The 144,179-nt window shown below is 42.4% G+C and overlaps 3 protein-coding genes and 1 pseudogene across 4 annotated transcripts; 2 read left to right on the top strand and 2 right to left on the bottom strand.

Annotated features, from left to right (window-relative positions):
• Nucleotides 1–414: 414 nt before the first annotated feature.
• Nucleotides 415–13,397, bottom strand: Hscb (HscB mitochondrial iron-sulfur cluster cochaperone). Of its 2 annotated transcripts, XM_059249529.1 has the most exons (6): nt 13,124–13,397; nt 10,473–10,569; nt 10,047–10,136; nt 8,808–8,952; nt 2,773–2,820; nt 415–550 (listed from the first exon to the last, which is right to left on the bottom strand). In XM_059249529.1, the coding sequence occupies exons 1-6, from the start codon at nt 13,357–13,359 to the stop codon at nt 459–461; spliced, it is 708 nt and encodes a 235-aa protein (XP_059105512.1). In that variant the 5' UTR covers nt 13,360–13,397; the 3' UTR covers nt 415–458. The 2 variants fall into 2 exon arrangements, with proteins under 2 accessions (XP_059105512.1, XP_059105513.1); XM_059249530.1 differs by lacking the exons at nt 415–550; nt 2,773–2,820 and having other exon boundaries at nt 8,841–8,952; nt 10,042–10,136.
• A 207-nt stretch (nt 13,398–13,604) lies between these two features.
• Chek2 (checkpoint kinase 2) lies at nt 13,605–47,651 on the top strand. Its single transcript, XM_059249334.1, has 15 exons — nt 13,605–13,680; nt 14,994–15,310; nt 19,985–20,109; nt 20,226–20,373; nt 21,054–21,144; nt 27,682–27,790; nt 29,819–29,872; nt 32,531–32,592; nt 35,864–35,963; nt 37,957–38,043; nt 38,917–39,080; nt 39,308–39,423; nt 40,671–40,756; nt 45,712–45,795; nt 47,391–47,651. The coding sequence occupies exons 2-15, from the start codon at nt 15,001–15,003 to the stop codon at nt 47,481–47,483; spliced, it is 1,629 nt and encodes a 542-aa protein (XP_059105317.1). The 5' UTR covers nt 13,605–13,680; nt 14,994–15,000; the 3' UTR covers nt 47,484–47,651.
• A 5,729-nt stretch (nt 47,652–53,380) lies between these two features.
• LOC131898536 (tetratricopeptide repeat protein 28-like) lies at nt 53,381–105,923 on the top strand. The gene is made up of 3 exons (XM_059249726.1): nt 53,381–53,537; nt 69,633–69,911; nt 105,816–105,923. Exons 1-3 carry the CDS (start codon nt 53,454–53,456, stop codon nt 105,921–105,923), a joined length of 471 nt encoding a protein of 156 aa, XP_059105709.1. The 5' UTR covers nt 53,381–53,453.
• Nucleotides 105,924–135,251: 29,328 nt separating this feature from the next.
• LOC131897982 (large ribosomal subunit protein uL6-like) lies at nt 135,252–135,843 on the bottom strand (annotated as a pseudogene).
• Between the last annotated feature and the right edge of the window lie 8,336 nt (nt 135,844–144,179).

Here is a 144,179-nt window from a genome sequence, read left to right on the forward strand (position 1 = left end):
TAATAAGAAGGTTGGTTACATCTACAGGTGATCTTTTCCAAGCAGGCACAGTTGAACTCTCGAAGATGGTGTCTATCTGGGTCAGAGGACAGACAGTAGAGACCTATCGGGTGGGCCTCCTCTTCACCCTCTCATCTGCTGGCCTAGGCTGGGTGCTCGCTGACTCACATATCTAATGAATAACTGAGCACCCACATTCTGACACTATGCACTTTGCCAGCCATTAGTATCTGAGCCATAAACTAAACCGAAATGATATAAATGGCTAAAGTCTATCCATTCTCTTTGCCTCTTTCCCTCACTTTCTGTGGTGATGAGGATCAAATCCAGGGCTTTCCATGTGCTAGGCAAGCGTTCTCTACCTTGAGCTATGCCACAGCCCCCAGATCTATTTCCAATTAGCAGAAGCCAGAAAAGAAATACATAGAAAGTTTATTTTTAAAACTTTAAATTAGCAACTAGAGGGGACTCTTGCTTAACTTGATCTTCTCTTCTATGTTTGAAAAGTATTTCATCTTCATTAGAATTTCCTTGGCTTTTTCAAAATCACCTGAAATAAACAAGAGACAATGACATCAGGCAACAATAAAACCAACTCTGGCATCTCAGGCAGCCAGATCAAACGGCCCAAAGGCTGACGGCTTCACTTGAGGGTGAGCGCACCCTGTATTAACATTTGCCAAAGTCTAGAAATACTTTTGTCTGCCATAACCAGGGAAGGAGAAGTGAGACCTAGCCGGGCAGTGGTGGCGCACACCTTTAATCCCAGCACTCGGGAGGCAGAGTCAGGTGGATTTCTGTGAGTTCGAGGCCAGCCTGGTCTACAGAGTGAGATCTAGGACAGGTACCAAAACTACACAGAGAAACACTGTCTCGAAAAACCAAAAAAAAAACCCAGATACGCTGTGAATGATCTTACCTCCTCCAGTAAAAATATTTTTTCACTCAGAATGTCAGCAAGGTTGAGAAATCCCAACTTAGACAAATACAAATCAGTATAATATACACTAAAGTGAAGGTCTTTTGTAGCCAACCCTGGAAATAGTAAATGTTAAAAACAATAAGTAAATAAGGGGGCTGGGGAGATAGTGCAGTGTAAGGTGCCCACCCGCCAGCAGGACGGTATTTGCTGCCCACTGAAGCAGGCTGATAGCCTTGAAGAAAATAATTAATTAAAAAATGATAAACTAGTGTATAGAAAATATGGATGGGGTTGGGGATTTAGCTCAGTGGTAAAGCGCTTGCCTAGCAAGTGCAAGGCCCTGGGTTTGGTCCCCAGCTCCAGAAAAAAAATAAAAAAAAAATTAAAAAAAAAAATTAAAAAAAAAAAAAGAAAATATGGAGGATTGTTGTGGAATATTATTTTAAGATGTATTACATTTGTTTATGCTGTGGAATATTTGTTTAATGATGCAAATGCAAAAAATTGCATTTTTTTCTTTTTCTTTTTCTTTTTTTTTTTTTTTAGTTTTTCAAGACAGGGTTTCTCTGTGTTACAGCTCTGGCTCTCCTGGAACTCACTTTATAGACCAGTTCTATAGAAAATTTGCTTCTGTGTATCTTAATATCCTCTAAGCCCAATAAAAAATTTCAAGTGAAGAAAAAAAAAATTAAAGACCAGTTCTTTAAACTCACAGAAATCTGCCTGCCTCTGCCTCTCGAGCGCTGGGAGTAAAGATGTGTACCACTACTGCCTGTGTTGCATTCTTTTATGTTGTATTTGTTTAACTTTTGTGAAGCTGTGCTACTTTGCCTGTCTAGAACACCTGATTGGTCTAATAAAGAACTGAACGGCAAATAATGAGGCAGGAGAAAGGATAGGTGGGGCTGGTAGGCAGAGAGGATAAACAGAAGGAGTCATCTGGGAAGAGGAGCTCTAGGAGCAAGAAAGAGGAGGAGAGGACTCCAGGAGCTGGCCACCCAGCTACACAGCAAGCCATGGAGTGAGAAGTAAAGAAAGGTATATAGTAAGGTAAAAGCCCAGAGGCAAAAGACAGACGGGATAATTTAAATTAAGAAAAGCTGGCTAGAAATAAGCCCAGTTAAGGCCGGGTATTCCTAAGGAAGAGTAAGTCTCTGTGTGTGATTATTTGGGAGCTGGGTGGCGGGTCCCTCAAAGAGCCAAAAGAGTAAAAAGGAACAACAACAACAACAAACAATAATAGGGATCTACCAATAAGTTTGCTTAGAGTAGTGTGAACGATCTTTGGGGGTCAAATGACCCTTTCACAGGGGTCACCTAAGATCATCGGAAATATCAGATATTTACATTATGATTCATAACAGTAGAAAAATTACAGTTATGAAATAGCAATGAAAATAATTTCATGTCATGGCGGGGTGGTGGTGGCACATGCCTTTAATCCCAGCACTCAGGAGGTAGAGGCAGGCAGATCTCTGAGAGTCTGAGGCCAGACTGAAAAAAAAAAAAGAAAATTATAGATGGGAGTCACAACCACATGAGGAACTGTATTAAAAGGTTGCAGTATTAGGAAGGTTGAGAACTGCTGGCTTAGAGGATATTAAGATACACAGAAGCAAACTTTCCACGGTCTCCCATATCAGACCATTGTTAAGGCCCCATCTAGCCTTTAATCCCAGCACTCAGGAGAGGCAGGCAGATCTTCAGAGAGAATTCCAAGTCAGCCACACTGTAGAAGAGAACTTACTCTTCAAAGTAGTCCTTTGATCTTTTCATGCATACCCACACACACATATAATGTATACATGCTACATAAATGTAATAGGAATTTTTAAGAAGGAATTAAATACCTTGTTCAAAAGCTCTGTTTATGCTGTCAGTAAATTCTTTCTGTTTAGCTGAAAAAGGAAAATAATTATTTAAATTTTTCCATTTAAATAAACTTACAATAAAGCCAGGTGGTGGTGGAGCATGCCTGTAATCCCAGCACTTGGGAGGCAGAGGCAGGTGGATCTCTGAGTTCGAGGCCAGCCTGGTCTACAAAGTAAGTTCCAGGACAGCTAGAGCTGTTACACAGACAAACCTTGTCTTGAAATGCACCCCACCCCCCAAAAAAAAAGAAAGGGGGGGAAAAAAGCAGATTTATAACATGAAGGCAACACTTTGTGACCGTGCTGCTTTAGACACAAGATGGACCTGGGTTCAAGGTTTGACCGCCTTTGTCTTCTTGTGCTGCTGAGGACTGGACCAAGGGCTTAGGCATGCTGTGCAAAGTCTGTGCTACTGAGCACACTCTGTCCCTGCATTCTTGACACAGGGCTTCACTGTGTTGGCCAGGCTAACCTTGAACTCACTATTCTCTTGTCTCTCCCCTCTTAACTGCTGGGATTATAGGTATGTGCCACCATACCTGTCTAGCAGTTCTTGTTAAATGCAGTACTGACAGGCCCTATGGACATTTTGATTTTCAACAAGGAAGGTCTGGAGGCAAATGCCAAGGCTTATAAAGTGGCTATGGAATCACACAAGAAAAAAAAAAAAAGGGAGAGATCCCCATAGTCTGGATGTCCCTCAAGAGGTCTGGATGTTAAAAGCTTGGCCGGTGACTGGTTTTGCTAACAGAAGTGGGTGGACACTTCAGGAGGCAGGGCCTCGTGGGAGGAGGTTAGGACATTAGAGACATGTCCTGGAAAGGGGTCCTGAGACCCAGGCGCTGTTATTTCTCTCTTTTGGCTAGCTGCCATAATGTTCGATGCCTCCTCCACTCTACATTCCTGCCTCAGCCCCAGGAGCAACCGGGCCAATCCACCATGGCCTGGACCTCTAAACTGTGAGTCAGAAGAAACCTTTTCATTTCAGGTGTTGTGTCACCGTGATGGAAAGACGACCACCAGAGGAACTGGGGATGTGCTGTGACCATCTCTACACCTTACAATCATGGCATTTATTACCATTCATTACCAAGGGTTTTAGGCAACCACTTGCAAATTATATAGCCGTCCAGGAAAATGAAATTATTTCCATTACATTGTATCTTAGAAGAGAAAAACGCCAAATGCAGAGCAGGCACAACCACCTCATTTGCCTATTGTGGCTCATCAGAAAATGAGGGATTTTACAAGTATGCCTTCAGATCTAACTATATTTATTTGGAATCTTTAAAAAACATTTCAAATAAATTGTATCTCTAAGCTAGGCAATGACAGGTATGGAATTCTCCCTTAGGCACAGGACTGGTGAGTGCAGGAGCTGGAAACTGAATCCCAGGGGAAGAAATTTAGGAATTGATCTAAAGGACAGTAAGTTAACCCATACAAACCCAGCATCTACTATGTTGCTAGAAGTGTTTCACATGCTTTGTCTGTATCTCCTTACTGATACTGAACTAATGCTCTCCATTTTACACCCGCAGGAACTGAGGCTCAGATACCTGAAGCCAATGTTTTAGGGTCACACAGAAAATCAACAGCAGTGCTGAGACCGATCCTCGCTCTGGAGCTTTATGTGATGAAACTCCAGCCCAGATGATGCCTGAAGCCTCGGGAGGAGTGTAGCCCACTTCTGCTTGCACGCTCCCGAGTCTCTCCGCTCTGGACCACCAGCCCTAACGCTGTGGTTGTCTCCATCTGACAGGCTGCTCAGCACTTCTATTTACTGTTGTAACTTATTTAACAGCCATTAGCTGAGTCCCTGCCATGCTGCGGGTGCTTTTCTGAGAGGGAAGCAAAGAGCAGACACAAGTTACGCTTCTGCAGAGAGCCAGTCTGGGAGGTCCACACTGCTGCTGACCTTCCAGACAGCAGTAAAGTGATCGCAGTGGCCAAGGGCAGAGACAGCAAGACCAAAGGAGGCTTCATGAGAAGTGATGACTGCTCCCAGATCGGGGAGAGGAGTTAATACGAATGGGATGAGAAAGAGGAGAGTTTCAGGCCGCATCAATAGCGCTCACGAAGGCCTGGGGTAGAAGGGTGCCTGTGACTGATGAGGAACTGGAAACTGCCAATGTGTCTACAGTGAGATGGTAAAATGAGAAGCAGAGGGTAGAGCATGCAGGGCCTTGTCAGCTATGTTGAAATGTTTGGTTTCAAACCCGAGAGCAGGGAAAATCCATTTAAAAGTTTTTAGACAAGGCTTTGAACAGAGAGGAGATTTAGGTTTCAAAACCACCCCATCGTGACAGGACAGATATATTCTAGGTAGGCTTCCAGGTACAGACAACCACAGAGTCTGCAGCTGCTGTGGTTGGTTAGAAGTGAGAGGAAGAGATTGCTGGTAGTGAAGAGATTGATAGATGGGGCTGAGACATGTTTAGGTCCATTCTTTTTTTTTTTTTTTTTTTAAATAAAAATTACATTTATTTACTTGTGTTTGTAGCAAGAGGGATGTGTGCATGCCATGGTATGAATGTGGAGATCAGAAGACCATGTGATTCCGGGGGAATCAAACTCAGGTTGTCAGACTTGGTAGCAAGCACCTTAACCACTGAGCAATCCTGCCGGCTTTAGGTCTATCCTTTTAAGAAAATATTGCTTTCTTTCTTTACTTCTTTATGTGTATATTTGTGTGCCTGTATGAATTCATCACACATGTGTTCCAGAATCCATGGAGGCCAGAAAATGGCATCTATAACTCCAGTAAAGGATGGCTGTTAGTCACTGTGGGTGCTGGGTACTGAACCTGGTCCTCTCCAAGAGCAGCCAATGTTCTTACCTGCCGAGCCATCTCTCCAGCCCACCCTAGGTCCATTCTTTAGACTTGCCAATGTACTGACTGGGAGTGCACAGCCGAGGACTATTTTACCGTTTTGTTTTTTGAGACAAGGCTCACATATAGCCCAGGTTTTCCTGGAAACTGCTATGTAGGTGAGGCCAGCTTTGAACTTCTGATTCTTTTGTCTCCATCTTCCAAGAGCTGGGATTACAAGTGTGTACAATTGCATCTAGAATAAGCTTGTTAAAGACAACTCAGTGTCTACCTTTGTTCAGCTGCAGGAATCATGAATGAATTCAGAGAGGGAACAGGGAAAGGCTCATAAATTCTATTTGGACATACTGGGTTGGAATATATAAGTTTGTTTTTTTTTTTTACTTGATATATGCCCAGGCACACATAGTGCTTGATCCACAATAGGCATATTGTAAATGTATGTATGTATGTATGTATGTATGTATGTATAGACAAGGTTTCTCTGTGTAGCCTTGGCTATCCTAGAACTCACTCTGTAGACCAGGCTGGCCTTGAACTGATAGAGATTCGCCTGCCTCTGTCTCTGAGTGCTGGGATTAAAGGCGTGTGCCACCACTGCCTGGCAATTTTTGTTTAAGTACTTAAGTTTATACCTACATGAGAATCCTGGAGCCTTTTCTGCACAAATTGGTCATTTTTTTTTTTTTTCCCGAGACAGGGTCTCTCTGTGAAGCTTTGGAGCCTGTCCTGGAACTCACTTTGTAGACCAGGCTGACCTAGACCTCACAGAGATTCTCCTGCCTCTGCCTCCTGAGTGCTGGCATTAAAGGCGTTCGGCGGGCTGGAGAGATGGCTCAGAGGTTAAGAGCACTGGTTGTTCTACCAGAGGTCCGGAGTTCAATTCCCAGCAACCACATGGTGTTTCACAACCATCTATAATGAGATCTGGTGCCCTCTTCTGGCATACAGGCATACATGCAGACAGAACACTGTATGCCGGGCGGTGGTGGTGCACGCCTTTAATCCCAGCACTCAGGAGGCAGAGGCAGGTGGATCTCTGTGAGTTCGAGGCCAGCTTGGTCTACAGAGTGAGTTCCAGGAAAGGCGCAAAGCTATACAGAGAAACCCTGTCTCGAAAAACCAAAAATAAATAAATAAATAAATAAATAAATAAAATAAAGGCGTTTGGCACCACTGCCTGGCCTGAAATGATCAATTTTATACGACAACCTGACCAGGCTGTGATTTCCCCTTGTTACTGATGAAGATATGAGTGTGGCTGCAGTAACATTTATAGTCAGTTGAGTGTAAAGTTCACCCTTGTGCTGGCAAGTCTTATGTCAATTTGACACAAGTTAAGAGTCATTTGAGAGGAGGGAACCTCAACTGAGAAAGTGCTTCAATAATACTGGGCTGTAGGCAAGCCTGTAGGGCATTTTCTTTTTTAGAGATGATTTATTTTTATTTTATGTGCATTGGTGTTTTGCCTGTATGTGTCTGTGTGAGGGTGTCAGATTCCCTGGAACTGGAGTTATAGACAGTTATGAGTTGCCATGCGGGGGCTGGGAACTGAATCTCTGGAAAAAAGCAGTTAGTGCTCTTAATTGTTGAGCCATTTCTCCAGCCCCAGAGTATTTTTCTGATTAATGACTGATGTGGGAGGGCCTAGCCCATGGTGGGTGGTGGCATCCCTGGGCAGGTGGGGTCCAGCCTGAATACAGGGGGAGGTGCTTGGTCTTATGGCAGCTTGATGTGCCATGCTTTGCTGATGCCCATGGGAGGCCCGACCCTTTCTGAGCAAATACAGGAGGAGTGGATTGAGGCTGGGACAGAGGGGAGATAGAAGGAGGGAGAGGGTGGAGAGGCTTTGGTGGGGATGTAAAATAAATAAATAAAAGGAAATCAAGTTGAGCAAGCCAGAGGGAGCAAGCCAGTTAGCAGTATTTCTATATGGCTTCTGCTTCAGTTCCTACTTTCTGGTTCCTGGCCCGACCTCCCTCAGTGACGGACTGTTACTCTGAAGTATAAGTATAAATTTCAATAAACTATAAACTTTTTCCTCCCCAAGTTGCTTTTGGTCATGGTGTTTTATCACAGCAATAGAAACCCTAACTATGATAACCCTCAACATTGTGAGAGGGTCTCATTCAATTAAGTAAGGTCATTATGTGCAAAAAAGAGGGATTCAAAGAAAGGAATTCTGCTTGAATGCCGTAACACAGAAGAGCAGAGTGATACACCTGTAATTGCAGCAGTGAGGGGTGGAGGCAAGAGAATCAGTTCAAAGTCATCCTAAGTTTCAAAGTGAGCTTAAGGCCAGCCTAGGATACATGAGCCTCTCCAGAAGAAAAACAAACAAAAACATAACAAATCCTGTAACACAGAGGGTGGGTAGTGGTTGAGCACTTACTTAGCAGGTGTAAGTCCTTGGTTTAGACCTAGCACCCACACAAAACATATTCAGGACTGTGACATAAAAATCCAACCTGAGTTTTTAGCCTGATATCCTGCCCTACAGATTGTGTGTGTGTGTGTGTGTGTGTGTGTGTGTGTGTGTATGCAAGGTGTGTTTGCGGGTGCACATGCATCAGTGTGTATGTGTGCTCAAAAGTATGTCAAGGCTGGAAGTCATCTGTGTGTTATTCTTCAGGCACCATTCACCTTTTTTTATTTTAAAAATTATTATTTACTTAGTGAGTATGTGAGAGACAGAGAGAGAGCGCGCGCGAGAGACCACAGCATCTGTGTGAAGTCAGAGACGACTTGTGGGAATTGTGGGGACTGAAATCGAGTCCTCTCGGTTGTGCACACAAACACCTCACTGTCCCAGGTCTTGCCTGCAGTTTCTGGGTTAGCCTCCACACACACATTTGGGCCAATTTTATGAAATAAATAGACCTATACTCTATTGGTTTTCTAGAGAACCTTGATTGATACACTATGGAATGAAATGAAAAATAAAGCAGGTGGGACCAGAAGGTCAGGGTTGCAGTGCTGGCCGGGCTACCGATCTCTGTGTGATTGGAGGCATTTCTGCCAACGTCTGAGGTTCATTTTCCTCACTAGAGATGACCGGGAAACAAAGAACTCCCTGGATGACGATGAGGGCCAACCAATGTTTTTCGACCCATTTTTCCTGTAACCTAGTCACGTGCTCTTAAGAACAATGAAGGATACTTGTGAGAATCTCACCTATTACCTCTGACTGTGGACTCTATCTCTTCCATGGCAGCCTCACTTTGAGCCTCTGCGAGTTTCTCGTTGATTTCCATTATTTCCACAAGGAACCGACTGTCAGTTCCATAATCGGTCCCTTCGGGGATTTCTATTCCTTGGAGCTTTAGCTATTAGGGAGAAGAACAAGGAAAATGAAACAGATCAGGGTCATGTTTAGAATACACTGATGCTCATGGGAGAAAATGTGAACACTGCTTGGAGAGGGAGCCTAGAGCCTAGGACAGGCTAAATAAGCACTCTACCACTGAGTCACATGTCCAGCCTGGAAAACTTGAGCTTTCCTGGTAATAAAGAAAGTATGGACTGAGATAAGCATGCTGGTACAGGACCTCACTCACTCTGTGTCATATGCAGCTGGCCCTTGGATTGTCATACCTCTACTCAGATGTTAAAATGTTTTTAAACATTCTATTCAATTCTAAAATTGCCTAGATGTTCTTGCAAAAAACTCCCCAAGTAATCTTACCATCATCGGATTTATATATAATAGTTAAAACACTGCAACCGGGAAGTTAAGATATACAAAAGGATCCAGGCCTGGTGGTGCAGTTGTATCCCAAGAGGCCAAGGCAGAGAGATCACAAGTCAAGTGCAGCCTGGGCAGCTGAGTGAGACCCTGTTTCAAAAAGTAACAAGGTAGTTGGGGACACAGTTCAGTGGATTCAAAACCAAGCACCCCTGCCACTGCTGCCCAAAACAAACAAACAAACAAACAAAAACCCAAAAAGAAAACCAAAACCAAAACCAACCCCCAACAAAAAAACTCAAAACCCAACCAACCAACAACAACAAACAAAACACAGCTCCCCCTCCCCAAACAAACCAACGAAAAACCCAGTAATTATCAGACAGGAGCCATGGCTCAGTGGCAGAGAACTTACTTAGTTAGCATGAGGCATAGGTTCAATGCCCAGTAGTGAAGAACAAAAAAGTACAAAGGAGCTGGATGTGGGTTAGGTGAAGCAAGAGAATTAGTAACCTAAAGCCAGCCTGAGCTAGACAGTGAGATCCTGTCTCAAAAGAAACAGAAACTAGCAAAATAGATTTACAAAGAATACTACAAAAATTATACTTGTATAGAATCTTTTTCTTTCTTTTCTCTTCTGTAGTACTTTTGAGGCTAAATATTATCAGCCTCCTGGACTAGGCCAGGTCTCATACAGAGGAAGTCACTTACAGATGGGTTGGGAAATCACCTTACAAGGTATAGTCCCCTGCTCAGGGGAGCCTGAAGAGTCTTATAGGCATCATTCACCAGGGTCGAATGCTTCTCTGAGAAGAGTTTCTCAGTCTGTTCACAGAGATAAAAAGAGTTTTATTACCACAAGAACCAGTCCTCTTTGATTCCCAAACTTCTATAATACAGTGATTGGGCAGGGATTTAAGGAGTATAGCTGAAATTAGAACCTGCCATTGGATGAGTAGTCTGTATTTTCAACGGATGGGTTTTCAGTTATGTGGGAAGTCAGATAAAAGCTGTGAGGAAATGACATCTCTGGGCCCTGGCTGTCTAGGGGCAGGCAGCTGCCACAGGGTGGAGCTAGCAGCTCAACTCTTCCCAGATCCACACCGCCACCCACCCAGTTGCACACATATACGGGGAATTTTAGTGGTGGTCAGTGAATACCTGAGACTTTTGGCTGAAGAAATCTGGGTGGACGAGACGTTGTAGTTGCTGGTACCTGTGCTGAAGCTTCATGACGTCAACCCTAAAGGATCGGTGGCTGGAAAGAAACTAAATGTTATTCATGCACAGTATTTAGAGTTATTTACTGTGGTTTGGTTCTGCTCTTGGTGAAGACGTAATAAACAAAGGTTATTTTTTCAAGACGTGGTAGCTGTAACGAAGGAAAATAGAACAGGATCAGAATAGGTAACGTAGGTATGACATTTAAGAGACTTGAATGGTGCTGCTACCGAATGACCAAAGATCAGAAAGGGACATGAGTGGAGAGATATGTAAGTGCAGAGACCCTGAAGTGACTGGAAAATTAATAGCTTGATAAATTAAGGGATAAGTTTAGTGTGGTCCATTGTAAGTACTCAGTGACTGACAAAAATGTGTCCCAGAGTTTAGAGCACCTGCCCAGCCTGCATGTCCCTTTATCATCATCATCATCATCCTCTCATCCTCATATCCCCCCCCCCCCCCCCCCCCCCCCCCCCCCCCCCCCCCCCGTTAAAAACTGGATCTAGGGTCTCCGCATGCTGGGCAAGGACTTCAGCACCAAGTCACTCCCTTCCCTCCTTCACCCACCAGACCTCTTTTTACTTTTTATTTTGAGACACAGTTTCTTAACTAAGGTACCCAAGTTGACTTTGAAGTCACTCTATAGTTCAGGCAGGCCTTGACTTCCAAAAAACCTTCTTTCATCTCCGTGATCACTCGGATTACAGGTCTGTTACCAGGCCTAGAGCCTTGACATTAAAAAAAAAAAAAAAAAAAAAAGAAGAGCTTGTGTATCCCATGCTGGCCTCAAACTTGCTATATGTATCCCATGCTGGCCTCAAACTTGCTATAATAGCTAAGAGAAACGTACAACTCTGGATCTTCCCACCTTTTCCCCTCAAGGGCTAGGATTATAGACATATGACAATAAATCCAGTTTACCACCTTAATTAAAAAAAGAAGGTTGAGGGCGGTGGTGGCGCACGCCTTTAATCCCAGCACTTGGGAGGCAGAGCCAGGCGGATCTCTGAGTTCGAGGCCAGCCTGGACTACCAAGTGAGTTCCAGGAAAGGCGCAAAGCTACACAGAGAAACCCTGTCTTGAAAAACCAAAAAAAAAAAAAAAAAAAAAAGGTTGAGTTGGATGTTGCTCAGGGTTGAAAATTTTGATCCTTCTTCTTTAGCTTCCTGAGTAGTTGGAATTATAGGTAGAGGATACCACACTGAGCCATTAATATCTAGAAGCAGGTCTTTTTTTTTTTTGAGCATAGTATTGGAATTCGAACCCAGATTCTTGCTAATGCAAAGAAGTGTTGTATCACTGAGCAAGGATTAAGCAGTTACTTTACTTTCTTTTGAGGTGATGTTGGGGGGAGTCAGACTGTGACTCTGTGTAGCCCAGACTGTAGGATTCTCTTGCTTCTGGCTGGAGGGCTGGGATCACAGGTGTGGACCACACATGGCCCTCCCACTTTAATCTAATCTTTATTAGTTCAGCTCTGCTCACACTTCCGTACCAATCTCCAGAAGAAAAGGCAGGAGGAAACAAACCATGCCAAACATTTCTTGGTCTCTCTCTCCCTCAAATCTTGAGCCTGAATTAAAATTTTGGTTTTTCAAACAGGGCTCCAACTTGTGACCTTTCTCTTTTCATCCTGGAATACTGGGATTCCAGACATATGCCACCACACTTGGTTTATTTTATTTTTTGAGCAGTTTCTTTGTGTAGCCCTGGCTGTCCTGGATCTCGGCTCTGTAGACCAGGTTGGCTGGAACTCACAGAGATCCACCTGCCTCTGCTTCCTGAGTGCTGGGGTTAAAGGTCACCACCACCGAACAGTGCACTCACCTGGCTTGTTTTATTTTTACTTTCTCCTTTAAAATATTTATATATTTGAGATGAGATGTTTCCTGTTTTTGTGGTTGGGCTCCAACTGGGGATCCTATCTTAGTCCAGCATGCTTTTAATCTCAGCATTGGGGAGGTAGAGGCAGGTGAATGTTCTAGGTCAGGCTATGTTTTAAAAAAAACAAAACAAACACTCCTTTCTGCTCCCTTGAGTTTTCAGCCTCTGGACTTCCCCTTTCCAGGAGTCCCGCCCCTCAAACCCCCCTAAACTGTAACCTTGTGCGGTTTCCTTTTGGTGTTGTTGCTGATGTTTAAAAGCAGGGCCTTTGTCAAAGCAGAGGCTAGCCCTGAATTCCTGAACCTCCGGCCTCCACTTCCCAAGAGCTTAGAGGCATCTGCAAGTTCACTCCTCTATTTCCTTTAGTTCCCCACCTCCATCCTCAACTTCTTTCCAGTCTGTAACTTGATTCCCTCTTCCTCTCAGGCAAACTCCTAAAATTTCAGCAGGCACTACATTATACAAATGACCTATAGACTTGTCTTTTTTTTTTTTAAACTTGTTTTGAATCAGTCTCGGTAAGTTGCCTAAACTGGCCTTGAACTGTGGTCTTCTTGTCTCAGTCTCCCAGCTGGCTGGAAACTACAGGCCCGCCGGCGCTGACCCAAGTGAAGATCGCTAGGGTAACATTTGTCTAATTTTACTAACTCTCGGCCAACCGAACTTCTCGGGACCGACTCGCCCTCCCATCAATCCGCGCGTACCAATTCATGAGGCTGAAGTAGTCCCGAGTCGGGTCAGGAGGCTGCAAGGCGCGGCAGTGTTCGCAGAAGAACCCATCCCCACTCTCCACACCCGCGGCGCTGCCACCGCAGTTCCAGCACCGCCGCGCATTGCTCTTCCCCGAGGCAGCATTGCTGCTCAGCAGTCTCCTTCCCAGGAACCCAGCCAGCCGCACCTCCCACAAGCAAAGCAAATCCCGGGCCCTGCAGCCCCACATCCGAACAGCCGCCTGCCTGGCCTCGGTCGCCGGACCCGAGGGAAAGGAAGCAAGAGTGACTCGCTGCTGATTGGCTAGGGAGCCGAGGAGGCGGGATCAGCCGCGGGAAACCAGGATGCCGAGTCCTGTTCTGCATCCTAAACTCCAACTCCCAGCAAGCCTTGAGGCTACGTGTTGCGGCCACCATTTGTGCCTTCCTATTGGTCCTGCCGAGGAGGAAGGCGTTTTGATTGGCCGAGGGTGGAGTTTGTATGGGTAGATTTAGCGCCACACCACTGGCTGCGGCGGTAGGGTGTTTGTGGCTCCAGGTGTTCTTTTGCGGTGAGTTTTAGCGGGAAATTTTTTTTTTTTTTTGAGTGTTTGAGGATTCGAATCGCGTTCTCAGGGTCTCATGCAAGGGGGCCCTCCGCAGCTTCCGCTTTGTCTGCTTAGTTGTGTGTGGGAGGGGGCGGCGCTGTGTGCAGGCAACTCTTCCTTTTTTTATCTGCTCTTCGAGGGGAAATTCTCTTTCCGTGACTTAACAAGCAGAAACAGGTCTGGGCACATGGGTAGGAAGGCACAGAGTTGGGCTCTTCAATGCCAGAGCGAAGTAGTTTCGTAGTATTATGAATGTTAGTGATCGTGCCAGGCCCTTGATTCATTCTTCCCAAATGTTACCGAGAACTCAGTCTTAGAGCTGCTAGGCTCTGCAGGAACTGGAGAGGGTACTAAGTAAGTATGTGGGGTAGGGTGGCAAGGAGTGGATAGGAGGCAACCAGCCACTCAGCTTCTGTGCATGAAGGAAAGGCGGTATAGCGCTGTGTAAATGGCTGATACATTCTATTCGTAATCCTGGAATTTTGCTGTGGTCACTTTTTTTTCCTCTCACTTATCAGTGGTCCTGCCTTTCTTAGGTGAATATGCCTGTTCCTTTAAAATTTTTTGTTTTAAAGTCATGTCTAAGTCTGTGCAGTGCGCATGGAGGCCAGCAGAGGGCATTGTATTCTCCAAAGGCTGAAGTTACAAGTATTTGTGTGCTCCTGGATGTGGGTGCTGGGAACTGAACTCAAGAGAGCAACATGTGCTCTTCTTTTTTGTTTTGTTTTTTTTCGAGACAGGGTTTCTCTGTGTAGTTTTGGTGCCTGTCCTGGATCTCGCTCTGTAGACCAGGCTAGCCTCGAACTCACAGAAATCCGCCTGGCTCTGCCTCCCGAGTGCCGGCGACAAGTGCTCTTCTTAACCGCTGCGATGTCTCTCCAGCCCCTTAGCATACCCATTCGTCACTTTGTATGTTTGGTGCTACTGGGCATGGAACCCGGGACTTTGCATTTGTTCGGTAAGTGATCTACCATCTACCATTGAATGATATCCACATTCCTCATTTACCCGTGGGTAAAGATTTGTTTTGTTTTTAATTACGTTATGTGGTGTGTGGGAGTGTGCTCATGCGAGAGCAGGTGATTGCAGAGGCCAAGAAGGACTTCAGATCCACTGGAGTTGGAGTTACAGGCAGTCTTGAGCTGCCAGACATGGGTGCTGGGCACAAGAGTAGCATGTGTTCTTTCCTGCTGAGTCATCGCTGCAGCCGTTCTTCACTCTTGAATTTTAAGCCTAGTTCCTTGAATCTCACCTTATGGTTGGGCTCTTGTTTTGAGGTCGGATATGAAGAGCCAGCAGCCACACGGCAGCACTTCCTCGAAGGCCCACAGCAGTGGTGCCTGTTCACAGTCCCAAGGCACTTTGTCTCAGCTGCACGACCTCTCCTCACAGTCTCAAGGCACATCCAGCTCCTCCAACAGCACAGCGCCATCCTCCAGCCAGTCCTCTCATTCCAGCTCTGGGACGCTGAGCTCTCTAGAGACGGTGTCCACTCAGGAACTCTGTTCTATTCCTGAGGACCAAGAACCCGAGGAGCCTGGTCCTGTCCCGTGGGCTCGGTTATGGTCCCTTCAGGATGGATTTTCCAATCTGGGTAAGGCATTTTGTGCTATAGTATAGTATATTGTTTAGAGAACTAGAGAAGGTGGATAGGTTGTTGCAAAAGAACTCTCAGGGCCCCTGTAACCAGTTAGAGATGAAAAAATTTAAAAAGTTAAAAAAAAAAAATAGAGGCCGTGGTGGAGTGCGTGGGTTGTTGTTACCTGCCGTGTACTCATGTTATTATTTCTCCTCCTGGTTGATCTTCATGCTGAGGATCAGACTTAGGCCTTATGCATGGTGAGAGCTCTTACACTGAGCTACATCTGTAGTCTTATCCCTAGCTACCTCATTTTTTTTTAATTTTATTTATTTATTTATTTATTTTTTTAAGATTTATTTATTTATTATGTATACAGTGTTCTGTCTGCATGTATCCCTGCAGGGCCAGAAGAGGGCACCAGATCTCATTACAGATGGTTGTGAGCCACCATATGGTTGCTGGGAATTGAACTCAGGACCTTTGGAAGAACAAACAGTGCTCTTAACCTCTGAGCCATCTCTCCAGCCCCTTTTTTTTTTTTTTTTTTTTTTTTCCAAATAGAATCTTGTGGCCGGGCGGTGGTGATGCACGCCTTTAATCCCAGCACTCGGGAGGCAGAGGGCAGGTGGATCTCTGTGAGTTTGAGGCCAGCCTGGTCTCCAAAGCGAGTTCCAGGACAGGCTTCACAGCTACACAGAGAAACCCTGTCTCGAAAAACAAAACAAAACAAAACAAAAGAATCTTTCTAAATTTCATAGGCTGGCCTCAAAATTTTATTTTTTTTTCAGAAAAAAGGCCTCATGTAGCCTGGGTTGGCCTTGAACTCACTATGTAGCTGAGCCTGGCTTTGAACTCTTGATCTTCCTGTCTCTGTTTCCCACGTGCTGGCATTATAGCCATATATCACCAGGCTCTACTCACTTGTTTTGAGACAAGGAATTCTGCAGCCCAGGCTGGCTTGCAATTCACTATGTAGTTCCTCATGGCCTTGAACTGGCATTGAGCTTCTTGTCTCAGTCTACTGAGTAGCTGGGATTACACATACTAACCATACCTGGTTCAAATTTATACATTTGTATGTAGATATCCAGTTGATCCAGAGCTATTTCTGAAAGATACTTGTGTTATTCAGGGTTCTCTAGAGTGGCTTACAGGCTGTGTGTGGTCCAGCTAGTCGAACAATGGCTACCCCTGGGAGGTCCAGGAATCTAGCATTTCTTCAGTCTGTAGAGCTGGATGTCTCAGCTGGTCTTCAGTGTACACCAAGATACTGTTGAGGTAGGCTTTAATGCCAGTGAAGGAATGGACTTGCTAATAGAGTGAGAGCAAGCAGGAAAGAGAGACCAAGCTTACTTCTTTCATGTCCTTTATATAGGTTAGCAGCAGAAAGTGTGGTCCAGATCAAAGGTGGATCTTCCCACCTCAAAAGAGCTGGATTAGCCAGGCAGTGGTGGTGCCCAGAAGCAGAGGCAGGCAGAGCTCTAAGTTCAAGGCCAGCCTGGTCTTATAGATTGAGTTCCAGGATAGCCAGGGCTACACAGAAAAGCCCTGTCTTGAAACAAAACAAAACAAAACATCACCCCCAACAACAATAACAAAAAAATTACAAGGGGATTTATTAAATTGGCTTACACAATATGGTCTGGATAGTCCATTAATAGTTCTCTGCATGATGCAGAGACTGAGAGCCTAGTAGCCGTTCGATCTGCAAGGCTGGATGTCTTAACAGTCACGATTTGGTACTGACAGCCTGGAGGGTTCCTAGAGAGATGCTGATCTTCAGTCTGTTTGGAGGTCAAAGAAGCAACAAAAGGTGGTAGCCAGACATAATGGGATAGAATGCACGTATCAGCAAGAAGTGACGGCAAGCAAGCAATACTGCTTTTCCCTTGGACATTTCCTTTCTTTTCTTTCGAGACAGGGTTTCTCTGTGTAGTCCCGCCTGTCCTGGAACTCGCTCTGTAGACCAGGCTGGCCTCAAACTCACAGAGATCCGCCTGGCTCTGCCTCCTCAATGCTAGGATTACAGGTGTGTGCCACTACTGCCCGGCTCCCTTGGATCTTTTCTGTCTTGGCTCACAGAAGGTGCCGCCTACTCCAGAGTAAGTTTCTCTCCTTCAGTTAATTCTTCATAGATCCCCGCAGAGGTCTGTCTCTTAGTTGTTTTCAGATTCAGTCAGGTTGACAATCAAGGTTGACCATTTCAGTATTCCACCTATAGCCAGGCTGGCTCATTGTCCTCTTGTCTCAGCCTCCTGAATGCAAAGATTATAGTTGTGTCAGTATGCCCAGCAAGAATGAACAATTAATAGCCATGTTGTCTTTGATCTATGAATGTGGGGCATCTTCCCAGAATTTAATCTTTAGTTTCTTTGTACAGTGGTTTATACGTTTCAATATACAAGTCTTATTCCCTTGTTTGTTTGATGGAACCCAGGCTGACCTTGAACTTGCTATGTACCTTAGGCTGACCGTCAACCCCTGAACCTCCTGCCTCTACCTCTTAGTGATGGAATTACTGCTACACCTGACTTTGTTTATTTGGGGAACAGAGCCTTAGGTTGTAGCCTGTCCTAGCTTGGAACTCACTAAGTACCCTACTCTAGCCTTGAACTCATAGCAGTTCTGCCTCAGGCTCCTGAATGCTGGGATTACAAGTGTGGACCATAGACATCACCACTACACCTTGCTAATATATTTTGAGCAATCTTAAATCTGCATTTATAAGGGATATTGGTTTGTAGCTTGTGTTCTCTTTGCCTGGTTTTGTCATTAGGGTTTAACTGGCCTCATAGAATGAATTGAGACTGTTCCTTTTTTCTCTCCTTCTTTCCCTTTTCTCCCCTTCTTTCCTTCTTTTATTTCTTGTTCTTAAAGCATATCTCTTGTCTTTTTTTCTTTTTGTCTTTCTTTGTCTTTTGTTTTTTATTTTTTGAGACAATGTTTCTCTGTATAGCCTTGGCTATCCCGGAACTAGTTCTATAGACCAGGCTGGCCTGGAACTCACAGAGATCTATGTGCTTCTGCCTTTCGAGTGCTGGGATTAAAGGCATGTGCCACCACTGGCTAAAATATAATGATTTTGGGGGTAGTGGTGCATGATCAGGCATGCCTATAATAAATACCAACACTTAGTTCTGCCAATTTTTTTTTTTTTTTTTTTTTGAGACAGTCTTCATAGCCCTGGTTGTCCTAGAACTCACTATCCAGATCAGGCTGACCTTGAACTCACAGAAATCTGCCTGCCTGCCTTTGCCTCCTTAGTGCTGGGATTAAAGGTGTGTACTATCATGCCAGGCTTGGAGCTGCACTCTTGAACAAGATACTTCCAGCTGTCCTTACGGACTTCAAGGTCTAATCAAGGAGACAGTCGATACAGAATTAAAATAAGGGCCCATCTTTGTAGAGTAACAGAACAGGGCATTATTATGATACTAGATAAGATAGTGAAATGGGGATCTGCTTATATGGAAGGCTTAGGGAAAGTATAAGTCTAGACTCACCTTTGGGCTTCTGTTTGAGTCCAAATACAAAAGGAGAGAGGAAGTGAGCCATTCAGGTAGTTGGATTGTGTAATACTCTTCCTGGGGAGAAGTGTGCAAATGTTTGCTCACCCCAGAACTAGAACAACGTGCAGACAGCACTAAAGTCCAACTGGGTGAACTGATGAGTTTTATTGGGTGAGAGGTCACTTAGAGGAGCAGAAATGACTCCAAGGCAGCTGCATCACCAAAGGCCCACCCCAGCACGGATGACAGCTCACAACGCTGGGAACCGGAGCACAGTGCACAGCCTGCGGGCAGCTTAGCAGGTTGGAGGGTGTCCTATCCCAGTGGCTCAGTTGATCTGGGCAGCGTGGCTGGTCTAAGAGTCTTCTTTGCATGTCTTGTCTCTTGGGGAGAGAGGGACTTAGGGTGAGAAGTTATTTTGAGTTGTTTACTTTCTGTCTTAAGGCTCTTCCTTACAGCATGGAGTTGTTTCATCTTTAGAACAACCTATGGTTGGGGGCTGGAGAGATGGTTCAGTGGTGAACAGCACTGGCTGCTCTTGCCAGAGGACCTGGGTTTAATTCCCAGCACCCAGATGGCAGTTTGGAACTGCCTGTCACTCCAGTTCCGGGAGTCTGACATCCTCACACAGACATACACACAGGCGAAGCACCAATGCCTATAAAATAAAATACAAAAAAATCATTAAAAGAAAGGGAACAACCTATATATATTAGAATATCCTGTCGTTTCACTTCCCTTTTCCCATCCTATGCCTTTTTTGGGGGTGGGGGTGGGGAGAGGGTTTCTCTGTGTAGTTTTGGAGCCTGTCCTGGAACTTACTCTGTAGACCAGGCTGGCCTTGAACTCACAGAGATCCGCCTGCCTCTGCCTCCCGAGTGCTGGGATTAAAGGCATGCCCCACCACTGCCCGGCCACGTTCCCCAATTTTTAATCTTAGAAAAATTTGGTCATCAAATCTATACCTTTGATTGCCTTCAATTACATACTTCTTTTTGACAAGGTCTTCATTCTGTGTAGGTAGAGTGGCCTTGAGCTTTCCAGCTCCTGGGAGTCTCCTAAATGCTGGGGTCACGTGGGTATCACGTCACAGAACTGGTTCCTCCCTATAGTGAGCACTACTGAATGTTTGATGCATGAGATTCCAGTCCTCTGCTGTGTGCTTTTGTATCAACAGACTGTGTTAACGACAACTACTGGTTTGGGAGGGATAAAAGCTGTGAATATTGCTTTGATGGACCACTGTTGAGAAGGACCGATAAGTATCGGACGTATAGCAAGAAGCACTTTCGAATTTTCAGGGTAGGTGACAGTTACCTCTCTCCTCTGAGATCTGGTGATGTAGTCTTTGCTCTTGGGTGTCTTGTACCATTCATCCCTGTTGTTAAAACATGGAAATTAAATATTCTCTATTTTAGGAAATGGGCCCTAAAAATTCTTACATTGTGTACATAGAAGATCACAGCGGGAACGGAACCTTTGTAAATACTGAGCTTATAGGGAAAGGAAAACGCCTTCCTCTGTGTAACAACTCTGAAATCGCACTTTCACTGTGTAGAAATAAAGGTAATATTATTATCATACTGTTAATGGGCTTTTCTTAACTTCCTCTGTAAAGGGAAATTTTTGTGTCTTCATCGATTATACTTTTAAATTAGTCAAGTAAGTTAGCATTCAGTCACATTCAGGAGTTAACTCCATTGCCTGAGTTGTGTTTTTCCTTTGTTTTTTTTTTGTTTTTGTTTTTGTTTTGTTTTTGAGACAAGGTCTCACTATATGGCTCTCCTGAAATTCCCTGTGTAGATCAGGCTGGCCTTGAACTCCGAGATCTGCCTGCCTCTGCCTCCTGAGTGCTGAATTTTTTCTTTGTGTGGTGTGTGTGTGTGGAGAGAGAGAGAGAGAGAGAGAGAGAGAGAGAGAGAGAGAGAGGGAGAGAGGGAGAGAAATTGATTCTATGGGCGCGTGCAGGCTTACACGTTACAATATGCATGTAGAGGTCAGAGGACAGCTGTTGGGAGTTGATTTTCTCCTTCCGCTGTGGCTCTGGGGATCAAACTCAAGTTATTAGGCATGTGTATCAAGTTATTTTACCTACTGAGCTACCTTGCTGGTTCCTGGATTAAAAATAATTGACTTTGTATTACATAATACATGTAGTTTTAAATCTTATAGTCTATATAGCTGAATTTTAGAACCAGTTTTCTAATCATGAATTAACAAGCCCATTTCTGTCCTTTCCCCCTCAGTTTTTGTGTTTTTTGATCTGACTGTAGATGATCAGTCAGTTTATCCTAAGGAATTAAGAGACGAATACATCATGTCAAAAACTCTTGGAAGGTAAACTTTTTTTTTCTTTATATGATAAACTAGACCTCATTTTTTTCCTATGTATTTTCATTGGTTAGTTTTTGTACTTTATTTTACAGCCTTGTATTTATAGCATAGCTGTTTGTCGAACTTTGTGGTAGATGATGTATTACTGATTTATTTGATAATGATCAGTTTAAATACACTCGTTTTCCTTATAAATTTTAGTGCTTGGATTAGCTTGTGCCGCCAGGCTTGGCTTCATTGATAACGTGTGTGTGTGTGTGTGTGTGTGTGTGTGTGTGTGTGTGTGTGTGTGTGTATGAGAGAGAGAGAGAGAGAGAGAGAGAGAGAGAGAGAGAGAGCGAGAGCGAGAGCGCGAGAGCGAGCATCTGTGTGAGGATGGTTGCATATGAGTCCTGAGGTCAGTATTTTCTTCAGTGACTTTCCACTTTATATTTTGTAGCTTGATAAACCTGGAGCTCACTGACTCAGTTTACCTTGCTGGCTAACAAGCCCCTAGGATGTCCCTGTCTTTACCTCCCCAGCACTGGGATTAGAGACAAGCTGTTTATGTAGGTGCTGGGGTCCAAACTCAGGTCCTTACGTTTGTGTAGCAAACATTTTATAGACTAAACTGTCTTCCCAGGTCTTTATTTTACTTTAATTAAGTAATTTTTGAGATAGGGTGTCACTTTGTTGCACTGACTGGCCTAGAAATCGCAGAGATTCCCTTGCTTCTGCCTCCCAAGGGGTTGGATTAAAGGCCTGGGCCACCATTCCTGGTTGGTTTATTTTTTTTTACATTGGCTTCAACATCACTATGCAGTCAAGGACGGTCCTGAACTCCTGATCCTCTTGCCTCTACCTCCCCACTCAGGATTCCAAGCCTGCCTCACCATGCCCAGCTGTTGATGACTTTTGAGAAGCAGTTTTTAATAACCTGTGACTCATGGAACATATAATTCACATGTATCTGTATGTGTGTGGGGGCCAGAGGGCTCAGTTCTCCTACCATGTGGATTGAACTCATGTCATCATGCTTGAGGGCAGATGCCATGACCTGCTCAGTCATCTTGCTGGCCTGGCCTTGCTTTGTTTGTTTAATAACGCTAGTGTTCAAATCCAGGATTCTCTGCATGTTTGGTAAAGTGCTAGACTACTGAGCCTTATCCCCAGACCATTTAATTAATTAACTAATTAAGTTTTTTGGCTTTTTGAGACAGGGACTCACTCCATAGTTTAGACTGGTGTGAACTAAAGTGTAGCCCAGGTGGACCTCAAACTCATGGGCAGTTCTCCTGTCTCAGCTCCTGAGGGTTACAGGCATGAGCTATCATGTCCAGTGTATTTATTGTCAATTAAAAATTATTTAATTACTTTTGTGTGTATATGTGGGTGTGGGTGTGTAGATGAGAGCATTATCATATATATGTGAGTATATGATATGTGATGAGTGTGAGGTATGTGTGTGTATGAGATTGTATGTGTTGTGTGTGAGTGTGGGTAGGTGTGAGTGTATTAATGTATGTATGAGTGTGATGTGATATGCGTGTGAAGAGTGTCTGTGTGTATGGTGTGTGTGTGTGTAAGTGTAGGTGGGAGTATTATAATGTATGTGTGAGTACATGATGTGTGAGGGGTGTATGAGATTGTGTTGTGTGTGTGAGTGTGGGTAGGTGTGAGTGTATAATGTATGAGTGAATGTGATGTGTGTGAAGAGTGTGTGTGTGTGGAGGGGTGTGTGTGTGTGTGTTTACGTGTGACCTTTGTACCATGGTGTGCATGTGGCACTCTGAGGACAACTTTCAGGAGTTTTCTCCTTCTGCCATAGATCCCATTGATTGATCAGGTCATCCAGCTTGTCTGGAGCCCTACTTTGCTTTCTATTGCTGTGGTAAGCATCATAATCACCAGCAGCTTGGGGAGGAGAGGGCTTGTTTGGCTCTCATGTCCTGATCACAGTTCACCATTGAGGGAACCAAGGCAGGAACTCAAGCAGGGCAGGAACCTGAGACAGGAACTGAAGCAGAGACCATGGAGGAACGCTGCTCACTGGCCTGCCTCCAAAGGCTTGCTCAACCTGGCTTTTTCTATAATCCAGGACCACATCCCCAGGGGTAAGACTGTGTACAGTGGGTTTAGCATCAATCATTAATCAAGAATATGTCCCGGGGCTGGAGAGATGGCTCAGAGGTTAAGAGCACTGACTGCTCTTCCAGAGGTCCTGAGTTCAATTCCCAGCAACCACATGGTGGCTCACAACCATCTGTAATGAGATCTAGCACCCTCTTCTGTATACATAATAAATAAATAAATCTTTAAAAAAAAAAAAAAAAAAAAAGAATATGTCCCACAGGCTTGTGTACAAGCTAGTCTGATGGAGATATTTTTATTTCTATTGGAGTTCCTTCTTCCCAGATGATCCTAGCTTGTGTCAAGTTGACAAAAAACAAAAACATAAACAACAACAAAACCCAGTACAATTGATTCCTTGTCGACTTGACATACAAACATGTTACCATTGAACCATAATCTTTCCTTTCTTGTTTGTCCCCAAGATGTCACATTACTATTAATGTCATGGGCTGGGGGTGGTGATACATGTCTTTAAATCTAGTACTTGGGAGGTAGAGGCAAGTGGTTCTTTGTGAATTTGAGGATAGTCTGGTCTATATAGTGAGTTCCGTGACAGCCAGGGCTATGTAGAGAGACCCTGTCTCAAAAAACAAACAAAAATTAATGTCACAGTGTGAAGCACCATCTAATTTTTTTTTTTAAGACTGGGTCTTTTTAAAAGTTCACCAAGGGGGCTGGAGAGATGGTTTAGCAGTTAAGAGCACTGACTGCTCTTCCAGAGGACCTGAGTTCAATTCCCAGCATCCACATGGCAGCTCACAATTGTCTGTAACTCCAAGATCTGACGTCCTCACACAGACAAACATGCAGGCAGAACACACAGAATAAAAATAAATAAGTAAAAAGTCCAACAGTTCGGAACTGGAGAGCTGCCTTGTGACTAAGAACACTGGTTGCTCTTCAAGAGAACCTAAGTTTGATTCCCAGTACCTACGTGATGTCTCATAACTGCCTGTAACTCTGATTCCAGGGGATCTGGTATCTTCCAGTCTCTGGTGTACTGCACACAAGTGTGGCACAGACATATATGTAGGAAAAGCACCCATACACATAAAATGAAAAAAACAAAAACTCAGCAATTTATAAGTTCAAGTTTTCATTAAAAATATCCAAAGTCTCTTCACTGTGGGCTCTTCTAAAACAACAACTACAACAAAAATAAGTGTTATTTTAAGAAGGACCCAGGGTTACAGTCAGATCAAAGCAAAATCGAATTCCAGCGGTGTATGTAGCTCAGTGTCCACTCATGATCGTTGGGACTACGGAAGTCTTGAGTAGCTCCGCTTCTCACACTGTACCCTCCATGGCACACATAGCTTGTCTTGTAGTCTCAGGCTGGCTTCACACCTGCTGCTGTCCTCAGTGGTCATCTCTCAGTCCAGGCATCTCCATTATGCTGGGGTCTCCAACTGCAGCTGAGCCTGCATCTTTACCAGTGGCCTCCTGGACTCTCTTCAGGGATACTCCAACCCGGCCACACAGTGCCAAGCCTCAACTGCTTTCCATGGCCCCTTCATGCCTTCAAAACTAGTATCTTATGGGAGACTCTTACACATTATGAAGTTACATATTATTACACATTATTGACTTCCAGCTTGAGATGCAACTTTGGACCCTTTCTGGACTGCAGTTTCTGTGTGCTGACCCAGAAGATTTCACCTTGATGATGCTGGTGTCTTATTAATCACAGCTGATTTTTAATCCCCAGCTAACTAGCATTGATTATCTCAGTAAAGCACAAAAGGTTTTATTTCACAGATTAAACACCCCCGCCCAGACAGGGTTTCTCTGTGTAGCCCTGGCTGTCCTGGAACTCACTCTGTAGACCAGGCTGTCCTCAAACTCAGAGGTCCACCTGCCTCTGCCTCACATGTGCTGGGATTAAAGGCATGCACCACCATCGCCCAGCCTCACTTTCACAAAATCTTAATTGAAACTATCACACAAATGGCTTTTATAGAGTCTTTAAGGGACTCTAAATTTTCCCTCTGAAACTTCACGGACCAGACCTCTATTATTTGCATTTCTCTCATCTTCCAGTTTTCTACAGAACAACCCGCTAATCTCTGAGCACTCAGTGGCTTTTCCAGCCCAGAGCTACAAAACCCTGTAATCCTTCCCCCAAACAACATGGTGACATGTACCCCCACTCCTGGTACCAATTTCTCTCCTACTTTGCTTCGATAAACACTGTGACCAAAAGCAGCTTGAAGAGGGAAGGGGTTATTTGGCTTCCATGTTCTGATCACAGCCCAATCTTTTGAGGGCAGGAACTCAGAGGCAGGAACTGAAGCTGAACCATGAAGGAATGTTGTTTACTGACTCAATTTCCATGACTTCATCATTTTGCTTTTCTTTTCTTTTCTTTTTTTTTTTTGCTCCTTGAGACAGGGTTTCTCTGTGTAGCTTTGGTGCCTATCCTGGATCTCACTCTGTGGCCCAGGCTGGCCTCGAATTTACAGAGATCCGCCTGCCTCTGCCTCTTGCATGCTGTGATGAAAGGCATGCGCCACCACTACCCAGCTCATTCTGCTTTCTTAAAATCCTAGATCTGCCTGCCCAGGAATAGTACTGCACATAGTAGGCTGGCCCCTCCCAAAAAAATGTCCCATAGACTTATCTATGGGACAATCTAATGGAGGCATTTTTTCAATTGAGAGTCCTTAGCAGGTAATCCTCAATGGAATCAAATTGGCAAAAGAAACCTAGCCAGCTTATGGGTCAATCACTTCTGCTTGCTGAACCGTCTTGTCAGCCCCTACTCTTCTAAGGTAGGCATGCAATTTTATGTAAAATGTTTAGTTCAATCCCTAACAGAAAAAGACAGCCTGGCAGGGTAGTACATACTTGGCATTCAACAACGTAAAACAAATTTAGCAGAAGGATTGGGAGTTCAAAGTTATTACATCCTTTGGCATAATAGTCATTTGAGGACAGCTGAGCTTCCTAAGACTTTTGTCTCAAAGGGGGATAAAAGGAAATAAATAGGTGGCTAGGTGCTGTCACAGGATCTTCCAGCTTCTAGAAAGGTTAAGACCAAACCAACATAGTAGGATCCAGTCTCAAATAATAAAGAGGTACTGATTGCTGCTGTAACATGGGTGAGCTTTTAGAACATTAAGCTAAATGAAAGCAATATGAATTTCTATGAAATACCAGATAAATTTTAGAAAGCTAATTAGTGGTCGCTAGGGGCAAGGTAATATGGTGTTTTCTTAATTGGAACTAGATGGTAGCAGTTGCAGGACATTGTGAATGTACTTAGTGTGATTGCATTCTACACTTGAAAATGATTTTAATGGTAGATTTTATGTTGTCTGTACTCAACACATTTCTTAATGATGTGAAGCCTCTCTGATACTCAAAACCCTGTCGCTATCAAAGCCCACTACAGACAGGTAGTGTATGGCTCGTACTATAGTTATCGTTGCTATGATTGGTCTCACTTTGCAAAACAGATTTACTGGGGGTCACAGTGGGCTGCATACTGTTCTGTGTGGCCGTTCCTCTGCCCTTGGTGGTACCCAGTGAGTCTGAAATCTTTGAGGGATGCTGCTGCGTGCAGAGTAATCGTGTAGCACTTTTGGATGTAGTGTAGGGTGCAGTTCATGCTTCCAACTGTGTATGCAAATTGTTTGTTGGTAATTGGTTTGGGCTTTCTCTTTCTTCAGTTCAGGCCTAGATGAACTCTGTGGACCCAAGTTGGTCTTGGTTGGCTGCTGTCCGTCTCTCTTCTCAGCTCTTGAATTACAGTTGTGTGATACTCCTGGCATGGGTACTTAGTTTTGATCAGGAAGACTCTTTGATATTTCTCTGACCTCTAGAGAAAGTAAATTCTCTTTTTTCTTAGTGTTTTTCTGTGAATTTCATGATCAAGGCTGTGATTCAGATTGAAGTCACTCCAAACTCAGTGTTAATGGGTGTTCTGCATCTAACTGTGCTCTTGACAGTTTACTCTGGTGAACCTTCAGTGTGTCCTTTGAACACAGGGACAATGAAAAAAATGTTGCATGGACAATTCTTAGTTATGTGTGTGTGTGTGTGTGTGTGTGTGAAAGTCTGGGAGTGCGTGTGCCACAGAATTTGTGTGGAGATCAGAAGACAACCTTGTGTGTTGGTCCTTGGCTTTCTACCTTGAGACAAGGTTCCTCTTTGCTGCTGTGCATGCCAGGCAGGCCGGCCCACAAGCTTCTGCCTCCAGTCTTGCTGTGTGGAGCCTGGGTTATAGACGTGTGCTAGGATGCCTGGTTTACATGGGTTCTGGATATTTGAACTCAGATTCTCACACTTGCATGACAAGCATGTTACCCACCTGAGCAACCTCCTCAGCCCCATCTTTGACTTCTTATAGTCAAGGCAGATTTGGACATGGTGGGTTTCATGACAGAAATCATCCTGAAAAGTCACTGTCTGTGTTTTTCTCATTAGTGGTGCTTGTGGGGAGGTAAAAATGGCTTTCGAGAGGAGAACATGTAAGAAAGTAGCCATAAAGATCATCAGCAAGCGGAAGTTTGCTCTTGGCTCATCGAGAGAAGCAGTAAGTACCTGTGTTTGCAGCCCCCTGGGTCTTCACATCTTCATAACTTCCTCCAGTAACCCTGGAGTATGGCTCAATCTCAGAAAGATTGGATGGCTTAGTTTTAGTACTTTTTTTTCTTGTTTTTTTATGACAAGGTTTCTCTGTGTAGCTTTGGAGCCTGTCCTGGAATTCACTTTGTAGACCAGACTGGCCTTGAACTCACAGAGATCCGCCTGCCTCTGCTTCCAGAGTGCTGGGATCAAAGGTGTGGACAGCTTGCCCTGCTGTACTTTACTCTGAACACTGATTTTGAAAGTATCTGTTAAAGTATCAAATTCTTATTACCTACAGTGTATCATTTTGACTCATTCTCCAAGTTATGGTGATTACTTTTTTACTCCAAAAACTTTTTTTTTTTTTTTTTTTTGGAGATAGGGCTCTCACATAGCGCCACCTGGCCTAGAACTCTTCTTGTAGTGAGATTGGCCTGGAAGGTGTCTCCTATGTATGCCTCCTCTGGAGTGCTAGGATTATAGGCATGTACTCCCACTCCTGACTGAGGTAGCTTATTAACTCACTAATTGACTTTTAAGTAGTTTTGACTCAGTTTGATCGTAAAGTTCCTCTGACTGCAAAGGACAGTAACAGTCTGTTTCCCTACACCCTGCTGATCTTATTGGCTCTGTAAGGTCTCGTGTGTTTTCCAAGGAGTTGGTTAGCATTTGCCTGATGAGATTCGCTTCTGAGGTGTGAGTTGAACACTATACAAAAGTTCTGGATATTATCAGACAGATTTAGATAGATTCTCAAAGACATCACCAACTTCCTCATAATTTATGCAGATAATAATTCTCTGCTTGGTTGTTATGGTAACTCCAAATTCTTTGCTGTTTTGGGTGTTGTGGCAATGTCTATGAGTTAGTTATAGAAACACATTTTTTTTTTTCTTCAAGGTAAGGTTTCTCTATTTAACAGTCTTGTCTGTCCTGGGACTCACTTTGTAGATCAGGTTAGCCTCAAACTCAGATCTGCCTGCATCTGCCTCCCAAGTGCTGGGGTCAAAGGTGTGTGCCACCACCGCCCAGCTTAGAGACCTATTTTTATCAAACTCAGGGATTTATGAATGCCAGGCAAGTACTGTACCACTGAGATAACATTTCCAATTTTCAGTTGCAGATTTTTTAAATGTAAATTATTTTTATGTAGCAGCTACTTATCACTTTTTCTACCCACATTTACTAAATGAGTGCAGTAGCTAAAGGCGTTGTTTCTTTCCACACATAAGCTGACAAAGTAAGTAGAAGGCAGGACCCAGTCACTTCTTCCTCCCCAGCCAGCTGTTTCTGGCTTTAACATTCTTCAAATTGTTTTTCCCTAGATAATTCTGTTCTTACATGGCAAGAGGAATTTCCTGTCTGTGTTCACTTTGTTATAGATTGTTCACCCCCATGATTTGCTTCCCATTTAGGAGAGAAAAGCATATCTACTAGATTGATTAAAAACTTAGAACCAATCTTTACTTCTTAATTGCTCTCAATTAGTAGAACCCCCTACCCCACCCCATCCCTGCACTATAGTAACGAGTGTGAGAGCTGAGAGGAAAGGCTGGATTTAAAAATTTTAAATCTAGGGGGCTGGAGAGTTGGCTCAGTGGTTAAGAGCACTGGCTGCTCTTCCAGAGGACCTGGGTTCAATTCTCAGCACCCACATGGCAGCTTACAGCTGTTGTCTATAATCCCAGTTCCAGGGGACCCGACACCCTCACACAGACATACATGCAGGCAAAACACCAATGTGCATAAAATAAAAATAAAAATAAAGCAAATAGACATTTAAAAAACTTTTAAATCTGGTCTTCTTAGCCAGAGTCTGTTTTACATAACTGTAGTTTACATATTTTATCTATTTATTTGTATACTCTATGAACAGAGGCTAGTCTGTAACTCAGATGGCCTCTACTTAATTAAGTTTAATTGTAAATGTATTGTTAAGATACTAACCATTACAATTATTATTGTTAATGAACTCTGATGTTATCCTATTTAGGACACGGCTCCCAGTGTTGAAACTGAAATAGAAATTTTGAAAAAACTGAATCATGTAAGTATTACTATTATTCATAGAAACATCTCAAAATATGGGACATGTACAAAGCGTTTCTGTAGGAGTCTTATGTTAACTTGGGCTCCTTCATATGTATGTGAATGCATACATGACCCAGCTCTTTTTTTTTTTTTTACCTTGCGAGAGTTTTTATTTCAAGATTTTGAGAATGCAGTCCTCTGTAAAGGCTTTATAACCTCATGATTTAATACTATTTTTGCTGAGATCTTGACCAAAATCTTATAGAGATTAGTGATCATATTTGCAGCAAAAAAAAAAAAATAAGTTTTTTTTTTTTGTTTTTTTTTGTTTTTGTTTTTCGAGACAGGGTTTCTCTGTGTAGCTTTGCGCCTTTCCTGGGACTCACTTGGTAGTCCAGGCTGGCCTCAAACTCACAGAGATCCGCCTGGCTCTGCCTCCCGAGTGCTGGGATTAAAGGCGTGCGCCACCACCGCCCGGCAAAAGTAAGTTTTAGTGAGGTTAATTTTACCTGAAATTTTGACCCTGTAATATACCTTTTATTTGGAGTAATCCAGTTAAATCTATGGTATGTGACAGGTAAGTGGAGTCCCGTCGTACTGTCTGATTCATTGGTGTGGGGAGTCTTGCTGGGTATAGATGGTCCTTACCTCTTTTGTCAGGATGTCTGTGGAAGTCACAGAAAGGTGATAAGGGCTGTAGTGTACCGGTCTGATCTTGTCTCTGCTTCGCGATGTTTTCCAGTGTCTTTAGTTTGTGAGTACCCATCAGCACCAGCTCAGTAGGTGTTGGAGTTAAACTTGGACTCAAATCTTACCTGTCCAACTAGTAGTTATCGTATTCTCGCTTTTAACCTCCAAACAAAAGAATTTCTTTTTCTTTCACCTCCTCACATTCCCTCCAAGAACTCGAAGCTCTGTTTATTCTAGATTACTGCCTTGGACACAGCATCCCCACAGCCTATTTACAACTCAGTGGCCGGCCTCCCTGCTTGGCTGTCCTCCACTTCATCTGCTACTTCTTTCTCTCCTCTTTTCCTTCCCTGCTCTCTCTTTCCTTTCCTTTTTCCTTCCTTCTGCCTTTTCTCCCCCCTCACCTCCTTCCTCCCCCACTTTCCATTTCTTTTTTGTTGTTTGGAGACAGCCCTGCCCTGTTGCCCTGGCTGGTCTGGGAATACTGTGCGCTCACGTGATCCTTCCATCTCCGCCTCTTGAGTGGAGTTTGGTTTTGTTCCTTTCCACAGGAACTGGCTGAGTTGGCCAGGCTCGGCTCTGATTCCTGGCTCAAGCAATCTTCCTGCTGCAGCCTGCTTTGCCAGTTTTGTTTGGGTTTTTTTTTTTTTTTTTTTAAAACACATTCGGTGCTGGCAAAATGACTCAGAGGTTTAAGACACTTGCTACCAAGTCTGACCATCTGAGATTGATCCCTAGGAACTACAGGGAGGAAGGAGAAAATCAGCTCCCACAAGTTCTCCCCTGACCTCCACACATGCTCCATGGCATGCACAGATACAGACAGACACACGTAACTAAATAAACAAACCACTACACACATCCTGTCGCCTGAAGTATTTTACTGCTTCTTTTGAGCCTTATTAAAATGGAAGTCTTGCCTTAGCACTCAGCAGTGTTGCTAAGGTCTTACATGTTGGGAGGCAGTGGGGTCTCCGCTGACTATCTTATAACAGTTCACTGCAGGAAGGCCCCCTGGATACAGAGCAGCAGTTATGCTGAGACTTGTTTGAAGGAAGAACACTGTGGTGAGTGGGTTTCACCACCCTTTTTAATCTCAATCCCGAAAGTATTATATTCTCTCCGATTCTCACACGATCACAGTCCTCTATGCCGATCGATACTCACCCAGTCTGTTTCTTATCCCTCTCATTGTGTAAACACAATGGGTGTGCTTTCTGTGTGGAAAATCATAATGTAAAGTGTACATTCTAGAGTACCTAAACCTGTTCTTCCCTGCCCATGGTGTTCTGTGTCCCCTGTGCTGATGCTAGGTCATAAGCTGTCAGCCATGCTTGAAAGGTTTTATACAACGGGAAGGATATTATCACAAAGGGCTCCGTTCTCCATGCTTCCAGTCCTGGACCCAGATGAATCTGGTATCTGGTAGTATAATTAGGCTTCCTCTCTAGTCTTCTTCTTTGTTGTTGAGACAGGGTCTCATATTGCCCAGGCTGGTCTTGAACTTGTTTTATAGCTGAGGCTGCCCTTGAGTTCTTGATTTTCCTTCCCTGTCTTCCCAAGTGCTAGGATTACAAATTAGCTCCATGGTCTCTGGTCTTGGGTCCTGTTTCTCCTTCATTCTTGTGCTGGGGTTGGATTTCGGGTCTCGGGCCTGCTGTGAAAGTTCCTCACCACCCTGAACTACCCAGCTACTGCTGCTGTCTTCATGACACTTGTCAGGTTCCTTGAGTCCTGTTTGCGGACAGATGAAGAAGGCTGGGAAGACCTGCTGTCACTCTTAGGTAGGCTCATCTGCACACATGAGTCACCCACCCCTTGCTGTCCCTGGAGTGTTCTCAATGAGGAGTCAGCTACATCCCATTCTGCTGTCTCCCATAGTGACAAGGGCCCAGTGCCTGCTCTTTGTCCTCCTGAAGCCTCAATTTCTGTGTCTTGAGGTTTCCTTTTTGGAGTTTCTCATTTCTCCTTTCTTCTGTTTCAGCCATGCATCATCCAGATTAAAGACGTTTTTGATGCAGAAGATTATTACATTGTTCTGGAGTTGTAAGTAGTAACTTTTTGTTTTGTTTTAGTTTTGGTTTTTCGAGATAGGGTTTCTCTGTGTAGCTTTGGAGCCTGCCTGGGACTCATTCTGTAGACCAAGCTGGCCTTGAACTCACAGAGATCCTCCTGCCTCTGCCTAGGATTAAAGGCGTGCACCTCCACTGCCCAGCAAGTAGTAAGTAACATTTTTAATTTATTTCGTGTAAGTCTTATAAGCCAGAAAAGAATTGAATGCAGACTTGCCTTTCTTATGCTAGGACTCTAAATGGAAATGTGTTGGTGGGGTCACAAAGAGTGTGTGTGTGTGTGTGTGTGTGTGTGTGTGTGTGTGTGTGTGTGTCAGTTCTAAAGCCCTTCTAATGGCAGGTATGAAGGGATTGAGACCTGTATCTGAGGCCTGCGGTCAAGCTTAACTTTATACAAAATGAGCTGATTGCCCATGAGGAGTTCATTTCACCTCCCTGAGTCTCCTTTTCTTGGTGTTACATGTGGGTAATAATTGTACCCTAACATGTAGACTTCTTTTTTTTTTGGTTTTTCGAGACAGGGTTTCTCTGTGTAGCTTTGCGCCTTTCCTGGGACTCACTTGGTAGTCCAGGCTGGCCTCGAACTCACAGAGATCCGCCTGGCTCTGCCTCCCGAGTGCTGGGATTAAAGGCGTGCGCCACCACCGCCCGGCCATGTAGACTTCTTAAAAGGATTAAATGATTTGAGGTTTGGGAAGCCCTACAGGGCACTGGCACATGTGGACATTCAACGTGAGTCCAGTTTATCATTACTCTGAAGATACCTGCCTGTGTGGACCACTCTGGAGGCTCACGGGACCTGGTTGCATGGTAGCATTTGAGTATCTTTCAGTTTCTTCAAGGGCCCCAGGTTCTTGTCGTTTCTGGAAGTGGCCTGTTCCATGTCTGTTCCTGTATAAATGTGTCTGGGAGCAGCTGTTGGGTCAGGCAGGGAATGCTGTGCTCATACCCGGCAAATGATGCCCATGGAGACTGGCCACTTGATTATGACAGGGAGGGCACGATGGGTGATGGCTCGTTGAGGAGAGGGACCTGCTGCCAGGTTTGAGGATCTGAGTCTTATCTGGAGGACCCACATGCTGAGAAGAGAGAACTGACTCCTAAGCTGTCCTTTGACCTTTACGTTTAAACCATGTCACATGTGTGCTTAACCCACAAACACCATACACACCCAGCAATAATATATATGTGTGTGTGTATTTATATTTATCTATTTCTAGAAAGGCTGAGGACATGACTCAGTGGTTAGGAACACTGATTGATGGTGCTGGAGAGATAGCTCAGAGGTTAAGAGCACTGACTGCTCTTCCAGAGGTCCTGAGTTGAATTCCCAGCAACCACATGGTGGCTCACAACCATCTATAATGAGATCTGGCACCCTCCTCTGTATACATAATAAATAAAAAATCTTAATAAAAAAAAAAAAAAAAAAGAACACTGATTGCTCTTCCAGAAGCTTTGGGTTCAGTTCCCAGCACCTGCATAGGTCCAGGTAACAAATCAATAATGGTAGCAACAATATAATCAGCACTAGCTGCTGCTTGTTACAGCCTTGCTGTGAGCCAATTCTGCTGGCAGCATTTCCCTTGAATGGACTTAGTATCCTTCATAATGCTCCACGGGTTACAGTGGGTTCCTACTTCACCGTTGAAATGTCCTTTAAAGAAATGACTGGCCTCACTGAACGCCTGCACTCTGCCATGCTCTTTATGTGCATCAGTAGTTTTGCTCTGTGGATGGACTCAAACCCAGGGTCTTGTACAGGGTAGGCAAGTGCCCTACATTCTCAACCCTCAGTTAGTACTATTACTATTTTTTGAGATGGAGTCTCATGTCGCCTACTTTGGTGTTAAATTCTTTGTGCCGCTCAGGATCTCTTTGAACTCTTGATGTACCAGCCTCTGTTTCCTGAGTGCTGGGGTTTAGATATGCACCACCTCTTATGTCTTATTTTGACATCAATTATTGTAGTAGGTGGGATTAAAAGTGTGGGCCACCACCATCCTGCTGGAATTAGACGTTTTAAAGTTCCCGAAGAAGTCACCAGTTCTGTTCCACCTTTTTCTCTTTTCCAACTGGGGCATCTGATGGTGGATGAGGTTTATTAGCGGGTTAATTTGTTACAAGATTTATTTTTTTTATTATTTTCAAGTGTGTGGGTGTGTACACGTGACTTCCTGTGCTCAGAGAGGTCAGAAGTAAGTGGACTTTGGTTCCCCGGAGCTGGAGTTAGGGGCACTTGTGAGTTAGACATGGGTGCTGGGAAGTGAATTTGTGTGGTGTGTAAGAGCAGTGAGTGAATGAGGACATGGCCGCTCCAAGGTGTGGTTGAGGAGAAGGGTTTTTTTTTTTTTTTTTTTTTTTTTTGGTTTTTCGAGACAGGGTTTCTCTGTGTAGCTTTGCACCTCTCCTGGAACTCACTTGGTAGCCCAGGCTGGCCTCGAACTCACAGAGATCCGCCTGGCTCTGCCGAGGAGAAGGGTTTTATTGTAGATAAGAGGGAGAGCACAGCCAGAGGCATCTGGAAGAGTCCAGAGCAGAGAGAGAAAGTAGAATGAACCAGGCCAGGAGAGAAGGGAGAGATGAAGAGGAGAGAGGAAGAAGAAAGAGAGCAAAGAGGAGAGAGGGCCAAGAGAGCACATGGCCCAAAAGGCAGGGTTATATAGGAAAGAAGTTGGGGGAAGGCAAGCCCATGAGCTGGAGAAGTTTAGGGTAGGGGGCGCGCTGAGAAGAGCTGAGAGGAGCCATGGGTACTGAGTGAGCCTGGAGGCCATCCTATGCGTTGGTATGCTAATAGGCACCAGTTAGCCATTTGTCCTGAGTTTCTTTTGGACAGGACAAACAGTACATACACACTGTTAACAACTGAGCTGTTTTCTCCAGCCCTCAAGATGATTCTTATTTATTTATTTTGAGGCAGGGTATCACGTATCCACGGCCAGCCTGGGGCTTGTTATGTAGCCCAAACCAGGCTGGCCTTGAACGCTCTGGGATCTGTCTGAGTGCTGGGATGAAAGGCGTATGTACCCCAAGATGCCCAGCCAAGCTCATTCATTTTCAAAGATCTGTGAAGAGAGACTGAAATGACCCGTGTTTTAGTGGTGGAGTTCCAGGCCGGGGCCTCTCCCACGTGGGGCCAGGGCTCATTGGCTCACCCCCCCCCCCCCCATTTTGCTGGGCTGGAGGAGTTGATTTCATTTGTGCTGTGCCTCCGTGAATGAAGGTCCCACTTGTGTGTGTTTCAGGATGGAAGGAGGAGAGCTGTTTGACAGGGTGGTGGGGAACAAACGCCTGAAGGAAGCAACCTGCAAGCTGTATTTCTACCAGATGCTTTTAGCCGTGCAGGTGAGAGGGGCCCTCTGGAGTTAGGCCAGGACCCAGGGACTGAGGGTTGAAATTCAAGAGGTTCTGTGTTTGTTGTTCTCTTCTAGGCAAGTAAATAAGTAAGTAAATAAATAAATATGAAAAAAAAAAATCTCTGCCCTCGTTACTCAGATGATCAAGCTTCTGTCTCGAGTGTGAGAGGCTACAGTAAGAAAGGGAACTAAGGAAATGAGTATACCACCAGACCTGGTGGCACAGCCTGGAATCCCAGCTACTCGGGCAGGGTAAGGCAGGCGTCTCAGAGTTCAAAGCCAGCTCAGGCAATGTAGAGAGAGCTTGTTTCAAAATCAAAATGGAAGGTACTTTTGGAGCCCCAGGTTCACCCCCTCGCATCTCAGAAAAACAAAATCCACACAACCCTGTCTGTGCCTTTGACTTGGAGGGCTTTCTGGAGCGGCATTGATTTTTTTTGCCCCTACTAGATTCTCGTGGCAATGTCTTGGTTTGCAGAGCTTAAAGGTGGGATTGAAAGCAAGGCTAACCAGTTGGGATGATTGAGACAGATAATTTGTTCTTCTCTGGTTCGATAATATGTTCCTTATGAACAGTACCCCACAAAATGCAGCACACCGATGATGTGCAGGTGCCGGGCATGTGCTCATACTCTGTCCCAGGTTTTGTGGTGGTAATTACCTCCCAAGGTTTGGTAGTTTGGTCAGTGTCTCTCTCCCTCCTTCCTCCCCCCTCTCTCTCCTCTGACTTTCCTCTCTCTCCTTTCTCTCCTCTGCTGACAAGGTCTTTCTCTGTGGCCCTAGCTGTCCTAGAATCTATGTAGAGAAGGTTGGCCTTGAACTCAGAGATCTGCCTGTCTTTTCCTTCCGAGTGCAGAGGTTAAAAGCATGCACCACCATACCAAAGAAGTTTGTTCTCTTGAAAGCCCATTCATTGAAGGAAATAGAATGGAAGTGGGCGATGGTGGCACACGCCTTTAATCCCAGCACTTGGGAGGCAGAGGCAGGTGGATCTCTGTGAGTTCCAGGACAGCCTGGACTGTTATACAGAGAAACCCTCTGTGGGGGAAGGGGAGTGGGTAGCCTGTATTTGGAACAGTTATTGTATTGAGTGAGGACTGAGGGGGATTTTCCTAGCTTTGGCTTATCTGAGCTTATCTTCCTTAATGTTTTCAGCAGATCCATGCCCAGTCAAAGTTTTGGATGAGAATTTTTTTTGGAGGGGTGGCCCAGCAGTTAAGTGCAGGTACTAGTTTTGCAGAGGACTGGAGCGTGGTTCACAACACCTGTAACTCCGACTCCAGGGTATCTGACACCCTTGGTCTAAGTGAGCAGCACTCACATGCACATAAACTCCCTCATACATAATTAAAAATAAAAAGAAATATTATAAAAAAATTTTTTATTTTCCTTCAATCTTAGATCCCAATCACAACCCTTCCTCACTTTTATTTTTATTTTCTTTTTACAGTGCTGGGGATAGAACCCAGGGCCCTGTGTATAGACCTACACACACGCACACACACACACACACACACACACACACACACACACACACACACGCGCGCGCGCGCGCGCCCTATATCCCTAGCCCACAAGCCATCTGTAAGGTTTTTTTTTTGTTTGTTTGTTTGTTTGTTTTTTGAGATAGGGTCTCATGTAGCATAGACTAACCTTAACTTTGCTCTGTAGTCAAGCCTAGCTTCGAACTCCTGATCTTTTGCCTTCACCTCCCAAGTGCTTAGATTACAGGCACACACTACCTTGCTTGGCTTCACAGTTCATTTTTTAATGATCTGTGAGTTCGAGGCCAGCCTGGTCTATAGAGTGAGTTCCAGAACAAACAAGGCTACACAGAGAAACCTTGTCTAAAGATTTTTCTGTAAAATGAATTTCTAAGTGCTCAGCCCTGGTCCAGCTCAGTCTTTGAGGAGTTAGGTGTTGGTAACTGTCCTCACGTGTGTGTGGGATAAACCAGTGTTCCTGCCTCTCTTCTTGTACAGTACCTTCACGAAAATGGGATTATACACCGGGACTTAAAGCCAGAGAATGTTCTTTTGTCATCTCAAGAAGAGGACTGCCTTATCAAGGTGAAAACTCACCCTCTCTGCTGCCACCGCTGTGATTTCTGTCCAAACTGTCTTTTAATCTCTTACATAAAAACAGAGGAATATCCAAAGGTTGGGAATCTGAACTTCCCATACTTAACAGTTACTGCTGAGATCTAATGAGCACTTCCTGAGCCCCGGGGTATACAAGCCACTCTGTGCAGAGGGAGGAAAGGGTCTGAATGGATCATTGAGTCATGGATCCCGCCTTTCCTTCTCAGCCTAGCCTCACTCAAGAATCTCCGGTTACAATTATAAGACAAAAACCAACATGAAAACCCCAAAACATAAAACTCGAAGGTGATAACAGGTGCATCTCCCCCCACCCCCAAGCTTTCCAGATGTTCCATTGTGTAGTCAAATTATATGCATAGTATTAAGAGTCCTAATGTGTTTGTGGCAGGGTTCTGCAGTTTTTGTAAAGTTATAATGATGATAGGTAAATTGGAAAAACCTTGGTTCTCAGGTTCCTAGGCCCAGGGATTTTCTTTTAAGCAAAATTAAATGCTTTGCCAAGACATGAAATTGTACATTTTGGGTTAATGGAGGGTGTCTGTGTAATAGATATTCCAGTTTCCATGTCTCTTAGGAATGGTTGACTATGATTATGTTTGGATTTCATTTGTTGTTGTTGTTTTTTTTTTTAAAGATTTATTTATTTATTATGTATACAATGTTCTGTTTGCATGTATCCCTGCAGGCCAGAAGAGGGAGCCAGATCTCATTACAGATGGTTGTGAGCCACCATATGGGTGCTGGGAATTGAACTCAGGACCTCTGGAAGAACAGCTAGTGTTCTTAACCTCTGAGCCATCTCTCCAGCCCGGATTTCATTTCTTTTGTTTGTAATTTTAGATCACTGATTTTGGACAGTCCAAGATTCTGGGGGAGACCTCTCTGATGAGAACTTTATGTGGTACGCCCACCTACCTGGCTCCTGAGGTCCTTGTCTCCAATGGGACTGCTGGGTACAGCCGTGCTGTGGACTGCTGGAGCTTAGGAGTTATTCTTTTCATCTGGTAGGAAAAATTTTCTTTGTTTTACAGTGTGGTTGAATGAGGTCAGATGAAACTGTACCTGTGTCTGGGTAGAGAGCTTCTGTTTGATTTAGGTCATTTTTAAATCATTGATTCAAGGAAAAGCTGATTTTCCTCAATGCTGAAGAAGAAACCTGTGTATCCAAATGCCACTGAGAATGCCACTTGATTTTTTTTTTTTTTTCCTTTCTTTCTCTACCAATGTTAAGCCTTAGTGGGTATCCACCTTTCTCTGAGCATAAGACTCAAGTGTCACTGAAGGATCAGATCACCAGTGGAAAATACAACTTTATTCCTGAAGTCTGGACAGATGTTTCAGAGAAGGGTATGGATACGGAAGGGTTACAGATGCGTGCTTTACTGAAATGTGGGTGTTCTGTTGGTGGGAGTTTCTTCTCAGACTCGGTGTTGTTTTCTCTTGTCTGTTTTGTCCATTGCTTTGCACTGTTTGAAAGGAAGAGGACGTTATTAAGAGCCTGGGCTTAAGTCCCAGGTCTGCTATTGGTTAGTTTTGTGACCTCAGGCAAGTTATTTAACTTTTTTGAGTCTCCATTTTTTTTTTATTTGTAAACAGGTGATCAATAACTCTGACATCAAAGGTTTTATGTGAGGTTTAATGTAACATACACAAGGGCCTGCTACCCATTCAAGTGTGCAAAATAACTTTTAATAACAAACATTCTTTGAGTAAGAAGAATGTAAAAGTTCAATGTTGTCAGTTATCTGTATTTTTTTTTTTTTTTTTGGTTTTTCGAGACAGTTTCTGTGTAGCTTTGTGCCTTTCCTGGAACTCGCTTTGTAGACCAGGCTGGCCTAGAACAGAGAGATCCGCCTGCCTCTGCCTCCTGAGTGCTGGGATTAATTAAAGGTGTGCGCCACCACTGCCCGGCTATCTGTATTTTTCAATTTATTAAATCTTTTTTTTTTTCTCGGAGCTGAGGACTGAAACCCAGGGCTTTGCGCTTGCTCGGCAAGCGCTCTACTGCTGAGCTAAATCCCCAATCCCTGTGTTTTTTAATTTAAAAGTGCAACCTTGCAACTCCCAGGAGAAAAAGTAGATGAAAACCAAGTGTCCAATAATATAACATAGGTGATTGTGTTAAATATCAGGGTTTCAAAGAAGAATATTGCTACAGCAGGAAAGCGAGACTTTGGTTGTTGCTGGCCTGTGGGTTGGGCTTTGTTTTGACATCCCTAAAGGGAACCCCTTTCTTGTCTCTCACCGTCAAGCAATGGGATGCAGAATTTGTGGTCCATTCTGAGTATCTCAGAGCTGGGTAGAAGTTTAGTTTTAATTAGCTTGAACTCGAGTCCAGTGGCAAGACAGGGAGCAAGGAGCCAAAAGGTTGTGATGTCCCAGCAGGGAGAGATGGGATAGATACATCCTTGTTCCCAAGGTCCCTATCCTCTGCCTTCAGAGAGGGGGGACTTAGAGGGCTCTCCACCAAATCAGCTGGCTTCATGTGCTCTCCTCTCTGGCTGGTGGTCTGTAGTCCTGGCATGGTTTAGTAATGCAGGTGGAATGTATACATTTCTTTCATTATGATTTCTCCAATTCTCTTGCTGCCTTAGCTCTGGACCTTGTCAAGAAGCTGTTGGTTGTGGATCCAAAGACTAGGTTTACCACTGAGGAAGCCTTGAGTCATCCGTGGCTACAGGTGGGTGTATGAGGCAGTGCATGTTTGCCTAAAATTCAGGGGAGCCCTGAACTGTGTGAGTGAGGTTGGGCTGAGGGTCACACACTGTCTCCATGTTGTTGGGTTCATTTACGTGTTTTCAATCAGGCGGTAGGTATAGTTTGTGTGTAGTTGTTTTCAATCAGGATGCACATACATGTGGAGGAGGGAGCGAGGGAGGAAAGGATGGGGGAGAGGATGGAAGGGAGGGAGATGAATGATTATGTGTGTATGTTTTTTTTTTAAATTTTTATTTTTTAATATTTTATTGCTGTCAACTCTTTCCATGCAACTCTGTAGCTCCTGGATGAACAAGCTCACTTCATGTCAGGTTCTGATTCCATTTGGCTGCCCTGACATTGCCGTGTGGCTGTAACCCTTTGCGAGCTTGGTCTTCCTCAGTGCCCAGCTGTCTCCTTTTTCTGCTCTCCCTCTACCAAGTGGAGTGGGCTGGGCTCTGGTCCAGCCTTTTTTTCACCTTCCATCAAGAAAACTGGGGCAGGTCCAGGAAGGCAGTCTCCCTGAGGGAACCCAGTCACTTCCTGAGCCAGGTGGTTGTGTTTGAAAGGGTCCCCACTCTTGTTCCTGGTGAGCAAGCATGCCCTCAGTGCAGGCTGTCACCTGCACCCTTTCAGTTTGCATGATGTCTGTGTTCACACGTCCCTGTTGATGTCAGATTTTTGTGCCAAGCTCATTCAAAGCTGCTGCCAGAGTAAGAGCGTCTGTGACTTTGGGAGATTAATTGTTGGCTTGGAATTAATCAACCAGAGTATCCAGCAGCTTTTCTGGTAGATGTGTGATTCTGCTGTTCCGCTTGGCCGTACTTTTCTGTGAACTTCCTTATGGTCTCAGTTTCCTCTGGGCCTGGGTGATGTCACTAGGTGGCTGGAGCTCTTTCATCTGTGATTCTCTGTTTTGGGAACACCTGGAAAAAAATCAAGCTTCCCCGATATTCTTCTGGGACTCTGGAAGATTGTCCACTTTCTCTCTTGCAACCCTCCACACCTAAGTTTTGGCCAGACCAGGCCTGGGGCATGGCTTATCAGGTCCAGCACCAAGCCTGAGGACCTGAGTTTGATCCCCAGTACCCACATGGAAGGAGAGAACTGACTCCTAAAAGTTGTCCTCGGACTCCACACACATGCACACAAGATAAATAAACAAAAAAATGCAATAAAATATTTTTTTAAAAAGGAGGAGGGTGGGGTGGGGAGGACAGATATATATGTTTTGGATATTTCCCTGGAAACATTCTCCTCCCAGAAGAAATGTGTCAGATGATTCAGTGTTTGCGAGACCACACAATGTGAAAGCAGCAAGGGCCTTGGAGACAAGGAGTTTGGAAACAAAGGTATCTTTGCATGTGGGGCTTTAACGCTGATGAAAAAAAGAAACCCACGCCTTGGCTCTTTTCACATGCCTTAATAGGGCAGCTTCTGGGATCCAAATGGAGGCAGACCACTGTGTTGGCTTTCTCTGTTAGCTTTGGAAAAAAAAGCCTGCGGCTGGCCAGTTAGGCCTAGCAACGGGGTTTATATTTGCCTGAGATGGATGAGTCAGTGTAGCCCATTTTGTTTGTACTTCTTGTCTCAAAAGAAAACTGTTATTCACAAGCAAGAAAAGGTGAAGCTCAGCTCTGCCCCAGTCTCATGTGAAGACACTTCTCGGCCTTTTGCTTGAAGTATCATCGTGGGCTCTGGATGAGGAGGGCGAGGGTACAAATGGGCTATCTAAATGTCTGCTAATGATGATAAGCTTGGACTTGCGGGAAAAGTCTCATGGTTTGGGGGACTATGAATCCTTCTCTCTGCTTTGTCATTAGCTGTATCCAGTGGGGGGATATTCTTCACCCACCTTATTTCACTTTTTTAAAAAAGATTTATTTATTTATTGTGCTTACAGTGTTCTGCCAGCATATATGCCTGCCTGCCAGAAGAGGGCACTAGATCTCATTATAGATAGTTGTGAGCCACCATGTGGTTGCTGGGAATTGAACTCAGGACCTCTGAAAGAGCAGCCAGTGCTTTTAACCTCTGAGCCATCTCTCCAACTCTATTTCACTTTTAATAAAATAGAAGAATCCTTCCTGCTTGCCTTAATATTTTTGGATGTAGACTTCTCACAGATTTACAGATAAATCTTGTAACTTGTGCTAATGTTGAGATTCATTTTCTTTTTTTTTTTGGTTTTTCGAGACAGGGTTTCTCTGTGTAGTTTTGGTGACTGTCCTGGATCTTGCTCTATAGACCAGGCTGGCCTCTAACTCACAGAGTTCCTCCTGGCTCTGCCTCCTGAGTGCTGGGATTAAAGGCATGTGCTAAGGCCGCTCGGTGGAGATTCATTTTTATTTTACTCTTGACTGATAGCTTGTGAATATGATGCACATAGCCTCAGGTCATTCTGGCCACACCAAACAATGTCTAGGAGAGGGATATTTGTGTTAATTAGCTTTCTGTTACTGTGACACATTGAGTGAGAGAAGCCAGTTCATAAAGAGGAGAGGTGTATTTTGGCTAAGTTTTGGGGGTTTTAGTCCATGACTGACGTGAGAAAAGAGAGGAAGAAGCTCTGAGGAGATGGCCAGTGGATGAAATGTTTGTCCCACAAACATGAGAATCTGAGAGGTTAAGGGTGCAGGCTCCCTTGTAGCTCATAGTCCAGTTAGCTCGACTGTACACAAGGATGAACAACAGGAGACTCTTTGCTTAAACAAGATGGAAGGTGAGAATTAACATCCAAGGTTGTCATCTGACCTTCACATGCATGCTATATATGCCTACATGCCTGGGGAAGACATGGTAAGATTTGTTTTAATTGTGTGTGTGTGTGTGTGTGTGTGTGTGTGTGTGTGTGTGTGTGTGTGTAGGTGCACATGTGAGTGCCAGTGCCCAAGCTGTGCATACACACTAAGATTTTAAAAAGGAAGAGGAGGAGGTCCAAATTTTCCTTCTAGGGTATCATCCAATAATATAACTTCTTCCCAGTGGTCTCTGCCTCTCAAGGCTCCACATCCTCCAGCAGCACTCTCGTTGGGGCTAAGCATTTAATACACAGGACTTAGGAGCACTTATCTAAAGCCCAGGGGCATTCCATTGTGGTTTTATTTGTTCTTGAATTCATTCCTTCAGAGCACAGGTAATGAGTTCATGTTTCAAACAGTGTTAGGCACCATGGTCTACAGAGCAGTGCAATTCAGGTGGTCATAGAGGCAGGTGCACTGCAGGAGATGTGTGTATGAGGTTGGTGCTCTCAAGACCAGTTCTCTGAGAGCCACTCGGAGTAACTAGTAAGACAGGGATGCCAGCAGCTGCTGCTTCCTGTTAGTAGATAGAGAGGAACTCATTGTTCATCTTTTGGTCCTCGGAATTTCCCGCCTCCACAAAATTGCTCACATTGGAAGCCTTTCCTCCTGGACGCCATGGTAGAGGTAGAAAACTGTGGTGGGAAAGAACACAGGGCTTTGAAATCTGGGTTTGTGTTCTCTGAGCATTACTTCTGCTCTAGTTTGGTTTCTCCATTCCTGTGATAAACACTGACTAAGCCAACGTGGAGGAGAGGGTTTATTTCATTTCACTGAGGGAGGTCAGGGCAGGAGCTCAAGGCAAGATCCTGAAGGCAGGAACCGAAGCAGAGACTGTGGAGAGGTGTTGCTTACTGGCTTGCTCTCCAGGGCTTGCTAGCTTGCTTGCTTTCTTATACAACCCAGGACCACCTGCCTAGGGGTGGGTGGTTTTTTGTTTTTTGTTTTTTCCATCTCAGTCATTAAAAAAGAAAATGCTCTGCACGTGTGCTCATGGGTTAATCTTATGGAGGCCATTCCCCAACTGAGATCCCCTTGGATCTTGGAAAAGATGACCCCAGTATGTGTGATGTTGACAAAAGTCTAAACAGACCAGAGCTCATTCCATTGATCAGAATGGCTTCAGACACACAAAAATCCACCTGCCTGTGCCTAGTGCGTGCGTGCAGAGATAAAGGAATCCCAGCACTCAGGAAGAGGCAGGTGAAGGCAGATCTCTGTGACTCAAGGCCTCCTGGTTTACATAGTGAGACTGTGTGGGTGTGTGCATGTGTGATGTGTGAGTGCAGTGCCTGAGGCGTACAGAAGAGGGGTTAGATCCTCTGGTATGGGAATTGTAGGTGCTTGACGTGGGTGCTATGAACCAAACTCGGGTCTGCTCCAAGTGCAGTACATACTCAACCTCTGAGCACCTCTCCAGCCTCCACCAGGAGTCCATCTTTTTTATTGATAGATTCTATGTTTCTGAAAATGGGGAGCAATGCCAGGCTACTTCTCGGGGCTTCTGCATGCCAGTCCTTGGACCCTGCAGGATTTTACCTTGAGGGAGGTGGGAGCAAATTATGCACATTGAGGAAGAGTTCTCTTTGTGATGCCACCCTTGTTACACATCTCCCTCGTACACGCAGAATACCTGTGATGTTTGGTCCTGTTTATTACCATCTTTTCTCATGAGATGTGGGCCTGAGGTTTTGTAGGCTTGAGGTCTTTCTGTCAACTTGCTTAGCACTTGCTGTGTGACTTTCCTAGGGTGCTGGGTTAGCTGTTCACACGTCATTGGCAATATTTGTGGCAGGAGGGGTGGGTTTGGTTCTGTGAGCACTCAGGGTGGCACAGTTTCAACTCTGCGCTGTGGCCTCCTGACTACTCGGGTTAGGGTTAGTTCTGAACCACAGCTAGGGGCCTGGCTGTGTGGTCAACTGAGAACCCGTGACCCTTGAGTTTGTTTTAGCCAATGCTGACTGAGCACTGGCTGTTCCGAGAAGGCAGAGTGAACAGTCATGGTCTCTTCGTTAGGAGATTTCAGCAAATGCATGAGGTTTGCCGTCAGGATGGCAGCCTTGAGCATTTACCTGTCACTCTAGGAGCTTGCTTCTCCTCATGTGCAGCCTATCTATGCCTTTGGATCTCTTCACAGGATGAATACATGAAGAAAAAATTTCAGGATCTACTCCTGGCTCAGGAAAAGAATTTGATGGCCCTGCCCCTGACTCCCGCCCAGGTATTTTGATGACTACTGTATCCTAGAATTAAATTGCTGATGAGCAAGTCTGATGACTGACAATTCTGTGTGGTGGCAGGTGCTTAATGACAGGCTTGGTGACACACACATGTATTCTCAGCACTTAGGAAGGAGGCTGAGACTGGGCATTGAATCTCAACAGAGGCAGGAGGATTGGGAGTCATGGGCCAACTTGGTCTACATAGTGTGACTCTACCCTACAAGTATAGTGCAGTAGATACTTATTTTCTACTTGCTGGCCATACTTGGGATTGAACCTGGGACCTTATGCTGTTTAGGCACACCTTCCACCCCTCCAGCCCGTGCCAGTGTTTCTACTCTTTGTTCTGATATGTTCCTGCAGCCCTGGGAGATGTAATAATGCAGGATGCGTTGAACGAATTGGAGCAGTAGATGCAAAGCTTGTCAGTCCAAAGGTCTTTTGCATGGCAAGATGGAATACCCTGTTAGAGGCACAAATTTAAATTTTTGGAAAATGTAAAACTTGGGCAAGTAGTCTATGATGGTTTTCTCTTTTAAAATATTTTTTGTTGTTGTGAATGAGTAAAATAATGGGTTTTGTTGTAGTGATTTCTTGATTGCAATTTTATTCTTTTAGAGTTCTTTGTACTTACACTAGTATGCTTGTTTATTCCTGTCCTGTTTTGTTTTCCTCACTGTGCTTTCTTGGTCTTATAAATAGGAAAATAAACTACAGCAGAAAAAATTGTTGTTTCCATAAAACAGAAAAACTTGAGACTGTGAGAGAGATTAGGTATCCTATACACTCTGTGCTGAGGGTTGAACCAGAACCTTAGTGCGTGGTAAACACCTTTAACACTGAGCTACAGCTAGACAGTGTCAGGAGACAGTGACCAAGAGAAGCTGTTGGGATTGCCTGTTGTCTGTATTTAGATGTTCTTCAGCTTACAGTGTGATCACATCCTGAGGAGCTCATCTTAAGTTGGAGGCATTTTAAATAAGGAATTCCTTTAATAATTCGAACCCCTGTAGCACAATGGAATGTATGAGCTCCCCTGTTACTCCTAACCCTGTGCTTGGCTGGGAGCTCTGGCTGCCTTAAGTTATGCCTCACCCAGAATTTTGCTAGACAAGGGAAGGATCCAAATTTGAATTTGCTTTTGTATCACTGTAAGGCAAAACAAAACACAAACAACAACAAACAAACGAAAAATAAAGAACTGCACATACATACATTAGTGGTTAGAAATCACCAGGCAGAGTAGATACGCATCTTGATATCAGAGGTGTGTTAGGATTCAGTTGTCATGACAACTAGTGATTCTTGCCAGGCGGTGGTGGCGCACGCCTTTAATCCCAGCACTCGGGAGGCAGAGGCAGGCGGATCTCTGTGAGTTCAAGGCCAGCCAGCCTGGTCTACTGAGCGAGATCCAGGAAAGGCGCAAAGCTACACAGAGAAACCCTGTCTCGGAAAACAAAACAAGCAAACAAAAAACCTAGTGATTCTTGGTCCTTACCATTTCCCATGACATGCCCCCAGTTTACTGCTGTCAGGAGTTTTGATAGAAGCCATGCTTTTCTTTTGAACACTTTTCCCTTTGCTTTATTTCCAGCCTTCTAGTCGAAAGCGGCCCCTGGAACGGGAAGTGGAGAATGCTGAGAGCACAAAGCGCCTGGCTGTGCGTGATGCACTAGTTAGAACGTAAAAGAATGTAAAAGAAATGTGCTTTCAGTTGGGCAGCGGTGGTGGCGCACGCCTTTAATCCCAGCACTCGGGAGGCAGAGCCAGGTGGAGCTCTGTGAGTTTGAGGCCAGCCTGGTCTACAGAGTGAGTTCCAGGACAGCCAGAGTTGTTACACAGAGACCCTGTCTCGAAAAACAAAAAAAAAAAAAAAAAAAAAAAAAAAAGAAAAGAAAAAAGAAAAAAAGAAATGTGCTTCCTTTCACACTGCGATTGTCTTTTCTACCCTTGAAGTCTTTTTTTTTTTTTTAAAGACTATATATATTTTTTTAAAAATATAGTCTGTATTTTAATGATGGGAACAGTTGTTTTCCCATCGCTGATATACAATTAAAAACCTTGTGGAAATTGACCTATGAATAGCATGAATAGCACTTTAGATGAATACCTTTCCTTTTCTTAAAAAAAAAAAAAAATTATGAGGGGGCTGTGTGGAGAGATGGTTTAGTGGTTAAGAGCGCTCCTGTAGAGGACTGAGGTTCGGTTCCCAACACCCATGTAACTACAGTTCTGGTTTCTGTGGGTACCCACACAGCTGTTCTTGCACACAGACACTACTCTAAAACAATGTTAGAAGTTGTTGTGTGCCTTTCATCTGGATCTTCACCTTGACTGTTGTCAGCAGTCCGGCTTCTCAGGATGTCACTCTGGTTTTAGTTTGTATGATCTGAATACAAATTGTAAAGGTCCCTTAAAGTCTCAGCCTCTCGGGTTGGTGGTAGTGCACACATCTCAGTTTGAGGCCAGCCTGGTCTACAGAGCGAGTTCCAGGTCAGCCAGGGCTACATAGAGAAACCCTGTCCACACACACAACACATGTCTGGGTTCTTTAGAAAGAAAAGGACACGGTGATATTGGGAGATTTGTGGTGACTGGCTGCCAAGGAGCCATGTGAGGGCAGGCATGTTGCTCCTTGTGTCTTTTAGTCTGATTTCACACTTCTGGAATCCATCCCAGACCTTGAGAAGCAGAAACAGCAAGATTGTGAGTTCGAGGGCAGCCTGAGCTGTTAGTGAGACTCTTGTCTCAAAAACAAATGAAACAGAGAAGTTATCTTTTATCTATACAGTTTATATCTCTGAACTCTTGGGGCTTCATTGAGATTAATTTTCCCCCAAATTTTAAGGTGATCCAATGTTTCTTTAAGTTAGGTCCTTCAACTATCCTTGTGGTAGAGGTGAAGGTGGAGAAGTAAGGTAGACGCTAGAGATATCTATAGTGGTTAAGAGTATTGGCTGCTCTTCCAGAGGACTTGGGTTCAGTTCTCAGTACCCACATGGTGGTGTTAATCCCACTGGCGAGAATAAGACCACTACCACAATTTGAGCCAAACTTGAAGCAAGGTTGATTTTTATTGGGGTGCACTCAAGAGCTGAGCTGGCCAGTGACTGCCTTCTAAGTCTGATTAAAGAGAGCAGCCCTGAATCCATTTCTTGGGCTCCTTTTAAGGAGTGAAATCACAAGTAGTTGCAAAGCAGGTTTACAGAAGAGAGACAATGGGGCAAAAAGGAAATGCAGAAAAAAATCTCTGGGAGGGTTGGGAAGGGTAGGGGTAGTCTTAAAAACAAGTCAAGGTCATGGGTTGGGGTAAGGTCAGGTTCCAGAAAATTTAAAAACAGCAATTCAGCTTTTTTTTTTTTTTTTTTTTTTTAAAAAAACATTTATTTATTTACTGTGCATACAATGTTCTGCCTGTGTGTATGCCTGCAGGCCAGAAGAGGGCACCAGATCTCATTATTGATAGTTGTGAGCCACCATGTGGTTGCTGGGAATTGAACTCAAGGACCTCTGGAAGAACAGCCAGTGATCTTAACCTCTGAGCCATCTCTCCAGCCCCCAGCAATTCAGCTCTTACAGTAAATAGAAACTTATTTTTTAGTAATAAAGCATAATGACTCCCCTTCAAAATGGAGTCAGGCAGGTTCCTCAGTGGCTCAAAATTGTAACTCCATTTTAAGTTTGGGGCATTTAATAATTCCAACCTGTGTAACACAATAGTGTGTGAGCTGCCTGTTAACCCCATGGTTAGCCGGGCGGTGGTGGCGCACGCCTTTAATCCCAGCACTCGCGGGAGGCAGAGCCAGGCGGATCTCTGTGAGTTCGAGGCCAGCCTGGGCTACCAAGTGAGTTCCAGGAAAGGCGCAAAGCTACACAGAGAAACCCTGTCTCAAAAAATCAAAAAAAAAAAAAAAAAAAAAAAAAACCCCATGGTTGGCTGGGATCTCTCTGGAAACCCTGTAGTTGGCTGGGAGTTCTAGGGCCTCTGGCACCCTCTGGCTTCTGTGGGCACCAGGCGTACAAGTGGTTCACAGATATACATGCAAGCAAAACAGTCATACACATAAAATCAGAACAGCAGGAGGAAGAAGAAAGGTTGGTATCAAGCTAGGTTTTTCTGACTGTAAAACAAATGTTTTTTGTCTCTTGTAATTTATTAAGTCATACTTATATTATTAGGGGATTTTTATTAAAGGATGTTGACTCAAACCGACAGAATCACAAGAGACTGTCTTAGAAAGATTTTTTTTTTTTAAGATTTATTTTTCTTTGATGTAAGTGAGTTCTGCTTGCATGTATGTACACCGTGTGGGTGCCTGATGCCCATGGTGTACAGAAGAGATCATTGAAGCCTCTGGAACTGAAGTTACAAATGATTGAATAATCATGTAGACTCTGGGATGTGAACCCAAGATCTCAGCAAAAGCAGCAAGTGCTCTGAACTTAAGGACTTTCCTTTGACTATGAAGTCTGAACTGCCAAAAGTAACGAACAGATTTTGTATCCCTTAAGCCTGGTTGCAGTGACAGCCTTTGACATGTAAAAATTGAAACATTGTTGGTGGCCTGTTGTAGAATATTATTTTAAGATGTGTTACATTTGTTTATGCTGTGGAACATTTGTTTAATGGTGCAAAGATGTGTTGCATTCTTTTATGTTGCATTTGTTTAACTCTGTGAAGCTGTGTTACTTTGCCTGTCTAAAACACCTGATGGTCTAAAAAAGAGCTGAATGGCCAATAGTGAGGCAGGAGAAAGGATAGGCAGGGCTGGTGGGCAGAGAATAAATAGGAGAAATCTAGGAGGGAAAGAAGAAAAAGCAAGAAAACAAGGAGAGGAGAATGCTAGGGGCCAGCCACCTAACCAGCCACAGCATAAGAGTGAAAGTAAGATATACACAAGGAAGAAAAGGAAAAAGCCCAGAGACAAAAGGTAGACAGGATAATTTAAGAAAAGCTGGCAAGAAACAAGCCAAGCTAAGGCCGGACATTTATAATTAAGAAAAAGCCTCCATGTGTGATTTATTTGGGAGCTGGGTGGCAGGCCCCTCAAAAGAGTAAAGAGTTAAAATAACCAACAACAGTGGCCCACACTTTACCTCATCAAAAGTGGAAATTGTTTCAGGACTATCTATGGCTGGGGTTAGTAGCCACAGTGTAAGGAACATGTAAGACCTAGGGTGAACAACCCTGGTCAGAATGACGTAAGTAAACCACAAATGGAGTAGTGATAAGCTATAAGCTATGTGTGGAAGTAGGGGTAAGACTAGAAACCTAGCCAGAAAGGGATATTAAAGATGAAGCCTCAGACACGACAGACAGAGCTTGTCAGACCCTCGCGTGAGACAACTCTCCTCCACCAGAGACGTGAGATCCTGTCCCCAGCACAGGCTGACCCAAGATCCAGAAGAACAGACGTGTCGAGTCTGGACCTGTATACCCGGAGAGGTACTCCTGCTTCCTTTTGGAAGACGGGATAAATATTGCTTGTAATCTTACTGTGTGAATAAATGAGTGTTATACCAAGTCTGAATCAAGAGTGATTATTCCTCCCCTGTAACCGGGGTATGTGCTCGCTACACACAGGAACACAGGCAGTCCTAATAGCAACTTCTCTGTTTCTGACCCACTATAACTAACTTGGTTGATGATAGACCACTCTGTATCTTGCTGGCCAGGCTATCAATTGAGCACTATGCTTCAGAAGCTCTTTACCTGGACAGGACAGTGAAGGTGGGCACACAGCTCTGTTCCTTGTGAGTGTCTGAGGTTTGGCAGGCCTAGGGCTGAGGGCTAATGGGAATTTGAGTGGCTTGAATATTAAAGGCAATGAAACCAAAGAAGACGAAAGGTTCAGTAGAGTTGTGGCTGGGTTATGTAGGAATGAGAAGCTGGGGGAAGGGAAGCCACTCAGCTGGAGAAGTTTAGGGTAGGGGGCGTGGTGAGAAGAGCCATAGGTAGTTGTTACACTGAGAGCCTGGTGGGGCCAACATGTGCTTTGGTATTCTAATAGGCACCTGGAATAGCTTTTTTTTTTTTTTTTGGAGCTAAAGACCAAACCCAGAGCCTTGCACTTGCTAGGCAAGCGCTCTACCACTGAGCTAAATCCCCAACCCCTGGAATAGCTTTTGACCCCAGTGTCCTGACACTAGGAATCTTTTTCTTCAGTAGTTGGGAGCTAGTTGCACTTGGGTCCCTATATGGAAAGAACTACATGAGAAGGAAGCAATCAGAGATTGAAGACTTAAGGCATATTTGATTAACAAGTTGATCCAGGTGCAGACAAGATCACCCCAGGAGCAGCTATGCTTGAAAGTGAGATACCATCCCAGGACCTTAGTTATATGATCAGGCATTTTCCCTTTTTTGTTTACTCCGGGTTATTTGTGTCACTTGTATGTGGAAAAGATCAGAGGGACAAACAGCTTCATAAAAATTCCAAGAGTATCCAGGCAGTGGCACATGCCAGGAGATAGTTCGAGGCCTTCCAGGTCTACAAGGTGGAGGGAAAAATTCCAAGAGATTCTTTACCGGTAGGGGAAATGTTCTTTGCTATTGTTCTGTTAGCTTTTGGGTTTTCTCCAGAGGTCTGCAGCAGAGAGAGCTGTGAGAAGAACGGTTGGGTGAACCCCTTCCTGCTAATTACACCACAGGGCTTGAAAACTGAGCCTCTTTCTTCTTCTTCTTCTTCTTCTTCTTCTTCTTCTTCTTCTTCTTCATCATCATCATTTGTGAGCACTTTGGAAGGATACAGCAGGAATTAGCACCTGCGAGCCTGGGAGAGCCTAGTGTGTGCCAGGCATTATATGTTCATTACTGTTACTATTATTTTATGTGCATTGGTGTTTTGCCTGCACATATGTGTGAGAGTGTCAGGTCCCCTGGAACTGGAGTTACAGACAATTGTCATGTGGGTGCTGGGAGTTGAACACGGGTCCTCTGGAAGAGCAGCCAGAGCCCCACAATATTCTTTTTGGTTTTCGAGACAGGGTTTCTTCTCTGTGTAGTCCTGATTGTCCTGGAACTCGCTCTGTAGGCCCGGCTGGCCTCGAACTCAAAGAGATCAGCCTGCCTCTGCCTCCCGAGTGCTGGGATTAAAGGCATGCACCACCACCGCCTAGAAAAACATGGTTTTAAGGAGACTAGATGTTGCATCTTTTCTAGGGATCTCTCGGTTCTTAACCGCTGCAAACACTAGGTCTCGCCTCCAGAGACCCATCTACTGAGGACCAGCCGCTGAGTCCTGGGATGCAGGAGGTGGGCTTCTGAAGATTCCATCCTAACTGGACGAGGGAGAGCACTGACGCGGGCCTGGGACGCCAGCGTTCACCGTGTCACCCCTACACAAGCGCGCCTTCCCTTGCCCTGGCCCCGCGTGGTGCCCTCCGGGTGGTCCGCAGTGCGGCGGGCGGCTGCTCAGAGCCCGGAACAGCGACCCCCGGCTGGCTCCGGGAGGGCTCAGGGCCGGGCACGCGCTTGCGCGGTGCGAGCTGGCTCGGCGGGCGCGCGCGTGCGCGTTGAGGGCGCGGCGGGCGCGGGGGTTGGGGGGGGGCGCTCGGCGGCGCGCGGCACGGCGGGAACATGGCGCGCGGGAGCGGGGCGCGCGCCTAAGCTGGCGGGACCGTTAGCTCTAGGCGGACGCGGACGGGCCCCGCGGGGATGGAACAGCCGCTGACGCTGGCGCCCGAGCCGGCCTCGGCGCGGAGCCGCAGGCGGCGGGAGCCCGAGTCTCCGCCGGCGCCGGTGAGTGTGAGCGGGGCGCGGGCCGGGAGACTTTCTTTGTGAAACTCCGTCGGTGCAAGCCGGGCCGGGCCTCGGCGGGGGCGGACGGGTGACTGACTTGGAGGCAGAGCCCCCCGACCCTCTCCCGCTCCTCGGGGTTCGATCCCCGCCGCGAACCACACAGGCAGACCCGGTCCGTCATCTGCCCGCCTGCCTCAGTTTCCACGGCTGTCCGTGCCTGCGCCAGGGGCTTGGAATGCCGTAGGCACCTTCGGTCCGCACCTCCTCTTCCTCGACCCCGCCCCCTCGGAGCGGGACGGGCGCGGGGCGGGGGTGGGGTGGGGTGCGGTGGGGTTGGGGACGGGGCAGAGCCCACCGTGGCTGTAGAATGCAGCTGCTGGGAGGCTCAGGTGTTGCCATCCCGGGTGGTGTTGGTAGGGAGTGGGCGTTCCGTTCCTAGAAGGCGACAAGGTGGTTGGTGCCTCATCACCGACAGATCCTGGAAAGCTTTAGGTCCACCTGGGCTTAGCAATGTTTGGGTGTGTCTGTCAGAGTGAAGGATGCTGAGCAAAATTTACTTTGCCTGGCTGGAGCAGCAGCCTTCTTTTTTTTTTTTTTTTTTTTTTTTTTTTTTTTTTTTTTTTTTTTTTCCTTCCCCTCCCAAGCCACTAACTAGCCAGGGTGTAGAAATAATCTGGAGCACGTTATTAAAATATAGGCCACACACAAGAGATGCACGCACGCACAAACTGGTTTCTCAAGGCACAAAGTTTTGACTTGGGGAGTTTGTCCAGCTGTAAAGTGTGTCATAAGCAGATAACTTGCTTTGTTTTTACTTCTGCATGGTGCCTAGCATGTAGTAGTTGTTTAGTAAATATTTGTAGAACTGAATGACCCTGGAGTTGCAACCTAGGAACCCTTGAGATACTTCAGGTGTCTTTTGAGATAAATATCTGTCAGCTTTAGTTCATATATGATTTTTCTCAGTTTCAAGGTTAACTTTTGTTACTATTCATAAGGTGATGTTCCCAGTGTGCTTTAGTAAAAAACAAGGTATATGTTGATTACTATAAAGGATCAGGTCTGTATATCCTGGCTAGATTAAAATTAATTCTGAGTGTCAGGGGTATGTCTCTATGGGTAAAGGTTCCTGCCACCATGCCCGAGCATCTGAGTTGGATCCTTGGAACCCTCACAGTAGGATAGAAAGGACTCTGGCAAGTTGTCCTTTGACCTCCTCACAGGTGTACCAACACACACGCACGCACGCACGCACGCACGCGGAGAATAAAACTTTGAATATAAAAAATGCACTATTTCTTTTCATTTGAAGACAGTCCTCTAGGATTTTTTGTTCTTCTGAGACAGGTAAACATTTACATTTTTTTTAAAAATATTTTTTATATATTTGAGTGTTTTCTTCACTCATATGTATGTGCAGCAGAGGCCAGAAGAGGGCCTTGGCTCTCAGGTTACACAAGTCGTGAACCATGAACTGGGTGCTGAGAGTGGAACTCTGACACTTTGCAAGAACAGCCGCTGCTTTTTAACCACAGAGTCATCTCTTTATCACCAATATTTGCATTTTCATCCAAGGAAATCTGAATTATTATTTATTCAGGGAATTTGGCAGTTGCTTTTTTGAAGTTTTGTTTTGTTTTTTTTTTTTCTTGCCAGTACTACAATTGCTTAATGCTATGGCTTCTTTTTCCTCCATGTAGCTCTATTTCATTTAGTTGATCTCTCTTCAATAGTGTTTTTCAGTAAATAGAGAATTCAAGTGTAAGAAAGACAGTAAGAGCTGAGATTGCATCTGGAGAAGAAAAAAAAAGAAAAATAAAATGATGTAATCTCTAAATATGTTTTGTCGGTTATATGGATTCGTTTAAAAGAACAAATTGTCTTTAGGGGTTGGGGAGACGGCTTGGTGGGCACAGTGCTTTCTATGCAAGCACAAGGACCCTGGTTCACCCCTGACTTCCCCCTAAAATTGGGCCAGTTGGTATGGACCTGTAACCCCAGAATTGGGAGTTAGGAGGTGGTGGCAACAGGTGAATCCCTGGTGCTCATTCGCCAGCCAGCCTGCCTGAAACTGGGCTTTAGGTTGAGTGAGAAAGCTCTTGAAAAACAAGGTGGAGAAAACCTGGCATGGTGACGCATATCTTTAATCCCAGCACTCAGAAGGTAGAAACAAGCAGATCTGTATGTGACTGAGGCCAGCCTGGTTTATGTAGAGAGTTCCAGGCCAGCCAGAGCTACGTAGTGTGTTGGGGTGGGGGTGAGGGTGGGGGTAGAAAGCAATTGGGGAAGAGTCCTGAAGTCTATATCTCATGGCCTCTTCAAAAACATTCACAGTGAACCTGTGCCCATACAAGCATGCAACACACATACACTAAAATAGAAAAGTTTTATTCCTGCTGAGTGTGGTGGCACACACCTTTAATGCCAGCACTTGGGAGACAGGGGTAGGAGGATCTTTGCAAGTTTGAGGACAGCCTGGTCTACATAGGAAGTTTCAGGGCAGCAGGACTACATAGAGAGACACTGTCTTTAAAACAACAACAAAACAAAACCCCCAAAACAAAAAAGAAAAGCTTTACTCTTCAATGGATACATCTGCAGCATAATTCATGAACCCAGGGCTCAGGGAACATTGTGGAAGGTGGGGACAGAAAGATTGTAAGAGCCAGAGGAAAAAGGAGTTTGTTGTGAGATTGTGTCTTTTAGAAATGTCATCGGCTAGACTTAATATGACACAAATGGTCATGCTAAAGAGAAAGGGGAAAGCTCATGAGGCCTCAACCCTAGACAAAGAACTACAGGTAGCTAAGGAATGCTGGAAGCGGGAGAAGTAGTCTTCACCAGGGACAAACACACTGATTTGTTACCCAATCCCAAATGGTAAGAACTGGAAACATACATATGAATAATATTATATGGACGGAGCAGTTGTATTTATATGTAGGAATATGTATATGTATGTTGCTACATAGCAACAACTAATGAAAAAGAGGCCATGGATTTGAAAGGGAGCAAGGAGAGGGGTGAGTGGGAGGATTGGAGGGAGGAAAGGGAAGGGGGATTGTTGCAATTATAATCTAAAAAAATATTTGAAAAGCTTATTGAAAAATAAAACTTTACTTCCAACAAGGTTAACATCTTTAGTGTTGTTAGGTTCTTTTCTCTTTGTTCTGACCACTGACTGGAAGTAACTTTAGGGAAGGTTTATGTTTGAGGGTCCAGCCGATGGCTGGGAAGGCGTAGTAGCAGGAGCATGACACAGCTGGTCACATTGTATCAGGAGGCGGGGAAATAAACACAGGGCAGCTGGTCACATTGTATCAGGAGGTGGGAGATGAACACAGGGCAACTGGTCACATTGTATCAGGAGGCGGAGAAATAAACACAGGGCAGCTGGTCACATTGTATCAGGAGGCGGAGAGATGAAGGTGGACTTAGCTCTCTTTTTGACAGTCTGAGAGGGAGCCCAGCCCATGGAGTTCACCAGCCAACTTCCTGATGGGTTTTCTCTCCTCAGAGGTGCCTTCGAAGTCACACCTGGAAGTGTGTCTTTTAGGTGATTTCAATTATAGTTGAATTGAGTTAAGAGTTTTGGGGGCTGGAGAGATGGTTCAGTGGTTAAGAGCAATGGCTGTTCTTCCAGAGGACCCAGGTTCAATTCCCAGCACCACACAACAGCTCACAACTGTCTCTAACTCCAGTTTCAGGGAATGACACCTTCGTACCAACACACATAAAATAAAGTTAAATAAAAAAAAAGAGTTTTGTAACCCAGGTGTGGTGGGTGGCACATGCCTCTGATGCCAGTGCTTGGGAGGCAGAGACAGATGGATCTCTGTGAGTTCCAGGCCAGCCTGGTCTACAGATCGAGTTCCAGGACAGGCACTAAAACTACACAGAGAAACCCTGTCTCGAAAAACAAAACAAAAAAGATTTAGTTTCATGGTTTATAATATATTGACAGAGTAGTGTGTGACCATTATTATCTCGTGTGTGTGTGTGTGTGTGTGTGTGTGTGTGTGTGTATGTAGTGTGCTTATGTATGTGTGGGTGCACACGTGTGTTTGAGGGGGTGGAGGCCAGAGGTCAATGTCCTCTATTGCTCTGCACCTCCATATATATATATGTATATTTTAAGATGTATTTACTTATGTATACAGTGTTCTGTCTGCATGTTTGCCTGCAGGCAAGAAGGGGCACCAGATCTCATTACAGATGGTTGTGAGCCACTATGTGGTTGCTGGGAATTGAACTCAGGACCTCTGGAAGAGCAGCCAGTGCTCTTAACCACTGAGCCACCTCACCAGCCCTCCCTCCTTATATTTTGAGACAGGGTTTTGTTGTGCTTGGAGCACACTGTTTTTGGCTAGCTAGTTCAGGCTGGCCAGCAAGCTCCTGAGAGCTGCCTGTCTCTGTGTCCCTTCTCTAGTGCTAGGATTGTAGATGTCTCCTGACCAACTTCTGAATCCTCTTACTGGCTCTGTCTTTAAATTGTGTGTGTGTGTGTGTGTGTGTGTGTGTGTGTAGATATCTGTGGTAGCCAGAGGTGTTGAACCCCCCTGGATGTGGAGTTATAGACTGTAGTGAGCCACCTGATGTGGGTTCTGGGAACTGAACTCGGGTCCTCTGGAAAAGCAGCAAATACTCTTAAGGAAGATAAATAAATGTCCGAAAACAAGTGTAAAGTATGTAACTTGTTGGTTGTTGGGGATACGGATGCAATATAATGTGATTCTGCATTACTGGTGCTAAGCTGAAAAAGACTGATGTACATGAGAGCGGAGGAGGATGTGGAGAATCGTCTCATATCACTGGCATGAAAAGTGACCCATGGACTTTGAAGACAGTTTGACAGTTCAGTAGTTGTGGCTCTAACAAAAGTTTGTATAAATGTTCATAGCTTGTTTGGTGATAGCTGAAAAGTGACAGCACTGTTCATGAACTAACTGCTGGATGGTTAACGTTGAACACTCGTACTGTGGAATCTTCTGCAAGTACTGATCAGTTCATGACCCATTGGATGGCCTTTGAACATGCTCTGAATGAAAGGAACTAACCTTAAAGGTCCTGCTAACTGTCGGTGTGAAAGCTCAGCGTAGGCAGAGCCACCAGGAGCAGATCTTGAGATTTGACGTCTTGGTATGCCACATAAACTGGTTTGGTTCAAGCAGTCCTCTTGCCTCAGCCTCAAGAGGAACTGTGACTACTGGTGTGCAGCACCACTCCCTACTTATTTGTCTTTCTTTTTTCAGTTTTCATGTGTTCGTGTGTGCTATGCATGTGTGTATGCATGTTTTTTCATATGTGTGGGCACATATGCATGTGTGTGTGTAGAAGCCTAAGGTTGATGTCAGAAATCATCCTCAACCATTTTACTTTATCCAGTGAGGCAGGGTTTCTCAACGCATAGCTTGCTAGCCAGCTTGTGGAGATACCCTCTCTGCACATTCCCATGCTGGAATTATAGGTGGGCTGCTATACCCACCTGGCATTCATGTAGGTTTCTGAAGACCCCGACTCAGTATTCTTGTTTATGCAGTAAACTTTCTCCCCATTCCTGCCATTTAGTTTTAAAAGTATACAACTTGGGGCTGGAAAGATGGCTCAACATTTAAGAACACTTGCTGATTTTCTAGATGACCTGAGTTGGGTTTCGGTCACCCACATGGGGGCTCACTGCTGTCTGTAATTTTAGTTTTAGGGGATCCAGTGTCCTCTTTTGGGTTCTGTGTGCACCAGGCACTTATGTGGTTTACATTATACAATCACACAAACACTCATAAACAAAAATTAATAAAATAAAAGAGTCCCCAATTGAGCCAGGCATAGTGGTTTTTTTTTTAAAGATTTATTTATTTATTATGTATACAGTGTTCTGCCTGCATGTGTGCCTGCAGGCCAGAAGAGGGCGCCAGATCTCAATACAGATAGTTGTGAGCCACCATGTGGTCGCTGGGAATTGAACTCAGGACCTCTGGAAGAGCAGCCAGTGCTCTTAACCTCTGAGCCATCCCTCCAGCCCCAGGCATAGTGATTTTATGCCTATAGTCCCATATTTTGTGAGCTGAGGCAGGAGAATTACTGTGAATTTGAGGCCAGGCTGGAAAATTTAATATCAGGCTGGAAAGATGGTTCAGCAGTTAAAAGCACTTGCTGCTTTTCCAGAGGACTAAAGTTCAATTCCCAGCACCCACATGGCAGCTCACAACCTTCTGTATCTCTGATTCTAGAGTATCCATTGCCCTCTTCTGGACTCCATGGGCACTATATACACCATGCATGGTCATACATACAGGCAAAATATCCGTATACATAACATAAAAATGAATAAAAAGGAATAACTTAGTGAGTGGAAAGTGACTTCAAGTGATTTAGAAAATGATGGTCAAGGTGCAAAGGCAACCTGTGTGTGTGTGTGTGTGTGTGTGTGTGTGTACGTGTACATGCATGGGCACACGTGTGTCTATATGTGTGGATGTGTGTATATATATCTGTGATGTATGTGTTTGTGTGTGTGTGTTTATATGTTGTTCGTGGTTGTGCATGTGGAAGCCAGAGGTTGGTGTTGGGTGTCTTATTTTATTTTTGTTTACTTTTAGACAGGGTTATCTTAGTCAGTGTTTTATTTCTCTGAAGAGACACTGCAACTCTTATAAAAAGAAAGCATTTTCCAGGTGATAGTGGCACACACCTTTAGTCCCAGTGTGGGAGCCCACAGAGGTTTCCTAGTGAGATCTGAGCTTGCTTTACCCAGCAGTGCTGCATAAGGGGATGGATTGACCATGTGTGTGGTTACCAGGTGTTTTACACTTGGATGTGCGGTATGCTTTGATCTAGTAAGGGGAGGTCTTTTGTCCTGCCCCTTGGCATTCCTATAAAAAGCCCTTTTGAAGAGACAGAAGGGGCTAGTGGATTTTGATCCAGGTCATTCTGAAGCTATCCTGTGTTTCTGTCTGTCTCATCTCCGCTATCTTTCTACCTACTAATTCCTTATGCCCTCTCCTCCTCATAGGATCGTGACAGTTGGCTATTGAAAACTTAATCAGTGGTGACTCCAGATTGCAGCTGCTGTCCTGGATGTGTTGCTCTTACTTGACATAGTAACACACCTGCTGGGACATGGGGTACAGTCACTGATCTAACAGATGCCTTTTTGTCAATGCCTGCCATGAGGACCACAGAAGCAGTTTGCGTTCAGCTGTTGAGGCCAGCAGTACACATTTACTGTTTTACATCAAGGAATATTAATGCCCTAGCCCTGTGCCATGACTTAGTTTGAAGGGATCTTGATCATCTGTCTTTCCCACAAAATGTCATGGTGTCTACTGTATTGATGACATTATGCTGATTGGGTCAAGTGAACAGGAAGTAGTGGTATAGAAGAAACTCAAAGCAATAGAATTGATGTTATAAAGGGTTTGTTAATGGATTGGCTTAGGAGACATAAAATCATACAAGGTAGAATTTAGTTAGGGGGTGCTACCCCCCAATACCTCATAGGGCTCACAGATTTGAATGATTGTTTACCAGACAGTGGCACTATTAGTAGGGGTGGCCTTGTTGGTAGAAGTGTGTTACTGGGAGTGAGTTTTGAGGTTTCTCAGAAACCTGCTTAAGCCAGGCCCAGTGTCTCTCCCTGCTGCCTGCCAATCTGCATGTAGAACTCCTGGCTCTTTCACCATCACCATTTCTGCCTGTCTGCTGCCATGCGTCCTGCCATGATAAGAATGGACTAAACCTCTGGACCCGGAGCCCACCCCAATTAAATATTTTCCTTTATAAGAATTGCTGTGGTCTCTTCACAGCAATAGAACATTGACTAAGATAGAAGTTGATATCAGGGACTAGGGTATTGCTATGACAGGCCTGACTGTGTTTCTTGGTGGAATGTGGACTTTGGGACTTTGGATTAAGAAAACAGTTGACCACTTTAAATGGGGCTAAATGGGCCATGCTAATAGGAGCAGGGAAGACAGTGTTGCTGGGAACAATGTAGATTTTGATGGCCAAATCAAGAGGTTTTAGAGGAGAAGAATATTAGTAGATGGCCTAGAGATGTTCCTGTGTTATATTGGTGAAGAATGTGGCTGTTTTCTGCCCTTGTCCAAAAAATCTGTCTGGGGCTAAATTGAAGAGTTTTGGATTAACAGCATTGACCAGGAGATTTCAAAACAGCCTATTATTGACTATGTCATGTGGTATTAGTGACCAGTCTTATGCAGATCTATAATGAAAAGGAACAAGCTGTGTAGATGTAAGTCTTATTAAATTAGAAACACAGAGCCAAATGCAGAGTTAAAAGCCCAAGAGGTCAGAGCAGTAGCTAAGAGCTAAGACTAAAACCACCTTCTTACACCCGCCCCCACTGCCACTGTTGTCCTTCCCCTCAGAAAGAGAGCTACTTCCTGTGTATCTGTCTTTTTATTGACTTTCTGTTCTACCTTCTCATTGGTTGTAAACCCAACCACATGACCTCCTCATCACTGCCTGTCTATACAGACCCCCAGGTCTTCTATGGTTGGTATTGAGATTAAAGGCATGTGTCTCCATGCTGGTGGTGTCCTTGAACACACAGAGATCTGCCTGTCATGTGATTGGGATTAAGGGCATATGCTACCACTGCCAGACTTCTGCTATGGCTTGCCATTAGCTCTGACCCCTAGGCAACTTTATTTATTAACATATAAATAAAATCACATTTCATCACAAATAAAATATCACCATAAAGCTGAACAGGAAAAATACAAAATGTAGAGTTTGAGGAGAAAAGGCACACAGGAAGTATAATAAAGCTGAGTGCTGTGTTCAAGGAGATAAACCGATAATGAAAAGCCAGTTGCTAAATGGAATAAAGGGAGTGGTGACCTAAGAGCAGGATCTCATCCAGCTAAGTTTCCAGCTTGTGAAAAGGAATTAAAGAAAAACTTAATCAGTGAAGGAAACCATTGAAAGCAGAAAGCTGATACAGATGTGTTGGGGAATATTATTTTAAGGTGTGTTACTTTTGTTTATGTTGCATTTTTTTTTAACTCTGTGAAGCTTTGTTACTGTGCCTGTCTAAAACACCTGATGGTCTAATAAAGAGCTGAAAGGCCAATAGTGAGGAGAGAGAAATAGGCAGGGCTGGCAGGCAGAGAGAATATACAGAAGGAGCAATCTGGGAGAAGGAGGAGGACTCCAGGGACCAGTCACCTAGCTACATTATCAAGCCATGGAGTAAGAGTAAGATTTACAGAAGTAAGAGAACTGGAAAATCCCAGAGGCAAAAGGTAGATGGAATACTTTAAAGATAAGAAAAGCTGACAAGAAACAAGCCAAGCTAAGGCCGAGCATTTATAATTAAGAATAAGCCTCCATGTGTGATTTATTTGAGAGCTGGGTGGTGGGCCCCCCAAAAGAGCAAAAATAACCAACAAAGATATAATTGAACAAGGGGGGGGCAATCCATTATCAAATGATCATAGTATCATGTGCTAGCAGGCCTAAGCCAGTCCTGAGGGCACAAGCAAGTTACATGAAGATGCCCAAATGCCTATGGTTTCTGTTCCAGTTGCAATGCCGTCTACTTCTGAGCATGCAGCTATGGCCTCATGGGGTATGGTATGCTGTGTGATCAGTTGACTGAGTAACATAAAACTAGTAGGATTTCTTTACTGTTGGTTCTGTACTGTCTTAGTCACTTTGATTCCTGTGACAAAGCATAGTAACTAAGGCAACTTATAGAAGAAAACATTTCATTTGGGACTCATGGTTCCAGAGGGTTAGAATCTATGACCATCATGGTGGGATGCATGGCAGCAGTAGGTAGGCATGGCAGTGGAGCAGCAGCTGAGAGCTTACGTCATCCATAAGCATGAGGTAGAGAGAGAACTTACTGGGAATGGCATGGGCTTTTGAAACCTTAAGGCCCACCCCCAGTGACAAACCTCCTCCAACAAAGCCACACCTCCTAATCCTTCCCAAAGAGTTCCACCAACTGGATACCAAGCATTTACATGTATGAGCCTATGGGAACCATTCTCCATCAAACCACCACATGTACACTGCAAGCATCATCTGGAAGTGGACAGATGCAGAATTATAGCCCTTTTCTGAGACAATCGTGAAAGACTGCAGAGAAGGGAAATCTTTATAGTGGGCAGAACTTTGGGCAGTGCACGTAGTTGTACATTCTGCTTGGAAGGAGAAATTGAAAAAAAAAAAAAAAGGAAGGAGAAATGGCCAGTTCTGTGATTATTTACTGATTCATGGGCTGTAGCCAATGGTTTGGCTGTGGCCAGGGACTTGGAAAGATCATGATTGGAATTTGGTGAGAAAAACTTTTGAGGAAGAAGTTTGTGGCTAGATCTCTTCAAATGGGCAAAGGATGTGAAGATACTTGTGTCCCATGTAAATGTTCATTGAAATGTGACTTCAGCAGAGGAGTAGTTCAGTAATCAAGTAGATAGGATAACATGTTCTGTGGACAGTCAGCCTCTTCCATGGCTGTCCCTCCTATTGCCCAGTAGATCCTTGAACAGAGTAGCCATGATGATGCAGTGATGAGGCAGTGATGAAGGTTATGGATGGGCTGGACAACATGGTCTTCTACTCACCAAGGCTGATGTAGCTACAGCTGTTGCTGAGTGCCAGATCTGCCAACATCAGAGGCCAACACTGGGCCCCAGTATGGCCCCCTTCCTAGGGGTGAGTAGCCAGTGACCTGGTGGCAGGTTGATTATATTAAAGCACTTCCTTTGTGGACAGGAAGAAGTTGTCTCTGATATGACTCTTTACCTCCCTGACTCTAACAACTCCACTAAAAGACCTGTTGACTTGATGAATCAGTTTACTCAGCTATCAGGATGCAAAGTTGCCCTACAAAGACCAGTAGCATTTCTGTATACCAATTATGAACTAGCTAAGAAAGACATCAGGGAAATAATTCTGTTCATAGAAACCTCAAAAAAGAAAAGAAAAATAGAAAAAAAAATGACCTAGTCTAAGCCTATCTTAGCCAAGGATGTAAAAGACCTTTCTAGGGAAAATTATAAGCACTAAAGAAAGAAATTATTGTTGTTGAAATCTAACTTTAAGGCATGGTGGTCTGATAAGATACAGGAGGTTATTGCAATGTTTTTGTATCTGTTGAGATTTGCTTTGTGACCAAGCATGTGGTCAATTTTTGAGAAGGTTCCATGGGGTGCTGAGAAGAAGGTATATTCTTTTGTGCTAGGATGGAATGTTCTGTAGATATCTATTAAGTCCATTTGAGTCATAACATCTGTTAGGTCCTTTATTTCTTTGTTAAGTTTCAGTCTGGTAGATCTGTCTTTTGGTGAGAGCGATGTGTTGAAATCTCCCACTACTAATGTGTGGGGTTTGATGTGCGATTTAAGCTTTAGTAATGTTTCTTTTATAAATGTGGATGCCTTTGTATTTGGGGCATAAATGTTCAGAATCAAGACTTCATCTTGGTGGATTTTTCCTGTGATAAATATGTAATGTCCATCCTGATCTCTTTCAGTTGATTTTAGTTTGAAGTCTATTTTATTAGATAATAGGATAGCTACACCAGCTTGCTTCTTAGGTCCATTTGATTGGAAAGCCTTTTCCCAGCCCTTTACTCTGAGGTAGTATCTGTCTTTGAAGTTAAGATGTGTTTCTTGTATGCAGCAGAAGGATGGATCCTGTTTTCTTATCCATTCTGTTAGTCTGTGTCTTTTTATAGGTGAGTTGAGACCATTGCTATTGATGGATATTAATGACTAGTGATTGTTAATTCCTGTTATTTTTTTGTGGTAGTGTTGCGTTTTTCTTCTTTGGTATTTGTTGTTGTGGGATTATCTATTGCTTGAGTTTTCATGGGTGTGTTTAGCTTCTTTAGATTTGGATTTTTCCTTTTAGTGCTTTCTGTGGCCAAATTAACAAAAAAGCAGAGAGAGAGAGAGAGAGAGAGAGAGAGAGAGAGAGAGAGAGAGAGAGGGAATCCAAATTAACAAAATCAGAAATGAAAAGGGAGACATAACAACAGACTACGAGGAAATCCAGAGAATCATCAGGTCATACTTCAAAAACCTGTACTCCACAAAATTGGAAAATCTGGAAGAAATGGACAATTTTCTGGATAGATATCACACACCAAAGTTAAATCAAGACCAGATAAACTATTAATAGACCAATAACCCCTAAAGAAATAGAAACAGTCATCAAAAGTCTCCCAACCAAAAAAATCCCAGGACCAGATGGTTTCAATGCAGAATTCTACCAGATTTTTAAAGAAGAACTAATTTCAATACTCTTCAAATTGTTCCACACAATAGAAACAGAAGGAACACTACCAAACTCTTTTTATGAGGCCACAATTACCCTGATACTCAAACCACACAAAGATGCAACAAAGAAAGAGAATTACAGACCAATCTCCCTCATGAACATTGATGCAAAAATACTCAACAAAATATTGGCAAACCGAATCCAAGAACACATCAAAAAATTATCCACCATGACCAAGTAGGTTTCATCCCAGGGATGCAAGGATGGTTCAACATATGAAAATCTGTCAATGTAATACACCATATAAACAAACTGAAAGAAAAAACCACATGATCATCTCATTAGATGCCGAAAAAGCCTTTGACAAAATCCAACACCCCTTCATGATAAAGGTCTTAGAGAGATCAGGAATGCAAGGAACCTTCCTAAACATAATAAACATAATAAAATATTAAAAAAATTACAACAAGCCAACAGCCACCATCAAATTAAATGAAGAGAAACTCAAAGCGATTCCACTAAAGTCAGGAACAAGACAAGGCTGTCCACTCTCCCCATATTTATTCAATATAGTACTTGAAGTTCTAGCTAGAGCAATAAGACAACAAAAGGAGATCAAGGGGGTAGAAATTGGAAAGGAAGAAGTCAAACTTTCACTATTTGCAAATGATATGATAGTATACATAAGTGGCCCCCAAAATTCTACCAGGGAACTCCTACAGCTGATAAACACCTTCAGTAAAGTAGCAGGATACAAGATCAACTCAAAAAAAAATAAGTAGCCCTCCTATACACAAATGATAAAAGGGCTGAGAAAGAAGTCAGAGAAACATCACCCTTTACAATAGCCACAAATAATATGAAATACCTTGGGATAACACTAACTAAACAAGTGAAAGATCTGTTTGATAAGAACTTTAAATCTCCAAAGAAGGAAATTGAAGAAGATATCAGAAAATGGAAGGATCTCCCATGCTCATGGATAGATAGGATTAACATAGTAAAAATGGCAATCTTACCAAAAGCAATCTACAGATTCAATGCAATCCCCATCAAAATCCCAACACAATTCTTCACAGACTTGGAAAGAAAAATACTCAACTTTATATGGAAAAAGAAAAGACCCAGGATAGCTAAAAGAATCCTGTATAATAAAGCAACCTCTGGAGACATCACCATCCCTGACCTCAAGCTCTACTATAAAGCTATGGTAATAAAAACAGCTTGTTATTGGCATAAAAACCAACATGCAGACCAATGGAATTGAATTGAAGACCCTGACATTAATCCATGCACATATGAACACCTGATTTTTGACAAAGAAGCCAAAACTATACAATGGAAAAATGAAAGTATCTTCAACAAATGGTGCTGGCATAACTGGATGTCAATATGTAAAAGATTACAAATAGATCCATATCTGTCACCATGCACAAAACTTAAGTCCAAGTGGATCAAAGACCTCAACATAAATCCAATTACAGTAAACTTAATAGAAGAGAAAGTGCACATTGGCACAGGAAATCACTTCCTAAATATAACACCAGCAGCACAGACACTGAACACAACAATTAAGAAATGGGACCTCTTGAAACTGAAAAGCTTTTGTAGGGCAAAAGACACGGTCAATAAGACAAAAACAAAACAAAAACAAAACAAAACAAAAAAACAACAAAAAAAAACCCCAAAAAACAAACAACAACAAAAAAAAACCCAGCCTGCAGAATGGGAAAAGACCTTCACCAACCCCATATCTGACAGAGGACTGATCTCCAAAGTATATAAAGAACTCAAGAAACTAGACATCAAAATACTGAACAATCCAATTAAAAAATGGGCTAAAGAGCTAAACAGAGAATTCTCAAAAGAAGAATCACAAATGGCTGAAAGACATTTAAAGAAATGCTCAACATCCTTAATCATCAGAGAAATGCAAATCAAAAATGACTCTGAGGTACCACCTTACACCTGTCAGAATGGCTATGATCAAAAACACTAATGACAGTCTATGTTGGAGAGGATGTGGAGCAAAGGGAACACTCCTCCACTGTTGGTGGGAGTGCAAACTCGTACAACCACTGTGGAAATCAGTATGGCGGTTTCTCAGAAAATTGGGAGTCGATCTACCTCAAGACCCAGCCATAACAATCTTGGGCATATATTCAAGGAATGCTCAATCATACCACAAAGATACATGCTCAACTACGTTCATAGCAGCACTATTTGTAATAGCCAGAACCTGGAAACAGCCTAGATGCCCATCAACTGAAGAATGGATTAAGAAAATGTGGTACATATACACATTGGAGTACAACTCAGCCGAGAAAAACAATGACAGCATGAAATTTGCAGGCAAATGGATGGAACTAGAAAATATCCTGAGTGAGGTAACCCAGACTCAGAAGGACAAAAACATGGTATGTACTCGCTCATAAATAGTTAATAGATATAAAGCAAAGAACAATCAGACTGCAACCCATAGAACCAGGGAGGCTATATAGCAGGGGGGACCCTAGGATGACTGTGGCTTAGAATAAGTTTTGGTTTTACTCAGTTACTGGACAAGCCTCAATGAAACATTTCACTATTAGGATAAGAATTTATACGGTATCAAGCTGATAACAGAAAAATAAGTAAATATATAAAAATGAAAAAGAGGAAGACACCGTAAGAGTGAGAGTCTTGAGTGGATACTGTCAAAAGGGCCATGTTAACTGCATTGGTTACTTCTCTGTGAAAAAACACCATGGCCAAGGCAACTTACAGAAGATTTATTTTGGCTTTTGGTTCCAAAGGGTAAGAGTCCATCATGTCAGGGTTGGGGTTGGAGCAGGCATGGTGCTTGAAGCAGAATGCTGAGAGCTTACATCTTGAATCACCAGTACAGGAAGAGAGCGAGCACTCAAAGCTGGACTTCCTAGATGTTTCTAGATAGTGTAACCAGTGGGGACCAAGTATTCAAATGCAGTAACCTATGGTGGACATTCGCCCTCAAACCACCATATTTCATTCCTTGATCTTCATAGGTTCCTAGCCATATTGTACTGCAAAATGCATTTAGTTCAAAGTTTCCAAAATCTTTATCGTCTTTCAGTTTCAACACCATTTAAACATAAAGTCTCTCTTTCCTTTTTTTTTAAATTCTCTTTTTTTGGGGGAAGTCACAAGGGTTGGGATTGGACCTAGGAGGATTGGGAAGTGAGTGTGATTGTGGTGTAAGAAATTACCAAATAACCAATACAAATATTATGTTGGAAAAAAATTTAAAAGTAAAGTCTCTTCTGAGTCTCAATGCAGTCTCTTAATTGTAACCTCCTATAAGAAAAGTATATACTTCCAAAATATGATAGCCTGCTGGGTGTGATGGCACACACCTTTAATCCTAGCACTCAGGAGGCAGAGACAGGCAGATCTATGTGTGTTTGAGGCCAGCCAAGACTAGAGAGAACATATTTTAAAATCCAATTCTGTTTCTCTAGCCAGCTTACTCTGGGTATCCTGTCTCTGCCTCCTGAATATGAAGATTACTGGTGGCCACCACACCTGCCAAGGTTTTTACATGGAATTTAGAAATCCAAACTCCAGTTTTGATGCTTCCAAGACAAGTGTGTTGTCCACTGAGCTATATCTTTTCCTGTATGTGTCCATTTAAGGTACTGTTATCTGTTTCAAGGAAAGCTTATTGTTTAGAAGGACAAAAGTCAACTTAGGGAAGCAGAATTGGTTAACTCTAGATTCAGAAAGACACTGTGCCTCAATGAGTAAGATACCTGACATCAGCTCCAGGCCTCAGGAACCTGTGTGGACTGTTTGAACTTATGACAATTTCTTTGTTTGTAGATCCCTCTCTTTGGTGCTAAGACTATTGCCCAGAGAAGTCCTGATGAACCAGCACTGAGCAAAGCTGAATTTGTTGAGAAAGTCCGTCAGAGTAACCAGGCCTGTCATGATGGAGACTTCCACACAGCTATTGTTTTGTATAATGAAGCCCTGGCAGTTGACCCTCAGAACTGCATTTTATATAGCAATAGATCTGCAGCCTACATGAAAACCCAGCAGTACCACAAGGCATTGGATGATGCAATCAAAGCCCGACTCCTCAATCCCAAATGGCCAAAGGTAGCAGTTTTATTTACTTTCACAGAATTGTCTGTTTTGATATTTTAGGATAACATTTCATTGATTCAGTACAGATACTCATTCATAGAATCAATACTTCAGCAAAATCTACAGTGACCAAAAGCCAGCAACCACCTTTCTTCAGTGGTTTGTAAGTTTGCTTTCTGTCCACATTTAATTCTTTCCCTGCTTGTTTTAGATTTTGGTATATCTTTTTTTTTTAAATTTTGGTATATCTTATTGATGAGTTACAGGATCTATTCAGGTTTTAGACAACTTTTTTCATACAAGTGTTTAGATGTTGTATAGCAACTGTATTTATCTCCTTCAATTTAAAATGAACTTAGTCAGTTGGTGTTGCCCACCTTTAATCCCAGCACTCGGGGAGGCAGAGCCAGGAGAATCTCTGTGAGTTTGAGGCCAGCCTGGTCTACAGAGAGAGTTCCAGAACAGCCAGGGCTACACAGAGAATCTTGTCTCTGTGAACAAACAACAAAACAAACAAAAAGAATGATATTTAATCAGGGAAATCTCAGCTAAAAATAAATCATAATTATATTCCCTTGAGCACTGCCTGGTGCAAGTTGGTGATTTTGTTTTGTTCATAAAGATACTTCTTATCTTAATGATAGCATTGTTATTTTATATCTATATATAATATAGATTATATATATACATATATATATGTATATATGTATCCTAAGTTGAAAATAACTTAAGTGAGAAATACATAAACTGGGTATGGTGGTATATACATCACCCAGTATTCAGGAGGCCAAGGCAGGAGGATCATGAGTTTAAGTTTAATAAAAACAAAACATAACACATATTCAAAACACATAGTCTACCAAATATCACAGCTTAGTTTAGTCTACCTATAATGTGCTCAGTGCACTTAGGCTGGCAGTTAGACAAAATTGTTTAACACAAGCTGGGTATGGTGTTCAAGCTTGTAATTCTAGCACTCACAAAGGAGGATTTCAGGTCTGAGGCTAGCCTGGCCTGCACAGAAAGTTCTCTAAGACAGCCTGGACTTCATAGCAAACCTTGTGTTAAAAACAGACAGATGGGGCTGGAGAAATGGCTTAGAGGTTAAGAGCACTGACTGCTCTTCCAGAGGTCCTGAGTTCAATTCCCAGCAACCACATGGTGGCTCACAACCATCTGTAATGAGGTCTGGTGCCCTCTTCTGGTCATACATGCTGTATACATAATAAATAAATAAATCTTTAAAAAAAAAAAAAAAAAACAGACAGATGATGGCATTTCTGGATGGAGACGGCAGGTGTGACAGTGGAGGGGAAAGGCTGGGGCTTGCAATACTAGGGGAGCATGAAGCCATGTGAAGCCATGAGGTCATGCAGGGCTGAGTTGCCTGGGCACACATATCCTTCACAGAGGATAGAGGGAACAGATATTTCTGGCTGAACTCAGTCTCAGATATTTCTACCAATTTGACTGAAAGTTGAGCTATGAAGATGGTTTGAAATCAAAGCATTAAAATTGATATAAAAGGGCAAAGCATCCAGAAAAGAAGATTATTTGGAGTTGCTGGCTGGTGTGTCTTGTGCCTGATCCTGGCCACAGGACTCAGTGATGGACACAACAGCATTTAGGAGGTGCTAAGAGGGCTCCTGTTTTTGAATCTTTCCGAATACCTACATGTTGCGAGAGATCTGAGCTTCATATCCATTAACAGTTTGATCCATCGAACAGGGTCTTATTAGGAAGTAACACTTTTTGCATCTGAGACAAACAGAGTGAGGCATCATCTGGCCACCTGCAGGGTTTTCTACTCCATCTCTCATGTTGTCCTGTCTAAAAGAAGTTGGCCTTTCTGTGCGTTATATGCTCCAGCACAGATGTCTGGAAGCCCGAGGGCCACCAAAGCTGTGCTGTCTCTGACTTCTCTCTGGATTCTGCCTTCCCTATCACAGCTGCTTTTTTTCTTTTCTTTTCTTTTTTCTTTTCTTTTCTTTTTTTTTTTTTTTTTTGGTTTTTCGAGACAAGGTTTCCCTGTGTAGTCCTTGCTGTCCTGGAACTCGATCTGTAGACCAGGCTGGCCTCGAACTCACTGAGATCCACCTGCCTCTGCCTCCTGAGTGCTGAATTAAAGGCATGGGCTACCACTGCCAGGCTCCTGTCACAGCTTCTTACAATGTCAGTGTGATTATGTTACCAATGCTTAGGGGCAGGGCCAGGTGTTTCCAGGTTCTTGGCTTCTTGTTCAACAATGAAATAAAAGCCCACACAGATTTCAAAGTCACTCATTACTTGATTTAGAACAAAGCAATAGAATAACTCAGAACACACTGTAAGAGAGCCGTGGGCCACATGAGTGAGATTTCTCAAGGCTTCAGGTTATTGCCTGAAGGAAGGAGCAGCTGGTTACTAAGGGACAAAGTTTGGTGGTTCTGTTTGGATCCATTGATAGGTCATATAATAATTTTTCTGCTACACACTTCCCTTCCCACAATGCATCAGATTTTCGTCATGTGCATGCCTAATTATACAGAAGCATAAGATTATAAATAGGAAGGCAGAGCCAGGTGGATCTCAATAAGTTCAAGGCCAGCCTGGTCTACAGAGCGACATCCAGGACAGGCTCCAAAACTGCACAGAGAAACCCTTTCTCGGGGGGGGGGGGGGGGGGGGACAAAACAAAACAAACAAACAAAAAAACAGGGCTGGTGACTGGAATGTAGCACGTCTGACCTTGGAGAACCACCCATGGATCTTCAGCCTGTGCAAGTGAGGCTGAGTGGGGGACACTTCATTTATGAAACTCTGTCTACCTACAAAGTCGTCATTGAGCTCCTCCTAGCTTTTGATATGTAAGTATAGTCTCTGATGTTATTCTGGTAATAAAAGCAGACCCTTCCTTTCCGTGGTTAAGTTCACACTTCCTTAGCTGGGAAGTGACTGCTGCTTAGCATAATACCCTTGTTTGGGGCAATGGTGGATATGATTTAAAGCTCCTCTGCTACAGTCAGAATTGCTTTGATGTTGGCAAGTAACTGTGACCAGTAAGACAGATTTGCTTTTTTCTTTTTAATTTGTTTATTATTTGTGTGTATGCATGCTCATGTACGTCATTCACAAGTGCAGAAGTCAGAGGATAATTGTGGAGTCAGTTCTGTCAACACAAAAATATAACTTACCTCAAAGGGGACAAGAGGGGCGCTGGAGAGATGGCTCAGGGGTTAAGAGCATTGACTGTTCTTCCAGAGGATCCGAGTTCAATTCCAGGCACCCACATGGCAGCTCACACCTGTCTGTAACTCCAGTTTTAGGGGACCCCGACACCCATGGCAAAAACACAAATGCACATAAAAATAAATAAAATGTATTTTAAAAAGGGGGACAAGAGATAGTTATTTTGGAGCCAAATATGAGTGATAAAAGCACAGGAACAAATACTGCATTCTAATGAGGCAGCTATTTCGTGAACATTTTGTACTCAGAGTAAAGAAAGCTATAAATGAAGACAGTCAGTACAGCAGTGAATACATTGGGTAGGCAGGCTATAGCAAAACAGAGAGCTCTGCTGTATGCCTTAGATGCTATCTATCAGTAATCTTCGACCTTCATTACCATCTAGGGGTCTTGGTCATGTTTCTCTGCCAGTTAAAAAGTTAAAAGACAGGAAAAGTATCAAGAGCAACAGCTAGCAGTGGAGAAATCTCAAAACCACAAACAGAAGCAGACAGAATCAGCAGAGGAGTCTTGAAGCTGAAAGTTCAGCCTCCTCTCTAGGGCTGGGGTTTTTAAAGTCTCTAGAGGTCTTTCTCTCCTAGTATAGGATTGGTCAGTTTGAAGAGAGACAGGGCAGCTGATTGGTTCACAATTGCTGTGCCTATGTGTCCTGGTCTTGGTTCACAACTGCTGTGCATATATGTCCTGGTCTTGGTTCACAACTGTTGTGCATATGTGTCCTGGTCTTGGTTCACAACTGTTGTACATATATGTCCTGGTCTGGCCTTGAGCTCATTGGGCCAGTCCATCAGCAGGGGGCCCCACTGGCAGGGGAAAATGCCCACAAGGCTTTTGTTTTAAGCTGGCAGCCTTTTGTTTGAGGTGAAGAGGGAGAGGAAGTCATCTTTGAAGTCCCCACTTTGTCAACTGCCCATGATTCCCCTCACTGTCCCTCTGTCTACCAGGGAGTCTGTCTGACTCCTACTTCCCACTCTTACTGGTGGAAACCAGGGTTTTGTTAAGCTAAACTATCCCAAGAGGTTTTATCTGTGATGTTAGGTCTGACACAGAAGTGAGCAAGGAATGGCTATTTAGTTGTCTAAAAATAGCAATTGTAAAAGATATTTATTAAAGATAAATTGTAAGCAGGCTGTGGAGGTGCCACGTTCCAAACTCTACATAGTCACTAAAGTTTTAATTAGCTGGTAGGTTTGAGCTTGAAGAGAATCCTTTCTGGGAAGTTGTCTTTGTAGTTCTCTCCTTTATGTGGGCTCCTGGGAGTGAATTCAGTTCTTCAGGTTTGTGCTTTAGTAAGACAAATTTTCATGAAGTTATGTGGTAGAAGATGTTAACAGCAGCTGAATCAGAGGCCTATGTCAGCTCCAAAAGAAACTCAGGACAAATGGCTAACTGGGGCCTACTATAGCACCAAAGCCCCTGCTGACCTCCAGGCTCATTCAGTAGCCATGGCTCCTCTCAGCTCTTCTTACCCCACCCCTACCCTAAACTCCAGCATAAGAGCTGTCTTCCTGCAGCTTCTCATTCCTATATAACTTTGCCATTCTTGCCATGCAGCCCCTTGCCATGCCCGCCCCCCCTTGGTCCTCTCCTACTCTGGATACTTCCAGATGCTTCTGACTGTCCTTCACCTCACATCTACAGTAAAACCTTCTCCTCAACCATACCTTGAAGTGGTCATGTCCTCACTTTATACAGTATGTGTGGAGACACATGACTCTCTCTTCCACCTGGTTGAGGCAGGGTCTCACTGGTTCCATGGTGTTGGTGTTGGGTACTCTAGGCTGGCTGGAGCATGGGCTTCTGGTGATTCTCCTGCCTCCCAGTGTGCTGTAGGATTGTTGGGATTACAGCCTTACCCAGCAGGGCTTCTCTGTAGCTGGATAGATAGTGCCTGGTTCTAGTCACACACACACACACACACACACACACACACACACACACACACACGTGTAGCAGATAGTGAAAAGATAAAAGTTTATTGGGGCAAGGGCAGAGTGGAAGAGTGAAAGGCCGTCTTGGAGTGGGGACATGAGAGGCAGACAGATAGACAGACAGAAAACAAGAGGAGCAAGAGCAAGAGAGGGGCTGACAATCGGGTACTTTTAAGGGGTGCGTGCATCACATAGCTGAAGTGGAAAGGCACCTGGCATCTCATAACTGCCTCGGTGGCTGAGGCAGGCTGCCGCTGCTGCCGCTGCCACCGCCGCCGCCGCCGCCGCCGCCGCCGCCGCCGCCGCCGCCGCCGCCGCCGCCGCCGCCGCCGCCGCTGCTGCCGCTGCCTTTGCAGGGACTAACAGATAGTACAAGTGATTGCTGTATGCTTTTCATCTGGATCCTCCCCCCCCCCTTTTTTTTTCCCCCCGAGACAGGGTTTCTTTGTGTAGTTTTGGTGCCTGTCCTGGATCTCGCTCTGTAGACCAGGCTGGCCTCAAACTCGCAGAGATCTGCCTGGCTCTGCCTCCTGAGTGCTGGGATTAAAAGTGTACACCACCTCCGCCCAGCTGGATCCCCTACTTTTAACATTTTACCATATTTGGTTGATAGTTCTCTTTCTGACTATATCATTTTTACTGTTATTTTTGGAACCGTTTGAGACTAAATTGAAGACAAATTGTCTTGCCACTTTTAAATCCTTCAGTATATATTGAGAACATTCTGCCATATAACAACAGTGCAAACCTTAAAACCAGAACATTAACATTAATATAATAATGCTGTCCAATCCATAGACCCATTCACATTTCAGTGAATTGCTCAAGGAATGTCCTTTATGAACATAATTTATTTTCTGGCCCCAGATCTACTATTTGGAAAGAAATGTATCAGACTATATAGTCAGACTAAAATTTCAAACCTATATCACCTATCCACATTTTAAGTAACTTACTTGATGTACTAGATTTCATCATTTTTTGGCTCTTGTAAATTTCCTTGGCTGGTGCCTTAACCTTTTTTTTTTTTTTTTTTTTTTTAAAAGATTTATTTATTACATATACAGCATGTATGCCTGCAGGCCAGAAGAGAGCACTAGATCTTGTTACAGATGGTTGTGAGCCACCATGTGGTTGCTGGGAATCGAACTCAGGACCTCTGGAAGAACAGTCAGTGCTCTTAACCTCTGAGCCATCTCTCCAGCCCTGGTGCCTTAACCTTTAACCACTGTAGTAAAAAACCAGAAACATGTATTCCTTGCTTTTTGTTTTGACTCTGCTTTTGCCCATACTACATGTAATGCATTGGTGCTGGTGTTTGGAAAGCTTGGAAATCTCTTGATTCTGTGTTGCTTAGCTTGAAAATAAAGGAATTAGAAACATTTTTTTTTTGTATATGTCTGTGCTTGCTTCCAGGTCATACCAGGTGCCTCTTCCCTACAGGAGTCAGCCACAGTGTGTCAGAATAGGAATTGTCTTTTAGAGTAATTTTATATGTCAGCCAGCATCAGGACTGTAAGAGACACACTGAAGAGAGTGACACACTGTGCTCCGTTCTGAGTCTTAGGTGAATGTACTCTCCCGTTATTTTGGATTATGCTTGTGCTTACAGTCTTTGTAATCTTAGTATAAAGTCTCATTAGGTAGCTGTTCGTTATTTTACAAATGAATAAGTTAAGAAAACGCATGGCCAACATTTGGGACCAGTTGGCAACTCTGAGGAGCAGAGTTCATTATGATTCTGATTATTGATACCTAGAAATAAACAGGTTAAGATTTGGTTGGTTTCTTAGTTACTTTTCTATTGCTGTGATGAGACATCCTGACCAAGGCATTTAATTGGAATTGGGGCTTGCTTACAGTTTTAGAGGGTATGACCATCTTTTAATCCCACTGTTCGAGAATAAAACTACTGCCACAATTTTGGGGCCAAATTTGAAGTGAGCTTTATTAAATACTGGCCAAGAAGATGGACACTGGCCATGTCCATACCCGGGATTCCCAGGGAATGGCTATGAATTATGTTAAACAAAACCTACAAGGCTATGTAGGTCCCACCTTTTTCCAATTGGGAGAAAGCATACATCCTGTTGTACCTCCTGCCTACGTGTGTACATCCTGTACAGTTGGGGCAACCAACCTTGATTCTGAAACTTCAAAGCCCATCCCCAGTGACACATCATCTTTTAACAAGGTCACACCTCTTTTTTTTTTTTTTTTTTTTTTTTTGGTTTTTTCAAGACAGGATTTCTCTGTGTAGCTTTGCGCCTTTCCTGGAACTCGCTTTGGAGACCAGGCTGGCCTCGAACTCACAGAGATCCACCTGCCTCTGCCTCCCGAGTGCTGGGATTAAAGGCGTGCGCCACCACCGCCCGGAAGGTCACACCTCTTAATCCTTTTTAAAATAGTTCTAACAACTAGAACTAAGCATTCAAATGTATGAGCCTTTGGGGGTTCATCGTCAATCAAACCAGCACAGTTTCTAAACAGGTCTAAGAGTTAGACTAAAAGGCAATGTAAACTCTGATGACAGCTGTGTGTATGTTTACACTCATCTTTCTAGAACAGCCAGAGTCTTGACTGGGGTTGTGCAAAATAAAAAATAAGTTACATGTTTCTTACTCCAAGAGCCAAGAAGCAGGACATAAGTCACAGTCACAGGAAAACCAAAGTGTAGCCTCCTAAGAAGCTCAGCGTCAGACACTTGGGATTCATTTGTGATCTTACAGGGCTTGGGGAGCTCCGCCTCCAGAACTCTGCCATTCACAGCGCGCTGAGCCCCTCTCACAGGCTCAGACTGCACTTGCAGCTGCTGCTGTCTTTGGTGGTCATCGCATGGCACTGGCATCTCCAAAATGCTGCAGTCTCTACTGCAACTCAGCTGCACCTTCACCAGTAGCTTCTGCTGACTCTCTTCAGGGACTCTGATCCTGCCACATGGTGCCAAGCCTTGGTTTTTCTCCATGCACCATCAACAAGTCCTCTCCGGGTTCCAAGCCTCAACTGCTCTCTCAGACTCCTCATGACTTCAAAACCCTGAATCACCTGAGAGACTCTTACACATTATTAAGTTCAGTGCAGAGTACAGCCTTGCCCTCTCTGGACTGCGGCTTTTGTGTGCTGCCTTGAGGAAGCACTTCCCACGCTTATGCCTCCATGATGCTGATCTCTTCTTATTCACAGCTGATGCTTCAGCTCCAGCTGACCAGTCTATTCCAGTAAAGGTTTCACTTAGTGGTCCTTGTCTCCTGTTAATCACAGATGACTCTTAGCCCCTGTTTAAGGGACTCTCAAATTTACCTTTGAAACTTCATAAACCAGGCTCCACATCTACACTGTTCTCACAATAGCTTTTGTTTTGTTGTTTTGTTTTTCGAGACAGGGTTTTTCTGTGTAGTTTTGGGCCTTTCCTGGAACTCACTTTGTAGACCAGGCTGGCCTCGAACTCACAGAGATCTGCCTGGCTCTGCCTCCCAAGTGCTGGGATTAAAGGCGTGTGCCACCACCGCCCGGCCTCAAAACAGCTTTTTAAGCTCTGAACACCAGATGGTTTTTTCTGACCCAAAGTTCCAATGTCCTTCTGAAATCCTCCCCAAAACATGATTAGGTCTGTCACAGTAACATCCCATGGACCTGGTACCACAATTGATTTTACTCAGTTTTCTGGAGGAACAGAATCAAGGGGTTGAAAAAATTATTAAGTCATCTTTAAAACAGTAGCAACAGCTAAGTCACACCAAACCGTTGGCCACAGCCCATGAATTAGTGAACAATCACACATCTGGCCATTTATCCTCCCTAACAAATCTGCAACTGTGTGCACTGCCTGAAGTTTTACCTAATGTGAACATTTCCCTCTGAAGTCTTTCAGGATTTTTCCAGAAAAGAGCTATAATGCTGTGGCTATCCACTTCTGGTGCTGCACAGTGTGAAGAACCACCAGTTAACTGTGCCCCAGTCTCTCTTCCTCAGCCATCTAAGCTATAGGACACACCCCATAAACCAGTAGGTGAATGCTGTTTGGAGCCTTTGGTAGTCCCATAGGTCAATCCCAGTAGAGGCCCATAGGATTTTGGAGTAAGACCATCTATAGATAACTTCTTTTGAGAGACAGCTCTTGGCTTGTTAGTGGGACCTTAGTGAAAACTGAACATTTTTTTTTTTTTTAGTTTTAAAAACTACAAACTATATTTATATTAAAAATTGAAATGTCAAGAACAAATAACATGGTCCAAAAAAACCAAGATAAGAGGTAGTGAACATATATCACTCTACCTCACCAGTCCAGATTGCAGCACACTTGACCATAACATTCCTTATAAGGCTATAACAGGAAGACACAATAATTATGGTCTAATAGTCACTGTGGAGACAGCAACCTAGACCATCTCCAAGCCAGCCTTTCCCCTCCAAAAGCCAAGCCTTCCTTGAACATTGGCTCACACTTGTAATCCCAGCACTTGGAAGGCTGAGGTAGGAGGTCCATCATGAGTTTGAAGACTACAGAGTGACACTGTATCTCAATAAAGCAAACAGTGAAAAAGCAGTCAAGCCGGGCGGTGGTGGCGCACACCTTTAATCCCAGCACTCGGGAGGCAGAGCCAGGCGGATCTCTGTGAGTTCGAGGCCAGCCTGGGCTACCAAGTGAGTTCCAGGAGAGGTGCAAAGCTACACAGAGAAACCCTGTCTCGAAAAACTAAAAAAAAAAAAAAAAAGGTATAAAATACATGCAGTTTAGCAAGTGTTCAGAATCTGCTACCTAGAATGAGAAATGGTAATGTTTCCTTTGCAGTGATTATTTGTGAAATTAAGTGTAACTGCATTTTAGCATTATTCTTGATCCAAAAGCCTGGAAGTTTCTGGAGCACAGATAATCCTGTTAGGTGAAATATGACCCTGACATTAATTTTTGTATTAGTGCTCTATTTTGTTCAGTTAATATGGTGAGCAGTATTCTTATACAATGCTTTTTCATTCTGGTTTCTGTAGTAAGAGGAAAAGATTTATTATGTTTAATGGTTCTCCCATGTTTTTACCCAGGAGCTTTCCTTCCAGATGTCTGCCTGGCACTCACTGTAAGCTACTTAGCGATATCTCAGCCTCTGCAGAGTTAATACATGACTAAGTGATGAACCTAAAATCTGTGTAGTCACCTGTAACTTCCAGGTATCATGCAGGAGTGCTCCCCTCTCTTCCCCTGCCATTAAGATGTCAGTGGATGCTGTTGCTTTATCTTTTAGTCTGAGAATAGAACTAAAAGTAACTTTTCACTGTAAAGTAATTTATTAAAAAGGAAAAGCTCCCCAGCTAGTAGCCTAGTAATTTTCTAAGTATTAATTTTGTTTTTAGTGCTACATATTAGGCATTCAAAGCAATTTAAATCAGAAGTGTACTATATACTTGTTTAGAGTTTTTATTAGTATATATTAATTATAAACAATAATGGACGTCATTATGACATTTCTATTCATATATATGATGTAGTTTGATTAGTCACCCCCATTACCCTTTCTTGGCTCCCTTCCCCTCCCACCAATCCTTTCCACTTCCCAATTAGTTCCCATTTACTTTCATGCCATTATGTGTGAACCAATGAATTTAATTAGGGTTACCTGCTAGAGTGTGAGTGAAGTAACTTAGCAGTGGCTCCTGTCTCCTCCTGTCTTATATTCCTCTCTCTGCCCAGCCATATCACTTCCTGTCTCCACCTCCCTGGTGCTGGGATTAAAGGTGTGTGCTCCACTGCCTGGCCTCTATGGCTAACTAGTGGCTAGCTCTGATTTTCAGCTTTCACTCTGATATCTGATTCCAGGTTTTTATTAATAAGACCAGTTAGGATTTGCGCTATACCTCTTTCTCAGGGTCTCTACGCTGTGCATTGTAGAACTGTAAATAATGTTTCTTCTCACTTAGAATAAAATTCTTATCATGACTCAGGAAAACCCTGATTTGGTGTCTGATTTTATCTTTTATTGGTCATGTTTGTGTACCATACTCCAATCACAGTCTTCTCCCCTGCCCCCCCCTATTTTCCTGGGCCATGAATATTTTAATTTCTTTGTCACTTTAATCCTATTGATCTTGCTCCCTGTAGTTGTCTTTCCCTCAAATGGTTGCAGCAGCTTCTTTATATTTAGAAATAAGCTTGAATGTCCCTGCCTGATCCAATGTAACTATTTAGCCACGTTTAGTCATGTTGTTGTTGTTTGTTGTATTTAAATGGATTTTCTCTATAGCTCTTTTCTTTAAAAAAAAAAAGATTTGTGTGTGTGTGTGTGTGTGTGTGTGTGTGTGTGTGTGCGCGCATGTGCACACACCTGAAGAGGCCATAAGAAGGCAACTCAGATTCCTTGGAGCTGGAGTTACATGCAGCTGTGAGATTCCAGATGTAGGCACTAATAGCTGAATTTGGTTCCTCTGGGAGAGCATCAGGTGCTCTTAACCACTGAGTTTTAGCTCCATCCCTCTATGGCTCTTTTTACTATCCTATTTTGTTTCTTGGTCATCTTTTGCTACTTAGGATATATGTTCCACAGGAGTGGGAAACTTGTTTTTCATTTCTTACATTGCATCCCTGTGTCTGCAATAGTGAATGACATGTACTAGATCTTACTAGTGTATTGAACAGATAACTGAATGATTCTTTGCTGTGTCTTGCTAAGTACTCGCATGTTTCCCAGTGTCCTATGGAGGAGCAGAGTTTAGTCAGGGAGATTGACAAAGCAATAACTATAATGTGAATGTGTTAGGTCCTATGACAGAGGAATCTGTTCTATGTAATGGAGCCACACCTGAGAGAATATTAGTGTTTCTAGGGATAGGTCAAAGAGATGAATTAATGCATCAGTGCTTTACATTTTACATTAAATCATTCTCTGGAGTTACTTTACTGATTAGTTACTGACTAGTTCTGGAATCACTAACTCCACTTACCATTGATATTTACTTTTTTCTGAAGAATGTTTTTAAGATTAATCATTTGAGGGCCAGGCAGTGGTGGCGCATGCCTTTAATCCCAGCATTTGGGAGGCAGAGGCAGGTGGATCTCTGTGAGTTCAAGGCCAGCCTGGTCTACAGAGCAAGTTCCAGGACATCCAAGGCTACACAGCAAAACCCTGCCTCAAAAAACCAAAAACCAAAACCAAACAAAACAAAAAAATCATTTGACCTTGTCTAAGTGCTTTGAAAATATAGGATACTGCATGCAGGAAAAAACGAAAACAAAAAATTGCACAGACTTGGGCTGGAGAGATGGCTCAGCAGTTAAGAGCACTGAGAGGTCCTGAGTTCAATTCCCAGCAAATACAGGGTGGCTCACAACCACCGGTAATGAGATCTGGTGCCCTCTTCTGGCCTGCAGGGACATATGCAGGTAGAACATTGTATACATAATAAATAAATCTTAAAAAAAAGTGCACAGACTTATGCAGAAAAAAAACCAACAACATAGGATGCTATATAGGCCCTGATATTCTTAATTGTACAAGCAGCTGCTTTTTATAGTTTTTATTTTTTTACTTAGGTTTTGATTATTCAAATAGAAATAATGCTTTTTAAAAAGAGTATTTTGAGGGACTGGAGAGATGGTTTTGTGGTTAATAGCACTTGCAGAGGACTTGAGTTTGGGTTCCCAGCTCTCGGGGTAAGCAGCTCACAACCACCTGTAACTCCAGCTCCAGGGAGATCTGATACTCTCTCTTTGCTTTCCCCCAACATGAATATAAAAATAAATCTTTTTAGAAGTTAGGATGATGACTCCGTTAGTAAAATGGTTCAATCCCTAAAACCCATGTAAGAAAAGAGCCCAGGTGTGCTGCTGCATGCCTGAAATCCCAGTGATGGGAGTTATTGGCCAGCCAGTTTAGCCTACGAGGTAAGTCCAGGCCAGTGCTGTGTCAGCCATCCTGTATCTCCTAAAAAGAGGTGATGGCACCCGAAGATTGAGATCCAGAGTTTTCCTCTGACCTCTGTGCATGTGCACACATGAGGATTTTTAGGAAAAGCCTAGTAGATATTTAAAAGACCTATATGGATCTGTATTATATTGCTAGTGGAATGTATCTGTATTTTGTACTTACTCTGATATAATTTTCTCAGTAGTAATCCACCCTTATCCCCTGGAGGCAGCAGTAGGCACACTGAGCAGGATCGCCAGTCTGCTAGCAACTGGGTGCCTAACTCAGTGTGACTGCTCTTCTTTTTTTTTTTTTTTTCCCCAGAGCTGAGGACCAAACCCAGAGCCTTGCGCTTGCTAGGCAAGTGCTCTACCACTGAGCTAAATCCCCAACCCGTAACTGCTCTTCTTACTCATCAGATGTGAGGATTTCAAGAGCTAGTGCAACTCCCTCTTTCCTTTACTGTTATATTATGTTGTGTTTGCTCAGAGAGAGCTTTTCCTCTTTCAGTACTTGGAGCATAATAATATGCAATGATTGTTGTATGCACAGGAATACTTAATTTTACTTCATTATATTACACTATATTATAGATTTAAAAAAATATGTATAGATTTAAATTTTTATAAATTGAACCCTTTTTAAAATTTGGGCTGGGGATGTAGCTCAGCTTATAGATTGTGAGACCCTTGGTTCCACCCCTGGCACTACATAAATTCTGCCTGTTGGCACAGGCCAGCAATCCCAGCACACAGGAGGTAGAAACAGGAGGATCAGAAATTTAAGCTCATACTTGGCTGCATTGCAAGTTTTATGCTAGTCTACTGTGTACAAGACCCTGTCTCAGAAAGTAAAAAGGAAGAAAAGGAAAAGAAGAAAAAGGGAATCATTGTAATAGCCAATATTACAAAGAAAGTTAATCCCATTTTGCTCTTTTAAAAGAAGAGCAAGCTCTGGGAGGGAGGCAGGGATGTAGAGACTCCTGTTACCTTTGGACTGTGGATAAACAATAAAAAAGTTACACTGGCCGGGCAGTGGTGGCGCCCGCCTTTAATCCCAGCACTCGGGAGGCAGAGCCAGGCGGATCTCTGTGAGTTCGAGGCCAGCCTGGTCTCCAAAGCGAGTTCCAGGAAAGGCGCAAAGCTACACAGAGAAACCCTGTCTCGAAAAACCAAAAAAAAAAAAAAAAAAAAAAAAAAAAAAAAAAAAAAAGTTAATAAAAAAAAAGAGTTACACTGAACGGCATAAAATGGAATACTTCTGGAAATTGTGCTTCTTGCATTAGACTATTTAAAAAAAGCATGTTGTTTACTTTTATTAAAGGAAAAAAATGAATAACCGAGAAATAGTTTCTTGGGAGTTTAATCTTTTGATAACCCTCAGATTTGATGTTAACCAATCTGCTTTTTTATAGATATAAATATATTTTAAGAGATATTTTAAATACATATGTGTATGTATGTCTGTGCACGTGTGTGTGGGTGTCCATGGAGGCCAGAGGTATTTGATCATTTGGAGCTAGAGTTACAATTTGGAGTCCCCTAACGGGGTGTTGGAAGTCGAGCTTGGGTGCACTAGAAGAGTAGTACATCCTCTTAGTCACTGGACCGTCTCTCCAATCCCTGATATCAATGTTTTTGCCAAGCTGAAAGAAATATTATTATTTTTATATTTTGTAAATAGCTTGTCTTAGTTAGGGTTCCTATTGCTATGATAAAAAACACCATGATCAAAAGCAGCTTGGTGGGAAAAGGGTTCCTTTGCTTGCATTTCCACATCACAGTTTGTCATGGAAGTAAGTCAGGTCAGGAACTCAGGAACCAGCCATGGAGGAGTGCTGCTTACTGGCTGCTCAGCTTTCTTTCTTTCTTGCTTTCTTTCTTTCTTTCTTTCTTTCTTTCTTTCTTTCTTTCTTTCTTTCTTCCTTCCTTCCTTCCTTCCTTCCTTCCTTCCTTCCTTCCTTCCTTCCTTCCTTCCTTTCTTTCTTTCCTTTTTTTTTTTTGGTTTTTCGAGACAGGGTTTCTCTGTGTAGCTTTGCGCCTTTCCTGGGGACTCACTTGGTAGCCCAGGCTGGCCTCGAACTCACAGAGATCTGCCTGGCTCTGCCTCCCGAGTGCTGGGATTAAAGGCGTGCGCCACCACCGCCCGGCTCAGCTTGCTTTCTTGTAATACCCAGACCACCTGCCCGGGGATGGCACAGACCTAGTGATCTGGGTCCTTGCCCATCAATCAAGAAAATGGCCATAGGCTTGTCCACAGACCAACCTGGAGGGGGCATTTTGTCAGTTGAGGTTTTCTCTTTCCAAAGGACTCTTGCTTATATCAGGTTGACAGAAAACTTGGCTGTAGATGATTGTCTGTACCTTTAGATTTTTCTGCTGAATTATAATCAGGCGTGCTTTGTTTTATCTTGATCTGTATAACTTATTAATGCCTTTTTTTTTTTTTATATTTTTGAGACAGGGTTTCTCTGTGTAGCCCTGGCTGTCCTCAAACTCACTCTGTAGACTAGGCTGGCCTTGAACTCACAGAGATTCACTTGCCTCTGCCTCCCGAGTGCTGGGATTAGAGGCATGTGCCATCACCGCCCAGCAATGCTGTTTTTTTAAGCTCCTTGACATTAATGTTTGAAGTTCCTGAGCTTCTGCAAGCCAGGTTCATACCAAAAGAAACAACAGTAAAATGGAGAAATGTAGAGATTTCACAAGGAGTTGTGGGTAGTTAATAGAACTCTTTAGTTGACAGTTAGTAAAAATACTGTTTTTATAGTGCTACATTCTGTGTTTACCTTCTGTTGTATTACACAGCTGATTTTAGGCAAGAGAGATGGGTTACACTTGTCATCTACCATTTATCCTGCATTTTCAATAACATGCTCTTCTAGACGGCAGCAATCCTACTGTCCCAGCAATTTGATCTGTGGTGAAAGTAATGTTACACACATGTGTAATTTTATTATTTATGTAAAACACTTGTTTATCTCTTATCTTTTTGTGGAAGTAAAAATGAATCAAATTTTAAGTAAAATTGAACTTTTATTTATATTTGCTTTATCTTTTTCATGATGTCCCTTTAAAAAGTGATTTTGTAAATGAAAAGAGTTTTGAAGTGCTGTGCAGGGAGAAAGGGCGGAGACATAATTACATTATTGGGTGGACGCATTACGATCACTAGGCAACGGGCTGTGAGAAGTGTAGCATTTCTCATTTGTGCCATCATGTAGCCACTATGGAGCTGCACTGGGACTTCTTTTTAATCAAGTCCAGCTGTTGATCTGGTAACACACTTTTCTTGGGGTATTAGGAATGTGTTTCCTTCTTTCCTGTAGTGTCTTAAATTGCTACTTACATACCACCTGCATGTACTCGTGGACTCAGCTCTGTACAAACGTCAGAACAAAGAATGTGGTTTGACAGCATTAACTTCTGTTTTTAAATAAATAGAACTCTTGTTTTTAATTTGATGAGCGGGAACTTTCCAACTCTAACCCTCTCTTTACAATCTGTTTTTAATTTGCAAAAGAGATGTGGTCCAATTTTCAGACATAAAATTGTTTAATTTTTTTTTTTAGATTTTCTCATTCTCTAGTCATACCATCACCAAACTCAACACATTATGTTATAGCTGTCAGTGCCTTTTTTATTTGCACACTTATCTTTAGTACTTTGATATTAACCTTCCTATTCTACTTTCTTCTTTCTTTCTTTATAACGCTATATTCTATTTCCCTTTCCTTGGAAGATCCCTTACCCCACCCTGGTCCCTTACCTAGCTACCTAACCTTTGTAGTTATTCTGATTGAAACACACATATCTAAACTTAAAATCTAACTTCTACACATAAGGTAAAACATTCAGTATTTGCCTTTTGGGGTCTGGGTTACTTCACCCAGAGTGATTGTTTCTAGCTCCATCCATTTACCTGACATTTCCTTTTTCTTAACAGTTGAATAATATTCCACTATGTAAATTTATCACATTTACATTACCATTCATTAGTTGATGGAAATTGCTCTAGTCAGGGTTTCTATTACTGTGACAAAACACTATCACCAAAAGCAAGTTGAGGAGGAAAGGGTTTATTTGCGTACACTTCCACATCATAGTCTATCACTGAAGGAAGTCAGGACAGGAACTCAAACAGGGCAGGAACCTGGAGGCAGGAGCTGAAGCAGAAGCCATGGAGGGGTGCTGCTTACTGATTTGTTTCCCATGGCTTGTTCAGCCTGCTTTTGTTTGTTTATTTATTTATTTATTCATTCATTTATTTATTCTTTGTGCCTTTCACATCATGCCTCTTGATCTCACTCATCTCCCTCCCCACCCCAAAATAAAACAAAATAAAATTTAAGAGAAAAAGAGGGAAAAAAGGGAAGAAGGGAGAAAATCTCGTCATTGAAGCTGCAGTGTGACACACTGAATCACACAATAAACTTATCTGTACATTTTTATATGCAGGAGTTTATATAGAAATAATCATTGGTCTGATTTGAGGCCCCTGGTCTCTGCTGTATCATCAGTACTGGGCCCTCACTGGGATTCTTCCTGGACATTCCATTGCTACCCTGTGTCATGGAGATCTTACAGCCCTGGGTCCACAGGACTGACTCTTTCCCTACCCCCAGGGCTCCAGCAGATCACAGACGGGGTGGTTGTTGGGATGGGCCAACACATAACCCTGGTTCTGGGTCTTGGTAGTTGCAGGGTTGGTCAGCCTGCCAGCTCTCACCTGTCTTCACTGCCAGGGTAGGCTCTCCAGCATTGCCCTGGCTAGTTCACCACTTGCAGTGATGATCAAGAGTTGGGACCAGTTCTCTGGCTTTCATGTGCTCAGGGTTGGTTCTTCTATACCTACACCTTCAGGGCCAGCTCTACTGTGCTGCCCAGGCGAGGTATGGGGGCCACTCTCCCAAGTGGCTCAGCCTGCTATCTTATAGAACCTAGGACCCACAATGGACTGTGCTCTCCCCAATAAATCATTAAGAAAAATGCCTTACTCTTAGGGAAAATGTAGACTCTTAGTGAGGCATTTTCTTGATGGAGGGTCTCTCCTTTCAGGTAACTCTAGCTTGTCAAGTTGACATAAAACTAGCTAGCACACACATCTAGGCTATTTCCCATTTCTGGGCCAAGAGGGAATCATTTTATTTTATTTTGGTTTTTTAAGACAGGGTTTCTCTGTGTAGCCCTGGCTGCCCTGGAACTGACTCTGTAGACCAGAGTGGCCTCAAACTCAGAGATCCACCTGCCTCTGCTTCCCAAGTGCTGGGAGTAAAGTCTTGTGCCACCAGGCCCAGCTTTTCGGTCTTTTTTCTACTGGAAATATTTTTTTTAATTGAATGAAAATGAAAATACAACATACCCAGACCCATAGGGTACAATGAAGGCAGTTCTAAGAGGCAAGTTCATAGCAGCAAGTGCCTACATAAAAACCTGGAGAGATCTCATTAACAACTTAATAAAACACTTGAAATCTCTAGAAAAAGAAGAAATGATACCCAAACCTAAGAAAGAATCATACTTGGGGCTGAAATCAATGACATAGAAACAAACAAAAACCAATACAAAGAGTGAGGGGAATGAAGAGTTTGTTCTTAGAGAAAACAAGATTGACAAACCTTTAACCAAAAGACACAGGAGAGGATCAGAATTAATAAAGTTACAGATGAAAAGGCAGATACTGAGTTCATTCAGGGAATCATAAGGACCTATTTTAAGAACATGTGTTGCCACAAACTTGAAAACCTAAAAGAAATGGATGAGGGTTTTTTAAAAAAATAAATATATGAATTACTGAAGTTAAATCAAGATGAAATAAACAGTTTAAACACATCCCTAATCCCTAGAGAAATATAAGTGGTAATTAAAAATATCCTAACCAAGAGTCAGGCGGTGGGGGCAACACACCTTTAATCCCAGCACTCGGGAGGCAGAGCTAGGCAGATCTCTGTGAGTTTGAGGCCAGCCTGGTCTACAGAGTGAGTTCCAGACAGCCAGGGTAACACACACACACACATACACACACACACACACACACACACACACACAAACTAAAAACCAAAATAATCTCCCAACCAAAAAAAGCCCAGGGCCAGATGGAGTCTCTCTCTCTGCAGAATCTACCAGACCTTAAGAGAAAGCTAACACCAGTGCAGTGCCTGTCAAATCACTCCATGAAATAGAAATGGAAGGAACATTTCCTAATTCTTTTTATGAAGCCACTATTATCCTTGTACCAAAAAACATGCAGACTCAACAAAATAAAAAATTATAGACCAATATCCCTGATGAACATAGATGGAAAAATTCTCAATAAAATTCGAGGACACAGCAAAAAGATTATCTACCTATCATGATCAAGTTGGCTGCATCCCAGTGACACAGGGATTGTTCAACATACGTTAATCAATAAACATAATCCGCCACATAAACACATTGAAAGACAAAATCCACATGATCATCTCATTAGAAGAGGAAAAGGCTTTTGATAAAATCCAGCATCCCTTCATGATAAAATCCTGGAGAGACCAGGAGTATGAGGGACATACCTCAATGTAAAAGGTGATTTACAGTAATGTTTGTTCAACATCACCCTGAAATGGACAGAGACACAAAGCATTTTCACTTCAGTCAGGAAGAGAAGGATGTCCATTCTCTCCATACTTATTCAGTATAATACTTGAAATTTTTTTTAAAAAAAATTATGTTCATTGATGTTTTGCCTGCATGTCTGTGTGAGGGTGCTAGATCCCCTGTAACTGGAGTTACAGACAAGTGTGGCACACGTGAAAACAGGAGGGCACTTGAAGTGCAGGGATGCGGGAGGCAGGAGAATAAGGAAGAAAAGGGGGAAGAAGAATGAATAAAAATTACGTGTGTAAATGTTATAATTAAACCTGTTACTTCATCACAGGCCACTACTGCCAGGAAAGCAGGTAGGCTAACTGCAGGTCTTCACCTCTCCTTCCATTTTTCCAAGGACCATTCCCAGTGTTATCCCCAGCTCTGGAGCAGAGCACCATCAGCAGCCTCCTCCTACCTGGTCTCTAGTCTCCTGCCTATTTAGTCCCACAGATCTTCCTCTCCTAGCCACCCTTTCCCTACTAGTTGCTTTGTCCAAGACCCCAACTCTAGCAGACCCTCCCCATGGAAACCCACAGGCCACTGCTGCAGGAAGCAGGTAGGCCAACTGAAGATCTTCACATCTCCCTCCATTCCTCCAGATCCAATGCCCTAGTGTCACCCCCACCTCTGCAGCAGAACATCTGCAGCAAACCCCCACCCTATCTCTATTAAATCCCAGAGCTGTTTCCCTCCTAAACTCCCTCTCTATTGCTTTATCCCAGCTCCTGTCTCCCTCATATCTTCCTGGGAACCCAGAGGCTACGCCTGCAAAGGAAGCAGGTATGCTAACTGTAGATCTTCACCTTTCCCTCCGTTCCTCCAAGTCCAATCCCCAGCTCTGCAGCAGAGCACCTTTGGTAACCTCCTTGCTACACCTCACCTCCAGTGGATCTAACAGATCTTCCCCTCCCTACCTTTCCTCACCACACTAGTTGCTTTATTCCAGTCCACAACTCCAGAAAAGATGCTCCCCAGGAACCCACCAGTCAGTGTTTCAAGGGAAGAAAATAGACTTAACGGCAGATCTTCACCTCTCCCTCCATTTCTCCATAATCTGTGCCCCACCTCTGCAGTAGAATGCCTGCAGCAGCCTCTCTTTGCCCTCTGCTCCTAAGTCCAGTGGATCCCACAGATCTTCCCCTCCTCATCTCCCTCCCCCAACTCATTGCTTTGTCCCAGCCCCAAATCCAGAAGACTGGGAACCCACTGGTCACTCTGGTAGGGAAAACAGGTAGGCAAACACCAGATCCTCACCTATCCTTCTGACTTAGGGTTTCTGTTGATGTCAAGAGACTCCATGACTATAGCAACGCCCCCCCCCCCCCCAAGGGCTGAGGACTGAACCCAGGGCCTTGCGCTTACTAGGCAAGCACTCTACCACTGAGCTAAATACCCAACCCCCACAGCAACTCTTATAAAGGAAAAACTTTAATTGGGGTGGCTTGCTTAGAGTTCAGAGGTTCAGTCCATTATCACCGTGGTTGGACATGATGACATGCAGGCAGACATGGGGCTGGAGAAGGAACTGAGAGTTAATACATCTTGACTTGCAGGAAACAAAAAGTAGTCTATCTTACTGGGAGTAGCTTGAACATGGGAGACTTCAACAAGGTCACACCACCTAATAGTGCCACTCCCTTTGGGAGCCATGTTCTCTCAAATTAGCACACCTTCCATTCTTCCAAGTCTAATCCCTCAGACTTATACCTAGCTCTACAGCAATATACTTGTTGCAGCCTTCCTTCCCACTCTGTTTTTAATTTCTAGTGGATCCCGTAGATCTTCCCCTCCTAGCCACCCTTCCCCCACTAGTTGCTTTGTTTCAGTCTCCAAGTCTAGCAGACCACCACCCTCCATGGAAACTCACAGGCCACTGCTGTAAGGAAGCAGGTAGTCCAACTGCAGATCTTCACATCTCCTTCCATTCCTCCAGATCCAGTGCCTTAGTATCACCCCACTCCCACCTCCGCAGCAGAACACTGTGGCATCCTCCCCACCATCGCCCGGCTCCTCTGACCATTTTAAAGATAATTTCTTAAGCTATTGAAGTCCTTTTTAGAAAATCCTAGCTGTGTTTTTCCTCTAACTGTTTTAATGTTTCAGGTTGTGGATTAAGGTGTTTGTGTTTTGTTTGTTTGTTTTGGTGGTGCTTTTTGGTTGTGTGTGTAGTATGAGAGAGAGATGATTGTAGTTTCATTCTCCTACATGTGGAAATCCACTTTTCTGCACCATGTGTTTATAAGCTGTCTTTCCCCCAATACTCATCTCAGAAACTTTATTAACACTTAGCTGCCTTTGTTTCTAGAACTTGTAGTGTTCCACATCAGTGTACATATTTACTTCCATGCTAGTGACACACACGCTGTCTGTTGTCCTGTGGCTGTGGAGTGTAATCAGTCCAGGAACTGTGCTGCCGCCAGTGTGGCTCTGCCTGCCAGGGGTTGCTTTATCTATGTGGAGTCTTTGTGCTTCCTTCTGAAGTAGTGAACATTTTTTTTAGCTCTGTAAAATGTCATTGGGATTTTGAGTAGGATATCATTGTAACTGTAGATTGCTTTTGGTAATGAAGCTATTTTTTCATTATTAATTTTTGCTGGTTCATAAACTTTAGAGTTTTTTCCATCTAGTGTTCTTCAGTTTCTTAAAAAAAATTTTAGATTATTTTATTTTATATGTATGAGTGTTTTGCCTGCACACATGTCTGTGCACCATGTGTGTGCCTGTGGGGATCAAAAGCAGTTCCCTGGAACTGCTACATGGATGCTGGGAACTGAACCTGGGTCTTTTGTTAAGAGCTTCTAAACAACAAGTCATCTCTGCAGCTCCCAGCTGATTTATTAAGTGCCTTAAAATTTTCGTTGTAGAGGTTTTTCACTTCTTTTGCTGGTTTATTCCTAGATATTTAAGAAAGACTATTACTAATGGGATTTATTTCCCTGATTTCTTTGTTGGAGAATTCAATATTGGTATATAGGAAAGCTATTGATTGTTGTATGTTGATTTTAAGTGCTTATCAAGTCTAAGAGTTCTGAGGGGGCTCTAGGTTTAGGCGCAGGTTGGATAAGGATCTGCAGATAAGGATAACATGATTTTTTCCCCCTTGTGTCCCTTCCTTTTGTTCTTATCTTATAAGCATATGAAGTGTAATCTTTGGGAGATGAGATTTCACTGGGTAGTAAAGTCTATTCTGTGTTCTCTTGTGCCTCGGGTTGGCTGCAGAGTCAGGTCCTCGCTCTCACACCTTCTAAGTGCTAGAATCCCAGACACTGACAGCACCCCTGCCTTGTATCAATTATTTTTATAATGATTGATTCTCAGTTAATGTTTACAAACAAAGTCAGATCTTTGGCTGATTTTTGAATAGTGTGCTGATGGGATGTGGGGTAGGAAAATTAAGTGTATAGACTGAGGGTTGATTTAAAGATGCTCACCTTGCCCTGGGCCCCAGGCTTGTTCCTGTCTTTCAGCATACCCACTCTTTTCTCTGTAGGGTAGAGAGAGTGTATCAGAATGCAGCCTAAAGTTTTATTAATTGCACAAGTCTGCGATCTGCATTAGACCTATGAATGTTACTAGAGGTCAGACATCTAAGTTCTATATCTAGTTAAGCATCATTTAAAATAAAGAATTTGGTTTCAGGCTTCGGGCAATGCAGATCTCTAATTTATCTATTAAGGAATAAATCAAAGATGAAGAAGCTGTTAAAATTTCAATTTTATATCAGAATAGGTATCTCTTCATAAATATTGCAAATTTAACAGTGTTTTGTGTAAATAGATGGTAAAATTTCATTCTTTATCTCTGGGTCTGCACTGCACCTCATTTAGAAACAGCTTCCTGCAGAGGGACATACACTGAATATACAGGTATTAAATTCTTAATCCTCGTCATAGTTCTCAGGCACTTTAAAATATTAATGACATTTATTATATAAGTAATACACGTAAGTCCATATATTAAATGCTCTGCTAAGAACTGAGTTAAATGCAAGGTTATCTTCTTATTGCCTCACCTACCCTGTGGTTCGTGAATTTGTCTTTGCAGATCTACTTCCCAGAGGCAATTCTCATAATTAGTTTTTTTTGTTTGTACTACTATAGATCATTTGTGCATTTAAAGATTTTACCCATAATCACTAAATTATGTGTACAAATATACATGCTTATGAAGTAGTGTTTTTATGTTCCTCTGTCCTGTTCCTTTTTTCTCTTTGATGTAGAACAAATTCTAATTGGTCTTAATAATAAGAACCCAGAGTCAGATATAAGGGTGAAAACTGAAAGATCAGAGAAGCAGAGCAGCAGCCACTAGAAAGACTTCTTACCTTTAGAAATCATCAGACTGAAAGGGCCTGAGCTCCTGTATTCTCCCACCTATATTCCTGCCTGCCCAAATTTAGGTATCTTAATTTAGTTCTCCAAGGTTTTGTTAATACATTGTTTATGTAATGAATATCTATTTCCTTGTAACTTTTGTATTTTCTTAGATTGCTATTTGCCTTTTAACTTTATCATATACTTAAAAATGCTGCATAGAATTTTAATTATATGTTTTATTTATTTTTATTTTATAACTTTTTGTCATTCAATTATTCTTTGAAAGGATTTTCACTAAAATATTCATTTTTATATTTAAATGGTTTATCAAATTAGAATTAATTTTAGTATAAGCATATCCATCTTTTTCTTAGATTCATTTTTATTTTATATAGTTTAATGCTTGCTTGCATGTATGTAATATGCACCAGGTTTGTTGTGGTACCTGCAGAATCCAGAGCATGGCATTAGGTCCTGTGAAACTGGTGTTACAGATGTTTGTGACCACCATGTGGGTGCTGGAAATTGACCTCAGATCCTCTGCAAAAGCAAGTGCTCTTAACCATTGGGCCATCTCTCCAGCCTTTCCATCTTCATTTCTATTTCAAGTTGGCTACTCATCTTCTCTCCACTGATGCAGAGTTTGTCTTTATTATGTTGCAGATTCTCATGCTAGTTGTATAAAGCTACAGGTAAATTTGAAATTTACTTTTATTTTCACTATTATGTCATTGCAACCATACTGGTAATTATTTTCTGATATTCATTTTATTTACAATAAATTAAGCAATATAATTGCATGCTTTAGCATATGAATTGGATTAATTTTCCTTGTTGCCCCTAATTTATTTTATTCCTATTTTATTTTATTAGTGGGGATTAAAGCAGGGCTCTGTGCATGCTGTGAAAGTGCTCTACCACTGAGCTGCCTCCTCAGCCCATACTTTTTTATTCACATTGTTTTGTTGTCTTAGATACTAACTTGAGAATCAAGTCGCCTAGCGTCTTCGTTACTTTTCTATTACTGTAATGAGACACCATGACAAAAGCAAGTTATAGAAGAGAGAGTTTATTGTTGGTTTAGAGTTCAGAGGATGAGTCCATGGCTGTCATGGTGGGGAGCATGGCAGCATGCAGGCAGGCATGGTGCTGGAGCAGTAGCTGAGAGCTTATGTTTTGATCTACAAGCACAATGCAGAGAGAGATAATGTAATGGTGTGGGGTGGGGTTGGTTTTTTTTTTTAAGATTGATTGATTTATTATGTATACAGTGTTCTTCTGCCTGAATGTTAGAAGAGGGCATCAAATCTTGTTATAGATGGTTGTGAGCCACCATATGATTGCTGGGAATTGAACTCAGGACATTTGGAAAAACAGTTAGTGCTCTTAACCTCAGAGCCATCTCTCCAGCCCTGGTGTGGGCTTTTGAAACCTCAAAGCCTACCCTCATTTTACACCTCCTCCAAGAAAGCCACACCCCCTAATCCTTCCTAAACAGTTCCACCAACTGGGGACTAAGCTCTCAAATATATGGGCCTCTGGGAACCATTCTTACTCAAGCCACCACACCTAGTTAAAACTTATCTTGATATCTTGTTGGTATTATATTACTCTTATGAAAAATAAGTCATAGATAAAACATTGATGCCCTAGTGTCACTGAGTCTTTCTGCTCGAAATAGGATAGACAGTATTTATTCTGTTCATTTCAGTAGCAATAAAAGATTTTTCCGCCGGGCGGTGGTGGCGCACGCCTTTAATCCCAGCACTCGGGAGGCAGAGCCAGGCGGATCTCTGTGAGTTCGAGGCCAGCCTGGGCTACCAAGTGAGTTCCAGGAAAGGCGCAAAGCTACACAGAGAAACCCTGTCTCAAAAAACCAAAAAAAAAAAAAAAAAAAAAAAAAAAAAAAAAAAGATTTTTCCTTGTAGATCTTATACTTTTTGATAACTATATTCTTAGGTCATTTATCTTTATTGCTTTAATATTTGGAATAATTTTCTCCTTTTTCATTTTATAAATGGTTTGCTTATTGTTGGAAGTTCTTTGGCAGTTTAATGGCTTTAAAAACAAGACATCCCATTTTAAAACTTATGTTTGCTTTTAAAGCAATTGTTATTTATTTTGTTAAGATTTATTTTTAGGGGCTGGAGAGATGGCTCAGAGGTTAAGAGCACTGACTGTTCTTCCAGAGGTCCTGAGTTCAATTCCCAGCAACCACATGGTGGCTCACAACCATCTGTAATGAGATCTGGCACCCTCTTCTGGCCTGCAGACATACATGCAGACAGAACACTGTATACATAATAAATAAATCTTTGAAAAAAAAAGATTTATTTTTATTTCTTTGTTTATGTCTGTCAGTCTGTCTGTGTGTATACAAGTGCCTATGGAGGCCAAAAGAGTCTGTCAGATCCTCTGGATCTGGAGTTACAGGTGGTGTGATCCGCCCCTAGAGTGGTATTTTAAAGATGACCGTGTGCATCATTAATGATCTACTGAGAATATGGAACCACTCAAATCAAAGATGAACTTTGCAGTAGCATAGTTCACCACCACCCCTCATCCTTTGTGATTATATTTTGTGCAATACATTTTAAACTCAACAAGTTTAATTTTTGGCTTTAATCAGTCATGTGTCTGTTACAAAATTAAGAGAAGAAAATATATGTTTTGAATATTTATTTACAAATTTACCTCCCTCCCTCTCTCCCTCTCTTTTTCTTTCTTTCTTTCTCTTTTCTTTTTCTTTCTTTCTTCTTCTTCTTTTTTTTTTTGACATGGTCTCACTATGTAGATCAGGCTGTCGTTGAACTCACAGAGATCTTCCTGCATTTGCCTCCTGAGTGCTGGGATTAAAAGCATGGGCCACCATACCTGATAATGAATTTACCATTTCTTATTGTCTTCATTCTTTTCTATATATTTGAATTTTCATGTTACCAGTTCCATCCAGCTTGATAAATACCTTTTAACATATTTTTTCAGAATTTATTTTTATTTTATGTGTTTAGGTGTTTGGCTGCATGTACATGTCACCACATGTGTGCAGTGTCCATGGAGATGAGAAGAAGGTGTTGGATCCCCTGGACCTGGAGCTACAGACAGTTCTTACCCAGCATATAGGTGCTGGGAATTGGACCCAGGTCCTCTGAAGAGAAGCCAATGCTCTGACCACTGAGCCATCTCTCCAGCCCCCTAGAAAATGTTTTTTTTTTTTTTTTTTTTTTTTTTTTTTTTTTGTCATTTCTTACTTGATATAGAATCATAGGTGGACATTGTTTTTCTTTCAACATTTAAAGCTATTCTAATGTCTTTGGGTGTCTCTTTCCTTTCCCCCTTCATCTTTATCTCATGTGTCCCCCTTTCTCCTCCTTCCCAGGATACCAGCAATTCCCTCCACCCCTGCTTCCTCTCTTCCCTTCCTCTCTGTCAACTCCCCTTCTCCACTCCTCTCTCCCGCCGCTCTTTCTTTCTCTTTTACTTCTGTAGTTGGCCTAGAACTTACACTTGCTGAGTAAGTTCTTGACCACCAAGCTCTATCTCCAGAGCCTTGTTGTCTCTTTTGGGCAGGGTTTCACTCTGCAGCCCAAACAACCCTCTCACTTCATCCTCCCTAGTAGTTGGGAGTATGAGTCTGGCTTGGCTGGCCTCTTTATTTCTGAAAAGAATTTAATGTTCCCTGTTTTAGCTTTTAGGCTCTCATTTTTTCTCAGTTTCATAAAAATTGGATGAAAACCTAGATTAGATGATGAATTTAACTTTGTTAATTCCACAGTCCACACAATTAAACTTTGTGTTCAATTTTTAGCAATATTTACCACGTATCTGCAAGAAATATTCTTTTAGGGCTATTGTGGATGCCCTGTGTGTGGATCTTCAGTTACGATTTGGACTAAGTTGATATACTCAAAGTTGTCATAAGCCCTGTATGTAAGCCCTGAAATACATTCAGAATAATACATCTCATACCCTGTCCCCTGTGGACATCTTTTGCAAATTGCAGCGTGTTAGCCACTTGAACCCCAGTGGTATTTGGTTTTCTTGGCACTTCATTAGCAGCTACAGGGAATATTTTGATTAACTGTGGCATTGCATGCCATGTGTGTTAGCATCTTGTTTTTCTCACATCTGAGGCCCTGACCCAGACCAGTCAGAGCATTCAGGTTTTTAAGGGTCTGTTTCCTGAGGCTATTCCATGTAGCAAGTAGTTCTTGGTCCAGTCAGTTATTTAAACAGGAGTTTAGTACACAGAATTCTCAAGCTGTTATATAAATGTCTCTGTAAACTTAAAACAACTCTCCAGAGCTGGGGCAGGGGGAGAGGGTGGGAGGGAGGGAGGGGAGGAGGAGGAGGATAGACTTGTGGAAGGGTCTTCCACAGACTGTTGACCTCTTCAGAACAGATGGAGTTGTGATACATCGGGTGGCAGAGACATTTCTGGTGTGGCTGGAAATGGTCTGTAGTCACTTGCAGAGCACAGAGCAGTTTTCTGGAACATTACTTAACATAGAACACATTGAAATCGGGGTTGTCTGATACGCAGGAGGCCTGGAGTGCATGGTGTTCCATGCTGGTGTGGCTGTGATGTTGAGAGGGGCACAGGAATGAGCAGAATGAGCTAAGTAAGCACCTGTCTGGAAAGGAGGCTTCAGTGTCCATGGAGGTCACAGAAAGATTTCACTGGACTCAGCTGCAGTAGAGTTTACTAAGGTTCTGTATGCTCTTAGCACTTGCTTGGGCCAAGTACCACCAAGTGTCCTCAGCTCGATCCCCCCTGTTCAGCAGCCAGAGAACTGGTTCATAGAATAGTCCTCCAGTGCCCTCTACTGAGAGATTGCCATATGTGTTCATTGTAACCAAGTGGATATCTGAAGGCTGAATTTGGAGCGTTAAGGCAGTTAATCAATAATGGATGTATCCATTCTCCTACACTCCAGGTCTGAAAGACTGTAGCTTTCTTCTGGAGTCCTGAAGACAGGGGAGGGTCTCAGTTAGTCACACACATTCTTATCAAGGGTAGGTCCCTTCTTTCAAGGATTGGTTCCTTTTCTATTTGATCTTGGTGATGGTTCATCTTCAGCTGGTTGTTTATGTTCTGATCCAGGGTTATAATTTCTTATCTTTGAGAGACTCTATATATGTTTCTCTGCTGTGATTTTAAGTAGAACCTGTTTTTTTTGGGGGGGTGGGGGCATGTTTCGAGACAGGGTTTCTCTGTGTAGCCCTGGCTGTCCTACAACTAGCTCTGTTCCAGGCTGGCCTCGAACTCAGAGAGCCAGAACTCCCTTTTCCTCCCAAGTGCTAGGATTAAAAGTTTGCATCACCACCACCCAGCTTAGAACCTATATTTTTATTATGAACTATAGTATAAGGAGTAAAAATGTTTTGAACTTAATGTTCTGGCTTGTTCATTAGAATTCAGTTCCTCTAGTACACCTTCTCATCTTAATGACGAATTTATGAGGTCCATGCAACATGGTAGATATTCACTGGGCATTTGCAAAGATGGATTTATTTTAATCTGAAAGCCATATAAATATTTTCAAGAATTTATTGCATAACTATTATGTAAAAATTTCCCTAAGGGTTTTATATTTATTAATTTTTTTACTTTAATATAAAAAAGCCCTTGGAAATAAGTTAAAGCATCACACTTACAAGTAACCATACTAAAGACTACACAACTTAGTGAACCTGTGTGCAGTTAGAACTGGCATTTGAGATGGAAGATTCAACACTTCCCACTAAGTTTATGCTCTAATCTATCACCAAAACTAGAATGCCCGTGACAGAATTAGAACTAGAAAATACTTAACTTTATATAGATGAATTCCTGTCCATCACCTGTCTTTACTCCTCCTCACCCCTTAGATTTGCTTTTCTCCTCTCTCCTTTTTATGTTATACTCTCAGAGTTTTAATAGGGTCAGCTAGTTCTAAGTCAGCCTGCCCCCTCCCTAGGTCCCTCCCTCCCACCCACCTTCTCTTCCTCCCGCCCTCCACACTGGAGACTGGGATCAAAGGTGTGTGCCACCACTGCCTGTCTTCTAGTGCTGGCTCCACACTCTGATCTCCAGGCAAGCTTTATTTGTTAGAGCACAAACAAAATGCCACTGTATAACCCCTTGTGGTGGTTAGTTTTTGTCAACTGGATACAAACCTAGATGTATCTGGGAAGAGGAAATCTTAATTGAGAAAATGCCTTTATCATATTGGCCTGTAGGCAAGTCTGTGGGTCATTTTCTTGATTAATGCTGTCACAGCACCCCGTGAATTAACCGTGGCAGCTATTATTTAATTGCAAATATGTCCATTGTGGCTCTAGCTAGGGTGACATTTGACAAATTGATATAATAGTGGATAATATTAATTTTTTGAAGCATCATTTTTCCAAAAATGACTTTGAAATTTTTGAATAGGGGTCAGAGTAGATGGTACACAGCTGTGGAGGTAGAGGCAGGAGGGTCAGGAAGTCAGGATTATCATAGGCTACGTAGAGATTTCAAGGCCAGCCAGGGTTACATGAGACACTTGTATAATAAAAACAGTTTCTCATTTCCTCCTTCATATCACTTATGTCCTGCTATTCCCCTCTTTAGAGTTCCTTCTTCTTCTTATGGTCCTTTTCATTTTCCTGGTTTCTGTCGTTAGTCTAGGTTATAAACTCACATCCAAAGATTCAGAGAATTAATATCTAGAATGTACAAAAAACAGAGTCAAGAAAACAATTCAATTTTAAAAAATGGGCTATGGCTGTGAACAGAGTTTTCAAAAGAGGAAATAAAAATGGCTATGGAATACCTTAAAATATGTTCATTATCCTTAGCAATTAGGAAATTTCAAATTAAAACAACTTTGAGATTTCATCTTACTCTAATCAGAATGACAAAGATAACAAGACAACCAACAACAAGTGCTGGAGAGGATGTGGAAGGCACTCATTCAGTGTTGGTGGGATTGGGGAAGGGGGCTCATTCAGTGTTGGTGGGATTAGGGAAGGGCTCATTCAGTGTTGGTGGGATTGGGGAAGGGCTCATTCAGTGTTGGTGGGATTGGGGAAGGGCTCATTCAGTGTTGGTGGGATTGGGGAAGGGCTCATTCAGTGTTGGTGGGATTAGGGAAGGGCTCATTCAGTGTTGGTGGGATTGGGGAAGGGGGCTCATTCAGTGTTGGTGGGATTGGGGAAGGGGGCTCATTCAGTGTTGGTGGGATTGGGGAAGGGGGCTCATTCAGTGTTGGTGGGATTGGGGAAGGGGGCTCATTCAGTGTTGGTGGGATTAGGGAAGGGCTCATTCAGTGTTGGTGGGATTAGGGAAGGGCTCATTCAGTGTTGGTGGGATTGGGGAAGGGCTCATTCAGTGTTGGTGGGATTGGGGAAGGGGGCTCATTCAGTGTTGGTGGGATTAGGGAAGGGCTCATTCAGTGTTGGTGGGATTGGGGAAGGGCTCATTCAGTATTGGTGGGATTGGGGAAGGGGGCTCATTCAGTGTTGGTGGGATTGGGGAAGGGGGCTCATTCAGTGTTGGTGGGATTGGGGAAGGGGGCTCATTCAGTGTTGGTGGGATTAGGGAAGGGCTCATTCAGTGTTGGTGGGATTAGGGAAGGGCTCATTCAGTGTTGGTGGGATTGGGGAAGGGGGCTCATTCAGTGTTGGTGGGATTAGGGAAGGGCTCATTCAGTGTTGGTGGGATTGGGGAAGGGCTCATTCAGTGTTGGTGGGATTAGGGAAGGGCTCATTCAGTGTTGGTGGGATTAGGGAAGGGCTCATTCAGTGTTGGTGGGATTAGGGAAGGGCTCATTCAGTGTTGGTGGGATTGGGGAAGGGGCCTCATTCAGTGTTGGTGGGATTGGGGAAGGAGGCTCATTCAGTGTTGGTGGGATTGAGGAAGGGGCCTCATTCAGTGTTGGTGGGATTAGGGAAGGGCTCATTCAGTGTTGGTGGGATTAGGGAAGGGCTCATTCAGTGTTGGTGGGATTAGGGAAGGGCTCATTCAGTGTTGGTGGGATTGGGGAAGGGCCTCATTCACTGTTGTTGGGATGCAGGCTGCTTCAGCTACTCTGGAGTCAGTGTGGAGAACTCGCAAAAAGAAGATCAACCACTCCTTGGCGTATTCCCAAAGGACATGACATCCTTCTCCACAGATACTTGGTCAGCCATGGTCATTGCTGCTCTATTTACAATATTGAGGCAATGGAAACAACACAGCCACAAAACCTTCGAGACTTAATGTTTATCCTGCCTGCAATATGTGCTGAGTTAAGGTGTTGCAGAACTCGTGGGAGTGGCCAACCAATGATTGGTCCAACTTGAGACCCACTCCAGTAGAGGGAGACCATGCCTGACACTCTTGGATGGCCAGGAACCAGAGCCTAGATAGTCCAGAGACTTAGGATAGAACCAAACATGACTAGGGGGGTGGGGAAGTCAATGAAATGATTCCTAATGAAATGAAAAAAGTCAATGAAAAAATTCCTAAATATTCTGCTATACTCATAGACTGGAGCCTAGCATAACCATTACCAGAGAGGCTTCATCCAGCAACTGATGGGAGCAGATGCAGAGACCCACAGCCAAGTATCAGGTGGCACTTGGGGAATCCTGTGGAAGAGGGGAGGAAGGATTGTAGGAGACAGAGGGGTCAAGGACACCACAAGAACACGGCTCACAGAACCAACCAACCAAGGCTCATAGGGGCTCTCAGAGAACTGATAATTAGTGAGCCTGTATGGGTGTGACCTGGGTCCTTTGCATATATATTATGGTTGTGTAGCTTGGTTTTCCTGTGTGACTCCTAACAATGGGAGTGGGGTCTGTCTCTGACTCTTTTGTCTGATTTTGGGACCCTTTTCTTCCTACTGGGTTGCCTCGTCCAGCCTTGATATGAGGGTATGTGCCTAGTCTTATTGTAACATGTTATAATATGTTTGGTTGATATCTCTGGGAGGCCTGATCTTTTCTGAAGGTAAATGGAGGAGGAATGGATCTGGGGGAGAGTGGAGATTGGGGGAAAGGAGGAAGGGGAAGCTGTGGTCGGGATGTAATATATGAGAGAATAAATTAAAAAGAAACAAAACCTTGGAGAGCTGGAAGGAAGGTTATAGAGGATGTTCTGCAAAGGTAGGTAAGGAAAATTGTGTTAGGAAGGAATGAAGCACTTCCAAAGTCTTGTCTTGGGGCACAGTGAGTCTGGTCACCTCTTATCTTATCTCATTTCTGAAAAGAACATGATCATTCCAGAACAGCATCAGCACTAAATAATCTCTTTACTACTGTGCCCTGGGGGAGAAAACCCCACCTCCTGAGGTCTGTAGTGGTTGTGACAGTAAATACACAGATCTTCGCATTCCAATAGCATGGAGTTGAAAGGGAACAGGAACACCAAGATCAACTCAGGTACTTGCCAACTGTCTGGGAAGGCCCTAGTGTCTCCTAATTATCTCCTGTTTAGATGGGGGCGGTGGTTGCCAAGCATCATTAGAGTTATTTATTATTGAAATGAAGTCTACACTGCCCAGACTGGTCTCTAACAACTGAGTTCAAGTGAACTTTCTGTCTCTATCTCTTGAGTTGCTGAAACAGTTGTAGAGTTACCATATCCAGTTTGTTTGTTTGTTTGTTTGTTTGTTTATTTGGTTTTTTGAGACAGGGTTTCTCTGTGTAGCTTTGCTCCTTTCCTGAAACTCGCTTTAGAGACCAGGCTGGCCTCCAACTTGCAGAGATTTGCCTGCCTCTGCCTCCCGAGTGCTGGGATTAAAGGCGTGCACCACCACCGCCTGGCTTATTTTTTAAATTAATGTCATAAACTCCTATGATAAGACACTTGGATACCTCAGTGATTACACATACCAGATTTTTGTTTTATGTGCTGTTTATGACTTTTTTTTAGACAAAGGGCAATACAGCTGTGAAAACACAGTGATAAAGGCCGAAAAAGCCGTTGTCACTCCAGTCTGACAACCGGCATTTAGTCCTTGGGACCCACAGGTGAAGGAGAAAACTGACTACTGAAAGTTGTCTCTGTCCTCACAGGTGAGCTGTGGCATGTGCCCATCCCCCTCATGCTTATTGCCTGTGTGCACATGCCTGCACACGTTCACATGTGTGCACATGCCTGCACACGTTCACATGTGTGCACATGCCTGCACATGCTCACATGATGGCGTCTGTTAGTACCTCATTCCTTTTTCAATGTTTGTCTTGTTTTTCATTATTTTTCAGTTGTTCTGCATTTTACCTCATCAATAATCTATTTAGTCATCTTTTTTATTCCAATTTTAGTAGTTTCTCAGTCCTATTATATCTGTTTTAATGTGTTTTAGTTCTCTGCTACAGTTCTCAATCTTTTTCTCAATGTTGTGTTTTCTCTTTCTCCTTTTCTTGTTATGGTGAGTGGCCCACGTGCTGCCCCACACATGTAAATGACAGCTTGCAGGAGTTACTTCCCCCCACCCACCTTATATAGTTCCTGGGGGTCAGATGCAGGTCTCAAAGCTTACATGGCAAGCACCTTATCTCACTGAGCTACTTCGTTGACCCCGTTTCTCAGTTCTCTTTCTTCTCTTTTTAAAATTATATTTTAATTTATTTTGTGTATGAGTGTGCACATTCCACAGTGTGCATGTGGAGGTCAGAGGACAAGGTGCAGCAATTGCTTCTCTTCTTTTGACATGTAGACCCCCGGGATGAACTCAGATTGTCAGGCTTGGTTGCAGATGCCTTTACTAGATGATTCGTCTCTCCAAGTCTCCTGCTCTCCCACCCCTCCGTGTTTGTGTGCTTGGTGCTCATGCTTATATCTGTTTTGCATGTATGTAGGTCCGTGTACAGGCCTGAAGTTAAAGTCAGGAGTTGTCCTTCATTGCTCTTCTCCTTAGTCACGGAGGCAGAGAAACCCAGATATTGCTTGTCTTGCTAATGAGCTTGCTGTGGGGACCCCAGTCTCCCCCTCCAGCTGGAAGTAGAGGCGTACCACGTGGCCAGCATGGTTTCTGGGATCTGAAATCTGGTCCTTGTGCTTTAGCAGCTTGTCACTCTACATCCCCACGGCTTTCCGGAGCGTGGCAGTCACTGTGCTCCAGGAAGTCTCCGTCCTTGCCGTGCTTTCTGAGTTACCTGGGTTCTTGTTGGTTTTATTTATCTGTTGTTGACATATGTAGTAAATTTTGATATAAAGAGAAATTTTATAAAAATGTGGATCTCTGCCTGTCCTCGGCTGATCAGAGGGGGTGGCTACTAATCCAGTTAGGGATGGATCCAGTGCAAGTTTTGATTGAGAACTCAGTGTGTTCTCAGCTTTTTACCCTGATGAGTTCTGAACTCTAAATTCTAGTCTCCTAGGGTGACTGAGAACATTTTCATGCTTTTTAAAGCCTTACTGCTTATAAAACTTGGCATATAATATTTTTGTTGTATTTAATACATTTTAAATTGAAGTACAATTACATCACTTTCCCTCTTTCTTTTCCTCCCTCTAGTCCCTCCCAGGCACTCTCTGTCCAACACCTCCCATGTCCCCACTCTCAAAATGATAGCTTTTTTTTTCTTTATCGTTGTTGTGTGCATGTATGTATGTGTGCATGTGTATGCACAAATGTACAAATGCAACCTACCAAGTATGTTTTTGTTGTTTGTTACATATGGTTTCAGGCCTGACCCCTTTGTATTGGATAACCAAGGGGGCTCAACCCTGGAGAGGCTGATCCTCCCTCTCCCAGCAGTCTTAGTTGCCTGTATTTCTTGTCTAGGGTTAGGACCCCATGAGACTTTCCCTTTCCGCATTAACATGTCTGTTATGTTGCCCTGTTGGTCTTGTTTGTGCAGCTGTCTTGAGGGGAAAGCTGGGTGAGTATCAGGCTTGGTTCTCTACCTCCTTTCTGGGCTTTTGACTCCTCACGTTTCTGATTCTGTCTGATTACCCCCACAGGACAGTCAGAGCATTGCTTGCTTTTATGTTTTCCAGAGCAGCCTTATGTCTGAGTGGGAGCAAGGGTCCAGTGAAGATGGGCAGCAGGACATCTACCCTCCCTGTTGATGTTCTCCCCTCTTCTGACTGCTGCAAACAGAGCTCCTCAGTCAGCTCTCTCTGGTGTCTTTCAGTAGACTGTTTTAAAAGGAATTTGTGACTTTACCAGGATATTTTTATGGGAAAGTTCTTTTGCCACAAATCATTTCATCCAATCTGAATCTAAGACTTTGGCCACAGCCGGTAGTTGTGTGCATGTCTGTAATCCAAGTACCTGGAAGGTGGAAATGAGAGGACTAGAGGTTCAAGGTCACCCTTGGCAATATAGCAAACTTCACAGGTTTATTAGATGTGTATTTGAGACAAGTTAGTGAAAAGCTTGCTTTCTCAGAAGTTAATTCATTTGGTCCATTGGTCTTTGTGAAGATGAGCATTGCTTTTACTTTTCCAATTAAGACTTGAATTTGGGGGCTGGTGAGGTGGTTTGGTAGATGAAAGGAAATATCATAACTTGTTTTCCTGCCTTTCCTTTGTTACTTTTGCTGATAGACCTCAAATCCAGGTCACATAACATCAGATACAGTAGTTTTTAAAATCTGCACCCATTTGGAGCTAGGGAAACTGCCTGTTGTGTGAATCCATCTCTCTTCTAACTCAGTGTGCACTCTGAAGTCTGAGCATGCTGAAGTAACTTGTGACTTGTAGATACTCTCAAGAATCCTTGCTGTCATTTACTCTTCGGTCTGTTGAGAGTGGAGCATGAAGCTCACAAACAGTCTTGGTTTTAAGGATAAATTTTACATCTGTCTTCTCTGCTCTTCTTCATCCTTTCTCAAAATGACCAAAGAACAACCGAAGTGCCAGAAAGAGAAACAAGGGCATGGATTTCTCTGTAGTGGAAGAGTTTCTCCTGTTTCTAATGAGCCATGCATTGTGAGGTTCCTGGACCTGACTCGGTAAAGTTTTTGGTCAACTCTTTTGTCGGTTCCCATTCTGGCTGCTGTCAGGGCTTTGATTCTTGTTGTCCTGTCTTCTTCATTCAACTGTTTTATCTGCCATTGCTTAAAAAGCTGGATATCTAAGGGTGCTTAAACTGTCTTAGAATAAAAATATTCTCTTAGGACTTTAGTGGGTAGTTTGGTAGCTTTTTAGAAATTTATGGCTAATGAAGTGGAGGTGGCTTTGACCAAGGCACGAAGCTGATTACTGAATACTGTAGGAACAAGAACCTGACTTCTGGCCGGGCGGTGGTGGCGCACGCCTTTAATCCCAGCACTCGGGAGGCAGAGCCAGGCGGATCTCTGTGAGTTCGAGGCCAGCCTGGACTACCAAGTGAGTTCCAGGAAAGGCGCAAAGCTACACAGAGAAACCCTGTCTCGAAAAACCAAAAAAAAAAAAAAAAAAAAAAAAAGAACCTGACTTCTGAGTCCCATACTGTGTTCTGCAGTGTTGACAGTTGAGTAAAGCCTGTCAGTCATCTGTGGTTAGAGACCTTTAAACTTCTTTCCTAATGGATAGGTGAATTCGGTTAGACATGTCACTTCACTATACATTTATTTCTGTGTGTTTTTAGTTATTTCATTTTACATACTAATTCCCCCAATCTCAAGTCAGTCATAATCTTAGGTATGTGGTCTTGGGTCTCTGATTTTGGGTCTGTGATCTCAGGTCTGTGATCTCAGGTCTGTGATCTTAGGTCTGTGATCTTATGTCACTGATCTTGGGTCTTTGATCTTTTTTTCCCCCCGAGACAGGGTTTCTCTGTGTAGTTTTGGTGCCTGTTCTGGAGCTTGCTCTATAGACCAGGCTGGCCTCGAACTCACAGAGATTCGCCTGACTCTGCCTCCCGAGTGCTGGGATTAAAGGCGTGCGCCACCACTTCCTTTGATCTTATGTTTGTGATTTTAGGTCTGAGATCTTACATCTGTGATCTCAGGTCTGTGAACTTAGGCCTGTGGTCTTAGGTCTGAGATTGTAGATCTGTGACCTAGTATGAGCAAGCCAGCAAATACCCCAGTTCACTGAAATCCATAAAAGATTCATAACTCTTTGGAAACTTGAAATTCCCATGCTGAAGCTAGAGTGAGCTAGTGGGAAGAGTATTTTAACGTTTCTGGTTAAAATGCTGAACATAATGGCTCTAATATTACATTGTTAATAATAAGTTTTTGAAAAAAGTATGAATTACAGAAAGAAAAATGCTTAATAGTCACTTTTGAGTTTTTATTTAATATAAGATATTAAAGCAATGTTGAGGAATTAAATTGTTGAAACCATTTTTACCCTGAAGGTCCTAGCTAGAATAGTCAGAAAGGCCCTTTAATAAATGTTTAGGAAGTGTTCAGGAAGTTAAATAATTTATGAAGTGTTTCAGTAAGTTATGATATATGCCTTTATGTTGCCCTGCCTGTTGAGAATGGGCACTCTTGAGGTGTAATGGCTGAGATATTCTGAGGCTAAAGAGTTGACAGGAGATTTTGTGCAACAGAGCCAGCCTTGTCTTTGTTTTGTTCACTGGACCTCCTTCATGTTTCCTGACTGTTTCTTCATGTTCCCTATAATCTGTCTAGAGAGCTCTTGTCACCATTCTTTTCGGGAGACATAGAGGCAGACATCACTATTGGACTATTTTTTGTGGAGACTTTACTTTTTTCTGTTTGAATTTTTAATTGTGTTGGGTATTGTAAGAAATGTTATTGGAGGAAAATGGAAGAATGGATTCAGTTCTACTCAGAATGGTGAGAGCTCACTTTTATTGCTCTAAGAGGGTGGTGAATTGAGAGGATGCGGGAGAATGTGCAATGCAGGGGCCAAGAATAGTTTTTGTAGTCAAGAGCAAGAAGGCAGAGGACATGACTTCTCCAGATCCACAACTTTTCCTGGATAAGATGTTTTTCAAAGCTGCAAGGTGAGAACTGAATCAGATATCCTGAGTTTTCCAACCTTGGGCTCCAGGGCTCATGGTCCCAGGATCATGTCCTTAATGATGCTTTTCTTTGCCAACGGTCGACAGAAGGCTGTTTAGAAGAAACTTTTAAGTCACTTGTTGACACCTGAGTGTTTTCATGTTTAGGGCTTACCAATTTTTAATCTTTGAAAAGGTAATTTTATGTCCTGGTTTTAGATGACTATTGTCTTCAAATGCTGGACAACAGACAGAGTCACCAAATGTTAGAAATGTAATGGAGTAGATATGGGGAGTTGAGTGGTTTTGTAGATAGTTGGAGTTACATGTATTTCACTGGATCGTTGTGATCAGTCTTTATCTTAGTTTACAAATGTATTCTTTGTTTGTTTGTTTATTGAGACAGGGTTTTTCTGTGTAGCCTTGGCTGTCAGGGAACTCACTCTGTAGACCAAGCTGGCCCTGAAATCAGAGATCCACCTGCCTCTGCCTCCTAAGTGTTGGGATTAAAGGTGTGCGCCACCACTGCCTGGCTATAAATATATTCTTTTGCCTTTAAAAAATTCTGGAAGAGTGTGGCTTTCCCCTGTTAGTTAGCATTAGTTATAGAAACTGTAGTTTGGCTGCCAGACTCCTCTGCTGTCTGATTGCAGCAGTTCGTCCTGTCTGTGGTTTTGTTTTCTGCAGTTTTTGTTATTTTCAGTTAACTGTGATCTAAACTATTACACGCAAATGTCAGAGACAAAGACTTTGTCACCTGTACACTGCTGTCAATAACATGCTTGGCTGTGAGGTATTCTCACTCAGTGCTCTGTCAGTCGTGCTGTCACTGGGCACTGGCTGGCTAGCTCCGCTCTCTGATCTTTACAGCAGTGCTTTATGTTTAAGTCAGCCTTGATGTCATGACGGCCCCAGTGCAGGAGTAGCAGTGCTGACAGTATCATTCACTGTGTTGTTGTCATTGTTCTCTTTTATTATTAGTGACTGTTGTTGCATTTCCCCCCAAGATAGGGTTTCTCTGTGTAGCCCTGGCTGTTGTGGAACTCTCTGAAGTCCAGGCTGGTCATTAACTCAGAGATCTGATTGCCTCTGTCTCCCGAATGCTAGGATGAAAAGCGTGTGCCACCATGCCTAGCACTGTTGTTGTCTTAATGCATCTAATTCATAAATTAATCATGAGCATCTGTGTCTTACATCACTTTGTGATCATGGTGTACTCTGAAAAGTGGGTCATCAGGTGATGCTGTTTTGCAGGAGCATTCTGGAGTGTACTTACACAAGCCTACATGTTGTAGGTCTATCACTGTACACAAGTTAGGTGGTGAACAGGAGATGGGTGAGGTGGATGCTGGCATAACATTGTGTACATTTCACATCAGCTTTTCTATGTCTAGGAAGTGTGTGGCAAGATAGCAATATTATAGTAAACATGTAAAGCAGAACAGTTGTTTATTATGGTTTTCAAGCATTGTATGTTGTACACCATGCTTTGGTCTTTACTTTTATATGACTGGTAGCCAGCACGCTTATACCATCATCTCTACAACATTTAAATAGTACATTTCACTGCAATATTAAGATGACTGTGATGTCACTAAGTGGTAGGAATTTTCAGCACCTTTATTGTTTAAGGGGACTACCATTGTATACACCACTGGCTGTTGTCTCTAACACAGCTCAAAGGTAAATGGTGTGTGATTGTATGTTTATCATTTGTTACTGTGTTCAGTTTCAGCATCTCACTGGGATGGGTGATAGCATTGAAAGTATCCTTTGTGGATTAGGGGGCTACTGTAGTCCTTAGAAGATTTGTACTTTGTACTTGAAGTCTGTCAATTTGATCAGTTTCATCTAGAGCAAACCTGGTAGGTTTTAGAGTCAGAAAGACATAGTTTGATGGAGTGATGAGATAGCTCAGTCATTTAAAGTACTGTGCAAGCGTGAGCACTTGAATTCAATCCCAGAACTCATGTAAAGATTTGAGGATGGAGGCACATTCTTGTAATGCAGGTGATGGGAGGTAGAGCTAGTAGATCTCTGAGACCACTTGCTAGCAGCACCATTGAGCACCAGGTCCCAGTGAGAGACCCTGACTTTAAAACAGGGTTTTTAAAGTGCCTGAGGAGGATTAACATCCCAGGTTGTCCTCTGGCCTCTATGTGAACGTTGATGTGTTCATACACATGACAGACTGGAACATCTAGCTCTGCCACTTAATAACTGCAACCCTGGGTGTGACCCTTGTTTGTGAGCCTAAGTTCCTGAAGTATAAAATGAGTTGCAATGAATATTATTTATTCACTACAGGATTATAAGTGTTCTTGTAAGTAAATAGGTTGTATTGTTACTAATTTTCAATTGACAAATGAGAATTTCTTTGTTTTGGATGAACAACATAATGTTTTGGTAGAGAGTACATTGTGGAATGTTTAAACATACCTGGTAAAATAACATATGCACTAAGTCTTGTGCTCGTCATTTTTTATGGTGATGAGTATTACTCACAACACTTAGAAGCTATTATATTATCCTGGAATGTGGTGCCTATTTTACAATTGAACTACTGTTGTTTTCAGAACCATTTTGTCTAACATTTCTAGATAGAATTTGTTTTTGAAATACTTAATTCTTTAAAAAAATTTCTAAAAACTGTGTGTGAGTGTGTATGTGGTGTGTGTGTGTGTGTGTGTGTGTGTGTGTGTGTGTATAAGTGCTCCTGTGGCACAGCATGAGTATGAATCTCAGAGGATAGCTTGTGTACAGTTCTCTATTTCCACCATGTGAGTTCATGAGATCGAATTTAGATTGTCAGACTTGGAAGTGAGCGTCTTTACCTGCTGAGCCATCTTACCAGAAATACTTATTTTATTTGTATGTTTAATCAGTATGTGAACCTTGTGTATACAGCGCTCACGAAAATGGAAGAAGGTGTCCAATCCCTTGAAACTGAAGATGCAGGTGACTGTGAGCCTCCTTATGTGGGTGCTACAGTAGGTGTTTTTAACCTGCTGAGCAATCTCTCCAAGCACCTGAAGTGCTTAATTCTTAAGAAGCATTGCAGTGTACTAGAAAATTTCAGGCCTCAGAGATTCATAGTGTTATCATGTTAATTTACTATTTACATTAAAAAGGCATAATGAAATCATCATTTTCCAAATTACATCAGCTCATTGAAATTCATTTTTAAATGGAAATATTAGTATCTATTTTAGTTTTTTGTTTGTTTTTTCGAGACAGGGTCCCTCTGTGTACTCTTGGTTGTTCTGGAACTCACACTGTAGACCAGGCTGGCCTCAAACACAGAGATCCTCAGGCCTCTGCCTGAGTGCTGGGATTAAAGAAAGACATGCACCACCATGCCCGGCATCTATTTTAGTTTTAAAGATGTAATTTAGGCATGGTCACACATATCTATGATCTCAGTACTTGGAGACAGAGACAGGATAATCAAAAGTTCAAAGTCAGCCTTGACGATGTAACAAGTTTGAAGCCTTGTCTCAAAAAAACTTCAGTAGGCAAAAGTATAAGAATTTTGTCTTAGCTGTATGTAGTGGCATACATATTTAAATCCTAGCACTTGGGAGGCCAACTTAGGCAGATCTCTGTGCTTTCGAGGCCATACTGGGCTACATAGTGATACCCTGTCTTGGAAAAGTCCCCCCCCAAAAAAACCCCACAATTTTGTCTTATAATATTTGACTTATTTTTGAGTTGACTGGATGTGCCATGTACTGCAGTGATTAGACAGGACCCCGCCTCCTGTGGGATGGCTGTATGAAGACATGCTGCCGCTTCACAGAGAGTGCTCCCCTGCACTTCTCAAGCATTAGGTTTCCTGACATTTACCTTAAAACCATGAATGGTTTGTGCTGCAGAACTCTGCTGTTTGCTTAAGAACCTCAGTAAACATGGTGATGTGAAGGACCCCCACCCCCCAGCATCTCTCAACAGTGTCTTCTTACTTAGTTTCTTATACTTCTACATGGGGTCAGGGACCAAAATCATTTGATATGGGTAATGTTGCTTTTCACTCCAATTTTTACTGATTTAAAAATAACTAAGAGCCGTGTGTGGTGACATGTTTGTAATCCTAGCACCAGGAGCCAAGACAGTAGAATTGCCATAAAATTGGGGTCAGTCTGTAGTACATGGGAATACCCTTTCTCAAAAAATAAAATAAAATTCGGGGCATGTTTAATAACTCTCTGAAAAGAATCATGAAGGTTTTTAACTATCTTGAAGGATCATAGACTCCCTTATACAATCATCTAAAAAAATTTGTAAATAGGATGCTTAGCTTTAAATTAGAAAATCAGGTCATTAGTGAAAGCTTTTCTTTGGAAGAAAAGCTGCTTTGATTCTTATTTCATAGTCATTAATGAAACTATCAATTATATGAATTATGATTTTCAGTTCACATAGTAATTTCCATCTGTCTTCATAATAAAATCCACTCTGTAATCTCTTCAACAAAGACATAGTAAACAGCACCTGCCATAGCACACAGCTACCAAGTGAGTGTTCACATTTCACTGTATGAAACAACAGTGAAGGGTTAATGAAAGTTGGATACATTATAAGATTACAAAGGTTTTATTTATGAGAGGATAGGGAGGGTATGGTTATATGGATGAAACATTAATAACCTCTCCATTCTGCAGGAACTACTCTTTTTAGTCCCATAGGGACTGTGAAACTGTGTTTTGGTGGTCTGCACAAGAGGTTAAACTTGGCAAATGTTGTGGTGAATGATGTCATTGAATGCACACCATATGTATTGAAAGTCAGGGAATGCTCTCTTACTGCCATGCATAGATGTATATAAGTGCTGGAATGGAAAAATCATTTCTGTGAAAATACAGACAAGAAAGACAAGAATGTTCTGTACTGAGTCTGATCCAATCACCAGTAGCTGCCAAGTATGATACACCCTGAAAAGTTTTCTCCTTAATTTTCCAGCTTCCAGCCTTTCGTTGGCTCTTAGAGGCAGTCTGTTTGGAAAGCCTTATTCAGTATGTTCTTTCTGTTGATATGATTTGAACACCAAGTGAGTCTTCCATTTTTTCAGTTAAAGGAAAACCGGGAGAGTAGTCTAGTGTGCATGGTCACAGCAGATGGAAATGATTAATTGATTTAGTTTACTCATCAATTTCTTGTCATTTCTAGTAGAGCGGTGTTATATCAGAGACTCATACTACTGATCTTTTTCTGTCCATTAATATATCAAAGAGTATAATTGTTACTTTAATCATTCTTATTACCATTATTTAAAATGTTATGCTTTAATGCTACACTGATGGGTACACCAGGTATATAAAGCAATTGAATTTTAGAAGAAATTTATGACTATGACTACATGGAGAAAATGGCCATCCTACCAAAAGCAATCTACAGATTCAGTGCAACTCGATCATCAAAAGTTTGACACAATTTCAGAAACAGCATAAACAAACTTTATATGGAAGCCTCTTTTCTGATCCTTAATTCTTTGAGGAGGATTTATACTGATCTCCATATTGTTTGGGCTAATTTACATTCCCATGATCTTATACAAGGAAGGTGGTTGTGTTTTTTGTTTTTTATTTTGTTTTGTTTTTCAACTAGGAGTACTTCCTTTAAAGTTAAGAATGGATGACTCTAGAACCTGACTTTTAGGGTGAGTTAGGCAGCACAAAGATGTGAGTGAGGGTGGGGATTAAGTTTTTGCACATGTCAACTGAGGCCATCATCCTGAGCTGCTGTCCTCAGGGCTGAGGTATGGGTTGAAGAGCTATTAGCCATGCTTTGAGAGAGATTCCTTTCTAGACAAGGGTACAGGCAAACCCTATATAATTACACAGTGGAGTTGGGTTTTAACATATAGGTATATGAAGGTTATATATAGAGATGATTATATATGTATACATATGGATATACAATTATCTTTAGACTATCATAGGAATACCTTTGAAGACTACAGTATCCAGAGTATAAATTTTCATGTGATTAATAATTATGCTTTATATATCTGCCTTTTAGTTGTATGCATAGGATTTTTTTTAAAAATCAGACATTCTAAAGTTATCAGAGATACCTGAAAGATTTAAGTGAATGATTTGGTGTGCATTTGTTTATACTGACAAGAGGAACATTATCATTTTGCTGTTCTAGGATTAGGTTACAGCAGAACACAGGGAAGAAGATGTGTGTTGTTATAGCCAGACTTGTATTAAAGATCAAAGACTGTAGCAAGTATAACACAGTATGTATTTTCACGAATCTATTGACTCAGGTGAAGTTGTGAGTGGATTGGAGAGCCCCATCTTTCACTATTGATCCACACTTTTGCTGGTGTATGTCGTGAACCAGCGCATAGCAAACGCTGCTCTCCAGAGCATGAGTTGTGGGAGGCCTGGCAGGCTTTCGCAGGAGGTGGACGGTTATGCAAAAGGCAGTGCTAATGTTTGTGCTCAGAGACTGTCGAAGCTGCTCCCAGCTGGAACTAATGACTGCCTTTAAATTGTTATCTTCTTGATAATTTGTAGCATTTTAAAGGTTTTTAGCTAATATCACTAAGATATAGATATTAAATAGGAAATATCTTCTTACAATAATAGATTAATATTTTTACGCCATTTTAGAGTTTGAAATTTTACCGTTACACTCAACAACTCAGCAAGACTGTTTTTATTATCTTCATTTTATAGATTTGAAAACTGAAGTCTAAGGATGTTAAGTAACCTTTTTAGTTTATCTACTAAGTTATATAATGATTTTCAAATTCATTTATTTGACAAAGACTTTACTTTTGAGTTGATTGTAAAAGTCACTGGGGATAGTCACATGGCACTTACATCATGAAGGAGAGCCAGATATTAAAGTAATCAATCATAGAATTAATTATTGAATTATAACCGTGGTAAGTAGTGCCAAGGAGTACAATGTGGGGTGAGGTGTGTAATAGGAAGACCCAGCATATCTGAAGTTCCCTGAGGAAATACTGCATCTGGTTTGAAGGAAAGTAGAGTGTGTGGGGAGTTCTGTAGATGGGGGTAGGGCATGGACAATACTGAGGAAAAAGGATATTGATAAGTTTAGAGGCTGAAATTAGGCAAGTGTGTTTGGATCACAAAGGATGAGTACAGATATCTGGTGAGTTAGTAGGGAGCTAGTCCCAAAAGCCTATGTTTCAGAAAACTTCAACAAATTATTCAGTGTCTACTGCTCCATGTGATACAGTATGAAAGAGATTATCTGAATTAAAAATGCTCCCAGGAAGCCGGGCGGTGGTGGCGCACGCCTTTAATCCCAGCACTCGGGAGGCAGAGCCAGGAGGATCTCTGTGAGTTCGAGGCCAGCCTGGTCTACCAAGTGAGTTCCAGGAAAGGCGCAAAGCTACACAGAGAAACCCTGTCTCGAAAAAACCAAAAAAAAAAAAAAAAAAAAAAATGCTCCCAGGAGCCCCAGCCAGCAGAGGGTGGGAGAAGGAGGCCAAAGTCAGCATGGCTGACTTTAGGCTTTAGAGTATTGTGTGATCTGACTCTGAAGGAAAATACACAACCCAAACTAAGATGTGCTTGTTTTTATCTTTGGTTGGCAGCAGGACCTCTTCCCATCTCACTTTGGTGTACATTGGAGACAGTTCCATGAGTTTACTGAGGTGACAGCCTATTGTCAGAATTTTGTGGAATGTTCTTTAGAACTTGGGAATGCTGCCTTTACGGGTTCCCTTGTGTTTTCAGAAGGGAATCTGAATCATTTCTCCTACAGTGTTGTTGTCAGTGAGTGAGAGCTCTGTGACTCTGAAATCAACAGATGGGCATTTTACAGGCTGCTTACTCTCAGGTGCAGGGATAATGAGGATTAGACTGTATTGGATAGAACTGATGCTCCACTGCAGAAGTGGAAACAATTGTTACCTCTTAACTGGTTGTTATCAGATGCATTTTCAAGACTTATCCTAGACCAGTGGTTCTCAACCTTCCTCAAGCTGCGGCCCTTTAATACAGTTGCTCATTTGGTGACCCCCAACGATAAAATTATTTTAATTGTTACTTCATAACTGTAATCTTCCTATTGTTATGAATCATAATGTAAATATGTGTTTTCTGATGGCCTTATGCAACGCCTGTGAAAGGGTTGTTGGACCCCTAAGTTGAAAAACTCTTTTCTAGCTCATCAACAAAAACAGTAATTATGTTCTGTTGTATTTGGAAAATACTGTGTTAACTCCATAAGTTTTAAAGATGAAGCTATGGTTTAAAAAAATGCATTGATAGATACCAGAAAGTATTTGTAGTACCACTTAGCTTTTCAGGTAAAATACCAGAGTGCTGGCGGCTGGAGAGACAGCTGAGTAACAAGTGCTTGCCATGCACCTTGAGGACTAGAGTTTGTTCCAGCACCCATGTGGCAGGCTTGTGATCCTAGCTAGTCCAATCTGGGAGCAACAGGCCCCAGTAAGACCCACCTGAGGAAGAGTACACGTAGGCACACAGACAGACACAGACACACACACACACACACACAGACACACACACACACACACATACTCCACAAATGGCAGAATCTACTATAATACTCAAAACTTTACAGTATTTAAAAACATTATTTCATTAAAAGAGAATATGTGTATGTCATGATTTTTAAATGTACATTTATAAGCTTTATATAGACAAACAGACTTTAAAAATTTTGTTTTGAATTACATTTATTTGTATGTGAGCACCCACATGCCATGTATGGTGCCCTTGTACACCACAGTGTACATGTAGCAATCAAGAAGACAGCTTGTTCAAGTCCATTCTCTCCTTCCATTGTGCGGGCCTGGGTATTGAACTCAGTTGTCAGGCTTCACAAGAAGCACCTTTTCTAGCTGAGTCATCTATCCGTCTCATCTGTTTGTACTAACATGCATATAGGCAGTCTTCAAATTTAGGTGGAAAGGAACTACTCTATAATATGTTAATTTCTTTTAAAAAAAATCTAGGGCAACAAATGAGATTTCTTCAAAATTATATGAAATTTTCTTTTGGTGGGCTGGGGGATGCCCAGTACAAATGGAATCCATCGAAGCTGGCCTTGGCTACCTTGCAAGTTTGTGGCCATTCTGGGCTATGTGAGATACTGTATAAGTAAGTAAGTAAGTAAGTAAATAAACAGAACTCGTCATTTCTTTGTACCATCTGAGTATTCTGGCTCTCCTAGCTCTGTTGACGGTGGGATTGATCTGTGCTGTATGTAGCAGTAGTCGGTTCAGTTATTTTGCTCTGTGTCCTGCAATGTACTATCTGTAACTGATGGCTACCTGAAGAGTTTCCAAGCTTTGGTTGTGAAGAATAATGCTGCTGTGATCTTTGTGTAGTTTGTTCAGATTGCTTGTGTACAGTTTGAACTTCCATGAGTGATTTATGAGAATTCCAGTCCTTCCATATCTTTGTCGATCTTTGGTGTTTTCTATTTAATTTTAGCTGATTAACTCCCTCGTCCCTTGGATGTCCTGCATGCTGGTCATCTCTCTGCACCCTTGGTCTAGTCAATGTCTTTTAAGTCTCCAAGGCCTGTGGTGATTTCTTCCCTTCTTATTCAGGTTCTTTGTCTTTTCTATCGTGCTTTTTTCTGGAAATTACAAATTTCATTGCACGTGTTAGAGAGTCAGCCTCTGCTTTGGAGATTATCTGTATAACTGTAAAAAAATATTATTTAGTTCTGTTGTCTTTATTTAATTTTCTACTTATTCTTCTTGACAAAATTGCTTAAGATTTTAAAATTTTCAGTCTTTTTTCTCATATGTATGTATTTAAGGTCTTTAAAGTACCATCCCATATATTTTCGTATGTAGTACTCAATTATCATCTGTTTAAAAATATTTTGTATTCTCCTATTTTTTGTTTGTTTGTTTTTTTCTTTTTACAACCACTGATTTATTGTCATCATAGAAAAATTTAAGGTTTTTTATTTCCCATAAGCTGAATAATAGAGAATATATATATATTTTTATATAGTGTTTTAAAAAATGATATAAGTGGTCACATATATCAGTGCTTTGCTGAGTTTATTACTGAATGCTATTCCATTGTGTGAATATATCCTAACTAATTTATATATCAACTTGGACGTACAGCTGTCTAGTTTTTGTTGATATTGTTGATATTTTTGTGCTGGGGGTCAAACCCAGGACCTTACACAGTATAAGTTCATGGTCTACCATTGAGCTATACATCAAATCCATGTGTGGTTTTTAGCGATTATGAATGAAGGTTCTATGAATATTGACATTTCTGTAGATACATGTTTTAATTTCTTATAGGTAAAGGCCTAGGAGGGAATTATTAAAACTATTAGACTAGATTCTATACAAAACTGGCAAACAGTACTTTATCAACTACTCATCTTACACTTCAGCGGTAGTGAATGTTGCATCCGTATCACATTTCTGGCAACATGTTTTGTTTTCATTCATTCAAAAACATTTTACTTTTAATTTTGATAAAAACATGGAATATAAAATTGACCTATCAAATAATTTTAAATAGTTCCGATTATCACTTGTATACAATGTGTGTGCACTTGCAGGCCTGTTTGTGCCGCAGTGCGCCTGCCTGTGGGAGTCAGTAGACAACTCTAGGGTGTAGATTCTCTCCTGCCATCTTGTAGTCTCTAGGCATCAAGATAAGGTCTGTGCCTCCACCTGCTGACCATTTTACAGGCCTTCTTCTTTTCATACTTTGTCCTATTCTAGATCCTTTGTTTCCTTGGAACTTAAGAACCACCTTGTCAAAATCTATGAAAAGCTTGCTGGTGTTTTGATTTTTACATTGACTCTATAGATAAAATTGAGGAGAATGAGCTTCTTAGTCATAATGAATTTTCCAACCCACAAATACGGCATGAGCCTAATTTATCTAGATTTTTAATTTTCTGCAACATGATGTTTCACACTCTCCATGATTTAACTTTTTTTTAACATTTTAAATCTTGCTCCTACTCACCTCTTACTTCTTTTACTTCCGCTCAGCTAATCTGTTTCCTTTGGACAACATTCCATGTTAGGTTTTTAGACATTTTTATGGTCTTCTTTAGAGGCAGATGTATATTGTGTCTTCATATGGACAGTAACAGATCCCAGAGTCAGACAGTTTGGGTTGAATTTGTAAAGCTTTTAATGTAGTTCCTCAATTTGGAAGATCTTGTTAGCATTGGTGGCATTTGATTACGCACACTGAATACACTGACGGTGAATTCATTGATGGTGAACAGTAACCAGTCACTTTTGTACATTTCATGCTTAAGTGTGTTTTCATGCTTGGCATAAAGTAGGTGCTGTATAAATGTTTATTTTATATGAGTTTTGCAAAAGCTCTGAAAATAGACATTGGTGTATTATTTCACACCACTAAGAATTATTCCTCTGGACTCCAAAATTTTATGAAATAAGCTTGCACCATTTTACCATTTCAAAAGAAAAAGACAAATTTAATGGGTGACTGATATGTTTTTATTCTAGCCATAGATTGCAGTATCCCCAGTGATTGACCTGATTGTACTTTTTCTTCATTTTATCTTATTCATGTAATTATTAACTGAATCTTTATCTTATTCTTTATATCCTGTTATGAAGCCCAGGTTATCAGCGACTGTGCAGAAACCTGTTAATAAGTGAGAATTGTTCCTGCTAATGAAAATTATGGATCACTGTGATAAGGAATTGTCTCTTATAAATGTTGGGTTTCTGCATATTGTAGCCTTTAATGTAATTAGCTGTGTTCTAGCTATATTACATATTATTTAAAAGATAAAAACAAATCTGCATATCAAGTAAAAACTGCCCCACATTGTAGTCCTTCTGCTGTTACTGTTGTGTGACGATAGGTCCTTCTGTAAGAAAACCGGGTAAAGCCCTGTGACATGGTAATGGAAGCAAGTGGTCTTACAGCATCAGTGCTAAAATCTCACAGACAGACTGCAGCTGTCAGACAGACAGACAGACTGGGGGAGCTGTTTAGGCTAACGTGATGACTGTCTTCTTGGAGCTGGTTTTCTTTTTTCTTTCTTTTATTTTTTTAAACAATTTCTTTTCTTTTCTTTCTTTTTTTTTTTCTAAGATTTATTTATTTATTTATTATGTATACAACATTCTGCTTCCATGTGTGCTTGCACGCCAGAAGAGGGCACCAGATCTCATTATTGATGGCTGTGAGCCACCATGTGGTTGCTGGGAATTGTACTCAGGACTTCTGGAAGAGCAGTCAGTGCTCTTAACCTCTGAACCATCTCTCCAGCCTGGAGTTGTTTTTCTTAATTGTAGGCCTTCTTAAGGATTTAAGAGAAATTGAACAGTGGTTTTTTTTTTTTTTTTTTTTTTTTTTTTTAGTACTTAACTATCTGTACTCTTTGGAGAGAGGTTTGAACTAATGTATTTATATGTATATTATATATATATATATTTAAAAATCATAATGTTGGGCCCATGCAACTGCTAAAACTTCAAAAAATAAAAATAAAAATAAAAAAGCAGACAAGCTGGGTATGGTAATTTGTCCCTATAATCTTAAGACCTAGGAGGCCCAGGCAAGGGATTCCTGGGAGTTTGAGGCCAGTCTAGGTTACAGATAGACTATCTTAGAGGAAAAATACAGGATTGGGAATTTGGCTCAGCTGGTAGGGCACTTGCCTTGAATGTACAGAGCCCCGGGTTTGATCTCCAGCATGGCATAAAACCTGATGTGGTGGTTCATGCCTGTGATATCAGCACTTGGGAGACAGAAGTGAGAGGATCAGGAGTTCAAAATCATCCTTTGCTGCTTAGGCAATTCAAGGCCAATATCAGCTGCATGAAGCCTTTTCTAAAACAAACAAGGAAACCAAAGGATTTATACTGATGTCTTTCAGAAGCCAGGAGTGTGCTGTGGAGCTGTACTACTTAGGTACAGTTCAGACATTATTTAATTTGGGAAAAGGGCTCTTTCTTCCTTAGTTCATCAGAGTTGAGCTCTCATGCTCTTGTTCTGTTTTCAGCTCATTGTTCCTTTAAAAGCCCGGGAGCTGTTCTTTATTCACAAGCCTAGAAATACAGGAAAACTGAAAGCTATACCGTTCAGCTAGAGTACACAAGCTTGCATTCTCAGTACTTGGGAGATGTGGACAGGAGGATCACAATAAGCCTACACAGTGAGATTTAGTCTAGCCTGAGCCACATGAGGCTCTGACTCAAAACAGTCACCTTCCTCCCCACAAAAAGCCCCAAACCAAAACCCACATAAACAAAATCTAAATGAACAAAAGCCCCCACCCCTTAAATAGTACTTACTATATCTAGTTGTATAGTAAAGGGAAAACTCTCACTCTTGTACCATAAACAGTAGTCTTAGAAAAAGGAGACCCTGCCTCAAAAACAGAAAAACACAATAATATGGAATGGCACCACGTTATATACGTGACATCCTGTTCGTTACCTGTCTTCCAGTGGCAACGATGATGTGTTATGTCTGAAGTAAGCAGGTCTTTCAGAGTCTTCTTGTGTTATCCAGTTTTATCCATAGCTAGAAGTATGAAAACAGAAAAAACAAGGAAGGCAGGCATGTTTACTATTGAAGCATCATTCCTAAAATTTGGTCAGGAGGCTAATTCAGTGTTAATGCTTATTATGAACTTTATAGTTCATCACGTAAGATTTGATGCTGTTGTGCAGCAACATAGGATATGCTTAGAATGGGTATTGTTTGAGAGATTCTCACGCAGCCCAGGCTGGCCTCAAACTCCTGACCCTCCTACCTCTACTTCTGAGTACTGAAGTCATGGCTTATACACATTAAGCCTATTTGATAAACATTAATTATATATTTTTTATTATAAACTATAAGTGTATTTATACAAAGAGTTCTAGGATATATCTTTATATATTTATTTCTATCTGAATCTTAGCCACTTTTATCTATGGGTGGTAAGTATAAACATAATTAAATATTTTTTCTTCCTTTTTTAAAAATTTGAGACATGATCTTTGGTAGCCTTAGGATGACCTTAAACTTAACTACAGCTAAGGATGACCTTGAACTACTGCCCCCCCACTCTATCTCTTAAATTCTGAGGTTACAGGTATATAGCACATACTCAGATAAAAAATATTTAAGATGATATAATACCCAACTTTTTTTTAAAAAAGATTTATTTATTTATTATGTGTACAGTGTTCTGTTTGCATGTATCTCTCAAGGCCAGAAGAGGGAGCCAGATCTCATTTCAGGTGGTTGTGAGCCACCATGTGGGTGCTAGGAATTGAACTCAGGACCTCTGGAAGAACAGCCAGTGTTCTTAACCTCTGAGCCATCTCTCCAGCCCAATACCCAACTTTTAAAATTTAAAATTTATTAATTCTCTAACTTTCATGAAACTCTTTTCATTTTGGAAAAAATCCAATGTGCCTATCATAAAACTTAGTCTTTGATTAAGATGTGTTTATTTCTTTTGGAGGGGTGTATTTGAGGATTTAACTCAGTGCCTTGGGCATACTGGCTAAGGATTTAACTCAGTGCCTTGGGCATACTGGCTAAGTTGCTCTACCATTGAGCTAGATCCCTAGCCCACATATATCCCTTATTAGGACTAAGTGAAGATAAAAACCTGATGTTCACATTTCATCTTCGTTTGGAAGTCTTAGCTATGTCATAGAAGCACATAAACGTTGAGGACTGCACCCTCACAGTTTCTCAACTGAATGTTGAGGAGTCATTGGCTTCCCAAGTTTTACTGTATGCATTTTTTTTTATTACTAATAGTAAATCTCAACTATGTAAGTAAGGAATTGCTGGATATATGGCCTTTATCAGAGGAAATTGTGTGTAGTGAGGAAAAAGGTAGGTACTCGGCACATGTGATGTTAATGTTGCTCTGATTTTCACTCTCATGGCACTCTGTGGTTCTTCTGGTGCATTCTTAGTTGTGTGCATATGTGAAAACTGTGATTTGAACCAAATCAGTGAAGCAAATCAGTGAGACCTAGGCTTAGGTGAGTCAAAAAGTGTAAATCAGCTCGCAGTTGATTTGCGAGGATTTCCTCTATCTGCAGGACAGCGTGGCCTCCCTGCTGAGTTGGCTCTTCTTGCTTTTATCCTTGGATTTGCTCTATACAGTTTCCATTTGTCATTAGGTTATTTCAAGAAAGAAAGGTATTGTAAAATGCACATGAAAGTGTTGATTACTTGTAATTCTCAGCAGAGTAGGGGAATCCCCTCCCCCATTGTGGCAGTCTGCAAATGGTTAAACTTGATGAAATACTAATGAAGAATTACAGAGTTATTTGTTTGACTTTGCCACTTGGGACACTTGGCAAATGAGACAATTCATCTCAGTGTGAGCTGGTCTTATTTCTTAAAGAAAATTAATTAATGCAGTTTGTCTTCTTCCCATATCTCTGATTATAGTCCTTTTATTATATCTTCACTTTCCTGCTTTACTTTCTCCCCTGGAAATAACTGTTTTCAAGCCTTCCTTGTTTCTTTCGACCTGATAAGTAAAAAGCAATTTTCCTTAGTGTGAGTGTCTGTTTGTGATTTTAGTACACTTTAGACTAGACATTTGTACAATTTCCCATGGGGGAATTTCTACACTAAGGAATTTCACTGCACCAAAGCCTCTTTTAAGGTGATTTAATCAATTTTCTCTTACAGTTGTCTTTGTTAGTCTTTATCTTCCCTTTGTGAACTGGGTTAGCACTGAGTGTCTTTCAGAAGCTCGAGCTTAAACTTGTCAACACCGATTCCGCTCTTAGCATCTCTGCTTTGTATGCAATGATCCCTGTGATCTTAGGGCCACATCTCAGCAGTTTCTGAAGAACAAAGGGTTGTTTTATATAATTTAAACAATTACAACTATAAATGCAACTTCTTTTCAAGAAATGGCTAGAGCATTTTTTTTTTTTACGGAATGTCTTTGACTATACACACACACACACACACACACACACACACACACACACACACAAACACATACACACATACACCTCCCCACAATGTGGACTTCTCATTTTAAAGGTAGGACAACTATATACTCATTTCCTTTCTCTTCTGATACTCATTTAAAAAACAGGATTTCAGAAATTTTAACTTTTAAATCATTTCTAACTTATTTTCCACCCTACAGACTCAGCAAGGAATCAGTTTGAGAAGAATAAAATTATTGTCAGTCATCTCCCATACCAACACTGTATAAAAATTTTTAATTGTGCTGATGAGAACATGAAGAATTGGCAAGAATATGTTTAAAGCTAACTGAATGAGAAAAGATGTGGGAAATACAGAATGGAAGTGAAGCTGATTAGGAATTAAACAAATACATGTTAAGATAGCAGTTTGTATATTCATATTTAAACTAAATAAGGGCTGTATAAAATCATTTTTATAGATTATTGTCATTTCCAGATTGTTTTATATTATATACAAGAGTATTGACTTGGTTTAACTAAGAATGAACAGTTTTGCTTCAGTAGTTGAGTGAATTATAGCAATGGAAAGTATTTGTTTTTCTAAGAAAATTCATCTCCTAATTTTCTTATCAGACTAGGTTTTAGAATTACTGAGATGATTTAATCTACTAACCTTTAAATACATCAACTCTGTGCTGATTACAAAAATACTCTTTATCATCTGCCCCAGTAGTGATATTTGACACTTGAAGGGATGGTAACCTTTAAAATGAAATAACCTTGTCATAATATCATGGCTGGAGACTGACAAGGATACTCAGATATACTGGACTTCAAGTCGTTCTGTGGAACCATTTGCAGATGTTTTTATTAGAGAGATTTACAGACACCATGCTGTTATGTATATGTACTGTCAAGTTGAGGAGACAAATCAGACATATAAATCATGTTTGAGGATTCATAAAATAACTAAACGAGTCTTGAGAGGCGGGTGTGAGGCAGGTGGCTGTTGTTTGCAGGCTTTACTGGCTCACCTCCTTGAACTGTTACTGAGGTGTCTCAGGTAAGTCTGTGTGCTTTTGTCTTTCTAGATTGTTTGGGAAATTATGCTGTGTTAGGACTTTAGTGTCTGTACCAGTTATTTTTCCCATTGCTGCCAAAAAATATGGACAAAAGCAATTTCTGGGTGTGGTGGCATTACCCCCCCCTTTTAAAAATAATTTATTTAATGTACATTGGTGTGAGGGTGTCAGAGTCCCTGGAACTGGAGTTACAGACAGTTGTGAGCGGCCATGTGGGTGCTGGGGATTGAACCCTGGTCCTCTGGAAGGGCAGCTAGTGGTCTTTCTTGCTGAGTCATCTCTTCAGCCCCCAAAAGCAATTTCTGGAAGGAAGAATATACTAATTACTTTTCTGTTGCTGTGATAACACATGACTAAGGCAACTTATAAAAGAAAGTATTTAATTAGGTGTTTGGTTCCAGAGGGTTAGAGTCCTTGATGGTGGAGGTGAATCAGTGGCATGGCCGGAAGAGCTGAGAGTTCACATCTTGATCGGAGAGTAGGAGGCAGAGAAAGGTAACGGGGAATGTCACAAGTCTTTTGAAAACTCAAACCCCCTCCCCACCTGTGTCAGACCTCCTCCAAAAAGGCCACGCCTCCTAATCCTTCCCAAACAGTTCCACTAGACATATGAACCTATGGGAACCCTTCTCTTTCAAAATACCACATGGGTTTATCTGAACTCAGAGTTCAAGAATAGAGTTCACATGGCAGGGGAGGCAGAGAGAGATGAAGGTGTCCTCAGCTTACTTTCTCCTTTTTGTTCAGTCTGGGTCATTTAGGGCAAGTCTTCCCACTGCCGTTAATCCTAGAAACTCCTTCACAGGTATAACCAGAGGCTTATCTCCTCGGTGATGCCAGAGCTCATCAAATTGCCAGTATTAACCTCACAGTGTTCATTTGGTAGAGCCTTGGTATAGGACCAGGGGAATAGGAAGGAGAATACTTATGCAATGGATTTAAAAGTTCAAAGTTGGGGAAATACTTGAGGTTATGTGTCCCTAAGACTTGCAGGGATGATCTACAGAAGTTATAAGAATGAAAAAAAAAAGATATATCATGGGGCTTGTGATGGAGTCATAAACCATTTATTAAAATCTGAGAGTGATGGGATACTAGTAGAGCTGTCATAGAGCAAGGAAGAAAGGTATTCTCTGTGTGTGGTCTATGTGTGTATATATGTTATGTATGTGTGGTGGTGGTGGTGTGTGTATGTGGGTGGGTCAGTGGTGGTAGTGGTTGTGTGTGTGTGTGTGTGTGTGTATGTGTGTTGTGGTGTTTATGTATGCTTGTGTGTGTATGTATATTTAACATGAATTGCTAATTGGTTTTATTAATACAAAACCTGGAGCCAGATATTGGGGTAAATGCTGAAAGATAAGAGAAGCAGAACAAGCCACAGCCAACCTCCCCTCGCCAACTCCTCAGCCAGTCTTGCTTCCAGGAATCCCCAGACTGAAAGCCTCTGAATCCTCACCCCTGAGGGTTAGTCGAACTGCTGCTAAAAGCCTCTAATTCCTGGTCTTCATGCCTTAAATAATTTTCTGCTTCCTGCCATCACTTCCTGAGATTAAAGGCATGTATCCTTCCCAAGCAAAGACATGAGATCTCAAGTGCTGGGATTAAAGGTGTGTGCCACCATGCCTGGCTCTGTTCCCATTGTGGCCTTGAACTCACAGAGATCCAGACAGATCTCTGCATCCCAGTAATAGGAGTAAAGATGTGTGCCACCACTGTCTGGCCTCTATGTCTAATCTAGTGGCTGTTCTGTTCTATGACCCCCAGATAAGTTTATTAGGGTACACAATATATCAAATTCACCTGATGACTCTGTGTTGAACAAAGTAAATACTAAGAATCTCTATGTAGAGTTGCCAACCTGAATCAGTAGAAAAAATTTTACAAAGGGAACATTACTCAAATCTGAAAGTTTTGGAAAATGTCATGTAAAAAATATTTCACCAAGTGGTGGTGCACGCTTTTAATCCCAGCTCGTTGGAGGCAGAGGCAGGTGGATCCCCATGAGTTTGAGTTGGTAAAGTATCTGATGTACAGGGTGATATGACTTTGCATCCCCAGGAACCCACATTAGAAATTCCAGAGTGGTGGCATGAATCTAAAACTTCAATGCTGGGATATAATGGGGACATCATGGAGATAGTCAGATCCCTAGATGTCATTGGCTAGCCCATCTAGCCAATTTGTTAGCACTATGGTGGAGTGAGGTACAGGAAAAATGCCCAGCTTCTACTTCTGGTCTCCATTAGCATGTGTACCTGTTAATGCATGCATCCTCACACACATCAGCACAGTCCCCCACCACGCACACACATACACACACACACACACACACACACACACACACACACACACAGAGAGAGAGAGAGAGAGAGAGAGAGAGAGAGAGAGAGAGAGAGAGAGAGAGAGAGAGAAAGAAAGATTCTTGTTTGATTGTAGAAAACAGTTCCCAGTTATTCCTCAGAAATTAAGCAGAATTATCATATCATCCACAGTTCATTTCTGCATATATACTTAGAAGAAATGAAGCCAGGATCTTGAAACACACATGGACACACAGTAATAGCAGTACCATTCACATTAGCTGAGATGTAAAACAGCTCAAATGCCTATCTGATTGTAATAGATTGATATGGATATTCAATGGGAGATTATATAAATATAAAAAGAAATGGAGTTTTGATTTGACATTTGCTATAACATAGATGACTCTAAAACATGCTAAGTAAAAGAATCTAGGTACAAAGGGCCATGTGTTGTGAGATTCTAATTTTTAAACTGTCTACAATACATAAATCTATGGAGATGGAATGTGAAGCGATGACTCCTAGGAGCTAAGGGGAACGGGGAGAGTGTAGAATGGGGGTAGGCTTCCACTGTGGAATGACGACCCTGTCTCAGAACCAGATTGGTTATACCATATTGTGAATATGCTAACTCCCACTGAATTATTCAGTTTTAAATGGTTAATTTTGTTATATGAATTTTGCTGAAGTTCCTTTGAATGTTTGAAGAATAAATGATTGCATATGGTCATTTGCTATGAGTTGGTTATTGTGTATAAAATTTCCAATTTCTAGCTCTGTTATCTGAGAACAATGAAAGAGTGGGAACAAGCAGTGATCACACTAAAGCATCTATGGTACTGTTTGATTTACACGGGGAAAAGGGAGATCCTTGATTGACATGGAACCTACTTATTAACAGAAATAGTTCCTAAAGTCTGATGTGGTATGAGGGACAGCGGAGTAAGATTGCGGTTGCACTGACTGCTGTGAACATGTGATGCTCACCTGTTAAGTGCAGCTATGCTGTCTTCAGCCCCCTCCTCCCGGTGGGAATGCCTGCCTGTGTGAGGGAGCTCATCCGATCTACTCTCCCTTACTTTGACCGACTGCAGATCCTCCACCATGGTTGAAGTCCTTCTCGGTTAGGGGTGCAGTAGACACACAGTGTTAGCCCCAAACCAACCTTTAATTGGCTAGAGCTATCATTGTTGAATGACACAAGCTTGCTTCCTCGGGAATGGAGGAAAGCACCTCTGAGAATCTGTGCAGATTCAATTTCCACATATGGCTCCATGTAACGCTTTTCCTTCAGCAGCATGCTCTCAAAATGGAGTGGATTTCCTGTTTCCAGTGACTTCATCTTACAGATTTTGTGAGCTCTCCAGTGATTGTAGTTTGTTCATCAGACTGCAGATAAACTTAGGTTATTTCACGTCATTACTTTCCATGACTAGACGTAGCATTTTATGATATTCTACGAAGTCTCTTTTCGGTGTGTATTCACACGTGTTTAATTATTAGCAGTGGTTTCACTGTTGCATGGATTTCTGAAATGAGGAAGTTCTAGCTCAGGTTAGTACTGAAACTGCAGAGATTAGTAATTAGAGACAGAAATATCTGTGCTGTGTCTCCTGTCATATTGGCGTTAGGAATGAGAGTTTAAAAAAAAACTATTTTAAAAATAGTGCCCATCTTAACACAGTTTTGGCTTTATGTTTATAATGTGATGCAGTGTATAACACAGGACAGAATAAGAGAGTAGCAGAGTGGGTGAGGAATTGGTATTGGACTTCCATATTGCTGGCTATGTGGCCTTGGAAAACAAATTATCCTCAGTGTTCCTCAGTTTAGCCTTTTGAAAATGAGGATGATCAACATGTTCTCTGGTCTGATGAACTCTTAAAAGAGTAAGGCCTACCTTATATAGTAAGCTCCAGTAGGCCTAACGTGTAGACAGAGGCTTGCATTCTTTTAAGTTAATGGTTTGAAAATAGAATGAGAAATGTTGCCAGAGTGCTGCTTGTTTGCAGCTGTGAGCATCGGGCTACTTTTCCTTCTCAGTGTTCCCCTCCCAGTTCTCACTGCTGTCTCCTTGCTTAGAAACAGTTTCAGAAAGCCTTAGCCTGAGTGAAAGCTCCTCCCAGAGCTTCTGGAACCCTGGAGTTAGACTTAGTTCTTGTGTGTATGCAAATGAAGCACTGGAGCGCTGTAGAGATGTAAATAAAACATTGGTTTACCACTCATCAGATTGCAGCGTGCTAGAGCAATGTGCCAGACTGCTTTTGACAAGCACAGTGAAAGGTTTTTTTTTTCTTCAGCACGACAAATCCTAATTAATTTTCTGAACATTTCAAGCTTCCAATTGAATCTTTCTGTTATTTGTGACCTGAGACTTGTGCCACAAAGTTGGTGAAAATTTTTAGTTTTATGGTAAGATAAGATCTGTGTATAGCTTAGTTACGTGAGAAACAAGTGTCCGAGAGCGTGAGAGTTGTTGAGTGTGCACAGTGCTTGTTTCCAGCTCTCATTAAGCAGATGCTTTTAGAATGAGTTCTTGTAGCAGCAAGTTCCTCAGGTTGCTGTGGTATTCATCATGACTGACAGCTCACATCTGGAGCTGTGGAAATCTGCATGTTGATAGCCCTCATTTGGCTTCACCCTGTCTTTTGTGGTACAAACTTGCTGTTTGTCTTTTTTTTCCCCCTCAAGAAGGAGATGCACAGTCTCATGGGTAACAGTGTTATTTCTTTATTGCTTTACTTCTCATTTCTTATATTATTCAGTAAACATTTTTGAGATTATGAATGAGCTCTATTTTCTGTATCCTTGGGGAGGGAGGGAAGGAAAGAGGTTAAGATGGGGGTGGAGGGGAAGAAAGTATAAAAAGACTGTTGAGAGTATGTGGTCGAATGCAGGGAAACGATGAGGGAGAGTCCAGGGTAAGGAAAGTGGGACAGCAGAAGGACAGCTGTTTCATGGCCACAGTGACAGTGAGCGTTCTCGCATCTCTTCCTACTCATCCATTACTACCTGATTACTGCAACTATCTGTTTTCTTTAAAATGTTTAATAATTATGATTCTCTAGCTCTGGTACATAAGTCATCAGAAGGTCCAGAGCAGCCTAGCGGAATGGACATCTTGCCAGATGCAGCCTGGGTGCAATGTAAATCACCCTAAGTGCTGATTGTCATCCTCACATGAATGAGGAATTTGTGTAGTCCTAAAGGAGTGTTTCTCTTGATAGTTCATTGTGAGGGTTCGTGTGCAGATCTTCTGAAGTCTTGCTAACTCTGCTGTAGTTATCTATGATGCAGACTTTGCAGTGTAGTGGTCCTTGTGAGAAACCAGGCTGCTTGCAGTTGGCGACCTGTGCCAAGTAGATCTCATTCCGTGTTTGTTAGGGAATTTGGTTGGACAGCCTGACCTGTGCTGTGTGTTATAATTGTATGAAGTGTAACAGATGGGTTTTCATTTCCATGCCTTGTCCATATATGATGCTACTTTAACTTGTGCAGTTGATCGTGGCTTGATTATTATTGTTTAGTATTTAATGATCTGGGGATGTGATGGTGGGAAGTCAGAAGTGAGCACAGTAGTCAGTGCCTTGCATGGTTGTACTTCATGTGTCAGGGTTGCAGTGGTAATGAGGTGGACATGCAGGTAAATAAACAAGGTGATTGCCCATGAGTTCCAGGCCAGCTTGAACTTCAGTGTAAGAACCTGTCTCAAAAAGGGTAGTGGCAGGGGTCCCAAGAAGACAGAAAATCAGGATGATGTGATACACCTTGACCTGGGAAGAACATTTGTTTTATTTTAGATGGGTTTGTCAGAGGTCTTTGAGAAAGCATGATTTTAACTTAAGCCTCCTCAGTGAATTGAGGCAGAAGGAGCTGTAACAGCTGCAGTCTCTCTGAGATTAGATAACCCTTGTCTATTTTTTTTAATTATGGGGAAATTTCAAATATATGTGCTTACCAGTTTAAACAACTATGAACCCTTTTTCCGTCATTATAGGTGAACCTTTCTTTAGATTTTATTTTTCTCTTTTCCTTTGTGTGTATGTGTGTGTGTGCACAAGTGTGCATGGGTGTCAGAGGAGGCCAAAGGAGGCTGTCAGACTCCTTGGATCTGGAGTTATGGGCAGTTGTGAGCCACCCAGTGTAGGTACTGGAAACCAAATTCCTGTCCTCTACAAGAACAGTACATTGCAGGGGAGGAAAATTTCCTTCACTCTCCAGATCTCCTAGCCAGGTCTGAAATAACTTATTTAAAGACAAACTAACAGGAACAAATACAGATAGAGGGAAGTGTAACCAATTTATTATTTATGCTAAATTTAGGAGTGACTAAAGAGTATTTATAGGCTAGAACCCATGTCCCAGGGTAGACTGTCTGTTTCTACACTTAGGAATAGTGGAGAACAGTGATCCCTGGAGAGATGTGACTGGATGGATTAAAAGGGGAATGATGTAGCAGCAGTAGATGAAAAGGGCTTGGGGGACCCAGGAAGGCCTTTCTGTGACTGCCTTCCTCCTGGGTGTGGGGCAGGGCCTTTAGAAGGAAGTTGATGTGACTAATTTCCAGACAAGCTAAGTTGGAGAATTTCTTTATAGCCAGCTCCTACACAGAAAGATAGAAAGAAGGAAGAGTAACATTTCTAGGTTTTTCTGCAGATGTTGGGGGTCCAGGAGGGGGTGCTCCTGTTTCTATGGCCTGCTTTACAGGGGCAGGGGAGCAGGATAAAGAAGACAGCAGAGGGTCGTGGTAATCCTATGTCTGTGCTCCTTTCCTTCAGTTCACAGTCCTAAGCATTTCACACTCTGAGCCTCAGGTACCTGGCTCACAAAGCTATAGGTCTTAGGTTCACAAAAGAATAGTTCATGCCAATAGGATATTGAGTATTATTTTATGGTTTCCACAAAAGATGATTGGAATCCCTGGTTTGATCATATGTCTATCCAATCTTTCAATAGTTTGGACTCTTGATCAGAAAGTGTTATACTTGTCAACTTGTTGAAGAGATGTGATTTTTTTTTTCTCCTAGAATGTGTGTGTGGGGGGGGGGGCGGGAGAAACTATAAAGAGAAGATTTCAATTACCAACTGAGATTGGTAATTTAGCTACCACGAAAGATAGAGCATGTTCTGGAAAATTATACTTGAGTTTTGCTTATATGGTGCAAAGTGAATCTAAAAAGAGATGATAATTAATGATTATTATTGTTACTTTGCTCTCTAAGCCAAATGTCAAATGAGGGTCAGTCCTATAGTGTTAGTCCTTAAGATGAGTGTTGAACTCTTCTATATGTTCAGAAAGAACTCTGATATGATAGTTTACTGTAGAGGAAAAGCCAGACACAGAAATTCAGTAGATTGTTGCTACTGACAATGTCTTCCTCATACTGTTGATTTAAAAAACATTTGCCATCACTTGAATCGATTTGGGATTGCAGACCTATGTTTGAACCTGAAGACCCCCTCTAGTAACTGCCCCCAGAATTTGTAGGCCAGCTGGGATTAGTCCTTGGGGAGCCATTCATTTCCTTCCAGGGAGAATTATGTTTGTAACCCCAAATCATGCTCACATTCCTTCTTGATTTTTGGATATGAGATCACATTTTTTTCCTAGTAGTCTTATCTTGAACCTTCTTTTTCTAAAAAAGTAAATTCCTTCTGTGATCTTTGATACTTGCTTTTCTTTTCTGATATAACAAAAATTCTATGATTTCACATATTGAAGGCATATTTTTATTTTTGTATTTTCTTGCCACACACAATTCCTAATAGGACAGTTGCATAATGAAGACTAATTTGAATATCCATTAATTGTGATAGAAGAAAATGACCATATTTAACAGTATATTGTTAGTCTAGAACAAATTGCTGCCACAGCTGCCTCTGAAAAGGCTTGCATGATGTGTCTAGTTGAGCTAGGTGCCAGCAGATCAACAAGTACAGGGCTGTTATAATATTGAAACCCAGCATTAAAATTCATCAAAAGCTCTCGTTTATACTTTTTATTAAATTTTCAAAAATTGCAGTTATTAATATGGATTATTCTTCAACAAATAGGATTTGCACTAGGGAAATACATGCCTGACTATATTTGGATATGGGGGAAATGATCTTCCTAGTGTGTTTCACAAAGGACACTTTGTGTCCTTCTTGGATATTTAGCAAGGTCACAGCAGATGTGGCTTACCTATTTATTTTGGATGTGAGGATACTGGTTCTAACAAGTAGACACAAAAAGAATATAGTGGTTTATGCTAGGAAACTAATGAAGGATGAAGGGTTGGTGCTGCTAAAGCCTGGGCCCCCATAAACTGCAGTAGATGTGGGTGCTGACCCACAGTATGTGCGGAGTGCTCTTCTCTAAACCATCTGGTGCAATGCATTTATATGAGCAAATTACAGATGTAAATGTGGCCATGCAGGGTTCGATGTGCACTGTGGTGCTGTCTGCTAGTGGAGTGCCAAATCACACTTCACATTCTTTGTACTATGTATGATTTCTTGAGATATATTACATCTGTTTGCTATGCCCTCTCTTAATACACACTCCATTAATAGAGCGCATTAATGCTGTGGCGCGGTGGGATTGTTTCATGTCTGTACCTGCACCTCAGAAGATCTCAAGAGGAAGGAAGCAGCCCTAGTTCTCCATAGATGCATTTCCTTCCTTGCTCAGATGATGTGAAAGGACTCAGCAAATGCATTGCTGCCTGCGCTTTAAGACTCTTCTTGGAATCCTTAGCTAATCCCGCCGTTTCTGATATTCATCTGTTTGATACTCTTATCTAAAGAGTTGGAAGACTTTTTGTGAGAAAACGTGAAGTGATTTGCCAGAGTCACAAGTTAGGGGCTGCTACTAAAAACCAACTGAACCTGACAGTTACTATGGCAGGATTGCTGCCTGTTTTGAGTATTTGTGGGTAAAAGTCCTTACTACACAAGCATGATGATGTACCTTCAGGACTCAGAGCTGAGTGACAGGAGAGAAATGGCTCCTGAAGTATCCTCTCAGCGGCGACACAATGCCTCCTACACCAGGCAATCATCATAATCAAAATAAAAGTTATTTTAAAAGAATCCTGATATTGTTCTTACCTGTTTAATTTATTTTAGTATTTTTCATAATTATTATTATTATTTTTAATACAAGTCTTTTAATGTCCTGAAAGACACCCAAAATCGTACTTAAATGCAGAATCTTGTTTCTGGAGCTGGGTAACTTAGGTCTTACTCATCAGCCTGCTGCACTGTTCCCTTTTCAGACACATAGATACCATCCAAAAATTTTCTGATATCCTTGTTTTTAACTGTTGTGGCTTGCTGAATCAGAGCCACTGAATTTGATACAAGTTCAATGTCATTCCCTTCAGGGATTAATTCATCCTTCTGGGCTCGAGAGACAGAACAAGCAACGCTTGTCCTCATCCGAACCCTGCGGATATATTTTTCACCCAAGAAATTTCAGATTTCAACCAAAGACCCATTCTCCGGAGTAACGACGTTGGTGGGGAAGTGAACACACACAGACCTCATCCTTTAGGAGAAGCCTGGTGTAACACCCTCGATCATGTTCTGAACGTGACTGCAGATGGTGCGGACAGTGGCCAGTTCCTTTCTGTTACCCCACCATTTGTCAACCCGGAGCCTCTTCTTCCCAAGGAGATTCAGCTCTATATTGATGTGATTGAAGTCCCTCTGGAGGGTTCCTCTGGGGCCCTTCACAATGACTGTGCGCCCCTTCAGAGTGATGTTTACATTTTCTGGAATGTTGACAGTCTTGATTGCTGAGAATGGTCTTCATTCTCATAGTAAATGGGGCCTTAATAATTATTATTATTCATTATTTATTATCAAATAATTATTCATTAAACAATCATCTATTTTTATTATACTTATTAAATAATTACTTAAGAATTACTAAATAATCATTTATTATTTATTATTTAAAAATCTAGGATTTTAAAAAAATCTTTTAAAAAATTTATTATATATACAGTGTTCTTCCTGCATGTATGCCAGAAGAGGGCACAAGATCACATTATAGATGGTTGTGAGCCACCATGTAGTAGCTGGGAATTGAACTCAGGACCTCTGGAAGAGCAGCCTGTGCTCTTAACCTCTGAGCCATCTCTCCAACCCCAAGATCTAGGATTTCTGAGATGAAACTTTTAACAGAATTCAATATAAAATTAAGACACAATACTAACATCAAACATTTTACATGCAATAAGTAACTAAGATCAAGAGTTCTGAGTTAGAACACGAGTTCAATACATGAGTAGTAGTCTATTTAATGTTCTACAGCCCTCCATTCTACTCCTCAGTGTTCTACAGCACTCCATTCTACTCCTCAGTGTTCTACAGCACTCCATTCTACTCCTCAGTGTTCTACAGCACTCCACTCTACTCCTCAGTGTTTTATAACACTCCATTCTACTCCTCAGTGTTCTACAGCACTCCATCTATGTAGCAAACACAGAGGAGGGCTGGAGATGTGGCTAGGTGATTAAGAGTCTAACTGCTCTTGCAAAGGATCCAGATTTGATCCTCAGCAATCACAGGGTGACTCCCAGTCTCCCCTCTCAAAGCTCCAGTTTCAAGAGTCTGATAATGTCTTCTGGCCTCTAAAGGTGATGTACACATTTCACTGCACTTACATACATATAGGCAAAACACACATACAAATAAAATTAAAATAATGAAATCTTTTTTTAAAAATTGAAGAAGGGGCGATTTATAACAAGCAAACATTTCTAGGAATAATCTAAAGTTTCATGTATGGTTTTATATTTTATAAGTTTATATATGGAAAGTTCATTTAGAGGTATAAAAGGCATTGAATACCTGGGCAGAGTCTGTATTCATGACTTTTTAGAAACAGTAGAATGTTAACAAAATTTCAATTTTTCTGGGGATGCTGCCTCATTCTTTGCAAATTTATTGTAGGACAATAAATAGATAAGATAAAAAATTTGACCTGGAAGGAGGTGATGTGAGGGAGGGCAGTAAGATAGGGGAAAATGACAGCAATGTATTGACACATACACATGCAGATGCTATGGTAAAACCCAGTACTTTGTATGTGTCTTAGTTTGCTTCTCTGTTGCTGTAATAACTGACCACAAACAACTTTGGGAGGGAAGGGTTTATTTCATCTCACAGGTCAGCAGTTCTCAGCCTTTCCAATGCTGCCACCCTTTGACACAGTTCATGTTATGGTGACGCCCAACCATAAAATTATTTCATTGCTACTTCATAATGGTAATTTTGCAACTGTTATGAATTGTGATGTAAATGTCTGATGTGCAACCCCTGTGGGGTCATGACCTACAGGTTGAGGACCACTGTTACAGGTTATAGTCCATCACTGACGAAAGTCAGGGCAGGAACTCAAGGTAGTAACCATGGAAGAATGCTGCTTACCAACTCTCTCTCTCTTTCTCTGGCTACTCCCCATGCATTCTCAGCTAACATTTTTAAACAGTGCAGATAGACTCACAGTAATCTGGGTCCTCCTACATCAAGCAAGACAATCCTTTACAGACATGGCCACAGGTCAACTTGATATGGGCATTCCCTTATCTGAGACTCATTCAGATGTCTCTAGGCTGTGTCAAGGTGACAGCTCAACTTAAAAACAATACAAAAAAGGGAAATTATTTTACAAAGTGTTTGAAAAAATTAAATATATAGAATAAGAGGCAAACTTTTAACAAGCAATAACTAAACAGTGTACCATTTGAATAATTATGTTGTCTATAAAGTCATGTAAGAAAATCAACTGATTAAAGATGGAGACTTCCGTAAACAACCTAAGAGTTTGGGATTTTAGGTGAAGTGACTCTGACAGCAAAGACAGAACTGTGCCTCAGAAGACCCAGGTCCCTAGGTTTTCTGTTTTCTCGTTTGGTTTTCATGGGATAGTCACTATGTTTTAGGGTTAGACTTTAAATTTCTTATTTTTGTAGTGACAATGTTAATATTATGAGAATTACATAAAATAATCTACATATTTGTTAAGGGAGGCTGAGAAAAAAAGATTACCTAGTTTTTAAGAGTTTATAGGGGCTGGCAAGATGGCTCAACAAGTAAGGTGATTGCCACCAAGCCGGACAGTCCATTTCACTGCTGGTCCTCCAGGTTGGAATCGAGACCTCGTGGTTACCACCGAGTTCCCGGGATTTACCTGTCTGTGCCTGGGGATCTGAACTCAGGGTCTCATGCTTGTGAGACAGGTACTTTTCCAACTGAGCCCTCTCCCCAAAACCAACCCTTCCCCTCTCCCCATTTTTTTTTAATCTTTTGAGATGGAATCTCACTTTGCTGAAACTCTTGATTCTCCTGATTGCAGCTGTTGGGATTGTAGGTTTGAGACCACCATGCTCAACACAATCTGCCTGCTTTTCAAATGATAATTACAGAAAAGTAAGTTCTTCTCTGTGGCATTTGATAACTCTATCCTGCCAGCACATGTCTTTTTTTGTGCTTTTATTGGTTTGCCAGCTCATTTTTATTGTCTAGTGTAGAAAACAAGTGGTATGTTGATAATTTCAAGGTTTTTTGAGAAATTAGGCACAATAGTTCATGCCTATAGCCTGAGCTACTTGGGAGGCTGTGGTAGGATTGCTTAAGCTCAGGAGTTAGGGACCAGCCTGGGACATGTAGTAAGACTCTACCTTTTAAACAAATACATAATTCATGGAAAAAAAACCTTTCAGTCGAGGCAGTTACATCTGAACTAACTTTTTGTTGTTAGTCCTTTTTTTCATGCCTCAAAACTGTAGCTTGGTTTTTCCTGCTGTGATTGCAGGGTGGGCACCGCACACCTGCCTCAGTTTAACTTCTTAAATGAATTTGAGAAAGCCAGTTTTCTTCTTACCATGACAGAATGCCTGACAGAAGCTACTTAATGGAGAAAGGATTTACTCTGGCTTGTGTTTGAAAACAACTCATATGTGGTGGTGTGAGTGTGAGTTGACAGCTCCTATCACGTGGCAGCTGGGGAGCAGATCCAGCTCTCCAGTTCCTGCTCCAACAGCACTGCCTCTGCCACTTGGGCCCCATGAACAGAAAGTTCCATGGGCTCCACAAACACCAGCAGAAGCGAGTGTTCAGACATTGGAGCCAGTGAGGGACATTTCATGTTCAAACTACAGCAGTTGACTACATTTTTATAATGGCTTTATTACGGTCTAATTCACATCTGTCAAGTCCAGCTTCTTGAAATGTACAACACCACGGCTCTTTGTAAAGCTTTCTCTCCATCCCCACTGTCGGGTCTCAGAAACTCCACACCAATTAGCAGGCAGGCTTCGCCTCCTCAGTCGCTGACATCCTTATCTACTTTCTGCCTGCATGGATTTGCCCTCTCCGAGTATTCTGTATAAACGCAATTGTATAACATGTGCCCCTTTAACCACAAGATACAGGGATTCGAGTCTAGAAATATCCCATTCTTATCTAGGCTGATTTCAGCATTCTACATTCCAGAAACCTGGTGAGATGTAAGAAAATAGATATGGTGATTTTCCCCACCAGATGGAGAGAGCATTTCTCAGAGTTGCTCTCTTAAGAATTATTAGCTTTGCAAGAAGGAGAACTACTTGGAAAGGGAAGAAGAAGACCTCCAATGGGCTGGGCATAGAGCTCAGTGCCACCTACTAGCCAAGCAGGCAGGGCTCCTGCGCAACCAGTACCCACCCCCAGAAAAAAGAGAACAATAATCGAGAATAACACTTTTATTTCAGGTACTTGTACTTGCTTGTTCGTCTGTTGTTTTGAAACAGAGCTCCACTCTAGCCTGAGCTACCCTTAAACTCAGGACAACTCTACTGGCATGAGCCACCACAAACCTTTAGCTATATTTTGATGGCTTGGTGGTTCAAAATTTACCATTTAGTATAACAGCTGACCCTAGCCATTGACCCTGAAAGTTGTTGCCGGCATTCTGTGCTACGCCAAGTATCTGTGTTAGGTGGCATAGGTGCGAAGAGTGTTTTTGTAGGGTGACTCTTCTGAATTACTTTCTAAACATGTTAGTGAGTCTTACATGTGTACACTCAGCTGAAGGAAACACTCCTTGATATGAATTGCTGATGTTTAATTTGGTAATCAGGATGTTCATCATCTGACCTTTTCAATACCTTTGGAGCAAGAACACAAAGCTCTCTCTTGATTTTACAGGGTGGCCAGAGATGCAGCACTTTAAAAATTAGCATATGAATGTTTTGACTGCCTCACTTAAGACAGCCTGTCAGCTTGGCAGCTCCAAGCCTGTTATTTCTGTGTCTTCTTTTTTTCCAATTTCATGTTTTGACAAATAAGATTGTACTTTTGACAAGTGATTTCTATTCCATCTAAGAATTTCAAAGTGTTTTAAATGTGTTTATTAAACTATCTAAAGATCATCACATCTTCTCATCTTTGGTAATACAAAATTTTTCCTGATAAGAAGGATAGAAAGTGATAGTACTGGCATTCCTGCAGGAAAATAAAATTTTAGACAATAATTGTTTTTCTTTTCTTTCAGAATAATTATTCCATATCTTTCAGAAACATTTCTTTCAATTCTTCTGATTTAGGCCTGAGTGTTTTTGAATAATCATACCACCCCCCCCCACCCCCCCCCCCAACCCCCCCCCCCCCCAACCCCCCCCCCCCCCCCGTTGTGAAAGGTCTTACTCTGTAGCCTAGGCTGGCCTGGAACTCACTATGTAAAACAGAATTCATGACAGTGGCAGTCCTCCAGCATCAGCCTTCCCAGACTGAATTTGTAGGTCTTAGGCATCCCACTGAAAGTCTTATTGCTAAAGCAAATTCTATGTATTTAATATTATTATGTAACTGAAATTATAGTTATTTATTTGTTCAACAGATATTTAATGAATACTGTGCTGGATAGTTTTGTGTCAACTTGATACAAGCTAAAGTCATCTGAGAGAATGGAATCTCAATTAAGAAATTGCCTCCATAGATAGATCTGTAGGCAAGACTGTAAGGTATTTTTCTAATTAGTGATTGATGGTTAAGGGCCCAGCCCATTGTAGGTGGGGCCATCCCTGGGCTGGAGGTCCTGGGTTCTATAAGAAAGCAGGCTGAGCAAGCCATGAGGAACAAACCAGTAAGCAGCACCTCTACATGGCCTCTGCATCAGCTCCAGCCTCCAGATTCCTGCTGTGTTTGAGTTCCTATCCTGACTTCCTTCAGTGATAGACTAAAGTGTGGATGTGTAAGTCAAATAAACCCTTTCCTCCAAAACTTGCTTTGGGTCATGGTGTTTCATCATAGCAATAGTAAGCCTAACTAAGACAAGTACTTGTAGCATGAGTCTTAGAGTGTCTTATTAATAAAATCAAACCTGAGGCCAGTTATTGGGGTGAACACTGGAAGATCAGAGAGACAGAACAAGCCACAGCCACCCCACCTCACTAGTTCCTCAGCTGATCCTATTTCCTCAGATTGGAAGCCTCTGTGTCCTCATATCCGAATGGCTCTCAGCCAAACTGTGCTTCTCAAAACCTAAAAGCTTCTAGTTTCTGGTCTTCAAGTTTTATATATCTTTCTCTTTCTGCCGTCACTCCCTGGGATTAAAGGCTCACTTCTTGGGATTAAAGGCATGTGTCACCATGCCTGGCTGTTTCCAATGTGGCCTTGAACTCACAGAGATCCCAGAGGGATTTATTTCTACCTCTGGAATGCTAGGATTAAAGGTGTGAGTGCCACCATTTTCTAGCTTCTGTTTAACATTGTGGCTGTTCTATTCTCTGATCCCAGAAAAGTTTATTAGGATGTACAATATTTTGGGGAACACAACACCACCACAAGTACTTATGCTGGGACTTGCCCCAAAGTCTGGAGTCACAATTATGGACATACCCCATCCGTAGAGCTTACATATGCAAAGTAAATGATGTTATTTTAAATTGATTGCTTATTTATTTCATTATTTGAGATGGACTCTTACTATGGCTCTAAACACCTGAGCTCAAGTAATCCTCCTGCCTCAACCTCCCAAGAGTTGAGACTATAGGTTTGTATGGAAGAAAGACCAAGTGGTGGCCTGTTCGGAAACAAAACCAAACAAAACTTGAACGCAAAGGAGGAAACACCTATTTTCCAGGAAGGACATTTGCAGATATTTGCAGCTATCAAGGTTGTGAAAGCTGGTGTGGCTGCAGCAGAGAGGCCAGCACAATGAGAGTGAGGGTAAGAAGCAGTCTAGAACATGAGAAAGTCATTGAGTTTGTACTTCCATTCTGTGTGTGTGTGTGTGTGTGTGTGTGTGTGTGTGTGTGAATGTCTGTGCATGTGTCTGTGTATATTGTGTGTGTGTGTGTGTGTGTGTGTGTGAATGAATGTCTGTGCGTGTGTCTGTGTATATCGTGTGTGTGTGTGTGTGTGTGTGTGTGTGTGAATGTCTGTGCGTGTGTCTGTGTATATCGTGTATGTGTGTGTGTCTGTCTGTGTATATCTGTGTGTGTATGAATGTCTGTGTGTGTGTGTGTGTGTGTGTGTGTGTGTGTGTGTGTGTGTGTAGGTCATGACTCATTTGAGTATCTTACTCTTTTCCTCTCTTGCTGTCTTCTTTAAAAATTGATAATTTCATGCATGCATGTATATATTTTGATTGACTCTACCCTCTATTCTCTCCCATATAATTCTCCTCACACCATTTTCTCCTCCCAACTTCCTGTGATTTGTGTTTCTAAACTGTGGAGTCCACTTAGTGTCACCTTTATGTGCCTAAGTGTAGGACACTCTCTGGGGCTGCATTCCTAAGCACGCTGACTCTCCCTCCCCAGCAGCCACCATTTGCTAGTAGCTCCTCTGCCCCATCCATGTGAGTATTTTAGCTGTCTCGATCATGTGCAGGTCTTATACATGTGAACCGCCTCTGTGAGTTCACATGGATATGGTGGTTTCTCCACTTTACTCTCAGATGGGTCTCTCAAGAAACCCGGAGCTTGTCATTTTGACAGCGAGCCTCTGGGATCTGCCTGTCTCTTCCATCTCCAGTGCTGAGGTTGCCAGCATACATTAGTGTACCCAATTTTTACATGAGGGCAAGGATCCGAACACAGAAACTCATGCTTTCACACAGGTCTTTGACTAGGAGAAATGTGTGGTCTGGTTTGTGTTCAGGGTCGTTCTGCTTGATCAAGAGACCAACAGTGTGGAAGCTACAGCAGCAGGGAGCCCAGATGATATTAATGACATTGGTGACTGAAAAGGAAGGGGCAGAGAAGTGTTGGGGTTTGGGTTAGATTTTGTAAGGATACGACATGTTGAGGGCTTGCTAAGGCCTTGGATGTCAACAAAGTGAAGAGAGAGGTCAGCGGTGACTGTGAAGATTGGGCCTGTGAAGGAAGACGCTGCTTACTGGCGTGCTAGAGACCCGCTCCACCCTCCAGAGAAGGAAGGAAGGCGATGGTGCCTTGCAGCTCTTGAGCAGACTCATGAGTGTGATCATGCAAGGAAAACGTCCCCAAGCACAGATAAAATCAAATATCTATGAAGAAACAGAAAGCAATTGTGATTATTTTAGTTAAAACTATTGAGTGACTCACTGAATCATTAAGAAATCAGGCTAGTTGGGGTGGAGAGATGGCTCAGCAATTGAGAGTACTGGCTGCTCTTCCAGATGACAAGGTTGGTTCCCAGCATCCACATGGAGCCTTGTAACCTCCCATCCATCAAGTTCCAGGGGACCTGACACCTTCTTCTGGCTTCCTTGGCATGCAAGTGGTACACAGACATACATGCAGGAAAAGCATCCCACACAGACTAAAAGATAAGGCTGGTAAGACAGGCTTAGAAGTGAGTGGAAATCAAGGAGACCAGTTAAGAATTTTGTTCTTATGATGCCACAGCAGCTGTGTTGTGTCAAGGATGTTGGAGTTGGAACTGTTGAGGCTGGATCTGCAGTAAGATGTCACCGTGAGGCTAACATCATCGAGGGCCGAGAAGCTGCATCTGTCTTCCATAGCTTTGGCCGCTCACCTGGGTGTCACTTCACAGTCACAATTCTACCAGAGGACTGGACCTAGGTGTTGTGCCTTCATTCAGGTGCTAGGAGCACTCATTGTCTGAACTTGGGGATGCTGTAATGACAGATATTCCCTACATCCCACCATGAAT

This window comes from Peromyscus eremicus, chromosome 23, assembly GCF_949786415.1.
Source record: "Peromyscus eremicus chromosome 23, PerEre_H2_v1, whole genome shotgun sequence".
Taxonomy (NCBI): domain Eukaryota; kingdom Metazoa; phylum Chordata; class Mammalia; order Rodentia; family Cricetidae; genus Peromyscus; species Peromyscus eremicus.

Bases quoted from the DNA above. Each gene is read 5' to 3' on its own strand.
- Hscb (XM_059249529.1), bottom strand. From the start codon at position 13,359: ATGTGGGGCTGCAGGGCCCGGGATTTGCTTTGCTTGTGGGAGGTGCGG. The intron at 10,137-10,472 runs GTATTCACTGAC...CTCTGTGAACAG, and splicing joins TCTTCAGCCAAAAGTCTCAG to ACTGAGAAACTCTTCTCAGA. The intron at 551-2,772 runs GTATTTAATTCC...TGTTTATTTCAG, and splicing joins AAACAGAGCTTTTGAACAAG to GTGATTTTGAAAAAGCCAAG.
- Chek2 (XM_059249334.1), top strand. From the start codon at position 15,001: ATGAAGAGCCAGCAGCCACACGGCAGCACTTCCTCGAAGGCCCACAGC. The intron at 15,311-19,984 runs GTAAGGCATTTT...TTGTATCAACAG, and splicing joins GGATGGATTTTCCAATCTGG to ACTGTGTTAACGACAACTAC. The intron at 20,374-21,053 runs GTAATATTATTA...TTTCCCCCTCAG, and splicing joins TTCACTGTGTAGAAATAAAG to TTTTTGTGTTTTTTGATCTG.
- LOC131898536 (XM_059249726.1), top strand. From the start codon at position 53,454: ATGGAACAGCCGCTGACGCTGGCGCCCGAGCCGGCCTCGGCGCGGAGC. The intron at 53,538-69,632 runs GTGAGTGTGAGC...CTTTGTTTGTAG, and splicing joins CCGAGTCTCCGCCGGCGCCG to ATCCCTCTCTTTGGTGCTAA. The intron at 69,912-105,815 runs GTAGCAGTTTTA...TTACCCCCACAG, and splicing joins TCAATCCCAAATGGCCAAAG to GACAGTCAGAGCATTGCTTG.